Here is a 126,512-nt window from a genome sequence, read left to right on the forward strand (position 1 = left end):
ATTTCATTTACTCTTTCCATAAAAGCAGAAATCCTTTCATCTTCTTCCATTTTCAAATGTTCATACCTAACTCGGAAGCTTTCAAGTTTTGCAATTTTGACTGTTCAATATCCTTCATTCAGTGTTTCCAAATGATCCCAAATAGCTTAAGCAGTAGACCTATCTGATAATCCCATGATTTGTTGATCTGATAAAGTGCTCAAAAGTGTTTCTCTTGCTTTGCAATCATTCTCCTCATCTTTAGCTAAGGTAGTTGGAGTAGTCTGACTAGCTATAGCAGTAGTATAGCCATTCTTTGTAACTTCCCAGATGTCTTTACTAATGCAATTCAAATGTGTCTCCATTATAATCTTCCATATCCCATAGTTGGTTCCATTAAGTTTAGGGTTGTCCTTCTTGAAATAATTAGTAGTCATTGGATCTCCTCATGTTGTTAAACTTCTACAAAAAGAGGACTAAGCTCTGATACCAATTGTTAGGTCCCAAAGACAACTGAGAGGGGGGGGTGAATCAGTTGTCTAATAAATTCAAATGAAAAACCATTAAACCAACTTAATTCTTAATACTAGTAAACCAGTTAAGTATGTTGGTAGAGAGTGTTAATAGTAAATTGCTATACCGGTAAAGATTAATGCATGAAACACAAACATAAATTCATCCACAACACATAACACCAATATTTGTAAGTGGAAACCCTGTAAGGGGAAAAACCATGGTGGGAAACCTTACCCACAATCAGATGATACTACTGTAGATAGTAAGTATACATAAATGGGGTCTACACATGCAGAAAGGCCAACAGCCTAGAGCTCACTGCTCAATCACAAAATGGGAGTCACACTGACTACAATTGGATGGTTAAATCCAATAAAAATGTACTGCACAAAATAGCATCTTCATATGTTGGATTCAGTATCGATGTAATGCTGATATGCTTCTACAAAAATCTAGCTTCACCTTCAAATGATGTCTTCGTGTATACCTCTACTTAATCTCGCATATACCTTCTCTTAATTCTCTTTTTTTCGCATTCCACTTTTTATCTTACAAATAAGATCTTACATTTATACCATAACCTAAGACCAATTTTAGTAGGCCGGCTCTACAAGATATTACAATAAAAACATTTTTAAATAATATAATATCTGATGCAATAACAGATTAAACATGTCGGCTTAATGCATTTACAACAATAATAAATCATCTCCATAGCGTGCCATGCTGATCTGGAAAAGCTAAACCTGTCGATGTAACCCTAGGTAACCCTGGACCTATTTGTTGGTAAAAGCAAATATGTAAATATGAATATACCAATGATTAATTATTCAAATCAAAGTGTCCACATGATGTCTTCGACATTACCAAGTGTCTTCCATATCATTCCAAGTGTCGGTGATCATTATATCGTGCCAGTGAACATTATATCCCGTCGGTGAACATTATATCAGTAACTGTGCAATAGTTACTTGCTTGCCAGTGAATGTTGTTGGATCTCCAAAGTGCTAGTGTTTTAGTAGGTGTTGACATCAATGACAAAACCATACCAAAATACCAACATGCTTACCAGTGAACTTTTTTACCAGTAGTTGCTACATTAAGTGACTACCGATAACATACCTGACTTGTCTACTTGCACATTTCTTCTTGCATACCGGTTGACATCAATAATACATACTGGTCAAGACTCCTTACTTATCAGTTATCATTCCATACTAGTTGACATCAATGACAACATAATACCAACATATCATAACTATCCATCTTGCAACATAAATAGGTTAGATAACATGCATAATCATATCATCAAATTATAAATCATCATCCATCACATATAAATAAATATGTCCATGTACAGTCCATAATAAATACACATGCATCTCACTATCAAAATTGCATCCATCTCATATATAGCTCAAAAAATCAAATTTGTCTAATCATGGTACAATGGTACATCCTTGAAGGGTCAAAAATATGTTTCATATACATCAATGGGCACTAGCTTGTGCTCTCCCTATCTCCTCCACTTGCACTAGCGGGTCCACCTAGTGCTCGTGGCACCCTCATCCTCATGGAGGCACCTGACTGTTGACTCTATGTCCTATGGGATTGGGTACTCTCTATGTACAAGGATGCTCGCTAATCTCTATGCATGACCTAATGGTACACATCCCTACAATACTATATCTCCCTCCTCGCTCTTCTTGTTGCCTTGCTCTCTAGATCTTTGTCAAGAGGGATGTCAATCCGTTGGGGGTTGGTAACTGTTGAGCAATGTCTCTCTTAGTCCTGATCCTAGTAGCATCTACCTTTACTCTGGTCAGTCAAGAGAAGAGTTTATCCATCTCATCATCCATCAGTTGCAACTCATCTTATAGCTGCCTGATAGCCCCTCCACTCCTAGCCTCCTCTAGCATCTTCTCTACCTCATCCAACTGCACCTATAAGTTGTCCTCTCAGAGATTGCAGTCTATAGATCCTCTCTCAATGCATCACCCTCCCTCCTCCTACAAGTTGTTTTCTTGAGCTCTCTCCTACTCTACCCATTATTAATCATCTATGCTTTGTGCCCTCACCCTCTCTATGTCCCGCTTGGCAGTAACCCTGTCAAAATCTTCCTGGAGTACCTATCCAACCTGTCCCTCTTTGATCTCTTGTCCCTGTACCTTAGGAATGTCCATGGGCTCTACTACTCCATCCCCACTCTCATCTTATGTTGGCCCTACACCAATACGACATGCCATTACTTGTACCTATAAAGGCACCTCTACTTGAGTTACCTACTATCCCTATCTCCCTCTCCCCTCTATGATAATTGTCTCCACCCTTTGGCTCCTCCTACCTATCTCTATCCCTACCCTCTCCCTCCTCTAGCAACTGCCCTATCTCTGGGGCCATCCACGTTGCCTCCCACCACCTCATCTACAGATGGTCCAATATCATGTACCTCTAGAACCCTTAGAATACTTAGCCAAATGGGCCTGTGGGTCTCCCACTAGCATGTGTATGCACCTGTGTAGCCTAGATCCTCTCCGACCTGTAGACACTCTTCCCATGGAACCATCTTCACAACTATCTAGTTGAGCCTAACCTCTAGTGGCCCCACTGCCTATCCCAATGTGGTTATCTCCCGCGTGATGCATGGATGGGTGCGCTCATGTCCCACAATATCTTGTATATGGCCAAACTATCTCATCACTCGATGAAGTAGTTACTAATCAATAACATGGACATTGTACCCAAATAACCAACACTCAATCTAAACAAATGCTAATTGTTAATCCTCCCTCCATCTCTCGCTATCCAGGAAAGGTCACCATGTGAAGAACATGAGCTCGTAAAAAATCCTCCTCAAGAACCATTGTGCTCTGACCTGAATATGGTGTAGTAGGCTGTTGTAGTTATCTACATACATAAATCATCATCGACGATCCTAAACTCTAATGGGTTTTGTTACTGCAATGTTCTCTAAAGTCTACATGTGTAATAGGGTGACTCCTATATCTAGTTTCTTGTAACCACAATAGACACACATATGCATGTTATGATACAACTGGATGAGCATAGCAGCCCCCCATGAATACCCTATGTAGTCCTCTAGCATGTAGTATATACATTAGTCCCATTTGATCGAGGATTCATGGTCGCTCAGGTCAGGAATCATGCACCTACTAACCAGTCTGTAAATATACAAAACCAAGCATGGAATATCGAATCCGCATGGCCTCTCTCAACTACATCCTCATTCGGTCCATAGGTAGTTGGTCACACTCTCAAATGCACTATAGGTAGTATTCCCCATAGTCTATCTATTATTGTAGGATGAGCCTCTGATGCAGATAATCAAGATTCTCTAGACATCCAAAAGTGTAATACTCGCCTCTCCTGTAGGTAGGTGAAAGCTATAGGTCTCATTATCCCAGTGCTCCACCAACGTCATCATCATGGAAGTGTGTGTGTGGATCCACCACCATCTCCCCATGAATCCTAATCCTAATGCACTGATAATCTCTTAGTCATCTCTCCCCAACTGCCTGTGTAGCACCATTGTCAGTAGCCAGTGCTCCCAAGAGGTAATTGGCCCAAGGTCTGCCTACACCCAATAGAATCACCACATTAGCCTTTTATTCTAGCCTATTTCTACCTTATACCACCCTTAGGGAATCCATGTGATCCCTCAAACCCATTTCCTCCTCTCATCTACCTTCCTTTTTCCTTTTTCATCCTTCTCGGTGGAGATGACATTTCTCCTAAGCAAAGATGTCGAAACATGGTGGAGACATCACACCACAAGCACAGACGTTGGTCCATAGACTTTCCCCCTCTTGATCCCACTTTACCTGCAAAACATTGTCTGCACAGATGTTATTCATCTACATAGATGATGATCTCCCTCTTTTGCCCAGTTTAATGCCTGTGCAGGCATTGAATACCTATGCATGTGTCAATCCCCCATGCAGATGCCGATCTAGTGATTGACTTTTGTGCCCTGATCATTTTCCCCCCAATTTATTACCCTAATAAATTCCCTAACCTAGTAAATGACAAAGTGGGTTTGGGGTACATATTGGTGGGCCATACTCAACCGATCGCTGGAAGCATTTGACCCTCTCCACATGGTGCTTTTGATTTTGGATGCATACCATCTCTCTCCTAGTGCTCTGTTCTCTTCAAATCTCCAAGGTGTATGTGTGACAATGACCCCTCCTTGGGGCCCGTGTGGCTTATAAGGGCCCCCCTTTCACCTGGTTTTCTCCCCCTTTGCCATTTTTCTTCTTGTTTCTCTTCAAATGACTCTCTTCTTCTCCTATTTTCTTTTATCTCTTCATTCTAACAGCTATTTTCTTCTTTTTGAGAATTTTTACCAAAAATTTTAAAATTTTCCAATTAGATTCTCAAGAGGGCATATACTACCCACGTCTTCACACTGGGACATCTTTCTTCTATCTTTTACCCACCACCAATTTTGTCACTGCATAAAAGAGTAGCAAAATGTAGACATCTAAAATTAATTAAATATTTAATTAATTTATCTTTACTACAAAATTAATTAATTTAATTATGGCATTCCCTTTATTCTTCTCAGAATTAATTAAATTAAATTAATCTTGTCACTATAGGCCAAAATAATTAATTTATCAAATAAATTAATTATCCCCCATTCTTCTAAAGTCATCCAAATAATTAATTCCTCTAAAATCCCCTTTGGTTAATTAATTATAATTAACTAGATCATGCAATTCCTACAAATCACCTTCTTCTACTCCTCAATTAAACTAATTAATTCTTCTAGAAAACCCATTAGCATTATTCTCCAATTTGTAATTCCTCCACTCATTCTCTCTCCTCTTGTCAAATCCTCCCAACTTGTCCACTTGTCTTCTAACCCATCATTAACCTTCTTCATCCCTCTTTTGAATCACTTGCTCATTTCTAATCCCCATGATTAGGCACAAGTCAACTACTTACCATAAATGGCTTGTCTCCCTCTCAACTCCCAACCTTAAATGCACCAACTTTGGTCATTTCAAGGATTTCAAATTTTTTCACTTTCCTAGGCACTCTCATCTTCCCAAGGAATTTTTAATTCCTTTTCTCTCCACATTCTTCCATACACCTCATCATTTTGGGAATTTTTAATTCCCTTGTCCTCCCCCAAGGAATTTTTAATTCCTTTTTGTCTTACCAGTGTACTTGAGGGTATCTTCCCCATGCACATTATGGAGTGTGGAGACAAGAAATGCCTTTATGGAAAATCTCTTGGTCTCCACACCATGTCATCTCAATCCACTTCATCCATTTCTTTCAATCATGGCCTTCCATTTCAAATCAATCTTGACCGTCCATTATCCCTCTCTCAAATCTATAAATTGGGGTCTCCTCCCCTTCATTATCATCTCATCTTCTTGCAATCATATGTTGTCCATTTGTGCTTAGGATTATTCTCATAGAATCACCATTATAGGCAATTTTATCTTCAACACTTAGTCATCCATTTTCAATCATCCATAATCCCTCCACCTATCCATCATTGGTGTTGTGTGTGGAGATAAATCCACAACCATCTTGGAGCCAATCCAAACAAGTTGAAGAGGGGTGCATCTTCAACTTCATCCAAGGATCAATTTGAAGGAGAAGACAAGGGTTCAAGGTATAATGGTTATGCTTATTTAGTATTTTGAATGTTTTTTATAATTTATTTGACTAACCATTGCACTTTGAGTTTTGATCCTCTTCAAGGTGAACTATGATGAGAATAGGCATGGACTACTTTCCCCTAGATATTTTTATCTAGGTGATCCATGTTGGGAGGAGAGTAATCTTTAATAGTCTAGCTATTTTTATCTAGTTCCACTCATCCTCGTGCGTGTGTGCAAGTGATGTCTAGTTTCAAGTGTATAGCACCCCATTTAAGAGTTTTTTTTCTTTGGTTTCAAGTGTGCTTCAACTTAATTTAAGACATGTAATGTAAATGCAAAATGTAAAGGGGTGAATGTGTGTGAAAATGCCAAGGGGTGAATGATAGATACATGCCTGGTTTCAAGGACATCTCATGTAACAGCTTTGCTTTGGTTTTGGTGATGTGTAACCCTATCTAAGACATATATCAAATGTTGTGTCTAGTTTTGGGTGTGAAGCATCCTTCTCTAAGAGTTTGTTTACTCTGTTTCTGAGAATGAACACCCCATTTAAGACATGATAAAATGGTGTGCAAAAAGTATAGTACAATATGATACAAAGGGAGTGATATGGGTGCCCCCCCCTTAAGATGTCAACATAGTATTATGTTGATGTCTTAAGGAAGCTTAGAGACACAGATAGCATCTATCAACACCAAGGGGATATCCTTTAGGCAACAATGTCATAAATCCAAGGTAGGGAGGGAATACTCTTCAAGTAAGGGTAATATAGTTGAAAAAGAGATATCTTGCAACAAGTGTAAAGGAGATCCTTGGAGGAGAAGAGATATTTGCTCAATAGACATCTACCTCCAAGAGGAGCTATCTTGAAAAAACATAACATCTTGTACCTAAAGAAAGGAGATTCTTGATGAAGGATGACACACTTTTGACCCAATGTGAGAGGTAAGTTTATGATAGATGTACATCACCAAATGAAGAAGATGTTGTAGCCAAGGACTTACACCTCTTGTATAAGAGAGAATCCTTGAGCAACAACAGCTTCACACAAGGAATGACATCAAATCATGAACAAACACCACTCAACAAAGGAAAATTAGATCCTTAGAGACAAGAGGAGGAGAAATCATTGCCCCCCAAGTATAAGGACAATGAGAAGAATTACACAACTTCTAAAGAGAGATTACTCATAAAATATGTGTCATTTCAAACAAAGAATAGGTCCTAACAAGGGACACACATGTACTCACTTGAAGGATAATTCTATGCAAGAAAAGACATCACGTTATGGAAAATGCCACACAAAAGAGGAGATAATCTTCAAAGAGAATGAGTGAGAAGTAAAATGCCATCCTTCCCCCCCAAGCAAGAGGGCAAGGAGAAGAATTACTTGAATCTTATAAAGAGAGGTTATTCATAAGAGATGTGTCATTTCAAACAAGCCTAAATAGTTCCTAACCAAGGAACAATCATATGCTCGCATGAAGGATAATTCCATGCAAGAAAGGACATCAAATTATGAATAACGCAACATAAAATAAGAGATAATCTACAAAGAGAAAGAGCGAGATAAAAGAAGGATCATAAAACTTCTCTAAGGAGAGATCATTCATAAAATACATTGTTTCAAACAAGGAATAGGTCCTAACCAAGAAATGAATATGTGCTCATATGAAGGATAATTCCATGCAATAAAGGACATCAAATTATGAATAATGCAATCCATAAAGAAAATGGTGAAACTTTAGAAAGAGGAAAGATAATAGTCTTTCCCCTCAAGCATAGAGACAAGAATAAATGGATTTTTATGTTAGTCACTAAGTATGCTTGCACCTGAAATTGTACCACCATGAATGACAATGAGCCTCCAATTAAGTTAACTAGTTATGTCATAGGGTGAGGAGCAACATAATAGGAACTTCAATATTATTTGAAATGATCATGAGAAGTATTTTGCTCATTGTAAGATGTTATTTTTATGACACCTAAATTAATATAATGTATTTTTGTTTTCCAAGCTTGACACTCATTAGTAGAATGGCCATGAATTTGATGATACTTGAGAAAAGAAGAATTTTCAAGATGTTATCTACATTTCCTTCTTCTTTTAGGACAAAGAAGAGAGATTAAATTGGCATGGAGAAGATCGGACAAAACATTTTCTTGTGTTTAATACCATATTGGAATGAGAAGATGTGGATTCACTAGACAATAGAGGAGAAGATGTTGACAAAGTAAGAGGTTGGAAGCCTATCTTTTCATTAGAAAAATATGATTTCTCATGACTTTCATGACTTTGTTGCACACATCCTAAAACTTGTCAATTGTATTCATGTGTAGTATCAAGAGAGGGTTCACTCTTAGGTGGAATTGGATTGAAGTTTAAAGAGGCCCAATCAATTTCTAGACGTGAATTTGGATAATAATTTTGATTATCAAATTCAAACATCTTAGTGTTAGCCATATGATGGAATTGATTATGTGTTGCATTGATGTTTTGTCATTGATGTCAACACTAGCTATTACGATTGTTTACCGCCTTCCAGTAGAAGGATTGGATTGGGAAGATTATCAATTGATTGTCACCGGTATGATCTGAATGTTGGAATAAGTTTGTATGGATGGTTCATATGTTTTTGAAGTATGTTTCAGTCAGTTGGTATTGAATCGATGATCAGATGCTATCTCATATTCTAGTAATCATGCTTGGTAGGTCTGGTAAGGGTTTCATCGACAGAGCTTTATTGATGATCTTCGATGTGATGCATAAGTGGTGTTGGTGTAGCTTCTAGAAGGGATTCAAGATGTTGATGGTGATTGTGTTCGTGCCTCGACTGATTGGTGTCATTTCTTTGGTGTGTGTGGATCTAATTTAGGTCCGGTGCTATTTAGGTTATGGACTGATTTTCATGTAACGTGTTGGTGGATCCTTCAATGTGCTTTTGTGATATTTTATTGATTGGATGATGTTTGTTTGGTCTTAGGCCAACATGTGTTATAATTTTATTTTAGGATTATGTAATAGATCTATTGAATTATCATTTGGGTGGCCGACCTAATTGGTTAGGTGTCGGGTTGGTATAAATATATGTAAGATCTCATTGTAAATCATAAATATGGATGTATGTGTGGGAAATGAGCGAATAATATAATAATCATTTGTACAAAGGATTTGGTCGATCATAGGTGCTCAAGTTAAGTTTATGTAAGAGGTTTTAGACCCCCAGTATTGAGCTTAACCAAAACTGTAATATGGCATGTTTGATGCTATCACTTACAATTCTTCTCTTTGGATTGTTGTCCAAATATTTTTAGGTGGTTGACATCTCTGTAGTTAGTGGGACTCCATTGTGATGAGCAATGTGCTCTACGCAGTGTGCCTTCCTACATGTGCAGGCCCCTACTGTAATCATATACTTGTTGCAGAAGTATCATCTGACTATGGGTAGGGTTTTCCACGTACTAATTATGGTGTTATGTGTTATGGTTGTATGGTATTGATTCTCTGGTTTTCATTTTTGGTTTAATGCTTAATCAGTTACTCTGGCATAATGTTCTAAGTGCTTTAATTCACATAATATTTTAACAACTAATTCACCCCCCCCAGCTCTCAGTTGTTCACCGGTTATCCTAACAATTGGTATTAGAGTCTGGTCCTCTTTTTGTTGAAGCTTATTCGCTTGAGGAAGATCCTATGGCAACTAATAGTTCAGCTAATGTTTTTTGGAAGGATAGCCCTAGGCTTAATGGAACAAACTATGGAGTATGGAAGATTCAGATGGAGACCCATTTAAGATGCATTGGAAAGGAAATTTGGGAAATAACTCATAAAGGTTACACTCCTCATGATCTGGCATTTGGCAATCCTCCACCAGCAGACTTGGATAAGAACATTGAGAATGACTGTAGAGAGAAGCCCTTTTAAGCACCTTATCACATCAGCAAATCATGGGACTATCAGACAAATCATCGGCAAAAGCTATATGGGACAAGTTGGAGACTCTAAATGAAGGTGATCCTACTGTTAAAATTGCAAAAATTGAATGTTACTGGGAGGAGAAAAATGTAGACATCTAAAATTAATTAAATTAAATATTTAATTAAATTATCCTTACTACATAATTAATTAATTTAATTATGTTATTCCCTTTATTCTTCTCAAAATTAATTAAATTAAATTAATTGTGTCACCATAGCCTAAATAATTAATTTATCAAATAAATTAATTATCCCCCATTCTTCTAAAGTCATCCAGTTAATTAATTACTCTAAACTCCCCTTAGGTTAATTAATTAACTAAATCATGTGATTCCTACAAATCACCTTCTTCTAATCCTCAATTAAACTAATTAATTTTTCTAGAAGCTTGCTTAACATTATTCTCCATTTTTAATTCCTCCACTCATTCTCTCTCCTCTTCTCAAATCCTCCTAACTTTCCCACTTGTCTTCTAATTCATCATTAACCCACTTAATCTACTTTCTTAATCATTTGCATGATCCTAATCATCAAGATTAGATCAAAGTCAATCATTTTCCATAAATGGATTTCCCCTCTCACCTTCCAAACCTTAAATGCACCAACTTTGGTCATATCAAGGATTTCAAATTCTCTGACTTTCCTATGCACTCTCCTCTTCCCAAGGAATTTGTATTTCTTTTTTTCTCTCCATTCTTCTATGCACATCATTATTTGGAAATTTTTCATTCCCTTGTCCTCCCACAAAGAATTTTTAATTCCTTTTAATCTTCCCAATGTACTTGAGGATATCTTCCCCATGCACATTGAGGAGTGTGGAGACAAGAAATGTCTTTATGAAAAATATCTTGGTCTCCACACCATGTCCTCTCAATCCACTTCATCCATTTCTTTCAATCTTGGCCTTCCAATTCAAATCAATCTTGGCCATCCATTCTCCCCCTCTCAAATCTATAAATTGGGGTCTCCTCCCCTTCATTTTCATCTCATCCAAATGCAATTACATGCTACTAGAATTTTTCCTTAGAATCATCCCTTGTGCATCGTCACTATAGGCAATTTAGGCATCTGTAGTCACTTAGCTATCATCCACTATCAATTCTTCTATCCATCTACTATTGTGTTGTTGTGTGGAGTGCAATCCACAACCATCTTGGAGCCAATCCAAACAAGTTGAATAGGGGCACATCTTCAACTTCATCCAAGGCTCAATCCGAAGGAGAAGACAAGGGTTCAAGGTATGATGGTTAGGTTTATTTAGTGTTTTGAATGTTGTATACTTTATTTGACTAACCATTGCACTTAGAGTTTTTTATCCTCTTCAATAGTATATTATATAATATGTTAGAGTTATCTTGTATTAGCTAATAATTATTTATTTAATTATTAGTCTATTATACTATGCGCTTAAGCTAAACTTAGGCATTTAAAAATATTGTAGGTAATTATTAAATACTCTTTATCCCTTTAGGGTTTCTTTAGGGTTGCACATATTTAGGTTTTCATATTCTCCTTTCATAATGATTGTATTGTAGTTTTCTTATTGATTCCCTCTCTGAATGATAATCATTTTCTTCATAGCCTTTATTGTGTTTTTGTCTCCAATCTTCTCTTGTGACAAGTATTTTGCTTGCAGGTGCTCTTGGGATCTCAGAAGTTGTACTTTCTCAACTTCTTCATGGTATCAGAGCCTACATCTATTGTTTCTTGTTCTTGATTTCTTTTCAGAATATTTTCTCTGGAAGCAAGGGTTTCAGTTTTTTTCAGAGTTTTTTAGTTTGGATATGGGGTATCTTTGTTTTTGGGCTTTTTGAGCTCAAACAAACCACGCCATTGAGCTCAGAACACCCAAAAACCTCCATTTCCATATAAAATTTGTCCAATTTGGAAAACTTTGGCTCTGGAAAAAAAATTTCATTTTGACCGTTATAAGGCATGTTTTTTGAGAAAAAAAATTTTAAAAATCAAAAAAATCATTTGTTGGGCATTTTAACAACGTGCCCAGGCCACTTCCAATACCTATAGCTATTGGTGATTTATTAACCGTCGTGGCCATCTCTGCGGTCATTGGTTACCGCAGGCGGTTTCTTCAATCACCCCACCGCCCAAACTGCCCTGTCGCCTCTACCCGACAGCCACTCCGTCACCCGGCCTGCTTAGCGCTCTACCACCTGACCTCCACCACCACCCTGTAGCTCCATCACTACTCAGCCAAAGTGCCACCTTCACCAACTCTCCTCCTCTTGCTCCTTCCTACAAGCTTTTTGACAAGGGGGAGGTTTTTTTGCCATAACTTGCGCAAACGGAGTTAGATTTTCAAAAAGGAATAGGCATCAGAAAGCTCTTTTTGAGCTCTATTCAGCTGTGGAGGTGATTTTTTCTTATTTTTTCATATAGTACCTATTTATGCCATCCAAGTCAGGTCATTTTTCTGCACTCCGGGAGCCATAACTTGGACAACGGACTCTGTTTTTGGAAAATGAACATGCATCGGAAAGATCTTGGAGAGCCCTACTCAGATTTGGAGTTATTTTTTCCAAAAAAATCATCAGGTACACAAGATAGTGTCTGATGCATTTTTTTAGCTCGTCTTCTTTTATGGCTCTCGGATTGTACTGATTTTTTGTTTTACATATTGTGGGGGGTGTTATTTTTTAGTATTTTTTGTAATTTACTTTAGAAAATTAGAACACCTAAACTCAAAAAATTCAAAAAATCCCCTTTTGCATCTTCTGTGTAGTCTGAAAGATCACTTAATTAGAAAAATTAAGAGCAGGTCCAGGTTCAAGTACAGGTACACATGGTCGATTCTTTAGTTGAGCTTCTTACATCCCAGAACTATCACCTCTGGAAAGCTTGCATGACAAGGCTTCTCAGATCGAGAGGGTTGTGGTCCTATTTTGATGCGGATCGGCCATTGTTGCAACGTCCTTTTGAGATTCTTCAGCATTGGAATAAGATGGATGAGGTTATGGGTGTCATCTCCTTACATGTTTCAGGTAGCTTTCTTTTTCACCTTGATGGTTTTCTCACTCCTTGGGCTATGTGGTCCAAATTTGAAACTCTCTTTGGTACTATCAATGAGTTCCGAGCATTACAGATTGAGGCAGAGCTCTCTTCCTTGTTACCTGAGTCTTTTCCTTACATTGAGGACTTTCTGAACAACTTTAAAACCACTGGATCTATCCTACACAATTGTGGTATAAATACGATAGACACAGAGTGTATCTACTTGATTCTCTTTAAGCTTTGAGGTCCCTATTAGATATTTGCTTCCACATTTTATTCTACTATGGATGCATTCGGCACATGCTTCACCATGCCTACTTTTGATGTGTTATGTGATCACTTGACTCATGAGAAGGCTCACCTATCTTAGTTGGACACTCTCACTACATCAAAATCGAATGCAATGGTTGCTTAGACATCTAAAGAGAACAAGAAGCAGAAACTGAAGCCTAAGAAGGATTCAACTAGTAGTGAGCGTCCCTCCAAGCCACCACCTAAGTCTGATTAAAAACTAAAGTCCTATCCCAAACAGGAGCACTCTTCTAAGTCTGGTGAGTCTTTCTCCAAGACTAAGAAGAAATTAGATGAACTTTGCAGTTTCTGTGGCAAAGAAGGTCATGTAGTTTCTCATTGTTGAAAAAGATTAGAGGCTTTGGAGGAAGCCATGCAGCAGCATCATATTTCTACTCCTCAGCTTCCATCTTCCTTTTCTACTGGGAAAGGACATTCTCTTTTTGCATGAGCTATTCCTTCTATATCCACTTGGATTATTGATTATGGGGCTTCTCACCACATGACACACTCACCTCAGCTTGTTACCTCACTTGCTCATAGTAATACTTTACAGATTACAGTTGGTGACTCGGCACAACTTTTAGTTTTAGGTTCAGGTTTTGCTCCATTGACAGGTGGTTGTTTTCAGGATGTTCTTTTGGTTCCTGACATTTCGATGAACCTCCTCTCTGTTTATCAGATTTATCATTTTAGCTCTGGTAAAATAGTTGAGTTCTCACCACATGATGTGGCACTAATACATTTGGACTAGATTTCCGACTGAGGTTTCCGACAGAGAAGGTATATTGTGACCAAATTTGATTTTTTTTTTGAAAAAATGCCCGAATTCATCGTAATTTCGACGGCAATTTGCCATTTGGTTTCGACGAAGAAGGGCATTAGCAATGAAAATTTTCTTTTTTTCAAAAAAGTGCTCGAGTTCGTCGTAATTCCGACGACAACGGCCATTACTTTAAAAAAAAAAAGAGGGCAATTCATTTGTGCATTGAAATCTCGCGTAGGCGTCCATGGCGACTTCAACCCCCAACAACATCAAACCCATGTCGAAGGAATTTGTGCATTGCTTCCAATCCCATGCAGGAGGTAGATTCTTTGCCTTAATTTCATGTTGCAAAAAATATACCATTCAAGAGATTCTACAACTTTTTCTTGCTTTTATACATGCTAGCTATGCCTGCATTCTTGTGGGATATTTACCGATTGTGGAAGCAACTCTTGGAGTATGGGAGATTCCTTTTTTATGCAAAATATGTTAGGAAATGAGACGTGTGGTGGTTAATTGCCCTAGTTTTTAATGCAAATTGGTCAATCTCGTATTCATATTGATTATCCAATCTCAAGCCGGATAGCTCCTAGTCAAAGGTGTGTTTCCCTGAATGCATATTACCCTGTAGGAATCCACTCCTTGTAAAACCATAGAACTATGATTGAGGAGTGAGCGTTCAATTTTGTCACAGCAATCCCTTCCTCTCATATATGTGTTGATTGATCACTATTGTATGAGCTAATATATAGGGCGGTGTCTGCCTCTGGTTGCTGAATTGATGGAGATCAAACCAACGCACAAGAAAACAATGGGAATGAACATTATTCAAGTGATTTGCAACCTTCATTCAGTGTTGTTCGGGCAAGCCTTTCTTTCTCTTGCCAGCCACCCTAACAAACCTAACTTGGAAGCCCTAGGGACATACAATTGTGTTCGGTTCAGCACAATCCTAACCTAGAAGGGGTGGACTCAAAATCTCCAACCACACAACTTATCACTTTGTAATAACATACAGTATAAAGCTAGTCTATATCACCCCCGAACCATTTTCTTACTGTCTCGGGTTACCCTAGTTTAGGGTATTGGCATTTTTTACTAAATCTTCTCTATTTCAAGGTATTGGCAACTATCTCTCCTTTTGCATATAGTTTTAGGTGGCATACAAAGTCATTGCCTTCTTTGGCTTCCTTGTGGCCTCAACCTCAACGATCATCTTTTGTAAACTTACTTTCTTCAATACTCTCTTCTTTATCCTTTCAAAGTTGAATTGTAGCCACTCAGGAACATCTAGATTCTCATCAATTTGGATGGATGGGTTCATGGTAGTTACAACCTACTTTGGCCTTTGTTCTTCATCTTGTTGCTTGTGCACCTAAGTTTAAAATTTTGAAGTAGTCATCTTGAGAGTGGGGGCCTAGATAGATCCTCTTTTTCTTGTTCTCCATGCTTCTTTGACTCCATATTCTAAGTTCCTTCTGACTTATATTTCATTTTCATGAGTCAACTTATAGTTCTTAATTCAGTTATAGGCTAGTATCTTGTGTGTTGATTGTACCTTTTAGTTTGATAAGGTTTTGGGTGGAATTTAATCTCTAATTTTGAGAAAAAAGTTTCCCTATAAATGTAATTTCAAAATTTATTTTGAGGGTCTAATAATTGATTATTTAAGGTCCCAGTTTAGTAATACTCATTAGTGTGTTTTGTTTAAAAATACATTTAGCAATAGGCTGTAGATTGAATACTTGTGCTTCGCTAGTATGTTTTCAAGAATTAATGGAAATGAAGTTCATAGTTTGCAATGGTATTGGTAGTCTTTTTTGATTGCTTGGTATTCTTTTATTTCTTTCATTTTCCTTAGTCCTGAATTAATATTTACATTTATGAAACATCTTCTTTGTTCTAATCAATTTGTGCATCTTTTGTGGTGATTGAGGTTAATAACGAACATGTGAATGAAAAGTAGTAGTTGTTCTAGAGCTTTCCTTGGTCTCATTTTCATGTTAGAATTGGCAATTTTGGCATGATAAATTATTTACATACAAGGTTATTTCTAGATTTTGTTGATAATGTGGATTTAGGTAATACTGATGATTCATTTTCTCATAGCCTTGTTCTATCTTTTGCAATTTATTTTAACCTTTTAGCTTAGGCAAGTTGAGAAATCAACATTTCAACTTGATTAGTGACATTTTCCCCTTGACATTTTCCCCTTGAAAAACTTGATTAGGAAATGATAAATTCTAAAGGTAAGCTAACTTAACTCAAGGGACTTAAATGGTATCCTACCATGAAAGATGATATATCTAAGCAAACGACTACCTAGTGATATGAAAGTTGATGCAAGATAGTGAGGACAACAAGGAAATTTATTTTGAACTTTGACAAGATTGAATCTCTGGGTGGAAGTTTGAATGGATTGATAGCGAAAAGGCATGCTGATGTAGAGAATCCAATAAACTCAACCAACAAGGGAGATATTTCTCCCAACTCACCTATTCAATTAGGTGTTAACCCTTCACTTACTCACAAGACCCCTCACAAGGCCACAAGTTACTCAAAAGGATTCAATACCCCAAAACACACCCATACTCACCAACCCTCACCCAACCATTGAATCACACTCAAATAGGACAAATAAACATGTCTAAGTCACAATCCAACTCTCCAACATTCAATCACCACCAACACCCTCAACCCTTATTCACACAAATCCTCCTTCAACTAGGTCTTCTAATCCCCCCTTGTACTCAACTCACAAAATGTACTAGATATCCAAAAACCAATGTAGTTTCGGATACTCTTACAAGAACCACTCAACATATACCACCATGGGTCTTTACCCTCCCAACCACCCAAAGGTCAAAGGAAGATTCATCGCTGCAACACTTAGTTTTTGTGACAGTATCAAGCACTTAGGATAGTCACTCCTTTTATGACAGTATCAAGATCAGATCGATATTGGATTGGGTAATAACAGAACTGCCAACAATGTATTTCTCATCTCAAATAATAAAGAGAATATAGGGCTGCATCTATGAAGAAAAAAAATGTTGGAAAAGACTATTTCCACCTACTTGGCCACCAGAGTGGTTTTTGAGGTGTATTCAAAGCTTTTACTCCTTTTGTTGCATTTTCACTTGAAATATGGTTGAATTGGCTTTGTAAGCTACTAGATACTTGGTACATGTTCTAATCAAGTTAAAAGAGTCTCAAGACTACCCTATAGTCATGCTCTACCTTATCCAGCTACTCAATTAGCTTCCCAAACTTATAGGACATATGGTTTTATTCCTTACTTTGAGTTGAAATTTTCTTGGGTTAGATATAACTAAAATAAGCCATTCCTTCAACTACTTCAAAAATTGTCAAAAAACTTCATACTACTATCTACATGTGTTTCTATCCTTAAGAAGTCTAATTTATGCAAGTGAAAAAACACTTAAGAGGTCACAGCTACTCCTTTTGACTTGGTAATATTCATGGTTTTTCTTTGTCTATTTAACTTCATTCCTTGCATCTTACCCACTATCTTGTAGCATACTTTTTTTTCTTTTTTAGTGAATTGCATTTAGTGGACTGTTGTGCATCTTTAAAATCATTTGACAACTTCAGGAAATGGTTTTCCTTCTTTATTACTTGACTATATCATTTAATATGCATGGATGGTATTATCATTTAATTTTCAAGATGGACCTTATATGGATGGTCCTTGCACCTTTTCAAATTGAACTTTTGCATAAGTCCAAATTTGGAGAGGAAATTCCTACTATTTGTGAATCCACCATTCATCTTTCAAATTCTAGGTCCAATTTCCATGAATAAGGGTTCCCAAGACCCTATTCCTATAAAAATGAGCCATGAGGAACATCATGAATAAGGGAATGAACCAAATTTATGGAAACATTGTCAAATCTAAGTACAATTAGGCTTAAATAAGGCACAACCACTTAAATTGGGTCCAAACTTAGTGTGTATTTTTAAAGAGATACAACTTATGATACAATATTTAGCCCCCTCTTAGCAAGAGTATGAAATTATCCTCATTTACTCTTTGGAAAATATGGAGAAACCAAATATTCTTTCACCAAGATATTGAAGAGTCAAGATGTCTACAAGTTTGGAAAGGTGGTAGCTCCCAAGACTTATGATATTGTCAATCTACAATATTGAGATAAAAGGGAAGTACAAAGTGAGTAATATGAGTAACACTGGTAACACACATGGAGCATGCAAAACACAAAGTTATGACATTTGGAACTAGTAAGCTTCATATATTCTTACTAGGAACCATATCAAAAAGACAAGGCATAGATCTAGGACTAGTAAGATCCGTATATAGTTACTAGGATTCATGTTAGAGACACATAAAAGCATGATACCCAATTTAGTAAGATCCTCTAATACTTAGTCATAGATCGCATTCTAACAACAAATAGAGACCTAATTGTGAAAGTTTGAGGTCCATTGGGAAAAAAGTTGTCATATTGCGATGAACTTTTGCATTTTTTGTTGAAACTTCTTAAAAATATGGTTGGAAAGTTATTTTATGGTGGTTTTGTTGGTATTTTGGTATGGTTTTTTCATTGATGTCAACACCTACTAAACACTTATCAACTTTGGCACTTTGGAGAATCAGCAACATTCACCGGCAAGCAAGTGACTCATGCATAGTCACCGGTATCTAGTACACCGGCAAGATATAATGATCACTGGCACTTGGAATGATATGGAAAACTCTTGGTTATGTCGAAGACATCGTGTGGACACTTTGTCTTGGATTTTTGTTTATTGGTACATTAGCATTTGCATATTTATTGTTACTGGCAAATACGTCCAGGTTACACCGGCAGGTTTATCTTTTCCAGATCAGCATGGCACGCTATGGAGATGACTTATTATTCTTGTAAATGCATTAAGCTGACATATTGAATCGGTTATTGCATCGGGTATTAATTGATATGTAAATTAATTTTATTGTAATATCTTGTAGAGCTAACCTACTAAAATTGGTCTTAGGTTATGGTATAAATGTAAGATCTTATTTGTAAGATCAAATGTGGAATGCGAAAAAGGATTGTGTGAAGGTATATGCTAGAATAAGAAGAGCTATACACACAGGCATCATTTGAAGATTGAAGGAGGGTTTTTGAGAAGACAATCAGAACTACACCGGTACTGAATCTAGCATATGAAGATGCTATTTTGAGCAGTACATTCTTATTGGATTTAACCATCCAACTGTAGTCAGTGTGACTCCCATTTTGTGATTGAGCAGTGATCTCTAGGCGCTTGGCCTTTCTACATGTGCAGACCCCATTTGTATACACTTACTATCTACAGTAGTATCATCTAATTGTGCGTAAGGTTTCCCACTGTGGTTTTTCCCCTTACAGGGTTTCCACGTACAAATATTGGTGTTATGTGTTGTGGATGACTTTGTCTTTATGTTTCGTGCATTAATCTTTACCGGCATTGCAATTAACTATTAAAACTATCTACCGGCATATTGGACTGGTTTACTGGTATTAAGCATTAAGTTGGTTAAGTTGTTTTTGGTTTGAATTTATTTGACAACTGATTCACCCCCCCCCCCCTCTCAACTATCTCTGGGACCTAATAGGTTTGAGGTTGTAACACACTTGGATGGGAATAAATAGGCCTTTGGCATTCCATCCAATAGTTTTGCTTAATGAAATTGGGGTTTTATGTGCATTTTTTCATGCTATGTATCATATCATGCTTGATGATAGACCTTTTTTCTTGCTATGTATCATATCAAGGAAGAATTTGTTTGATGATAGAGAGAGGGGTGAGGGGATCCTATGCAACCTTTGGAAGGGTTTGTCGATAAAAACCAAATGAAATAGATTAAATTTCTATGACTGTCCTAAGGGTATTGATTGTCATAGTCATAGTTTTACTACTGATATTGTTTTTGTTCTGACAGAGTTGTGTTTGTAAACCCAAGTGTGGACATGTAATGGAGTCATGAGATGTCTTAAGACTACATCAATAATTAACAACAGCATAGTGTGTAGGCACCTAAAATATGACAGGACTACGTATTGGAAGGCGCATGTGATGATGCCATGAAAGGTCTGATATCCCTATGTATCGAACTGAGAAAACTAGTGAAAGACAAAAAAAAAATGCATTGATAAGGCAAAAGGTTGAATTACCTAATGTTTGTTGTTGAAGTGATGTGTGGGGACCCTACCAAGTCAAATACCTTGTTGTAGTTTCGAAGGGTGGAAAAAGAATAAGCATTTTATTCAATTATTACCAATATTGATGTGTGTGTTACAAAAAAAGTTCTAGAGGAAGGCTCTTTCTATTGTAATACCAAGTGAGTGTTCATGGACCTTCTGTAGGGTCCTCCTTGCCTAGAGTTAGGAGTTCGAAGCCTACATACATTAATTTGGCCTTGTGGCCATCAATGATTGCTCACCCAATAGGACAAGTCTTGAGACTGATAATTTTGGAAGTGTGGCATTGTTGAGAGCCAATACTTATGTGTGAACCCCGTCTTCACGTATTATGATTAATTGCTATGATACTTGACCCTATCCTCATGGTGTTGGCTCAATTCATATTAGTGTGTTTTGTTGAAGAAACATGATGTAAGAAGTTTGATGCAGAGGCAAGGGTAGAACTCAGTATTTCATATTAGGATAGAAACCACATTGATTAGGCAAGTCAGATAAGGTCTCTCCAATGTTTAGGATACTGAATTGACATTAGACACTCATGGATTACCCCAATTAGACATCAGTCAACTTAATATCTTATACAAGGATTGCATACCACAAAGCCATTAGATATGTTTTGAGATGAAAAAGAAGAGTTAAATGGTTTTGGTTCAATGATGATAATTTCTATTTTCAAGTAATTTAATTTGATATATTATACTGAAACGTGATTTCATAACTAACATTTCAACTTCTCTATAACTAGTTATATAGCCTGATTTTCTTGTTTGTGAAGAAATACCATGTCAGACAATATCAACGAACAACAAAATAAGGAGACAATTGCTAGATTGTCGTCTAACTTGAAAAGAAAAGGTGATAGAAAATGTTATTGTCTGTGCAAAATTTGTAAGGGGTTAAAGACTAGAAGACTTCTAATCAAAACATCGAAGAAACATTGTAGGTTGCATGGTCACATTAAAGGTGGACATGATTATCATTCATTGGTAAGTTTTTCATTATATCGTTTTAACAATTTATATACATAATAAATCACGTGATGATGAGATCATGATCATGGTTTATTTATGTTTATCAATTTTATATAGGTCAAGCACCTCGGAGCATATGGTATGGATCAACACAACCCGGAGAATATGGTTTTTGAAGTGGATGAACATGGAGGTGTGAATATCGAAGCTGAAGATAATGATCCCATGGAAGATAATGATCATGAGCCAGAAAACACAATTGAAGATGATGGTACAAATACATTGATCCATGACACATTTAGTACTTGCATGGCTGATCATGATGATGAAGATGACCTTGATGTTATTCATGATGTTCCTCTACATGAGAAGGCATCTGAGACCCTTTACGAAGGCTCACAGGCAACTCTTCTCTCCACTGTTGTTGTTGGTGAAATTGAAGGTTATGAATGGTTTATCCAACATAACAATTTCACGTATGTTAAGGTATGTCATATATGTCATAATAAACTGTGAATCATGTTATACCATTAATATTCTTTATATTAACAAATTATTTTTTTGTTGTAGATTGATAGATGATTTTTTGTTACCACCATCATATATTCTACCTCACTCATACCAAGAAATATATGTCGTTATTAAAGATATTAGAATGGAGTATCAAGAAATAGATGCTTGTCGCAATGATCATATTATATATCACAAGTTCCCTGAATGTCATATCAGTAGATATCAAACAGATCAAATAACAAAAAGGGTTCCTTGCAAGGTTCTTCACTATATTCCCATTATTCCACGTATGCAACGATTATTCAAGTGCACTAACTTGGCACAATTTATGGATTACCATGCACACAATAGAAGTCAAGATGACATTAATTGAATGCCTATGAATGGTTCAGCATTTATGGACATAGAGGAAAAGTGGCCACACTTTGAAGAAGAACCTCGTAATCTCAAGCTTTCATTGGCAGCAAACGATGTCAATCCATTTGGAGAGATGAGATCTATTTACTTAGTGTGGCCTATTTTTGTTATCAATAATAACATTCCTCCATGGATGTCAATAAAGAGGGAGCACATAATTTTGTCAATGATTGTTCTAGGTATTTTATCATTTAAATATAGTCATCTAAATTTAATTATAAATATTGCAGTAAAATGGTCATAATAATTATGTAATGTTTTTGTTCATTCGATTAGGTAAGTACCAAGTTAAAGATATGAATGTATATATCAAGCCTCTTATCGATGAGTTATTGGAGTTATGGAATGGTGTCACTATGTATGACTTCTCTAGACCAATAGGACAAAGACAATTTCAATTCCATGAAATGCTTCTATGGACAATACACGATGCCCCAAGGCTAACACATTTTTGTGGTATGTTATAGTGTTTAAGTTGTGCATGAACATTATAATTCAAAAAATTGTCATATTTAATCCAATTATACATTATCTTGTAGGTCTTCAAACAAAGGGAAAATTTGCATGTCCTGTTTGTGGTCCAAAGATGAAATCTCGTCATTCAAAAAGTTTAGGAAAGTAGGTGTTTGATGAGTATAGGCACTTTCTCCACAAAAATCATAAGTATCGAAATACTGAAAAACATCTTTTCAATGGGAAAGAATAGAATACATCAAAGCCACGAAGAATGACACCTCACCTGTGGAAGTTGGAATATAATAGAATTAATCATCAAGGTAATGACATTCCATCTATTGGTTTGTCATAAAACATCTTTTCTATTTTGTTTTGTTTACTGATGATGTGATTGATGATCATGAAGGTCATGAAGGCATAAATGACTACCTTCCTAAGGGACTAAAAAGTTATCCCCGACAATTTAATAGGTTGCCCTACTACGAGCAGTTACAAATTGTTCATTTGTTTGATAGTATGCATATTGGAAAGAATATAACAAAGGCAGTATGGAAAATATTGGATGGAAGGCATGACAAAGAAAAAATTGTCAAAATATGTCGTGACATTCAGGATTCCAATCATGCAATGATAAATGTCATTCAATCAAATAGCCATGGAGACCGGATTAATATAAGTGAGCTTCCTTGGTTATTAACGGACCAGCAAAGCAATGCTATAAAAGAATTCATATGAAAAATTTGATTTCCCACGGGATTTGCTACGAACATAAACAATCTCATATCAAAGAAAAGTGAATTTGGGTCAGGGATGAAAATGCATGATTGGCATACCTTCATTAAGGTAATTCATGTTCTTGTGTTTTTAGTATTTAAGTATTGCGCGTACGTGTACTTTTCATTGTATTATGTTACAAAAAAATGAAAAGATAATTTTATAATTGTTGTAGTACGTTCTACCTCTATCTCTCCCAGATGACTTTGACAATAATGTCAAGAAAGTTATATATGATCTTGGAAAATACACGAGGTAAGTAGTGATATTTTTTCAGTTCATTGTATAGATATTATATTTGCTATTTATTTTACTTGCTATGTAATATATCTTTTTGCGTCTTGAATATCTTGTAGGTGGTTGTCATGTAAAGAAATCCATAAAGATGATATAAAATATTGGAAGAGAAAAATTCCTCATTTAATGTGTGAAATGCAAAAGTGTCTATCTCCAGCTTTTTTCAATGCACAAGAACACTACCTCATACACCAAGTTGAGGAGATTGAATTGTGTGGACCTGTACACACTAGGTCAATGTGGATGGTTGAGAGGCACTTGAAATTTTTGAAGGCTTTGGTTCGACAAAGAACACATCCTGAGGGTTCTATGGTGGGGGATATATGGCATACCAGACTATGGTGTACATTTCTGAATATCTTCCTAAGTTTACAGCAAAGATCCACGTGGATCGCATTTGGGATCCCAACACCATTAACAAATTCGAAGGGGAGTACTTGATGGGGAAAGGTAGATTAAGGAAAGTGAGAGGTAATTATAAGATGTTATTGTAGTTAATTAATTCTCAATCTTCAAAATAAATCGATTGTAAGACGTCTATTTATTTTTTGTACAGCTGGTCGAGAGTGGGATGCACTACATTTATATATTGCAAATAATCTTTGATTGGATGACGGTATGGATTGAATGTTGTCAACATTATAGACGCACGTTAACATGGGAAGGTGTGGCTTCAATGGTTAAAGAAGCTCATCGTAATGGAGATTCCAATGTTACGCAAAGGGAAATTGATTTAGCATATGGTTTAAGAGATAAACAAGTACGTATAAATTTATTAATCACCCATATGTTTATCAACTCACAATGCAATAAATTTTACATGTTTGACATATCACAGGTCAAACACCACAACACTATGTTCTGCAATGGTCATAAATTTTGCATTCAAAAGTTGGATGGCACAAAGAAAACTTGTGATTCTGGCATCACTGCAGTCTTTGAGGTGACAAATATTTCATTGAGAAATGACATACATCCTCAACAATCTCAAAATCAATACTATGGCATTTTGGATGATATACTTGAGTGTGACTTTAATTCCTTCAAATTAGTTTTGCTCGTCGTCAAATGGTATAGGCTATGATTGAATAAAAATGATCCTGATAGAACTGTTATTGAACATGATAATGGTTTTATAATGCTAAATACAAGGTCGTTTGAACTAGTTGGGGATGAGCCCTATGTTCTTCCAAGCCAATGTGAGCAAGTATTTTACTCAGAAGTTCCACATAAACTGGGTTGGTCATTTGTTGTTAGACATGATCCAAGAGGAAGGCCGATAAAGTATAATGTGATGGAAGAAGAAGATACAAAAGAATAAGATACCGAAGAAGTAGAAGATGAAGTGGATGATGATCACGATCGACAGTTTCTCAATGATGATGATGATGAAGAAGAAGAAGAAGATGATGATGATGATGATGATGATGATGATGATGATGATGATGATGATGATGATGATGATGATGATGATGATGATGATGATGATGATGATGATGATGATGATGATGATGCTGGTGATGCTAGTGGTGCTGGTGCTGGTGTTGGTGCTGGTGCTGGTGATGGTGATGGTGGTGGTGATGGTGGTGATGGTGATGGTGATGGTGATGATGATGATGATGATGATGATGATGATGATGATGACGATGACCTTGATGTTCATGATGATGAAGAATGAAATGTATTAGGTATGCGATTAGTATGTTATCTATTTAATATTGAATTCTTGATAGAATTTTTTTTACATAATTAATTCATTATGTTTTGAATTCTAATGCCATTACATAATTAATTCATGATGCACCTTTTAATATGGAGATGGAGATAGGGAGAGTGACTATGTATGTGACATTTGTTAAACTATGTTTATTTATGGAAATTGGATTGTTTATTAGCTATGTGATGGATGTTGATTTAAAATACATATGTGATGGATCACATGTTTATGATGATGCATGTAACATTTTTTGAACTTTGTATTTATTTATAGAATGTGGATTGTTTATTACCTATGTGATGGATGGTGATTTATGATGCATATGTGATGCATTACATGTTTATGATGAAACATATGTGATGCTAATTGTGATGTTCAATTACATATATGATGACACATCATGTGATGCTTATGATGCTTATGATACGTATGTATTTATTGTTTATCAACTTACAAATGTAGTAATGCTTATGATGCTCAATTGATGGTGTTGATTTCAGGTATAGTCCCTCTGTGATGTTGTCACCCTTGGTGGGAACAGGTCATTGACTACAGACATCGTCAACCATTTAGTTGAGGATCCTGCATAGTCTACATATATTAAAGGTAAGGAATTAAAAAATTTACAATGATTTTGATGACAACATATTTTTATTATTTAATACTCTTTTTGTCTACAAAGTTCATGTTGTTCATGTTGTGTACTATGTAATTTTTAGCTAACATAAGATAATTGAATTACATTGTACAGGACCCTGAACCCCTTTGACGAGGATTCTGCACAGTCTCATGGATGGACAGGTATAACTAGTCAATACACCCTATAGAAACTGATGCTCTGCAAAATGGGCAATGTTATACTAAAAACTTGTGGTCGTATAACACACAAAAACAAAAGAAACAAAGACAAATGTTAGTGTTAATCAACCAAAAACTAGTCTAAGCAGGCATACCAAAAGAGACACTAAAAACATGATGAAATATTTAATTATGGAAACAAATACAACAAGGCATCTCCAAATGCCTTCTACCATGTTCTTATCTCCTTCTCCTTTGTTCCTCTCCTCCCCAAGTTCCAAATTAATGTAGCTCTCAGTAGATTTTTGCACTATGGATGCCTTATGGAGGTTCAAGATTGTAGATGATTATGAAAAGTATGCAAATGCAAGCTTAATAACCAAAGAAAGATGAGTTATCTAAATGCTATTTGTTAATTTTTACCAAAAGAGTGAATATGACTAGAATATGCTAAATGCTCTCTGAAATTCTCTATAACTTAGATGCATACAAGTTTTTAGGATCTGGATTATGAAGAAATGGGCTCTATTTAGAGGGAAAATGGAGTAATGGATGGTTGAGATTGAGTAATCTCAACAAGGGTCAGGATTGAATGATATTCAATCCATGTGAGGGCTTTCAAACCAATCCCAGGATGACAAGTGTCAATATGAGATAGGTTGAGAGGAGAGGGAAGAAGCATTAAATGCTTGACATGACCTGAGAGTTAACTTGGGAGTTAAGGTCAAGGTTGGGTTGAGTGAATAAATTTATTATTCAAAGAATAAAGCTTTTATCCAATGGATAAACTCTTGTGCAAAGGTTAAAGGGATAACCATGGTCAAAGCAATAAATGCTTGAGAAGACACATGAGTCACATGAGGGTTGAGTTAGGGGTTAACCATAAATGGTCATGTAAGAGCCAAAGTGGTTTGGAAGACTTTAGAGGTTAATTTGTTGAACACACAAAGCATTTAATGTATTTCAAAGACTTTGAAGTCTTTGAGAAGTGACTCCAAGTTGCTAAGGAATGTGACAATAATTAGGGGATGGATTAGGTTAATTAGGAAGGGTTTAGAAGAATCTAAAAGGGGGTTAGGATTGCAAGTGGGCTTGGTGGGTGAGGAAAAATAGGGTTTTAATTAAAATAAAATTAATTTATTTCAACTTGTGGTTGCAACTTGCATTTGTAGGATAATGCAAGTGGGGGGGGTGTGAATGATTTAAATAAATATTTAATTTAATTTATTTAAAAGAGGAAAGGGGGATTTTAAATTAAATAAATAAGATTTATTCATTTAATTGATTGTGAATTTAGTTTAATGAATTAATTAAAATAAATTGAATAATTTATTTAATTAATAGGAGAATGTTTTGAAGATGAATTCATTAAATATTAATTTAATTAACTGATGGCTAGTGGATTTTTAATCAAATAAATAGCAAATATTCATTTAATTAAAATGGACAGATGTATGTGACTACATTTTCCCCTCTTTGAGACTGTGCGGTTTATCGCATCATTTCAAAAAAATAAAAATAGATGTGAAGAAATATGCCCCATAAAATGTTAATTTAATGGGTGGTTGGTATGCCCCCTCGAGAGATGGGCCGAAAATTTTGAAAAATTGAGCGATCTCTCGAAAAAGAATGAAAATTGGCGGGGTGATAGAAGAGAAGATTTTAGAACTAATGGTGAAAGAATGGGAGAAAATGGAGTGAATATGAAGAAACAACAAGTCAACAAGTACCCTAAGGTCATGCAAGAGATACAGAGTAGATGTAGTGTGTGGATTGGATTGATGCTATACAATTGATCAAAATTGGTTAGACAATCTGATGCAATCAGTTTAATTGCCCTGGTCGAGTCAAAGCGTGGCAGTTGATGTCAGTTGGTCACTTGGACAGGATAAAGTCTGAGTAAGTGAATCAAAGTGACCTGATGTGACTTAGACAATTGATGTAATTCCCCGATGAAGTCAAGGTATATGAAGAAAAATACTCATTGAGACTTGGACAATTGATGTAATTGTCTGTTGGATTGTGTTTGATTGTTTGATAAATTGATAGTGCGTGTGTGTGTGATGGATGGTTGTGGTTAATCATAGTAACCCCGTTGAGACTATGTCATTATGATAAATGCATGATGTAGTCTAGGATTACCATGATCGATTACCTGTTGAGACCCGAAGAGACTTGATCAGAGTATCTGTTGATAGTCTAGGTGTGTGTGAGTCGATGTACCTGTGCAAACAGAGTAACGTGCTTGATAATACAGCATTGAGAATCCATTGCATGAGACTCAGCAACTGTATTTGATTAGCTATTAGGTGTGTACCTAAGTCAACAGGCAAAAGTTTTCTTCTCTAAGCCAACTTCCATAGGGTTTGCATGTTGTGATTGAAGTTATTATTCGTATTGCGTGTTTTCTGTGTTTTCATCCCTGGAACTGAAACTGGAATACCAAAAATGGAGAAAACAATACCAAATAATAGTCCTAATAGTCTGTCGTTTGAGCCTAGTTTATGTATTGCACGAGCCCTGATTGTTTGTCGTTCAGGTCTAAGAACTATTGTTTTATCCTGAATCCTATGTCATATGATAAAAAATTGCATTTATTAGTTTGTCTTTTCAGACATACCCATCTGTCGTACGATACTAGGCAGCAACTCGTACGAAAAAGTACTGTCATTTTCCTAAAGCTATTACAGTGTCATCCGGTCCTGGAAAACCTGTCGTACGAATCTTTGATTTTGTCAACCCAGAATAGTCAAACTTGCCTAAAACAATCTACAGCGAGCCTAAAATTGGTTATCATCCTCCTAAGCATAAACAACCTTGATAGTGTACCCCTGTCATTGCGTTGCACGATTTTGTCGATCATCTCTAAGCTAGTTCAAACAACATCTTATCAAACCTAAGTTAACTTAGATAATGTCTTACATAGGATAGATCATTCCTGAAACCAGACCAGATCTTATTTACTTCACTCAATCACTATTTTAAATGAACAACTAGCTATAATTTGATCTTGACTTCTGCAACACATCTAGCTCTCGATCCTATCAGTTGTAATGCCCATTCAAATCAGAAGTCCTCGCAGCAAAATAGACAAAGGAAAAGAAACACTCTTTTTATCAAATGACAATCCATTCTTTATAGAAAACCTCATCTCAAACAAACCATCATCATCACAAATACCATTTTACAATATACCAATCTTTGGTCAGCCCCTCCCACCATGTCTGGAGAAAGGCAGGAGAGACAAGCTGCTAAACACAAAAATTATGACGACATCAGTATCCATGATACCAACAGTGATTCCTCATCAAGTGAATTTGAAGCCTCTGAACCTCCAGAAAAAGATATTCATAAATGTCAAAAGGATAAATATTTCAAAAAAATGATGAAGGTTATCATGGCTAGAGAAAAAGAGGACTATTTCCTAGAGCTAGCAAAACAAGGCGCTAAGCTTCCTATTGGTTATGATGTGGAAACCCTTGTCACTCAAGAGGAAGAGACACCATTGGGAATGCTAAATAAAAATAGGTGTGAAGAAATATGCCCCATAAAATGTTAATTTAATGGATGGGTGGTATGCCCCCTCGAGAGATGGGCCGAAAATTTTGAAAAATCAGGCGATCTCTCGAAAAAGAATGAAAATTGGCAAGGTGATAGAAGAGAAGATTTTAGAACTAATGGTGAAAGAATACCCTGAGGTCATGCAAGAGATACAGAGCAGATGTAGTGTGTAGATTGGATTGATGCTATACAATTAATCAAAATTGGTTGGACAATCTAGTGCAATCGATTTAATTGCCCCGGTCGAGTCAAAGCATGGCAGTTGATGTCAGTTGGTCGCTTGGACAGGATAAAGTCTGAGTAAGTGAATCAAAGCGACCTGATGTGACTTAGACAATTGATGTAATTGCCCGATGAAGTCAAGGTATATGAAGAAAAATACTCATTGAGACTTGGACAATTGATGCAATTGTCTGTTGGATTGTGTTTGATTGTTTGATAAATTGATAGTGTATGTGTGTGTGTGTGATGGATGGTTGTGGTTAATCATAATAGCCCCGTTGAGACTAGGTCATTATGATAAATGAATGATGTAGTCTAGGATTACCATGATCAATTACCTATTGAGACCCAAAGAGACTTGACCAGATTATCTGTTGATAGTCTAGGTGTGTGTGAGTCGATGTACCTATGCAAACAGAGTAACGTGCTTGATTTAGAGGATGACTTAGGATAGGAAACACAACCCCTCCTAATAGAGATGGATGGTGAGGAACATGGCTTGATTGATTTGATGGGGCATGATGTAGGGTATGTGATGTTGATTATCAATATGGGGAGGGTGGGGGGGGAGGGTTCGATGTTAGATAGAAGAAATGGAGGACCTATGACTCATTCCTATGGAAGAAGAGGAAAATAGAGTATCACCCATTGTCATTACTATGTATAAATGATATGCAGCTATGTATGAATGTATGGATGGATAGAATGCAATGGAATGCAATATATACATATGAGGTGAAATGACGATCCATAGTGCTTTATTTTCATCATTGAGAATGATAATATCAAACTTGTATGAGGTAGTAGGAACCAAGGATGGAGCATCGTACCTACAAACAAACAACATAAAATAAAGAATAAAGAATATGGACCCTCGATAATGGTTCATGCTCATATGGTCGAGGTATATGTTGTAGTCAGCAAGCTATAGTGATGCATGACTATATTTTGCATAAGATCGCGTAGCTTAGTGAACTTCCCACATAGACACCATTAGTACATGTCTCAGAACATCATTGGAATAATTCGCAGAAGACATACAAACAATGCTTAGGAACCATCCCAGCCACTCTAATCACTTGTGGATATCCCAGAGTAGCATAGGAACCTGATATAAATGAATAAATAACCCACAAATCTAACCAAGTACTTGATAGCTCAAACAGAATTTTCTTGTCAAAGAAAATGTGATCTTGTCTTTGTTTTGGCAAGGAAGGATGTATCCTTGTTTAGACAGTTTGTGTGTTTGATGTTGATTGTTTGGTTGATTGGATAAGTGGTCATTGTTTGATTATTTCAGAATGTTTGTTTGGTATCTACTTTGAAAAATGTATGTACAAGGTGCTTTCCATGTTTTTGATGTTTTCTAATGTTTTTGGATTTTTGTGAGACAGTTTTCCAATGTTTTTGGTATTTTGATGATTGTTTTGAATGTTTTTGGAGTTTTTGTGAGACAATTTCCCGAATGTTTTGAATAAATAACTCAATGAATCATGAAATAATGTAGAATCCACTTCCATCAACTAGATTAAGGGCATTGTCCCTAATTTAGACATGACTATGAAAAAGCAGGATGCAAAACGCGTGGAGTACTATCCTTGATTGCAGATCAATAACAAGCCATGGTTTTGGACTGATGGATGAGTGAATGTAGTGAATGTGATCACAACAAGTCTGAAATACAATGGAGCCATAGCCATTACAAGTGGCACCTGTTTCCCAGGTTTTCACCATTGCACTTACCCAAGGTGCCACCGGAGTGGTTGTTCACCATTTGGATGCATGATTTTTCTTTACTATTTTGATGTTTTTGTATTTTCTTCAGGACATTCATCTGAATATTTTTGGTGTTTTTTTGGTATGTATGGGAGCCTGATTCTCTATGCAGCTTATGTATAAAACCTTTTGAGGTGCATGTTGTTGATTGAATCTGCTAGTGGTTCTCCTTCTGAAGTAGCCAACTGATATGCCCCGAACCCAAATACAATAGTGATAACATATGGACCCAGCCAGTTTGATTCGAACTTCCCCTGATGTTCTTGGTTTGGTTGGTTATGAGGATTCTCTCAAAGAACAAGATCACCTACCTTGAATGTGTGAGGTCTAACTCGATGATTATAGCTTCTGCTCATACGCTGTTGATAGACCTTGAGATGATTGTATGCAGCTTGTCATTTCTCATCAAGTAGCTCTGAGTCCTGAAGACGTGATACTCTGTAGGATTCATCATCTATAAGATTATGCAAGGAAACATGTAGTGATGGTATCTCAACCTCAATAGGTAAGATAGCTTTTGCACCATAGACTAGTGAGTAGGGAGTTGCGCCTATAGGGGTTCGAATGCTAGTTTGATACACCCACAGTGCTCGATTTAATTGAACGTGCCAATCATGACCAGAATCATTGACTATCTTCTTGAGGATTCTTAATATGTTCTTGTTTGATGCCTTGGCCTGACCAAAGCCTTGTGGGTAATAGGGAGTGGAAAAGTGGTGCTGGATATGAAACTTCTCATAGAGCTCACGAACATCCTAATTTTTGAAAGGAAGACCGTTATCTGTGATGATGGAAATGGGTACACCATATCGGCAGATGATGTAATTAAGGATGAATGAGTTGATATGCTTGCCGGTGACTTGGGTAAGTGGAATAGCTTTGATCCACTTTGTGAAGTATTCAGTGGCGGTAATAATGAACTTGTGGTCGTTGGATGAACATGGATGGATTTTACCCACAAGGCCAAGTCCCCATTGACAAAAGGGCCATGGTGTTGTGATTGGTTGCAATTCATGTGCTGGCGCATGTATCAGGTCTCCATGAACTTGGCATTTCTTGCATTTTCTAACAAAATAGTAGGAGTCTTTTTCCATGGATGGCCAATACTACCCAGTATGCATGAGTTTTTTGGCTAGTAAAGGACCACTTGCATGAGTTCCACAAATTCCTTCATGTACCTCTTCCAAGACCTTTGTTATCTCATCCTATTCCAGACATCGAAGGAGAGTACCATCAAGACTACATCGGTATAGGGTTTCAGCAATAATGGTATATCGAGTTGTTTGGCGAATGAAGGTTTTACGTTGGTTATTTGATTGGTTAGGAGGAAGTGTGTCATCACAAAGGTAGGTGTAGAACTCACCATACCATGGGGATTCAGAACCGATAAGGTGACATATCATCTCAGATTCGATGATATCATACGCGAGAATCCAAAGTTGTTTGACCAAGAACTCGCAGCGTGTTGAATTATGTGGAAGATCTAGGAGAGATACGATGGTAGCCATAGCGTCAGCAGCTCGAATCTTATCTCTGGGTATCTACTCAAAGGTGATAGTAGTGAAGGATGTTTTTAATTTGTCCACTATCTGTTTGTACGGCATGAGTTTGTCATCCTTTGTCTAATATTCCTCTGTTGCTTGTCAAATAACTAGTTGGGAGTCACAAATTATATGCACTGATCAAAGTAAAGATAATGATCTAGATAATGATCAAAGTAAAGATAATGATCTAGACCCCAAATCTGAAGAAAGAAACAGAGCTAAAGTAAGTGAATTGGATAACAAGAAGAATGTAAAGTGCACCCCTGATTTGCTAACCAAATTTTTTTTCACTTTTTCGTGATTTAGTTTTCAGACATTATAACAAACACTTGACATGTAAATTACTCAAATAGTATGCTCTGCAAAATTCTGCAGCCAACCCTTTTTTCCAAAATACAAACAACAAGAATTACATTAAATAGTTTGCTTGCAATTCAGATCACAGTGTTTTTGATTTGAAACAAGTTTATTGATGTTTGAGTTCTAATGATATTGCATGTACTGAATTCGAGATTGTAAACCCAAATATCATTCATAGATAAAAACTGTTAGGAAATATATTATTAGTGTGATTTTTTTTACAATGGTTATGAGTTGTTTTAAACAACTAACTAATTCTAGAGTCAAGTAAAACTACATGGAGAAATTTGTCAAACTTTCCTTCATTTAAACCAAGCAATAAACCTTTATGTATATGCATATGCATATGCATATGGATATGTATTTTGAAAAGTACTCCCTTAATTTAAAAATTATTAACAATCAAATGGTTGTACTTAAATAAGTTGAGCATAATTGGTGAGGGTGATGATATGTTTCTTGATTATACCATCCACAAAATGCTCAAAATTAAATGAAAATCTTTAATGTATACACAAAACTATATACATATGCAAGCGCACCATGGTTGAGATGGTCCAACTCCCTAGTCTCACTCTAGGACTAAGCTCATGCCATATCTAAATGAAAGACATCTCAAATACATCGTCGGTGGAAAGCTGTAAAATGTCATTTTCATACATAAGCAAGACATACACAATTGGGCACAATCACCAAGAGAATGGTAAAAAGTGTGTTTGAGATCATTGTCCTAATTGTGGTGTGGTCATGAAGAGATCATCATAAATTTGTCAACCTTTCCTTCATTTAAACCAACTAAACCTTTATGTATATGCATATGCATATGCATATACGTACTTGGTTTAAATGAAGGAAAGGTTGACAAATTTATGATGATCTCTTCGTGACCACACCACAATTAGGACAATGATCTCAAACACACTTTTTACCATTCTCTTGGTGATTGTGCCCAATTGTGTATATCTTGCTTATGTATAAAAATGGCATTTTGCAACTTTCCATCAATGATGTATTTGAGATGTCCTTCATTTAGATATGGCATGAGCTTAGTCCTAGAGTGAGACTAGGGAGTTGGACCATCTCAACTATGGTGCGCCTAATCATATTAGCTTGAAACCATGCGCCTCATATTAGCCTCAAACCTATGCCCCTTACTGGTAGGTGGTGGGGATAGAATATCATTCATTGTACATATCAATGATTGGATAATAATAATAATAAATTTGATAAAAATATTATCATCATCAGAATTATGATGAATACCAAGATTTCCACATCGGCAGACATATAGCATTCTCATCGGTGAAATGTTCTGGAGTCATCGCACTTCCGACTCAAACCACACAAACATCCGACGAGGATGTTGTACATGCAATGGCACTTCATAGTCGAATGGTCATCGATGCCTCTGAATGGACCGACGACACAAGCGTCAGACAAACAACATCACCATAGGTGCAAAGTTCCAAATTGTGGTCGGCTTTGCGATGAAATTTAATGAAGCATCCGACAGGGATGTTGCATGTCCGACGAATTTTTTGACCGGAAGAGCGATCATGCCCACCATCGGTAGAGTCCATGGGATTGTCGTATTTCAGATGGTCAGGGCATCATCAACAAATCTGATGATGAGTTTTTGATGGCTACTTTTATTGGCACTTTGATGAAAATTAGTTGCAATTCCGATAATCGGTCGTCGAAAATTAGCTCTAAATGTACTAGTGTGGTTATTAGAGAGCTCCGTGATCCTGATTTGGTTGTGGCTACTGGAAGTGTTGATCCTGATTCTCAGTTATATTGGTTTGATGGCTTTGAGAGTCTAGATGGTTCAGGTGTTTCTCTTGTAGCACATGCAGAATCAGTGAGCAGACTTTGGCATGAGTGTTTTGGCCATGTCAATTACAGATACTTACATCAGATGAGAACACAGGCACTTCTTATTGGTCTCCCTCAGATATCCTGTACTAATGGTTAATATCAAGGTTGTGCACTTGGAAAGCATCACCATGATCCTTTTCCTACAGGAAGAGCCACCCGTGCTAAGGCACCCTTGGATTTGATCCACAGTGATCTTATGTCATTTCCGACTCCATCTTTTTTAGGGTCCAAGTATGTGCTCACTTTCATTGATGACTTCTCCAGACGTACATGGGTGTACTTTCTTAAGTACAAGTCTGATGTCTTTGATTAATTTTGAGTCTATAAGACATTTGTAGAGAAGCAATCTGGTCTTTCTATAAAGAGGATACGCACAAATAATGGGAGAGAATATGTGAATCAGGCATTTACATATTTCTGCACAGTGCATGGTTTGTAGCATCGGTTATTAGTTATCAGTTCCTCACACTCCTCAACAGAATGGTGTTGCAGAGAGAAAGATCTTAACACTACAAGAGATGGCCAATTGTATGCTTCAGTCATCTTCTATGCAGCCTGCTTTTTGGGCTGAGGTAGTTAATTGTGCCTCTTATATTCAGAATTGGATGCCTCATAAGGCATTACACCAGTTGACACCTAAGGAGGCTTGGTCCCATGTCAAGCCTGATGTTTCTTCATTTTGAGTTTTTGGTAGTGAGGCTTGGGCATTTATTCCAGATGCTCAAAGGAAATCCATGGAGAGGAAGAGTTGACCACTCATTTTTGTTGGCTATTGTGAGGATGTTAAGATGTACAGGTTGTTTGATCCTGATTCCTGAGAGGTCCTGTTTAGGCGGGATGTCCAATTTGATGAGTGCCTTCCTCGGATGGATTCTCCATCACTAGGTTCTCCCTCACTTCCTCCTCCTCCCTCTTCATCTTTTGAGGATTCCTTCTTCTTTGGCGATGATGCGAATGATGGTCCACCATCCACACCACCTCCACCCGCCGCTCAGCCTTTGCCCAAGTGGGCTCAATTTACAGTTGATGATGTTGGTTCTATGGCAGATGATCCTTCTGACACTTGTCGTACTCATGCATAGACATCTAGTCCTAGTCTTCTGAGTCATGCCATTTTAGATGATCCTCATAAATTTTCAAAGGCGACAGGTCACCCAGAGTGGGATAGGGCCATGGATGAGGAGTATTATTTGATGAAGAATCATACTTGGGATCTTTGTACTCTTTTGCAAGGAAGAAAGTTAGTTCGGTGCACGTGCGTGTATCATACCAAGTATGTTGTAGATGGTTCTATTAATAAGTATAAGGCTCATCTTGTTGTGAAATGGTTTTCTCGGGTGGAGGGTATTCATTACTCCGAGACCTTTTCTCCTATCGCCAAGATGAATTATATTTGCTTCATACTTTCCCTGGCCGCTTCATGGGGATGGACAGTTTTTCAGATGGATGTGAAGAGTTCTTTCTTGCATGGAGACCTTCGTGAGGAGATCTATATGGAGCAGCCTCAGGGTTTTGTGCACGATTCCTCTTTGGTTTGCAAACTTTGACGTTCAATACATGGTCTCAAATAGGCTCCTCAGGCTTGGTATGAGAAGATGGACTCCTTCTTGCTCTCCATACTCTTTACACATTGTCATTCTAATCCCACAGTATATATTCAACATCAGGGGGATGATATAGTTATTCTTGTGCTCTATGTTGATGATCTTATCATTATCGGAAGCTCATCCTCTTTGATTCAGGATATTCAGAGAGCCTTGATGGAGCAGTTTGAGATGACATATCTTGGCCTTTTGTGCTATTTTTTGGGCCTACAAGTTATTTAGTCTTCCAATGGGATTTCCATACTTCAGAAGAAGTATGCTCTTGATATGCTTCACAAATTTGACATGCTTACTTGCAAGCATGCACCCACACCATTTCAGTCAAGTGTTGTTTTGTCTACCACTTGTTCTACACCTTTCATGGATTCTACCTTATATAGGTAGTTGGTTGGCAGTTTGTTGTACCTGACACATACGCGCCTGGATCTTTATTTTGGAGGTACATTTGGAGCACTGCATAGTTTGGCATTTACTATACTTCAGGATCCCCTCACATTGTTGGCTTCACTGACTTAGATTGGGTTGGTGATGCTCAAGATCAGAATTCTACTTCTAGCTTTGTCTTTTACCTTGGTTCTGGTCCTATCACATGGTCTTTCAAGAAGAAATCTGTTATTGCATTATCATCTACAAAGGCTGAGTACCGAGCAACAATGTTATCTAATCAGGAGGTTTTATGGCTTAGATAGTTGATGACTGAGTTTGGGTTCCCTCCTGATAGTCTCACTATTCTTTGGTGTGATAATTAGATTTCCATCCACCTTTCTTGCAACCCAGTGGAGCACCAGATGTTTAAACACATTGAGTTTCACATGCACTTCATCAGATAGTTGATTTAGGATGGCTTTCTCATCTTCGAGTACATTCCTACAAAGGAGCAGGTTGCTGACATCTTCACTAAACCTTTTGCATCTTTGCGCTATCTTCAATTACGCTCTATGCTTGGGGTGAAGGAAGTTGTCCTTGGGGGGTCTCATTGAGGCCTTCCTTCCTTCATGTTTTTTTTCCATGCTTTTTCCATCTCTTTTTGGAGTAGATTTTTTTCCCATGTGGTTTTCTCTATTTCTCCGTTTCATAGAGATTTGGTTGTGATTGGATACCTCATCAAGCCTTGTTGTCAGGACCCAAATTTTTGCCTTCTTCATGTAGTTGCATTTTGCTTTCCTGCATTTAGTTTTTTAGCTACTCCCTAAGTTCATCTTAAGGGGTGGTGTTAGAGTTATCATGTATTAGCTAATAATTATTTATTTAATTATTAGTCTATTATACTCTACACTTAAGCTAAACTTAGGCATTTAATAATATTGTAGGTATTTAATAATTATTCTAATTATTAAATACTCTTTATCCCTTTAGGGTTTATTTAGGGTTGCACATCGTTAGGGTTTCATATTCTCCTTTCATAGGGATTGTACTGTAATTTTCATATTGATTCCCTCTCTGAATGATAAACTTTTTATTCAGAGCCTTTATTGTGTTTATGTCTCCAATCTTGTCTTGTGATAGGTATTTTGCTTGTAGGTGCTCTTGGGATCTCAAAAGTTGTACTCTCTCAACTTCTTCATAATATATATTATATTTATTTGATATATAATATATAATATTTAATATTAATATATTATATATTATTTATTATTTATTATTTAATATATAATCTTTAATATAATATATTATATATTATTCATATATAATATATTATTCATATATAATAAATTATATTATATATATTATATGATATATTATATAATATATATTATATGATATATTATATAATATATTATATATTACATAATATATAATATAATATATATTTTATTAATATAATATTTCATTAATATCGGATATCCGATATTATCAAATATCTAATTTGCTTGGGCTTTTGTCATGGCTAGACATACTAACATCCAAGCCAAGCAAAAAGTCAACATGGATTTTTTGCGTTTTTGGGCGAGTGGAGAAGGCAATTTTTTTCATATCACCACTTTTTGGACTCATGATCCTGCACGTACCCACTTATTAATTTTCATCTTATACTTACATGCTTATCTTACATTTACATTTCATGTACTTTCACCTCTCGCCTTTCACTAAAACTTCTTTATTGATTGTAAAGGAAATATATAGATTTTAATATAAATATTCATCACAAGCCTAATTAGAGGTTTGTCTTATGAAATGTTATTGTTTGATATCTCACACGATATCAATTTTCTCAACCCTCCTCATTTCCAACACTTAGATAACTAAAACAAATTTATTGTATGGTAAAACAAATTTGTAGCTCATGCTTATTTTTTTATGAAATAAAAGCTCCTAATTACAAACATTTTCTATTATTTTATAAGTTTATAGGGAACATGTTTATAAAAAATGTAAATATATAAAAATCTAATATTTTAGTTGCTTAAGAAAATTGTTGCTCTTCATGGAAGGATCAAGGCATTTATACAATCAATGAAACATGACACATCTCAACGACTTTTAAGAATTAGATTAATTGAATAGTTAAAAACACAGTTTATTAAAAACAAAACATACAACGATCTTGGTCTTGGAAAAAAAAAATTAGTTTGAATGTTTAGCAAAATTGATATCGCTAGAATATCTAAAAAACACACTTTTGTTTTTAGTATATGGTAACACTTCTAGGTTGTTTGAATATGCAACGTGTGGTGAGTTTTGCCAAGGCATATGAATTGGTTGTTGAATTTTATCTCAAATTCACACACCTTTCCTATGATATTATATAACATTGAGAATTTGGTGTTTCTAAAGCATTTCAATGGTGATCAGAGTATTAGATTGAGTAGGGTAAATGAAGGGTTGGTATATTAGTGTTTCCACTACCATGGAACCTACACCAAGAAATAGTGATAATAATTTATTGTAAGCCATAATAAACATAAATCAATAGTTAAGATCCTCCTCATAACTCACTTAGGATTAGGATTAGTGTTAAGCTCAATGTCGGGGTTAATGGTGTAGTCACCTATTAGGAGGGACCTCAAAAAGGTCAATCTGGACCAGGTAGAAAGAGTAAACATAATGAAAACAAGAGGATGTGGTGGAGGCAATGCATAACTAAATGTATTAGCTCATGAAAATTGATTGTAGATAATAGGTAACATTTGAGTTATAAGGTTCGTCTCACTGGCTTGGTACATACATGCTCAATTACAGAATCGGTCAACTCCAGACCTCTAAATCTTAGGATATATCTTCTTGTGTAGGGGTAACAAGCGAGATCGGGTCACTGGGACCTAATCCCACTTTAGCCAACACATTGGGAACACGAAAGAGCATAAGGAGATAGATCACTTTGGCTACTTCTTGTGAGAAAGAGAGAGCCAAGGATTATCTGTTAGGGTTTCTATTCCTCTTGTTTTAAATGAAGGAAACATATGCACAATTGAATGTAATGATAAACTATGCTAGGAGATAAACAATGAAGTGTCCATAAACTGAAATTGCAAAAACTTGCAGATCTGAAATTGAGATACTAAAAGCAGAGGAGGAGGAGTTTGAATGTGTACCTAGTGTTGAAAAATAATTCAAATTGACCAGGACCAGGGTGCCACGCCCCTATCTTGTTTATGTAGACAGGAGGCTGTAACTGACAAACTGCAATTCTGAGATCCTGAGACTGTGTCCTGCCAAAAATCACTAAAAAATGGAGGGACCAGGGTGCTACAGCCCTATCCTGGGTAGGACCAGGTGCCACACCCCTTTCCCTAATATATTTGGGAAAATATGAGACTTTAGGACAATTCTGATCCGAAAAGCCTTCCAAGTACCTATTTCTGCACCTACAACTGAAAAAGAGAGGGTTTTGGTGGCTATATAGGTTTTTCCTTAGTCAAACCCATGTGTTGGTGATTTCCACCTCCACAAATAACCGATAATGTACTGAAAATGTGTGTGCTAGAACCTTGTGTGTATGCAAGATCCTATATGAAAAAAAAACTAGAGCTACCCTACGCTTTGGAGAGTAAATCCTAAATGTAAATGTAAATGTAAATGAATAAAATATGCTAAATGATCTAAAGCATGAATGTAAATGTGCAAACAAGTGTAAAGAAGCTTATACAAAGACATGAAAATAACATGAAATCATACCAATCCCAAGGGAGAGATATATGCCACTATATCTCCTATTACTCTTCAATGTCTTCAAGGCTCCTAATTGATGATGAATGTTTGATTAAATACCATTGAATGTTGTTGAAGACTCCACATAGGCTTCTTTTTCACTACATAGAAGGCTCCTTGTGCTCCAAAAACCTGCTCTTAGATTCTTAGAAAGATCCCTTCAAATGAAGAAAGAGAACTCTTATGTATGAAACCCTAGATCTTAATTTCGACAATTTCATTTTTAGGCCAACCTAGGATTTGAATTTCCCACCAAACTTTTGGGGTTAAGAATTATAATATCCTAGAATTATGTTCCCGAAATTTCAAGAAAAAAGTCGAGGACCATGTGCACTTTGCACATAGTCCGACCAACTTTTCACCAAATTTTCAAGGTCGTTAGATATGATGATATTAGAGTGAATCCCAAAGTTACAGTTGATTTTGAGGTGTTTTGATATGCGAAATCGAGCCTTAAAGGTCAAAATAGGACATAATTAGGGTTTATGATTAAATGATTTATCGGAGGAATAAAATAAAAAGGGGCACACTTAGGGTAAAGGGCCCAATTTTATGATATGGGAAGTGATGAAATAGGACTTTAGATTTAATTTAATTAATTAATTAAATGTTTAAAGGTAAATTATAATGCAATATGCAAAACACACTAAGGCGAGTGCTAAACCAAGTGGTAAATTGTACCACCCTAGCAAGGGTGTACAATTTATGACACTACATTTATCCCCCACTTTAGCAATCATATGTATAGGAGTTGAGAAAATACAACACCATAGGAGCCTGAAGATCTTCTGCAAGCCAAATAACCTGTTACAAGGAGAAGCAATGAAGCAAAATCTGAAGAACATACAAAACACAGAAAATATGCTCAAAAAGAGAGAGCTCAATATTCACAAAAATATGTAATGTGATTCTTACAGTGAAAAGAAAGAACTCAACCTTTAATAGGTCAAGAAACCCTAAAAAAGGGAAAACCTAGGTTTGCACATAATAATTAATTAAAACAATTAATTATATGCACCTAAAGTTAGCTTAAGTGTAAAAGAGATAAAGGGAACTTCAATAATTAAACAAATAATGTTTAATTAATCAAGTAAATACCCGAATACTCTAACACCCCCCCTTAAGCTAGACTTAGGGAGAAGCTAAAACCTAGAACAGCTACTGAAAGCAATAAAGATGGGTCACAGCAACAAGGCCTGATTAGGTACCCAAATACAATGAAATCTCTATGAACTGGAGAAATAGAGAAAACCAAGTGGGAACAAAACTCTACTCCAAAAAGAGATGGAAAAAATATCACTGAAGCATGAAGACCCTGCAAACTCTGTCGAAGAATAACTGTTGATCTGAAGAACATCCACTGAACTAGAACATGACCAGGTAGAGAAGACTGTAATCTGCATCAGTGCCCTCAAATGACACTACTTGAATCAGGAGGCAAACAAGGCAAAACAACTAAAATCAAAGATACAGATGGCATGAGAAACCAAAGCCTGAAGAGCTAATCAATCGAACCACGGAAGCATTAGAACCAATAGGATAAACCTCCCCATAATGCGGAAGTGGGAGAGGGACAGGAACATTGAAAAGGATAGCCAAAAACAATTGCATGACGAAGAACCAAGAACATCAAAGGTGCTGAGACACATCATCATGAGGTGAATGTCATGGAAGGAACACTCACTTGACAAAGGAAGATGGCAAACAACAGGCAAACATCAACCCCCTCATGGCACTTGATCAACAGTGCATGTACAACAAGACACAAGATATGCAAGATTCCAAGTAAACAATGCAGGATGGCACTTTATCTTAGTGTGTTTGCATAATTACAAGCTACAATGATAAGAAGACTGGAAATAGAAACGAGAATCAAAACAGAGACACCCTACTCAGAAAAGAGATCCCAGGACCTGAAACAACCACGATATCCACCAGAGTGCTGAAAAGCAAAAAATTGAATAAAATATGCATGGAGCAGAATCTGGAAATAAAACCCATTTTTCTGGAAAGGACACAGCACAAGCTTTCCAAAAATATAAAGTTTTTGAAAAATGGAGCTCGGATGCTCATTCTACGTCTCCCGGAGTGCAAAAAAGAGACCTCACTTTGATTGTAAAAAAACATAGTCAATCAAAAAAATTGAAAAAAAATACCAACATCGTGAGGTCGGCCTCGGAACCATCTTTCCTACGCCTATTCGTTCACCAAAATCCAACTCCGTATGCTCAAGATAGGGCCAAAAAACCAAACCCCCCCTTGAAAAAGCCAAAAAAGGGGGTCTGGCGGCCAATGGGTGGTCCAGTGGCCAGAGAGCGAAGCTCCAATGGCGCACCGGTGGCTGGGCAGCGGCCAGGTGGCTGGCCGGAAAACAAGCTAGGGAGCCGGAGCGGCGAGGAAGGGGCCGCAAGCGGCGGTAGAAGGCGGCTGGCGTAGGGAGTGGCGACGGCCGGTGGGGAGATGCGGCGGCCGGCGAGGCGATGCTGCCGGGAAGCGACGGCCAGGGACTGAGCGAAGCCGGAGGCTGCAGGGAGGCCGGCAGGTGGCCAGACCGGCGGGGGCCGGGGAGCTGGAGGCCAGTGCCGGGAAGAGGGAAGAAGACGTCGGAGAGAAGCAGGGCTACCGAAAACCAGACGGAGGGGCCGCAGGGACCGGACTGACAGGTTTGACAGGCCTGTCAGTCCGGTACCCTGCGGTACCCAAAAAACTTTTTCCCAAAAAAAAAAAAAATTCTTAAAAAGAAACAAAAACTTCTTTTTTTTTCGCCTTTTTTTGAAAGATTTCTTAAAAGAAAATTTTAGCCTACGTGCCGTAAAAAGGCAAAAAAAAAAAAATTTCTCGACCTACGTGCCAGGGTCGTACGACCTGGAATAGAGAAAAAAATTGCTCCCAGAGGCTCAGGAACCAAAATAGGTCGAATTTTATATGACCATAGGGGTTTTTAGGCCTTCTGAGCATGATGGTGAGGTCCGTTTAGGCCCAAAGTGCTCAAAAAAAAATCTCAAACCCTAGGTACATAAAAAATTCCTGAAACCCCAGATCTGCTTCCAAAGCAAAAATTCTCAAAACAAGAACAGGCAGCTGCAGATCTATGCTCTAATACCATATAGGAGTTGAGAAAATACAATACCACAGGAGCCTGAAGATCTTTTGTAAGCCGAATAACCTATTACAAGGAGAAGCAATGAAGCAAAATCTGAAGAACATACAAAACACAGAGAATATGCTCAAAAAGAGAGCTCAATATTCACAAAAATATGTAATGTGATTCTTACAATGAAAAGAAAGAACTCAACCTTTAATAGGTCAAGAAACCCTAAAAAAGGGAAAACCTAGGTTTACACATAATAATTAATTAAAACAATTAATTATATGCACCTAAAGTTAGCTTAAGTGTAAAAGAGATAAAGGGAACTTAAATAATTAAACAAATAATGTTTAATTAATCAAGTAAATACCCAAATACTCTAACAATATGACACTGTGTGCATATGCAAGTTAAAGTAAAGAAAAGTAAACATTCATGAAAAATGATATATCCATAAGTTGTCAGATGAAGCCCCCAGCGGTATCTGCAATACACAACTAGGAACCGCAACCTACAAAACTACATGTTAGATAAAATCACAAAATCACCTAAATGCTTACTAAGGAAGGTGATGAAAATTCTAGGGTAGCTATATGCCCCCCCTATTTTGGCTTGCTAATTTTAGTGAGTTGAAACAAAGTATCATGTTTACCACATCGAATTGTGAAAGAAGACTGATGACAAATGCTCACAAGAAGATTTGATACAAGATCAAACTAATGGATAATCATTTGGTAAGAAAGAGGACTAAACCTCCATTCCAACACAACAAAGAGTGTGAGGATTTGAGATCTCTCTAACACAAGATGAAAGATTTAAATGGAAATAAATGCAAGAGATATAATCCAAAAATGCAATTCCATAAAGGAAATTGGAAAAGAAAGGAGAATTGAAATAACATCAAAGAGAGATTATTTATAGCAACACTCTTCTAAAAAAAGGAAAGAGATCCTCATCAAGGATATGCAAATGCACAAAATAGAAGGGTTTATTATAAAAGATAATACTCAATGAAGAAAATAAATTGATGAATGATCAAAGACTTCGAACACCAAGGAGGAGGTCCCAATTAAGGATATGTACTTAAGATCCCCATTAGGGATGCTTGTTCCAATATGAGAGAAGGAATTCAAATATGAATACAACTCTACAATCAATAAAATCCTTATAGAAGACACTAATTCATAAAGGGGAAATTTTAATCTTAAGAAGGAAAGATGTTTGAAATCACTCTTGCCCCCACATATATAGGGAGAAGAAATGAGACAAAAATAGGCTATTATGTTGCTTCCAAAAGTATGATTGCACGTGAAATTGTACCATCATGAATGAAAATGAGCCCCTAGTAAGTAAGCTACCAATGTCACATAATGATGAGCAACATAATAGCCATTAATGTTATTTAAAGACATGATAGATTGAATGAGGTATTTGAATATGATATGTTAAATACTCTACTATAAGGGAGATTAAAAACATGTATAAGATGATGAATGTTAAAAGGTCTTTAGAAGGAGAGAAGTTTATAGGAGAAGAATAGGCCACTAAGTCATACTTCTCTCACACACAAGAAATCTTAGGAGAGGGACAAGCGTAATTCATTAGATCCTTATTCCTAGAAGAAAAGATTTTAGAATGAGTAGAAAATAAAGTCTCACAAGTGTAATTAGAAATCTCTTGAGGATATTCATAAAGAGATTTATTCATCACCAAGATTTCCTTATGATGGGGATGAGTGTTGAAAGAAGTAAAAGATGATTTAATTGAGGTGAGGTTATCATTGTAATACCCTAAAATGGGTCATCTAAACCATGGGCCCCTATTCTCGACAACATCACCAAGGTCCTAACCAAAGGCAATTGAATCAATCTTGAGCACATTAATTAATTCTTTAATCATCAACTATCACATGGCAAATCAATAACTCAATATTAATTAAATATTTATTTAATTATTTGATCATTCCAAGTAAATCAATTTTAAACAATTTTCTTATTTATTTTATTGAATATCCTAGCATATTTAATTAAATAAATCAATTTGCCATTAAATCATCAAAAAGAGGAATTAATTTGAAAAAAAGAATTAAAATTTGAGAAAAGAAATCAATTGGAGATAATCTTGAAAAACAAATTAAAAATTGATAAGTAATCTCCGAGAAAGCAATTAAAACAATTAAATATCAAAATTGAATGAAATAGAGAATAAATCAGTTTTTCCTAATTTTATCTTAATTTTAGTTTAATTTCCTTTTAAAATGAGAAAAGCATCCAATCACATCAATTCACCTGGATTGTGCTTCCTCTTGGAAAATCTTGACCGCTTATCATCATTTGATCTCAATCGTTGGTTTCTTTCTAAATTTTCTATAAATTTAGGCTCTCATCTCTCATTCAAGGATCCTAGAGAATATATTGTTATTATGTTGCTTTTGATCTAGGTTCATTGAGAATTTGCATTGAGATATTGCATATTAGTTATTTCATATTGCTTAAATCATTTAGCTTAAATATTCATATATTGCATAAATCATGTTAGATTAATCTTGCATATCTAGCTTAAATCTGGCATCCATTTAGCTCATATTCATGCTCATATAGATTTAAAAATCCTTCGTTTAGGTGTTGTCTAGTCACTAGATAGCTTAGCAATCTGAGAGCAATCTAAACTCGCATCTACTAGAAGGCAATGGGTCGCTTTGTAATGGTTTATTATTCATTGATTATTGATTTACTAACCATGCATCTAATGACTTAATTGAAGTGTTATGTATTCCAGATACAGATACAGGTCCACTTTTTCACACACATTTTTGGTGCCCACCATGGGGCACGAAATTCAATACTTCAGCCTCAAAATCATTTTTTTTTAAATTATCCTACAAGTTTCGTTCGTACAATCTCTATGAAATATTGTACAAGTGGTATTATTGTATCGTACAACATTCTATCGAAGCCTCTGTTTTATCATACGAACCAGTAAATGGACTCGTACGAAATTTTGTTCTGAGTATCTGGTTTTGCCTTTTGTCATTTCATGCTCAGTTCTAACTCATACGATAAAAGTCTTTTGTCATTTTATGCTATGAGAATTGTCGTACGATGTTGTATTTGTTGGGTTAAAACAAATTTCATTCTTCAGGTTTTCTGTCCAATTTTGATTACACTAATGCTAATCCTGAATTGTCTTCTGTCTGCCTGATATTTTCACAGCCTAACCAGTTTCTTGCAGAACGCTTGTCAAAGAATTTACCAATCAAACACACGCCTGTCAAAGAAAAAAAAAACATGACTACTGATGCGTTGTTTTTGCAGGTTGCCTAAAGAGAATCAACCAAACATTATGTATTCCTTAAAATTCATTTTTAGGCACCTAACTTGCTATCTAGTTAAAGAACAAATCTATATTTTGTGTTTTAAGAGAATTTTGAGAGGTAGGAGAGTATGCTCTTGTATGTATAGACAATCAAAAATCCCGACCCTTGAAGCATTTTCCTTAAGTTTGAAATTTCCATATCTTTAGTGGGTCTGCCCTCCCGGGGAGCTAATAAGTCTATAGCCATTACGGTCGGTGAGAGGGGAACAACCCAAGTGGGAACAGCTAGACGCCAAGTACTCCAACCCACTATACAACAAACGTGATTTGATGAAAATCATGTCAACGGTAGTGCTCGGTAATAGCTCTTCTATGTACCTTTGGGTATATTAAACCTTGGTTTTCAAGGCTGGGAGACCTCTTAATTGAGTTTATACCTCGACACACCGAACAGACCCCTTACTAGTTCCAATTCAAATTAGAAGCTACCTGGTTCACCTCCGAAAGGTTGATAATCTTTGTGCAAGAGAGATAGTAACTCTCCCAAGACACTTGTCATATCATGCCCCCATTAGCGTTTGGAGTTGGATAATACAGCATTGAGAATCCATTGCATGAGACTCAGCGGTCGTATTCTGATTAGCTATTAGGTGTGTACCTAAGTCAGCAAGCAAAGGTTTTCTTCTCTAAGCCAACTTCCATAGGGTTTGCATGTTGTGATTGAAGTTATTATTCGTATTACGTGTTTTCTGTGTTTTCATCCCTGGAACTGAAACTGGAATACCAAAAATGGAGAAAACAATACCAAATAACAGTCCTAATAGTCTATCGTTTGAGCCTAGTTTATGTATTGCACGAGCCCTGATTGTTTGTCGTTCAGGTCTGAGAACTTCTATTTTATCTTGAATCCTATGTCGTACGATAAAACACTACATTTATCAGTTTGTCATTTCAGACATACCCATCTGTCGTACGATAGTAGGCAACAACTTGTACGAAAAAGTACTGTCATTTTCCTAAAGCTATTACACTGTCGTCCGGTCCTGGAAAACCTGTCGTACGAATCTCTGATTTTGTCAACCCAGAATAGTCAAACATGCCTAAAATAGTGTACAGCGAGCCTAAAATTGGTTATCATCCTCCTAAGCATAAACAACCTTGACAGTGTACCCCTGTCATTGCGTTGCACGATTTTGTCGATCATCTCTAAGCTAGTTCAAACAACATCTTATCAAACCTAAGTTAACTTAGATAATGTCTTACATAGGATAGATCATTCCTGAAACCAGACCAGATCATATTTACTTCACTCAATCACTACGTTAAACGAACAACTAGCTACAATTTGATCTTGACTTCTGCAACACATCTAGCTCTCGGTCATGTCAGTTGTAATGCCCATTCAAATCAGAAGTTCTCGCAGCAAAATAGACAAAGGAAAAGAAGCACCCTTTTCATCAAATGACAATCCATTCTTTGTAGAAAACCTCATCTCAAACAAACCATCATCATCACAAATACCAGTTTACGATATACCAATCTTTGGTCAACCCCTCCCACCATGTCTGGAGAAAGGCAGGAGAGACAAGCTGCTAAACACAAAAATTATGATGACATCAGTATCCATGATACCAACAATGATTCCTCATCAAGTGAATCTGAAGCCTCTGAACCTCCAGAAAAAGATATTCATAAATGTCAAAAGGATAAAGATTTCCAAAAAATGATGAAGGTTATCATGGCTAGATAAAAAGAGGACTTTCCTAGAGCTAGCAAAACAAGGCACTAAGCTTCCTACTGGTTATGATGTGGAAACCCTCATCACTCAAGATGAAGAGACACCATTGGGAATGCTAAACAAATAATTACAAGCATTGCAAACTAAGATCACGAAACTGAAAAACAAAGACAAATCACCAAAACAATATTCTCTGGACACAATATGCCTATTCCCATTTCACAAAAACCTCCACATGCCTCCATTCCCCTCAAATGTAGAAATGCCTAAGTTTGACAAATATTATGGGAATATAGATCCTCAAGATCATATCAGAGAATTTTGTTCTTTATGTATGGATTTCATGCACGACCAAATGTATCTCATGTGCCTTTTCCCAAGAAGTTTAGGGGGACAAGCTATAGAATGGTTCTCAAGTCTACCTATGGGAATAAAAACTTTTGAAGAATTAATCCAACTATTCCTGTAAGATTCGTCATCCAGTTACTATGATAGAGCTTTGCAATACCAAACAAAAAATAGGAGAACCCTTCCTCACTTTTCTCCAACGATGGAGAAAGATGTTCTCTAGATATTCACGAACAATTCCAGATTTGGAGAAAATGGATATCTTTGTTAACAATTTAATCCCTGAATTGAAATACAATGTCCAGATGCAAGTACATCCTTCATTCAACAAAATGGTAGATAATGACCTCAGAATGGAAGATGTGCTTATAAAAAAGGGAGATATATCACTTTGGAAAGAAACATCGCAAGGTTCTAGCTCTAAAGAAAAGAACAAATACTGGAAGTACGGAAAAGATAACAACAGAAATGTTGTTAATGATGGAGTGGTAGACAATGTTAAGGTAAAAACAAAATCCACCATATTTAACTTGGCTAGTGGCACACAAGAACTCAAGGCAACTGAAACTGCAGCAGAATATACTCCGAAGAAAGAAAGAGAATGGTTTAAAGAGAAACCTTGGCTTTCAAAGCCTAAATGTGAGTATACTCCTCTAGATGAATCATATGAATCAACTTTTAAAACTTTATTGGCAAATGATCTGATAACATTGCCCGACAATTCTAAACCATATGATCCAGAAATTAAACCCAAATGGTGGAGAGAAAATGAATATTGTGACTACCATTGGAACAAGGGACATAACACAAACAACTGCATGAAACTCCGACATGAGATTCAAGATCTCATTGACAATGGCAAGATCGTTGTTGGAAATCACGTGACTAATGTTGATCATAAGGACTTTAAAGATCCCTTACCGACTTATGAACAAGGAGACTCCTCAAAATCCAAGGGAGGTGCTAGAGTCAATTATACCTACACTAACAACGACAACATGATCAACATGATTGAATCTTCCCAACCTGAATATTGCAGTGTGATCATAATCAAAGATAAACAAAATCAAGCACAAACTGCTAATGATGTGACCCGCGCTCAAAAGAAGGTTACTCTTCAAGGAGCTAGTTCCTCAACTTTCGATCAAACAACATCAAACCTACCAACTCCTCCAAATAGACAAAAAGATACAATCACGGCCGAATCAAAACAGTTGGCTTCATCATCCTCTCCTGGTTATAGTATTGTCAAATAATTGAAAATAACTAATGCTTAAATCTCCATTTTGGAACTACATAAGATCTCTTTTGCTCATAGAGAGATCTTGGACAAGGCTTTTCTCACCACTAGTGTCCCTAAACATTTAGACGTAGATTGGTTTCAATCTATGGTGTGTCACCTGACTTCACCTCATTACCTCACTTTCTCTGAAGAAGATGATAACTCGCTGAGTCACTTGCATAACCAGCCATTACACATCAAAGTTATGATCCATAAACACCGAGTTAAGCATGTTTTGATAGATGGAGGCACTAGGTTGAATATTTGTACTTACAATCTACTGACATAGCTGGGATTTTCTGAAAACGTTATTGATCCAACAAAGAAAATAACAATCAAATCTTATGATGAAGAAGAAAGAACCTCTAAAGGTCTGGTACTATTACCAATCGGGGTAGGACCTATAGAAAGAGATGTCATTTTTCAGGTCCTTAACCTTCCTCTTTCATACAAAATCTTACTGGGCAGGCCATGGATTCATGAAATGAAAGCAGTACCATCTACGTATCATCAGTGCTTGAAATTTCCTTATAATGGAGTTAAAGTCAGTATTCCTGTTGATACAAGCTATACCTGCAATGGATTAACACAGAGTGTTGATGCTTTTGTTCCTCGTAATAGAGCAGCCTCTACAGCTGAAAGTTAGAAATATTTGCTGAAAGATATAGAGAAGAAATTGAAAATCACAAACACCGGCATGAATGGCTACAAGATAGAGCATGTACTCTCACTAATGTCTCTTCCTCCATCACCAAGACAGTCAAGAAAACCATCAGAGGTTATGAAGCCAAAAATTTCAACTCCAAAAGTCATTTATGATGGTCTCTTTATACAGCCCCCTCTACTTCCCTTGTAGATGAAATAGAAGAGGATGTTGCTCTCAAATGGATTTTCAAAGAAGATAGTGCAAACAAAGAAATACTAGACTATGAGGTTTTCCCGACACAATATGGTCCAGGCTAAAAGATGCTTCAACGCATGGGATATTCAGGTACCAGTCCTCTAGGCAAGCATCAGGAAGGTATTGTTGAACCTATTCAGTTACAAACTAAGTCTGCAAATGATAAAGCTAGACTGGGATACAATCCAAGAAAGTCATCAAATCAGAAACATACTCCTCACTATCAACCTAAGTGGAGGAAAAAGGTACTACCTTCAACATCACAAGAAATTAATACTCAACAAACTCAGGAAGAGTGTGACGATGAACAAGAAGAATTGCCAACCCAGAGAGAGGAAGCAGATGGTAATCAAGTTTCGATCGTATCAACTATAACACTACAGGAAGTAGAAATCCTAGAGGATATAAGAGAAGAAGTATACAGAATCAGAGAATTGTTTGCACCACTGAACATTCTGGTCACATATACTGGCAGACAACAAGTATAGGATTTAGAAATAGATTCCAATGAGTATGAATGGGGTCCAGACCATCTTTCAGATACATCTACTACAAGAACCCCCGAAGAATCTAGTGATATCACAGATGATGCACAAGAGCTGATACGCTTAAAAATGGAAAAGGAAATAGAAGAAATCAGACTAAAAAGACAAGAAGACTATGAACAACAGTTGTAGGAAGAAAGGACACAAGAAATTTCTTCACCTACTAACTCTCCCTCTAATGAGATAGGACAAATCAGGTATGGAACTACAAAAGAAGAATTAGAAGCTACAGAAGCAGAACCAGTCATCAGTCCATAGGAAGCTGAATGGAACAAACGACGAGGATTAACAGAACCATCAAGGTTATGTCCACAAGTGTGTCAAATACAAGTGATCAATGAACCAAATCATGAAGGAACTTGCAGCATCAAAGATGTAGGTATTGATACTATATATACTTTTACTAAACCACTTGAAGATGAGTCAAAAACTTCATCTTATGACTCTAATAACTCAGACAGAAGCTCTATTTATAATAACAACTATTCAACAACACATTATGACCACTCTCGTGAATATTGAGATGTTAATTGCTGACCCTGTTACTGTCACACCATGGTATGTAGTCCAGTCTGAAGTAGGGGATGACACTAGGAGTAGGTCGGTTGGATTAGGTCCAATAAATACTAACATGAATTTTGATAATCGTGTTGTAACTCTTCTTGGTATTGAGACACCTACGCAAGGTAGTCTTCTAGAACTCGACTAGTCGGTCCGAAGTCATGATGATAGTACCGTGAACTCCCTTGAACCTGTTCAAACTTTATCTTTGATACATCCTAAACTAATTGACTGTACTCTTTATAACCAACCTTTGAATATACCCACCTTCGCCAATGACTACACACTATCCTGCTATCTTAATGTAGTGGAACCAATTAACTCTTCCACCAGTGAGCAAAGTGAGAAAATAACTGAAACAGACATCAAGTATCTTAGTCATAAAAATTTTTAAAAAAAGAAAAATAAGAGATCTAATGGCAAAAACCACATTGTGGCAGTGTCAAAATCAAAAATAGTAAAAATAGAGGACGTACCTAAGGGTGAAAACCTCTCTGAGGCACCTAAAGGTGAGGTACATAATATGTTGCCAAGTCACTTCCAAGAAAGGTCTTCAATATTGATTGAACCAACTCAACCAGTCAATATTGGAAGTCAAGAAACACCACATATTATTCATCTAGCTCAATCACTATCAGCAGAAGAGTTAAAATATTTTAGCAACCTCTTTTCAGAAAAGAAGATCAACTTTGCATGGACATACTCCAATATGCCAGGACTAGATCCTGATCTCATCATCCATCATCTCTCTATTACACCAGGAGTTAAACCAATCAAGCAAAAACTCTGTAAGATGCATCCTCATGTGGCACTGCTAGTCAAGGTTGAGCTAGAAAAATTGTTAAAAGATGGATTTATCAGAGCTATAGACTATGAAGAATATATCAAACATAGTACCTGTATCAAAGGTAGACAAAGCTATTAGAGTTTGCAGAGACTTTAGAGATCTCAACAAAGCATGTCCAAAAGACAATTTTCCATTGCCCGACATTGATATGATAGTAGATATGACTATTGGATATGAGATGTATTCATTAATTGATGGATTCTCTGGTTACAATCAGATCAAGATAGCTCTTGAGGATCAAGAAAAGATAGCCTCACATGTGCATGGGGCACCTTTTGCTGGAATGTTATGTCATTTGGACTAAATAATGTAGGAGCAACTTACCAAAGAGCAATAACCACCATCTTTCGCAATATGATGCATAAAAACATGGAAGATTATGTTGATGACACCCTATTAAAAACCATGAAGAGATCTACGCATATTCAAGAACTAGGTCTCATACTGGATAGAATGGAAAGATTCAAGCTCCGGTTAAATCCTAAAAAGTGTGCATTTGGAGTAACATCGGGAAAATTGTTTGGTTACATAATTGCAAAGAAAGGATTTGAGGTTGACCCTGAAAAGGTCCGAGCTATAATGGAAATGCCTTCACCCAAGAATATCAGTCAAATAAGAAGTTTGCAGGGTCGTCTTCAATCAATAAGGCATTTTATATCTCAGCTATCAAACAAATCTCAACCCTTCACAAAGGTATTAAGGAAAGGAGTTCAATACAACTGGGATAAAGATTGTGAACAACATCTAAAACAAATCAAAGATTATCTTTCTAATCCACCCATATTGATGCCACTGATTCAAGGTAAGCCATTGATTCTAAGCTACAGATACTTCATTGGGGGCACTTTTGGCACAACAAGATGAAAATAAAAAAGAGAGAACCATATATTATATCAGTAGAACATTGGTGTCTTATGAAATGAACTACACTATAATAGAAAAAGTACGCTTGGCGTTAGTCTTTGCATCATAGAAATTAAGATACTATATGTTAGCACACTCTATTAAGTTGGTAGCTAAGATTGATCCACTCAAATATCTTCTTAGCAAAGCAATGCTCATAGGAAGACTGGCTAAATGGATCATGGTTCTTACGGAATTTGATATTGAATATGTGGAACGTAAAGCCATCAAAGGACATGTTATTGCAGACCAACTTGTTGATGCTCCACTTGAAGACAATCAACCTCTGCATATAGAATTTCCGGATGAATCAATTATGCACCTTACTCAACAATCATGGAAGATGTTCTTTGATGGTTCTTTCACTCAACATGGTTTTGGTGTCGGAATACTTTTTATTACTCCTCAAAAATATTCAATTCTAAAAGATTACAAGATTCTCTTCTCTTGCACAAACAACATTACAGAATATGAAGCGTCGGTAAACGAGATCAAGTTGGCCATCGAGTGGAAGGTTGTTGAATTACACATATATGGATATTCTCAACTTATTATCAACCAATTCAATGATCTATATCAAACAAGAGATGAGAAACTGATTCCTTATAAGAGAATGGTGGATGATCTCAGGAAATACTTTATCTTTGTATCATTTCAGCAGATCCCCAAGTCAGCAAATAGAGCAGCGGATGCAACGGCCACCTTGGCGTCTATACCAAGGCTACAAGAATCCAATTTTCTCTTTGAATTCCTGATGGAAGAGTTACATTATCTCGCCTATGATTCTCCCAAGTCCCAGATGGTCTGTTCCATTATTGGACATGACTCATTTCGCTATAGCCACATTTATTCTTACCTACATGACCAAGTTGTCCCTACTAATCTCTCTTGAAATGAAAAAAGGAACCTAATTTGAAATGCGTCACAGCTTGTCATCATTTCTAATGACCTTTTTAGGCTAGGTTTAGATAGTACTTTTCTTAGGTGCCTAAAAACTGAGGAGTCTCAACGCGTATTATCTGAGGTTCATGAATGTGTTTGTGAATCCCATTCAAACGGTCTAACTTTAGCACGAAAACTACTAAGGGTTGGCTACTACTGGCCAGACATGGAGAAAGAAGCTATAAAATTTGCTAAAACCTGTGAAAAATGTCAGCTACATGGGAACCTTATGCACGCTCCAGCAAGGGATCTCATACCCTTTGTTACACACTGGCCCTTTCAACAGTGGGTGTTTGATCTAATTGGCCAAATATATCGTGCATCATCTAACTAACACAAGTTTATTATAATTTCCACTGAGTAATTTACTAAGTGGGTAGAAGCGGTTCCGCTCATCAAAGAAACCGGTAAACAAGTAGCTCTGTTCATCCTTAATTATATCATCTACAGGTATAGTATACCTTCATCCATTATAACTGACAATGGGGGATAGTTCAAGAATAAAGATCTAAATGAACTCTATGAAAAATTCAAAATAAAACAACACTGGTCATCTGTGTACTACCCTCAAGGTAATGGACAAGTTGAAGCATCTAACAAGATTCTGTTGACTATCTTACACAGAACAGTGAATAAATCTAGACAGGATTGGCATCTGTAGCTCAATCCTGCCCTATTCGGTGTGGAGCCTGATCAGTCTCCAAGTGGGAGATTGTTGAAATGTGGTGACTGATCAGCAAAGTATTTTTGATGAAAACCGACATTGTAAAAAAAACCCTAAAAAGGCCGACTTTGTTTTTGCCCTTAAAACGCATGTTATAAGCAGCTAAGATGCTTAAGGCATTGTAAGGTTGATGTACTATTTTTACTAGATAATAAGAAAGATTGGACGACTGTGTATGGTGGATGTAACCCATTCTGGGTGAACCACATTAAAATCTGTGTTATCTGTGTCCTGTTTTATTTCTTTATCTTTTGTATTTAAATCTGCATATAATTGTTAGTTCATATTTGCTTCGGATCTGCTTGAAACCCTAACATAATCACCACACATACCTCAATTCTGCTTATTTGAATGCTACAGGGAGGTTCCCATCATTTCTTTGTCTGTTTTGAGGCAATTTCTTTATCATGCAATCCAGGTCCCTACAAAATTTGTCCAAGGATATGAACAAAAAAGGGTCATTACGGACGAGATAATTAATATTGCACATGAAAAGTAAGGAACTCTAATCTGCGTGTTGTGGTTGTAAAACGCTCAGTGATGAAACTTAAGCATTTCAAATCCAGTGACTAGGTTTAGGTTGCATCTCATTTTGCATTTCATTCTGCATTTTGTGAACTTAGAGTAATTTCAGTATGGTAACAATGATCTCTTTATCTTCTGAATGAGAGTTTGAAGCTTCATCATTTCTTAGCTAAGTGGTCTCTTCTTCACCATTTCTCCGATTGAGTACTTGTGTATTGAGATGTTAGCTGCATACATAAGCATTTTATACAGATTCATACATTCATTTGCATTCATCTTATTGCATTGAAAAATGAAACAAATTTGCATTACTAGTTACTCATTCTCCTCATTACTCATTTTCATCCACTCTATTTGCATATGAAAAGAAACAAAAACAAACATCCATATTCATTTGCATTACATCCATACTGAAAAAGATATACATACATATAGAATAAAGCATATAGACAAGCATCTCATAAATTGATTGACACAACTACAATGAAGTCAAATCAAGATCTCATATATATATAATAATCAAGTCTTAGGGTACAAAATAATGTCAACTGACATGTACAAACTCTCATTGGAGCAAGAATAGTAAGGGATACAAAAAAATGGGGGTGTCTACAAAAAATGTCAAAGCTACACAAATAAAATCTAGCTCTCTGCCTCTCCCTCATCGTCGGGTGGTGGAGGAGGTGGAGCCAGCTGACCCGGATCTTGCCTAGGTGCCCGAGCTCCCTCCGATCAAGGCATATACTAAGAGTATGGTACAACCTGCTACGCTACTGGAACTGCTATGTTGTAAGCCGCAACATAATAGGTTGCCCGACTCATCTGATGAAGAGCCTCCTGCTACAGAGCGTCTCGCTCTGCCCTCATCATCGCGACCTGATGATCTCTCTCTGCTCTAAGATCTACTAGTTGTCGGTCTCGCTCCGCCAGCTATGTCTGTGCCACTGCCAGCTATGCCTGCAAACTCGCTAGGCATTCTCTCATCGACTGCGCTGCGTCGGCCCCCTAGTCCCTCGTAGGCTCTCCGCCTCAGGCTCTCCCCTGCTCCTCTCTCCTCTACCTGACCTATCTCGAAGCGAATCTCTCCTCCTCTCCTCCACCCTCCGGCACCCTCACTTCACTCAACCTCACTCCAACTATCCCTAGGGATCTACCCTCTCCTCTTTGATGCCTACCACCAGCTGGTACCCTGTTGTTGCTAGCACTAGGATCACCACCTGCCCACCTCAGAGCCTCGACTCTCTGTCCCTGCCTTTGTCCATGTCCCTGTTCATGCAGGGGCATCATCCTCTACCTCCTCTATGTGAGGTGCCTTCTCAGTCGGATTCATGAATCTCAGGAATGGATGCTACTGAAACCAATCCCTATACTGGGGCAATACCCCCACATCTACAATATCATCCAGGTAATCCCATCTCAACCGTTGTAGCCCAAGCAACTCCTACATGCTCAAGGCGTATGATAGCCTAGGACCCCATCGATCCCTGCCTCTCCTCATTGGCATAACATGTGTATGCAATAAACTCCTGTGAGATCCCTTGAGGTCTACCATACTGCCTCATCATTCAAGTAACAATAAACTGCTCAACCACTGTCTGTGATCTGCCTATGAGAGGTCGTGTCATGAAGAGGTCTCCACGAATAGCTCTCCAATCATCCCAAGGCTCCAAACCCCTGTAAGGTCTCCATGTGACAGCTATCAGATCGTCCAACTACCATCTCCAATAATCAATCTTACCCGGATGGGGCTGCATCACATATCCAACATATCTATAAACAATGGGTTGTTGTGGATCTCTGGCCTCATCAACAATTGGCCTACATACTGGGAGATGCTCCTAGGCCCATACCTGCAAAATCAAAACTCCGCCAGCCATGTTGTTCCCCTCCCAGTAGACGATCTCATGCATCTCACGATACATGTGTCCCAGTATACATGAACCCCATCCTAACCTCTGGGGGTTCTCCACAAGTCTCTCTAACATCCTACACCATCCACATAAAAACCTCTGTTGTCCCCGATCTAGCATAAGAAAAAAGCCGATGAAACCTGCCAAGATGCAAGCCAGTGGAAAGTCCTCACTATATCTAGTCATCATGTCATCCCAATTGATAGACTGTGTCAGAATGTCTGCATCATGAAATACCTACCTCAGGGCTAGAAGGCCAGGACGTTATGTTGAATCATAATCTACCTTATCCCCAGCAAAAGGGATATGGACAATCATGTATACATCCTCAGGAGTGATGTTCATCTCCCCAACTGGCAAATGAAATGTATTATGCTCTTAATGAAACCTCTCCACTAATGTAGTGAGCATACCATGATTCACACAGATATCAAGCAACCTGAGAAGATGAGTCAATCTGCACGCATCAATATGTGCCCATTCTATATCAAATAATTGCCGAACTAATGCCATCGTAGGTGGATATATACATCTGAATAATACATGGGGCAATCGAACCTGCAAAAATCAAACAAAAGATCATCAAGAAAGATTCCAAAGTAATCAATAACGGAAGCAAAGCATCATGCAAATCCAACTATATCAACCGCAAAATCAAATTTTCAAGTTTACACCTTCAAAATTGCTCACTGTTTTCCAAACGACAAAACATCATAGAGGCGGCAACAAGTGGCCTAATACGACAAAACAGGGTAATACGACACAGGACTAGCTCTTAAACGAAAAAATGGGCTCTTTTGAATGTTGTCGTACGACAAAAGTGTAGGTCTCATACGACAAAACTAGTAGACTTAAACGACAAAACAAAATTGATCAGTTTGTCGTACGATACAGGATCCTGTCTAGCACAACAAAACGAAAACGACCGATGTTTACATGCCAAAAAATGAAAAATTCAACAAAAAAATTCAATTTTGAAATGAATAACAGGTGTAAGATAGATCACTTACCGTTGGCTCATAGTTTCAAGGTCGATTATGTCATCTCTGGCGCTCGAATTGATGCACATGAGTGGAAACCACCATTTTTCTTCACTGAAGGCTTTTCGAATTTTCAAACTTGGAGGGTTAAAATGAATTGAAAATGATACTTTAACCCCATATATAGTCAAAACCCTAATTTTTCAACTTGCTCTGATGGACACTGTACCCTTGGCTAATTTGCCCGTCCTAATTCCATTTTCGGGATCGAAGTCAAAATTCGAGATTATTCTGCTAGTCAATTTCATAAATTTAGACCACTTAGCGCTTTTCATCAAATCTCATTCTTTCTTCAATTTGCTCTCAATTTCTCATGAATCAACGTTGAACCTCAATTTATTCTACAAATCAACTTTGCACTCAATTTCTCTCTTAATTTTCAATTATTCCTCTCAATCATTTGTGCTTAAATAACTTATAATCGCTCAACAATTGCTTAAAATCATTGTGAATCCCTCGCTATCTTTCGATTTCGCTCTCGAGGGGGCATACTCATGACCTCAAAGTTGAGAATTTCTTTCAAAAACCTTCGTTGCAAGTCGAGCAGCTAATCTTTATCGAACATCAAACAAGACCTCATCACTAGGGGTATCTCAAATTCATCACTTCATATCAAGTTGAGATTTCTCGATCATTTGAATCAAATCAATCTCTAGGGGCATATCAGTTTCATCGCTTCATATCAAGTTGATATTGTCTTCATTTGAATCAATCTCTTAATGTTAATCAGTTTCATCGCTTTTCATCAAAGTTGATTATTCGTTTAAAACTCAATCAAGGGTTTAAAGAGTATCTTTGATCACACGCTCAATCTAAGCAAGTGTTCAGTTTCATCGCATCGAATCAAGCTGGATAGTTTATCTTCACTCATCGTATCTTGATCAATCAAGTTCAAGATCGGTTTTCTCTTCGCTCACTGTGTCTAGTTCAATCAAGTTCTAGATCAGTAAGATCCGCTTCTTGATCAATCAAGTTCAAGTTTGGTATCTTTTCTCTTCATCGGTCCTAGTTCAATCAAGTTAGGGAATGGTTTCACTTTAATCAACTGTGTTCAGTTTCATCGCTTCAAAACAAGTTGAATACCTCACTCTTCATCTAGTTCGTGATCAATCAAGTTCAGAACTGGTATCTCCTAGACATCAAATTTTCTTTGAACCAACACCTTGCTCGCACATTAATTCAAAGAGGGGCAAATGTAATACCCTAAACTTGGTCATCTAAACCATGGGCCCCTAATCTCGATAATATCACCAAGGTCCTAACCAAAGGCAATTAAATCAATCTTGAGCACATTAATTAATTCTTTAATCATCAAATGTCACATGGCAAATCAATAACTCAATATTAATTAAATATTTATTTAATTAATTGATCATTCCAAGTAAATTATTTTTAAACAGTTATCCTATTCATTTTATTGAATATCCTAGCATATTTAATTAAATAAATCAATTTGCCATTAAATCATCAAAAAGAGAAATTAATTTGAAAAAAAAGAATTAAAAATTGAGAAAAGAAATTAATTGGAGATAATCTTGAAAAACAAATTAAAAATTGATAAATAATCTCCGATAAAGCAATTAAAACAATTAAATATTAAAATTGAATGAAATAGAGAATAAATTAGTTTTTGCTGATTTTATCTTAATTTTAGTTCAATTTCCTTTAAAACTGAGAAAAGCATCCAATCACATCAATTCACCTAGATTGTGTTTCCTCTTGGAAAATCTTGACTGCTCATCATCATTTGATCTCAGCCGTTGGTTTCTTTCTGAATTTTTTATAAATTCAAGCTCTCATCTCTCATTCAAGGATCCTGGAGAATATATTGTTATTATGTTGTTTTTGCTCTAGGTTCATTGAGAATTTGCATTGAGATATTGCATATTAGTTATTTCATATTGCTTAAATCATTTAGCATAAATATTCATATATTGCTTAAATCATGTTAGATTAATCTTGCATATCTAGCTTAAATCTTGCATCCATTTAGCTCGTATTCATGCTCATATAGATTTAAAAATCCTTCATTTAGGTGTTGTCTAGTCACTGGATAGCTTAGCAATCTAAGAGCAATCTAAACTCGCATCTACTAGAAGGCAATGGGTCGCTTTGTAATGGTTTATTATTCATTGATTATTGATTTACTAACCATGCATCTAATGACTTAATTGAAGTGTTGTGTCTTCCAGATACAGATACAGGTCCACTTTTTCACACACACAATCATCACTATTAAATATAGCATTCACACTGAGAGATGGTCTTTTAGATGCTTTGGTGGGCTTAAAAGGATTATATCCAAGTCCAAATGAAGCTTCATGTGTGTTATGTTCTAAAGGAAATTTAATTGCTTGTTCATTTGCGCCACAACTATTGCCATCATAGCCACTCTTAGCTAAAATGTGAAAACCAGGACCATAAAGGGATGCCAAATCAGAAAGAGATGGTTGTGCCTCATAGGTCTTAGTGATACATGAATTAGAGGAAGGATTTGAAGAATCATTTGAATTAGAGGCAGCCACAAAGTAGTGACTTAATTGTTCAGACAAAGTAGGTTGCTCTTTAGGTTCCTCAGATTTCTCCTTCTCGGTCTTAGATCCTTTCCAAGATACTCTATTTTCTCCTACAAAAGTAGGGTTAAAGTCTAGAGATCCTCAATCATCATCAGAGAGAACTCCTTCGAGAGAAAATATATCCTTGGGAGGAGATTCTGATTGGGTAGAAGAATCAGGAGTACTAGAAGGAACAAGATCATCAAAAGAAATAGATGTATTTGAAGAAGTAGAAGGATTAGGAGAAGAATGGGAAGTAGTTGATAAAGAAGATCTAGATTTTAATGGTTCTTGAAGATTGGTATCACCTAATAAGGTGTATGTCTTATTGTTATAAATGAATTTGACTTGCCTATGCAAGATTGAGGGGACAGATTGCATGCTATGAATCCAAGGTCTCTCTAATAGAAGGTTATATGTCATATTACTAGGCATAACATGAATAGGTGTAGATACAGTAATAAGACCCACCTTAACGGGCAAGGTTATAACACCCAAAGCCTGTTTAGCAATATTATCAAAGCCTCGAATAGAAATAGAAGCAGGTTCGATGAGAGAACGATCCACATTAATCTTATCCAATAAGTCCACACCACAAACATTAAGGCCAGACCCATTGTCCACAAGGGTTCGTCTTATAGCACTATCGTTGATAATAACCACAATCATAAGAGGATCGTATTAATGTTGAATTTCACGAGAAGGTAACTCATCTTGTGTGAATACAATTTGAGCTTTGGGTTTGTTTGTAGGATCAATCAAAGAAGCCATGTTATTAGATGTCACTGCAAGTGGGACATCTAAATTTTTTAAAGCATCTTGTAACATCCCATGATAAGCAGGTGAAGTTTGAACCAAATCCCAAATAGAAATCTTGGCAGGAGTATCTTTAAGTTGTTCAATGAGATCATACTCCTTACTAAGAGTTTGTGATATATGAGGTTCTTGTGGAAGAGTAGTTTGTGAAGGAGGAAGCGAAGTTGGGATAACCGAAGGAGGATTAGGTTGCCTATTGTTTCTTGTGTTGTAGGTATGAGCAACCGTATGATAACTCTCTCCAGTAATTTTCTTAGTATACTCATAAGGGCTCTTAGTAGGATAACCTCCTTGCACAGTAATAACAGGTTTCTTAGGAGTGCAAAAATAATCATTAACATAACCACCTTGAACCACTAAGATAGGCTTACGTTGAGAACTTTGAGAAGGACAAGCACCTTAAACTGTGAAGAGGGGTTTATTAGGTGTTTCATTCAGATGTATCAGATTGATTGAAGATGGTTTAGGAATATAAAAAGGTATCCTTATGAATTTAGAAGAAGAATGAACAAGATTGTTGGAAAAATTGTTGATAGTCTCTTCTTGCACTAAAATGTTATCATGGATAAGATCAATTTTAGGAGGTAGACTAGAAGTAGGAGTTGATGTTTTAGAAGGAAGAGTATTAGTAGGAAAGGTCATATCATCCTCTAACATCAAAGGATCTACATGGGGAATACACTCTCTAGGAGAAGGATCAACATTACTCTCTAAAGTTTCACCTTTGAGAGGGAGATCTTTGAAAGAGATGTTGACAATTTATTCTTGAACTAAGGTATCCTTATGAGTAGAACCAAGTTGAGGAGAGGGAGATGCTTTATTTTTTGAGGGAGAATGATTGAGATTCATGGAAGGTGAGATCCTATCAAGGGATTCATTAACCACAATTTCATCCCCTTTGGCTAGGGTTCTCTCATGGGGTAGAGAATAATCAACACCTTCTTCTAATGGTTCATCCCAAATAGTAAGGCCATTGAGAAAAGTATTATAAATATCTTGCACAAAGATGTCCTTATTTTTATTGCCAATTTTGAGAGAAGGGATAACATTGTTTATTAATTCTTCCTCCTTAGGAAGGATAGCATCACTACATATGTTTAAACCATCCTCTTGCCTCAAAATATGTTCAATATGATCTTTAGGGGAGAGACAATTAAGAAAATTGATTATGATTTCATCTTCTTTCTCTAAGGCATCTTTAGGGGTAAGACAAAATTTAAGAGAAGGGCAAGCATTTCTCATTAATGCATCATCTTTAGTGGCAATTTTGTTGAAGTCAAAAGAGGAAATGCCATCACTAGGAAAAGTAGGGACAATACCATCTTCTTGCACAAAATGATCCTCATGAGGGGAGTATTCTTTAGGAGGGAGATGAACATCTTTCTCCAAAGATTCATGCTTAGGAAGGAGATCTTTGAAAGAAGTGCCCATAACCTCTTGTTGCACTAACATGCCCCCATTGGTAAGACCAAATTTAGGAGAAGATAAGTCAATGTCCACCAATACCTTTTCACTTAGAGAAGCATCTATCATCCTCTTTCTCTAAGATGGCTAGATGGGAAGGGCACATTTTAGGAGAATTGTCAAGATCACTCTTCAAATCTTCATCCTTAGAGCATGGGAAGTTTTTAAAAGGATTGGTAACAACTCTTTTAGGCACTAAAATGATGTCATTGATTGCAAGAGGTTTTTTAAGAGATGGAAAAATTGAAACAAGGGAAGCTAACCCATTATCACATTTATGAAATGAATGCATCATGACAACAACTTTCCTCTTTCAAATGATAACATATGCAAAATAGAAGGAAATGTTCAATTTTAACCAATGAAAGCACTCTAAATGTTGATTTAGAAAATGAAATCTATGAGTGAAATGTGTTCCTAAATCAGATCTAAAATTAATGATCCAAATTAAGCTATTGACAAGTTCAATTTTGAATTGAAAAATTAGGCTTTTAACAAAATTTACCTCTAATTTTTTTGAAATTTGCAAGGAATTGAACTTGTAAATGTAAATTTGAATTTGAAATAGAAAAAAAACACTCAAATCTGAGAACATAAATCAAAATTAAAGAAGATTGGATTCACATCAGGTTCACCAAAAAATGTAGGGGGGGGTAAGCGAGACCGAGTGACTAGGACCTAATCCCACTTTAGCCAACACATTGGGAATACAAAAGAGCCTAGGGAGATATCTCACTTTGGCTACTTTTTGTTAGAAAGAGAGAGCCAAGTATTATCTCTTAGGGTTTCTATTCTTCTTGTTGTAAATGAAGGAAATATATGCACAATTGAATGTAATGATGAACTATGCTAAGAGATAAACAATGAAGTGTACATAAACTGAAATTGCAGAAACTTGCACATATGAAACTAAGATACTGAAAGCAGAGAAGGAGGACAAATTTGAATGTGTACCTGGTGTTGAAAAATGAGTCAAACTGACCAGGGCCAAGGTGCCACGCCCATGTCCTGTTTCTGCAGACAGGATGTTGTAACTGACAGGCTGCAATTCTGAGATCTTGAGACCATGTCCTACCAAAAATCACTAAAAAATGGAGGGACCGAGATGCCACACCCTTGTCCCTAATAGATTTGGGCAAATCTGAGACTTCATGATAGTTCGGATGCCTTCTGTTGATCTGGGAAGCCTTTCGAGTACTTGTTTCTACACCTGCAACTAAAAAGAGAGGGTTTGGGTGGCTATATAGGGTTTTGCCTCAGTCAAACCCCTATATTGGGGATTTCCACCTCCACAAATAATCGATAATGTATTAAAAATGTGTGTGCTAGAACCTTGTGTGTATGCAAGATCCTAAATGAAAAAGAAACTAGAGCTACCCTATGCTTTGGAGAGTAAACCCTAAATGTAAATGTAAATGACGATGCTCCAAATCAAATGTGCTAAATGATCTAAAGAATGAATGTAAAAGTGCAAATAAGTGTAAAGAAGCTCATACAAAGACATGAAATCATACCAATCCCAAGGGAGAGATATTTGCCACTAGATCTCCTATTACTCTTCAATGTCTTCAAGGCTCCTAATTGATGATGAATGCTTGATGAAAAGTTGTTGAATGTTGTTGAAGACTCCACATAGGCTTCTCTTTCACTACATAGAAGGCTCCTTGTGCTCCAAAAACTTGCTCTTAGATTCTTAGAAAGATCCCTTCAAATGAAGAAAGAGAACTCTTATGTATGAAACCCTAGATCTTAATTTTGACTTTAGGCCGACCTATGATTTGAATTTCCCACCAATATTTTGATTTGAATTTCCCACCAATATTTTGGGGTTAAACATTATAATATCATAGAATTATGCTCCCAAAATTTTAAGAAAAAACTCGAGGACCATGTGCACTTCAAATTGTTCTTACCAACTTTTCACCAAATTTTTAGGGTCGTTAGATATGATGATATTAGAGCGAATCCCAAAGTTACAGCTGATTTTGAGGTGTTTTGATATGCAAAATCGATCCTTAAAAGTCGAAATAAGACATAATTAGGGTTTATGATTAAATGATTTATTGGAGGAATAAAATAAAAAGGGGCACACTTACGGTAAAGGGCCCAATTTTATGATGTGGGGAGTAATGAAATAGGACTTTAGAATTAATTTAATTAATTAATTAAATGTTTAAAGGGAAATTACAATGCAAGATGCAAAACACACTAAGGCGGGTGCTAAACCAAGTGTGAAATTGTACCATCCTAGCAAGGGTGTACAATTTATGACACTACACTTCTATGTTCTATCTTATTGAATTATGATACTTAATTAAATTGATTTATATGGTCAAGAAGAATCTGGTCGACCCAAGAGGGATCAAATGCTGAAGAACAAGATCAAATGTGTAAAACACCAGCTCAGCCTCTGCCAAAGAGATTCCTCCAAAAAATCCAAAGGATGAAGTGCGGATCAAAGGGAAGGTCAGCCACATGCCAAGGAACATCGGAATCAATGAACTAGAGTTCCGCAAGCTACGAAAAGGATCCACAAGATTCACCAGCAGCAAATAGGTCTAAGCAGTTTTGGTGCCAAAAAACTGTCTCGAAATCCAGAAGTGATAACTTGTTGGAAAATGATCGAAATATTTTGCGGTTTAGGAATAAGGAAGATGATCATGTCCTCATGTAAAATCCATCTCCGCAAGAACTAGTGAGAAAATGAAAGAAAAATTTGAAAGAAATGTTGAAATTGCAAAAAAGAAAAACAAAAAAGAAATGTTTTTGGTTGATGCAAAATTGCCAAGAACCAGGGATGCTCCTACATCAAACATCCAAGGTTGTTGAAAAAGTGAGTCCCTCACTTTACTGGGTCAGAGGAAAACTAAGGCAATCCATCTCTGCCTAAGAGATCCAAGATGAATCTTCAACTGGTCTGTCCTTCCACTTCACAAGATACTCCTTATATTGACTACTCCGGGTGTTGCGCCCAATCCTACTATCCAAAATGTCTTCAATCTGGTCTGGTTCCTTCTGGGCAACTGTTTCTCTAATTCTACAATATTGTCTTCACTGAATTCTGATTCATGATACTAATGTAGATCTGCAATGTCGAATACAGGTGAAATACACAAACTATCTGGTAGCTCCACTTCATATGCATTTCCGGAACTGAACTTCCTAAAGATCTTGCAAGGTCTGAACTTCCTCATCTATAACTTGTTATAGGTTCCAACTAGAAATCTTCCTTTTCTCGGATATACCATTACTTCATCGCCAACTTCAAATTCCTTATGTCTCCTCTTCTCATCTGCTTTCTCCTTATACTTGTAGTTCATATCCTCCAAATGTTGCTTAACTGAATATGTAAGGCCTTCATGTGATCTGCAAACTCTTCTACTTTTGCACTCCTCTTGTCTTCATTACTGATATCTCTCAATTCTGATATACCTCTAGAGTGCTTCGGTAACAATCTCAAAAGGTGGTCCTCTTGTACTCTTGTTTACTGAATTATTGTAGGCAAACTCTGATTGTGCAAGAATCAAATCCCAACTTCCAATCTCCTCTCCAACTAAGCATCTCATCAAATTTCTCAAACTCTGGTTTACTACCTTTGTCTATTCATCAATCTGTGGGTGAAAAGTAGAACTGAATTTCAAAATTGTCTTCATCTTCTTCCAACTTGTGTTCTCCAAAAATAACCAACAAACTTAGTGTCTCTGTCTGAAACTATGCTCTTAGGTAATCCATGTAATCTCACTACCTCCTTGAAAATTAAGTCAACTACATGCATTGCATTTGATGTCTTCTTACAAAGTATGAAATGAGCCATCTTCGAGAATTTATCCACCACTACAAATATAGAATCATTCCTTCTATGTGTCTAAGATAATCCAAGTATGAAGCCCATGCTTATGTCTTCCCAGAGTCTCTCCAGTACTGCCAAAGGCTTATACAATCCCACATTTTGACTACTACATTTTGCAATCTGGCAAACTCTACAGCTCTGCACAAATTTCCTAACATCCTTATGAATCTGAGGCCAAAAGTAATGTTCACTCACCAATGCTATCGTTTTATCACCACCAAAGTGTCTGGCTAATCCTCCACTATGATTTTCATTTATCAGATTCTCCCTCATAGAACTCTTAGGTATACACAGCTGAACTCCTCTGAATAACATCTCATTCTGAATGAAATAATCCAACCACTGACTTCTATCCATCATAACCGGTTTTCTACATGCTCTCCAAGGTTCTGCAAAATCCGGGTCATCATCATACAAGGTCTTCAACTCTTCAAATCCTAATATTGTCACTCTCATCTCTTTCAGCAAATTCTTCCTTCTACTTAATGCACCAACAACTTTGTTTGACTTTCCACTTCTATGCTTCAACACAAAGGTGTAACTCTGCAAGAACTCTACCCATCTCATATGTCTTTGATTCAACTCACTCTGACTGTTCAAATACGGCAAGGCTTGATGGTCAATATACAACACAAATTCCTTAAGCAACAGGTAATGTCTGCATTTCTTCAAGGCTTGAACTATGGCATAAAATTTCGGATCATACACTGAATATCTTCTCCTGACATCATTCAACTTTTCACGAAATAAGCTACTGCTCTCCCTTCCTAACTTGATACTGCTCCAATTGTGTCTCCACTTGCATCACAGTCCACTTGAAATACTTTGTTGAAATCTGGTAAAGCTAACATAGGTTGCTCAGTGACCACCTGCTTTAGCAATTCAAAACTTTAATTTGCTTTGGTTGTCCACTTGAATTCTTTCCTATCTCCTCTCATTGTCTCAGTCATAGGACTACAAACTGAACTGAATTCCCTGATAAACTTTCGGTAGAAACTAGCCAATCCATGAAATGATCTTACTTCTCCAATGTTTTTCGATGTAGGTCATTCAACAATTGTTCTTATCTTCTCAAGGTCCATCTTCAATCCATCCGCAGATATCACAAATCCCAAATAGACTGACTCTTCTTTCAAGAAACTACACTTCTTAATATTTATCAGCAACTTCTCTTCCCTCAACTTCTGCAAAACTTGTCTTAAATGCAACAAGTGCTCTTCTTTTGTCTTACTGAAAATGAAAATGTCATCCAAATATACAATAACAAACTTACCAAGAATTTCTTCAATATCTCATTCATCAACCTCATGAAAGTACTCAGTACATTAGTCAACCCAAAAGGCATCACCAACCATTCATACAATCCCTCATTTGTCTTGAATGATGTCTTCCATTCATCTTCTTCTCTAATTATGATATGATAATATCCACTCTTCAAGTCTATCTTTGTGTAGTATTTCGCTCCACTCAAACAATCCATTATGGCATCCATCCTAGGTAAAGGAAACTGGTACTTCACTATGATCTTGTTTATTTCTCTGGAATCGGTACACATCCTCCATTATCCATTCTTCTTAGGTGCTAACATTGCTAGTGTTGCCCAAGGACTCAAACTTTCTCTGATCAAACCTTTCTTCAACAGCTCCTGCACTTGTCTATTCAACTCCTCATTCTCTGTCGGTGTCATTTGGTGTGCAGCTTTGTTAGGCAAACTAGCTCTGGGAATCAGATTCATGCAATGGCTGATACTCCTCGGGTGGTAATCCATCAGGCACATTATCTGAAATGATGTCTTCATACTCTATCAGCAACTCTTGTATCCCTCTGGTTATTCTTCTTCATGCTCCAGGTTCTCATTCTTCTTAGGAACTAATGCAAAATGCACATTTTCATGTCTCATTCCATCCAAGAATTTCCTTCCATCCACCAAACAGATTCTAGCATTTGTACAAGCTTCACTCTTCAGGGGTTCCTCCAAGGGTAACAAGGTTTTTTTCATCCCATTTTCCACAATAGTGTATATGTTCTTTCTCCCATCATGTATTGTCTGTCTATCAAACTACCAGGGTCTACCCAACAACAGGTGACAAATGTCCATAGGCATAATATCACACAAAACTTCATCACGATAATTCTCAATTTTCAATTTCACCAAGCATTGCTCTCTTACTAACAACTTATGATCATCCTGAATCCATGCTATCTAATAAGGCTTAGGATGTTTCAATCTTTCCAACTTCAATTTATTCAACATTTCTTCTGAAACAAAATTATTTGAACTACCACTATCAATAACTACTTTACAACACTTACTGAATACCTTACATTTGGTCTTGAACAAATTTCGTCTCTGCAAGGGCTCTTCATTCTCTCCAATATGACACAAAGCTTTCCTCATCATCAACAATTCTCCATCTTTCGGTTTGTTAGCTGATCCGGTGGGGCTTTCTTCTACCAATGTTGTTCTTCTAGTGTTCTATGTCTTCTTACATTCGAAAGCACAATGACCTCCTCCTCCACACTTATAGCAAGTACCTCTAAACACTCTCTTATCTTGTCTTCTGTCATCTTTTCCAAAATTTTCATTCTGGTAACTATCAAGTTCTTGCCTCCAGTAGAAATTTTTGTAATCCTTATGGTATGAACCACCTTCTTTGCTTACTTCCTTGTCTTTGTTTTAATCTATGAAGGTTCCTCTTCCTCCATAATATCCTCTGCCTCCTTGAAATCTTCCTCCGCAAAACCTTCCACCTCTCCCTCTTTGTCTCTGCTCATGTCTTTTGTTCAACTTCTCTTCCGCTTTTAGGGCATATTGATAAGCTTCTTCAACACTCTGCAACTTGATCAAACTGAGTTCATCTTGTATAGACATCCGCAATCCATTCAAATATCTTGCAACTTGTTCAACCTCATCATCGACATGTCTAGATCTAATATTCAACTTGTAGAATGCTTCGATATACTCCTTACACTAGATTCCTTCTGCTTCAAGTTCTACAACTTCCGGAACAGATTTACTTGATAATCAGCTGGCATAAACTTCGATTTTAACTTGGCAACCATCCGCTTCCATGATTTGATCTTTTATTTGCCTCTTCTCTGTCTATCAGCCTGCAAATGCTCCCACCAAAGAGATGCATAACCTTTCAATCGGGTACAGGCATATTTCACTTTTCTTTCCTCTACGGAGTTCTCAAAATCAAAATACTTCGCCGATATCCAATCCATCAATTCATCAGAATCCAACTTACCATCATACTTTGGTGAGGTAAAATGTGGTTTAGTATTTGCCCTATTCAAAACTCTCAAGAACCTCTCTTCTTCTGGATCGATCGTCAGTGGATTTGCTACTTGCTCTGTCGGTGCTTCTTCTTCATCATCTTTGCTCATGTCTTCAATAAGTCGGCCTCTTCTCTGGGCTATCTCAACAACTTCCAACCGAGATACAATTCCTCTCAACATTTCCATCACAGCAGGGTCTGCATTCCCACATGCTCCACCATTCCTATTTCCTCTTTGCGCCATCTTCGCGCCAGTCCTCTGTAGCTGCAGGTCAGATCCACAATTTGCCACCCCACAACAAAATTTTCAAGACAACTCAATCTCCAAAACGAAATCTCACTCTAATACCACTTGGTGCAGTCACCGGTTAGGAGGGGCCTCAAAGAGATCAATCTGGACTAGGTAGCAAGAGTAAACACAACGAAAACAAGAGGATATGATGGAGGCAATGCAAAACTGGATGAATTAAATCATGGAAACTAATTATAGATAACCGGTAACATCCAAGTTATAAGATTCGGCTCACTAGCCTGGTACATACATACTCAATTATAGAATCGGTCAACTCCGAACCTCTAAATCTTAGGATATATATTCTATGTTCTATCTTATTGAATTACGATGTTTAATTACCTTGATTTATATGGTCAAGAGGGATCCGATTGGCCGAAGAGGGATCAAATGCCGAAGAACAAGATCAAACGTGTAAAACACCAGGTCAGCCTCCACCAAAGAGATTCCTCCGGAAAATCCAAAGGATGAAGTGCGGATCAAAGGGAAGGTCGGCCACATGCCAAGGAACATCGAAATCAACAAACTGGGGTTCCGCAAGCTAGGGAAAGGATCCGCAAGATTCACCAACAGCAAATAGGTCCAAGCGGTTCTGGTGCCAAAAAACTGTCTCAAAATCAAGAAGCAATAACTTGTCGGAAAATGATCCAAATCCATCTCCACAAAAATCGGTGAGAAAATACAAGAAAATGCAAAAAGAAAAGCTAAAATAAAATAAATAAATAAATAAATGTTTTGAGTTGATGCAAAATTGCTAAGAACTCGGTATGCTCCCACATCAGTTAAGGTTAGGATTAAGGTTAAAATTATAATTAGAGTTAGAGCTGAGGTTATGGTTAGAAATTAAATGAGGGTTAGCATTAGCTTTAAGATTAGAAATATTTAAAAAATAAAGATTTTACATAATTATTAAAATTAAAATATATTAATAACCTAAATCAAATCAATCTTTTAAGGTTAAAAATTTCTTTAAATGTCCCAAAACAATTTTGCAAGAGAAATTTATGAGTAATAGCTATTGATGTTCATTTAATCAAGTGTAAGTAGATTTCATTGAACTCTTGATTGTGTTCTCGAGACAAAGCAATTCCATTTTCTTTCATTTCTACGGTGAGAAAAAAGAATTAAATTCAATGTTCCAAATAGCTTTTGAAATAAAAGCGAAATTTGATATTGATAACTTAATCAAGTGTAGGTAGATTCCATTAATTACTTGATTGTGTTCTCAACACAAAGCAACTCCATTTTCATTTACAGGCTGAAAATCATCCATAAAAATTCTTTTTTAAAGTGAAAAAAAGCATTAAACTCAATGTTTTGAATGGCTTCACATTTCCTAGCCTTCGTTCAATGATATAGTTGTCAAGACATCAGGATACCTTATATTGAAGCATCGGTCTACAATGATTTCACATGGCCTTTAAGAGTTGAGTTAGGAGATACAATAGCTGATGATTGGTACGAATATTTTGGGGTTTTTTTCTCAACACATTTCAAAAGACTCGATGATTGATAATCTGTATGCATTAAGAAAGGAAAACATCCCTAAAAAGCTAAAGCAATTGACTGCATGGAGTGAGAAATCCATTACAGCATCTTAGACAATCTAATCCAATTTTACGACAAGCTCTTACTTGATGCCAGATTTGGCGCTGCACCAATTGTGCAACATTGAATTGAAATTCATATATTTTCGTTTGGATCAATTCTAGCTTGGGTTGTGATTATATTTTCTTGGCCTTCCATCGATTTTCTCGCGAGAATGTTGCAGACCTGGAACACCACTGCGGCATCTGTGTATGAAATCTATAGTGCCATAGATGTCACATTCCCTATAAAACTGACAAAAGAAGTACATGTCTTGGTAGCTGATGAAGTTTGCAATGGTATAAATAAAAGTTATTTTATTTGTTTTTGAATTTAAAGAAAATATATTATATAAATAAGTATAATTTTTTATATTTTTTAACAAAAATAAGGTCATGACACAAATTCATGATAAACAAAAGGTTAAAAAATGTAAGAACCTAATATAGAAGGAGATGATATTAATTGTTGAAAGAGCAGAGTAAAACTGGAGGAATACAGATACAAAATAGAAAGAAAGTATCAGTGCAGGTCAAAATTATTATGAAAACGGTCAGCCTCTAATCAAACTACAATTTTCCAAAATATGGTATAGTTTGGTTAAAAAAACAACTAAATTGTTTAACAATTAATTAACATTGTTAAAAAAAAACATAATCAATTAGACAAAATCATTTAAGAATCCTTTTTTATTTTTTCTACAATTAACAAACTGGAAATTGTTTTTACAAGGCCGTTTCCAAAGAATCTATTCATCACAAAAGCACTTAACTCAATGTTTGGAGATCGAAGCATATTAAGCTTATTCATTAGAAACAAAATTACTAAAATATTTAAATGTGCTAAAAGTACACCAAATTCATTTGATCATATGATTTTTCAAATGACAGAGGGTCACAACTCAAATATGCCAATCTTTGACGCTTCTTAACATCAGACCAGCCTGAGTTCTCCCTTCAAAATCCATGCAAAACTTGTTGTAAGGGGTTTTGGGTTCCCTCAAAACCTGCTTGATCCTCAATCAAAAACATCAAACCAGCCTAGGTTCTACCCACAAAAAATAGAAGGGTGAAAGATCATTAAAATGTTTGCAAGATGAATATTTTTCACATGCACTGAATAATGCCATTTGAAATCATGCACAAGAGTGCTCCATTACTTTAGAGTGACCAAACAATAGCCCAATACTGAAAGCAGCTTTTATTAATCAGAAGGTCCAAAGGGTAAACGATGACTTCCCTACATTTGTGTATTTGGAACTTGGTTTTACAACAAAGACAGATGACTGGCTTGGCTTTTCCATCTTGCTACAATTTCTCTGCCCTGTCATCATTCCAAATCAAACATTTTTTTGTTTACTTGTGCTAAAAGAATAAATAAAACTAAAATTCATAACATGTCTCCAGCAAATTTAATAGCATTCTATATGAAAGAGCAATTAATGCTACTTTTCAAAGTGGACACTCAATGTCATATGAATGGATTAATCTGCTATAATATAATCACTCAAAATGTGCATCGTCAAGAATTAATAATAGACATAATCAGGAAAATCTCCTCTGCGCAGGCCCAGAAGGGCATTCAGGCTGTTAAAAATTTTGTAATTATGCAATCTTTTTTTGAATATCAAATTTTTGGCCTTGCCGTTTGCTGATCAAAAAAAAGAATTAATTGCATTGGATATAAAGAGACGCAGAAAGCAGATGTCTTATAGCATGATTTGCATTGATTTTTATATGTTCATTCTTCATACTCAATTTGTAAATATTATTCTTAACAGTTAATCCAATGGATTAACAAAGGATTTAGTTTTATAAGTTTAAGCAGTTTTGCTTTTCTAGTTTTTTTTGGCAATTGAACTGTTCTTCACTGCCCCATAAAAATGTAAATTTTCATTTCTTCATACTGTTCTGCTTTTCCTATTTTCCTCCTGACATGACACTGGTGTTAAAGAACCAGGCAGGAAGGAAAGAAGCACAATTGCACTCCATCGTAGAGCAACAAAAGATAAGAGAGGAACATCAGGGTTTTCCAAGGGAGGCATTTGAAAATCTTTGGTACAGGAGGGAGGCGTTTGAAAATCTTTGGTACAGAAGAGGAATCCAATTGATGCTGAATTGAGGGAGGAGAGTGTAGAGACAATTTCATTTCTGCTTAAAGGTGTTTGTGTTCTCTGCCCTACCCAAATGCTCAGCATCTAAACACAACTCTCTAGAATTTGCAAATGCCATTTTTCATCAAACTATCACACCAAGATGAAACTGCACCACTATATTTGTAAAAACATCTGAAAATATATTCAATCAGACAGTCAAGCAAACATCTGCGCCCAGCAAACAACAATCACATCCGGCAGTTCACAAGCAGGGTATATCATTCTCTAAAAGTGTATACATATCCGTGAAAAATGAGAGTACAGAGATTAACTAAAATCAAAGGCATCTGAAGCAGCTGCACAAGCATTTGCAGGATAAAACGGAAGAGAAAAGGGGTAAAGGTTTCCAATATTAAATATATCTGCTGCTTCACTAGCCTTTTCTATTTATTTTTTAAACTGCTGCACTTAACGAACAATAAATTGGTATTTTATTATCCTAACTTGCTTTTAAACATATGATTAAAGCAAGGAGAATCAAAGAAATAATTCTTTTATAGAAGAGTTGTGGGATATTCAAAATTAAAAAAGCAGTCTATTGTGACAATGGTCAGTGAGACCTTGAATTAGAAAAGGTAAATGGATAGAATGGTGGAAGAACGTTGAAAATACTCTGTTTTAACAACTTGTGATGTAATATCTGAGATGGTGTAATGTCCCCACTTTGAAATATGGTTTAAAAATAAATAATAATAAAATAATTAAAATCCAAAGGAACAAAAATAAAGATTAAATTAAAATATAAAATAATATAATTAAATATGATAAAAATTTGAATAAGTTAATTAATGGTCAAAAGGCATGAAATGATGAGTTGTGACTCCCCCAAATATGAGGTATAAAAGGGAAGAACTCATTTGAAGGGGGGATAATTTGGGGATCAGAAATGCAGATCTGATTTAAATAGTGCAGATCTTATTGCAAAAGATTGTGTCCCTTTAAAAGAGCAGAATAATGAAGAATTGCACTCTTTCAAAGGGTGTATCTCTTGCCAAAGGACACACATGATAAAGAGGTGTGACCTCTCCCTCACATTGAGGGATATAAAGGAATGGAATCAGTTGGACAGAGAATAAAACTGCAATAAAACCTTAAGGAAGAAGAACATCGAAGAAAGCAGATTGAACTCACAGCAAGGAACTCTCTGTCATATCCATGTTTAAGACATTAAAACATTCTGGTACGTGATCCTGTGAACCATAATTCTACAGCATTCTTTGCATGTTAATGTCTGATAACAGTCCACTGTTGTGTACAAATACACAGCATATTTTAGAGTCATTTATGGTTATATATTCTGTAAAGAGTGATGAAATATGATGCTTTGCATATATCTATATATTCTGGTTTGTTTATTATCAGACATGGTAGAAGAAGAATGATTGTAATAGGGGGAATGGTGTTAAGGGTCACCTCTAAGCACGCTACCTAAACGAGGCCAAAGGGGGGCAATGGTGCTCTGCCTTTGGGCTTAGAAGGGTTAGACTTAGAAAACCCTATTGAAGCAATCTCCATCCTTCGTATGACGATGATGATTCATATTAGTAGGAGAAGGTGACTCAATTGAGGGAGAATGGTGTTAAGAGCACCCTACCAAGTATGACTTGATTGAGGAAGAACGGTGATTAGGACACCCTATCAAGTATGGTAAAGGGAGAACAGTTGTTGACAACACTCTATTGAGTCATCCCTCGTAACTCACTTGTTTGGGATACTTCTACTTATGATCCATGTTTCTTTACATTTATATTTATCTAGCTTTCCTTTACCTTATTAATCATAGTTAGCTCTCTTTGATTTATGAATCATAGTTAGTCTTCTTGTTTTAAATAGTTAGCCTTCCTTCATTTTATCATGATCATTTCATTCTTTACTTAGTATGTTTGCAATTAATCACTTATAAGTTATAATTGGTAGACTATTTCCTAACTTGTTGCAGGGTTTTACTCTTAAAGAGTTAAAGGTACCCCTCATAACCCTCCTTTAATAAATAAAAATTATAATCTAGGGTAATCTAGGGTAATGTTGGTGTCTGTTTTATCATCTACCAAACATTAGAATAGGATACCCGAAGGTATTCTATCCTCTCCTGAAAAATCACTACTGATTCCAAGGTCTATATGTGCGAACAAGCGACTTTAGTGGAATAGCTTCTTGGGTAGCGTATGCTGAAATTTCAAGGGGGACTTACATTTGACAAGTATCTTGAACTGCTGGACTTAGATGGATTTAGCAATTTTAGGCTCTTCCTTTTTTTGGGAATTTTCTGGGATTTAGACTTTCAAAATAAAGGGAAAAAGAGATAGGGTTTAGGAAGGCTAATCTAATCCTACGAACTCTGGAGACGGTATCAACTAGGTGCTCTTGAGAAACCAAACCTTGCTTCGCCACACTAGGGACAACTACACAAGGCCGGTGCAATCTTCAATGGGTTGTGCTTATGATCAAGATGTTGGGATGCACAGGGGATGGGCTCAGACTAACTTTGCACGGTAGAATGGAAATCATCCATTTACCAAAAGTATGAGCGGAGATACACCATCAATTGATACTTATCAAATCCTTCATTCAAATTAACAACAATGAAAGAAAATCTAGATTAATTTTAACTAAGTGTTGAGGCAATTGAAACCATCCAAATCATTCAAATAATAGAGATTACAAAGTAGCGCACATGCAATATATTATCTGGAAATGACCTTAAGCAACAATACATCAAAAACCTCACACCCTCCAAATGAGAGTAGGTAGCCTTATATAGTTTTCAAGAATAAATGAACGACCGAGATCAAACAGTGATCAAGGGCCCAAATTGAAAGCTATAAACCCTAATTAGGGTTTCCCAAAACTAACTACCCTCGACCAATTACATTTGGGACACTTGTCCTTCTTGCTAAAAATGAACCATCAATGAAAATAGAAGGTTGTTGCATTGTGAAGTGTGCCCTTTTAGAAGCTTCTGGATAAGTCAGGTTCATCGAATCTGGACATGCTAACTTGGAGCGATCTGATTGGTTGGAAGATGACGAGGCGTCACCTCAACATGTTGAATGTCTTCCTTGAATTTTCCAATTTGTGTCAAGAAATTGTCTGAGTATGGAAATTTGATTCCTTCTTGTCACCATTTGATTCTGCTTGGGAGCTTGTATTTTTCAATTCCTTCTGAAGATGAAATCCTTCAAGAAGTTGGAAGTTTATTTAACTTTTCCATATTTTCACCAAGTCTGAGAACTTTTCTTTCTTGATGCCTTGAGATTCTTTCAAGTGCCTCGAATTTTTTCAAGTGCCTCGAATTTGGAGAAGAAATCTCTTCGCGAAGTATTTCTCATACTTAGCCAAATTTTGTCCCTCTCTATGCTCAGACGAACCTTGCTCGTGGTCCCGTTTTCAATTCTAAAATTGGCTCGAAACTCCATTTGTGTTTTCTGTGATGATCTTGCCTTCAGTTGCCAATTTATGTTGCGTGGGAGGAGGGTTAAAAAGCTCTAGGTAACCCCTTGCAAATATGAAATGATGGGATCAAGCTGTTCAGGCTTTCGCTGTGATCATGTCCTTCTCGATACCCTGACATGCCTTCAACATTTCCCATACTTAGCCAAATTTTGGCTATCTATCTTCACGCCCGGATGAACCTTGCCTATGAACTCCAACTGCGATCTCTATGATGATCCTGCTTCTATTTCCTCTTGCGACCTGTAAAACCAAAGGAAAATAAGTTAGAAATCTATCTTAGATTAAAGAAAATCGAGGCTGCGAACAGCTAAGTGTTTGGAAAATTTCACTTCATTTTCATACTTAGCCATAAAAACTGAAATTTCATCCTCAAAACCCTTCAGTCTTCAAGGGTGGTTGTGATCGTAAATCAACACCAAGTGTTATAACTCCGAAAATTTCTTATACTTAGCCAAAAAAAAATGATTTTCATTCTCTAGAAATTCGAATAAGTTTACTAAAAATCATTTCTTAAACTCTGAAAAATACTTAGAAAATTCATAAATCTGTGTCATGAATTCCATTTCACCTTCGAATGGATGGAAGTAAGGCTGGAATTTTATCAAGAACACTCAGGAAATTCAAGAACGATTCAATAACTCTTCCTTATGCTGGTTGTCTTTCTCAAAAAAAATCTATGAAACTTTTGTCAAAAAAGTTTATCCAACCTCCGACACTATTCAAAACTTTCTCCAGATGATCTTCAAACCGAAAATACTTTACTAAGCTCTCGTTAGTAACTCGAACTTCTTGGTGTAGAAATGAAGTTTACAACTAAGTATTTGTAAATAAAGTTAAATCCTCAATCAGAAACCCTTAAAATCTTCCAACTCATGTTTCCAATTTTAACTTCATTCTTTAGGAATGTGTTGTCATGTTTCCAAATTCGAAGAAAATATATTCCAAAAATTTCCAATTTGGCTATAAGTTCAAAATATTTATTAATCTTCCAATATTCTCCTTTTGAAAACTTTCTATTTTGGATTTAAGTTCAAAATCTTTAAGGATTTTCATGACATCATTTTGTATTTTCGTTGATTCTGTTTGACTTTTATGTGTAGGCAGACTTTTGGAGGCTTACCTTCATCTTCCTCAAACTTGGGCGGACTTTCCTTACCTCTCCAATGTTGATATTAATTAGGGAAGGGTGGATTCATATTGCCTTGGGCAACATTGGAATCCGCCCAAAAAGGGGCTGGCCCTCTTCCCTCCAACGTGGCCCTATCCCCCACGCTACATCAAATAAACACTCAGCGTGCTATCCAATAGGGCCGACCCTATTAACAAGGTAGTTTAAAAAAAAAAGGAAATAATTAAAAGTTTAATTATTGGAAAAGCCGACCTAGTTAAGGAGTTCGCTCCATATAAATAAAAGATCAAGATTCATTTGTTATTCACTCAAGCAAAAAATACAAGCTCTCCCATCTGATGCAAAATTCATATATAGTGCGAAATTCACCTTAGGGTATTTGGCAACATTCAAGGGTATGTACAGCAAGCTGATTGGAGGTTGCACAGCAAACTAATTGGAGGTCTACCAGCCATCAATATCCAGCAAAGCACTAATTGAAGGACTGTCAATTCAAGGGTCATACACAACATAATTCTTAGAAGCCTACAATCTGAAGAAGGGAGCAGCAGTATCTATTCTACATATGACAGCAAGTGAATGTTGCAGGCACCTTCTGGACAGCAACATCTAAATCTGCAAATACCAGAGATAAGTGTTGTATTGATTACATAACTATAATCCATAATCAGATCTAAGGATCTTTTCTGGCTGGGTTTTTCCTCCTAGGAGGTTTTCCCAGGGTAATTGGGTCTTGCTCTCAACTTGTTCATTTCTATATTGCCATTTTCTTTCAGTTAAACTAACTAATTAGAAACTAAGTTATAAATTCTAAGTTATATCAATCTGAAAGTGTTAAAATTAACATGGTATCAGAGCTATAGGCTAGATCAACTTTCAGATTTCAAAATTCAATGCTCCTTTATTTCCAGATTGGTGTCTCATTTCAGGTTAGGTCAATGGGGCTGAGAGTTGAAGATAGGGTTGATGGGAATCTAAACTTTACTGCCTCGAAAGTTTGAATCAAGTTGGCTCTAGAGGAAGAAGATCTTCTCCAATTCATAGAAGCAAAAGAGCTAACTGAACCTACGGATGCAGCCGAGCTAAAACAATTCAAAAGGGATGCTATCAAGGCCAAGAAGATTCTCATTGATTCAGTCAAAGACCACCTAGTCACCTCTATTGCCTCATTTACCATTGCAAGGGAAATGTCCAGCCATTTACAAGGTACATATGAAATTAACAATCTCAGTAGGGCAATTACTTTAAGACAACAACTACTTAATATCAAAATGGCAAAAGAAGATTCTGTTATTTCCTACTTTATGAGAATTTCAGAACTAAAGAATCAGCTAGGTTTAATTGGCCATAACATGGAAGATAAAGACCTTGTCATGATTGCCCTAAATGGTCTACCTCACTCATGGGAGTCATTTATCCAAACCATAAGTGGTAGGACTGAGTTACCCACCCTTGATCGCCTTAAAAATGATTATATCCAAGAAGAGTCTCGCCTCATCACAAGAGGGCAAACCCAAAAGTTCCCATATAGATGATCATCACATGCTTGCAGCTCAATGCAAGAAAGGGGGAAATTGGAAGAAACCTTATCCAAAAAGAAATAGGAAATTCAGACCATTTAGTTCCCAACACCCTTGGAAGAAACCAAGAGATACCTCGCGTGTCCGTTGCTTTAGATGTGACAAATTTGGTCACTATGCTAAAGAATGTCAGTATAACCCTAACCAAAGTGAAGCCAACCTAAATGAAGTATCAGAACAAAATGATTTTTTATTCATCTCCGCTCTGTCTAGCAGTGTTCCTTCAGATAGCAATACTTGGTTGATTGACAGTGGTGCCTCCAGACACATCACAGGCTACTGTGATCACCTTTCAAACGTAGTAGAGAAGGATACCAGCCTTCATGTAGTAATTGGTGATGACGCTCGTTATTCGGTAAGAGGTTCTGGCTCTACTTCTCTAAATTTAGTTTCTGGTATTTCCTTGCACCTCAGTGATATCTTGTTTGTTCCTGGAATTAAAAGAAACCTAATTTCCATTTTTGCTCTAGAAGATAAAGGTTATCAAATTGCATTTTCTGATGGAAAAATTCTTGCATGGCCTAAGAAATTTAGTTTTAAATCTGGTCGTATAATTGGTCATAGATATGATAGTCTTTATAAGCTCTCTACTAACCCTATCCAAGCACTCATTAATGAGGTTCCTGAATCCTGTGAGTTATGGCATAGAAGGCTTGCACACTTGCATTATCAAGCTCTTCCATCCCTTGAAAAGTTAGTCAAAGGTATTCCTAAACTCAGTCAAATCCATGATAACACTTGTAAAGGTTGTGCTATAGGTAAAAATGTTAAAAGTCCATTTCATAAAAGTGAAAATAGAGCTAAAGACAAACTAGAACTTGTTCACTCAGATTTATGTGGTCCTATGTCTATAGCATCTCCTAGTGGATTTTTTTATTACGTAATCTTCATAGATGATTTCTCTAGGAAAACTTGGATCTACTTCTTGAAATCTAAAGAATCCGATGAAGTCCTAAGTAAACTCAAAGAGTTCAAAACATTAACCTAAAACTCCTCTGGTAAAAGAATTAAATGTTTAAGATCTGACAATGGAGGTGAGTACACCTCCGGTAGCTTTTATGATTTTTGTGTTGAGTCAGGAATTAAGAGGGATTTTTGTGTTCCATACAATCCTCAACAAAATGGTGTTGCCGAAAAAAAGAATAGGACTATTGTGGAGGCTGCAAAGGCAATGATTCACGATCAAGACTTGCAGACCTCCCTATGGGCAGAGGCCTCCAGAACAGCAGTATATATCCAGAATAGATGTCCTCACCATGTTCTAAAGAACATGACCCCTGAAGAAGGCTTCACAGGATCCAAACCAGACATCAGTCACCTCAGAATCTTTGGAAGTCCTATTTATGTTCATGTGCCCAAAGAAAAGCGAACCAAGCTAGAACCCTCCGGAAAGAAAGGCATTCTAGTCGGTTATAGTGAATCCTCCAAGGCATCCAGAATATACATCCCAGGTCAAAGGTATGTTGAGGTAAGTAGGGATGTTACATTTGAAGAAGATATTACTTTTAAGAAATCGAAAGGTTCTTGTGTTATTGATGAAGCAAATGACAATCAAGATATAAATGTTGATTCTAACCTTGAGATTCAGAGGGAGCAAGTGGAACCTCCACCTCAAGATGATCATGATTATCCACCAGAGCCCATGAATCCCATTGTTATTCCTAGTGACATTGTCATTACCAAAAAGAGGCCTCTTTGGGTAAGGAACACCATTCAAGAAGCTGAAAGATTTGCTTGCTATGGATGAAGAATATCAGTCAATCATCAAGAATGATGTGTGGGACATTGTGCCCAGACCCAAAGGTAAATCTGTTGTTTCCTCTAAATGGTTATTTAAAATTAAACATAATGTTGATGGTAGTATTGAAAAATATAAGGCTAGATTTGTAGCTCGTGGTTTTTCTCAAAAGGAAGGCATAGACTATGAAGAAACATTTGCTCCTATTGCTAGATATACTTCTATTAGAACTATAATAGCCATTGTTGCTGCTAGGGGTTGGAAACTACATCAGATGGATGTTAAGACTGCCTTTCTCAATGGTGTCATTGAGGAAGAAGTCTATATTGAGCAACCTGAGGGTTATGAGATTCAGGATAGAGTAACCCATGTGTGCAGGTTAAAGAAAGCTCTGTATGGCCTTAAAAAAGCTCCTCGTGCTTGGTATGAAAGAATTGATAAATACTTGCTAAGTCTAGGCTTTTGTAAAAATGATGCTGACTCTAACATATACTTTAAGGTAGCCAATGATGAAATGCTAATTCTAGTTCTTTATGTGGATGACTTATTCCTTACTGGTAAAGATGAACTTATTATTAGATGCAAGAAAGAACTAGCTTCAGAATTTGAAATGAAAGACTTAGATCTAATGCATTATTTTCTAGATCTAGAAGTATGGCAAAGATCTAACGAAATTTTTCTAAGTCAAGGAAAGTATACTATTGACATTTTGAAAAGATTTAGAATGATGGATTGTAAACCCATGTCTACTCCTATGGAATCTAACTTAAAGAAGTTAAGTGTTTCTGCAGCTAACTCTGAATTTGCAGATCCATCCGAGTACCGGCAATTGATTGGATCACTGATGTATCTAGTTAACACTAGACCAGACATATGTTTTGCTGTGAATGCTCTCAGCCAGTTCATGAGCATGCCCAAACTTGTTCATCTTGTTGCAGCCAAGCATATCCTAAGATACTTGCGAGGCACAGTTGGTTTTGGGCTGAAGTATCCACTTAACACTCCAATAACCTTGGAAGGTTATTCAGATGCAAACTGGGCTGGAAGCGTCAAAGACAGGAAAAGCACCTCCGGTATTTGTTTTAGCTTGGGATCCGCAGTAATCTCTTGGGCTTGCAGGAAACAATCCTCAGTGGCATTGAGTACTGCTGAAGCTGAGTATTAGCAAGTGTAGCTTCTAGAGAAGCAGTGTGGCTTCGCAAGCTTCTTGCAGGGCTGTTTGGTGAGGCTTGGGATCCTACAGTTATTCACTGTGATAACCAGAGTTGTATTAAGATGTCCATCAACCCAGTGTTTCATGACAGGTCAAAACATGTGGAAACTCACTATCATTTCATTCGGGACATGGTGCAAAGAGGTGCTATTCAGCTGAAGTATGTCAGCACTGATGAGCAGGTTGCAGATATTCTTACCAAGCCTCTATCCAAAGTAAAGTTTGTGTACTTCAGGGACAGACTTGGTATTATGGAAAATGAAACCCTAATCGAAAGGGAGTCTCAATCTCAGTGATACGTTGTGTTGTATCAAACCACCCTCTGCGGGCAATGTAAGGTGGTATTGTAAAACTTCTCAGGGAGAAGTATAATTATTAACCATCCTCTGCGGGCAATGTAAGATGGTATTGTAAATGTTAAACCACCCTCTGCGAGCAATGTAAGGTGGTATTGTAAACTTCTCAGGCAGAAGTGTAATTAGTAACCATCCTCTGCGGGTAATGTAAGATGGTATTGTAAAATGTTAAACCATCCTCTGCAGGCAATGTAAGATGGTATTGTAAAAACTTCTCAGGGAGAAGTGTAATTGTTAAACCATCCTCTGCGAGCAATGTAAGATGGTATTAGTGTAATTGATTGACCATCCTCTGCGGGCAATGTAAGATGGTCGAAAAGATTCTCTCCACCCTTTGTGGGCAATGTAAGGTGGATCCAGTCTATGCTTGTGTGCAAGCTGGAAGATTGTATTATGTAATTCCATTCCTTGCTTGTGTATGCAAGATGGAAGATTATAGTTATGTTCTCCTCCCTAATTAAGAGGGAGTGTTAATATTAATTAGGGAAGGGCGGATTCATATTGCCTTGGGCAACATTGGAATCTGCCCAAAAAGGGGCTGGCCCCTCTTCCCTCCAACGTGGCCCTATCCCCCACGCTACATCAAATAAACACTCAGCGTGCTATCCAATAGGGCCGACCCTATTAACAAGGCAGTTAAAAAAAAAGGAAATAATTAAAAGTTTAATTATTGGAAAAGCCGACCTAGTTAAGGAGTTCGCTCCATATAAATAAAAGATCAAGATTCATTTGTTATTCACTCAAGCAAAAAATACAAGCTCTCCCATCTGATGCGAAATTCATATATAGTGCGAACTTCAGTCTACTTCAAGCAGCAACCTCATTCACCATTTGAAGATGCGAAATTCACCTTAGGGTATTTGGCAACATTCAAGGGTATGTACAGCAAGCTAATTGGAGGTTGCACAGCAAACTAATTGGAGGTCTACCAGCCATCAATATCCAGCAAAGCACTAATTGAAGGACTGTCAATTCAAGGGTCATACACAGCATAATTCTTGGAAGCCTACAATCTGAAGAAGGGAGCAGCAGTATCTATTCTGCATATGCCAGCAAGTGAATGTTACAGGCACCTTCTGGACAGCAACATCTGAATCTGCAAATACCAGAGATAAGTGTTGTATTGATTACATAACTATAATCCATAATCAGATCTAAGGATCTTTTCTGGCTGGGTTTTTCCTCCTAGGAGGTTTTCCCAGGGTAATTGTGTCTTGCTCTCAACTTGTTCATTTCTATATTGCCATTTTCTTTCAGTTAAACTAACTAATTAGAAACTAAGTTATAAATTCTAAGTTATATCAATCTGAAAGTGTTAAAATTAACATCCAAGGCATGGCGGAGTTTGAGAAGGCTCTTCAACATCATACTTAGCATCTACTTCCTTGGGCGGAGTTTTGAAGGGTCCCTTCAACATGGAAGGCGGACTTTGAGCAAAGCTCAATCAAGGTGAATTTTTGGCTAAGGCATAGGGCGGACTTTGGAAGTCTCTCCTCATGGCTCTCCATCAAGGCAAAATTTTGGCTAAGGCATGGGGTGGACTTTGAAGGTCCCTCCTCATGGCTCTCTTTACCCTTGGCGGACTTTAGACTTGGCACCTCCTACCTTGCTCTCTTACTTTGGCGGACTTGGTAGAGGGCTCCTACATGACCTCCATCTTGGGCGGACTTTGGTGGCGGCTCCCACCTTGGGCAGACTTCCATCACATCTCCAACATGGGCGGACTTCTAGACCTTTGCATCATTTTGCTAGGGTAGGGCGGAGTTTTGATGGGTCTCCAACATAGGGCGGACTTTGGACTTCACCCGTTGGGCACCCCACACACATGGCGGACTTTAGAGTGTTGGCCATCATGGCCTCTTCCAAAACATGGCGGACTTAGGCTAGGCTCCCACCACTTCTCTAGCCTTGGCGGACTTTAGACAAGGCTCCTTCATGACCTCTCTAGCCTTGGCGGACTTTGGTGGCTTCTCCACATGCTTGGGCGGACTTTGAAGAGTGCTCCCACCTTGGGCGGACTTTGAGGCGCTCTCCACATGCTTGGGCGGACTTTGAAGAGTGCTCCCACATGCTTGGGCGGACTTTGAGGCACTCTCCACCTTGGGCGGACTTTGAGGCGCTCTCCACATGCTTGGGCGGACTTTGAGGAGTGCTCCCACATGACCTCCCAACCCATGGCGGACTTTGAAGGTCTCTCAAGAGGGCGGATTATATATGAAATATAACATTTAAGTATCTTTCTTATACTTTAAGTTATATTTCATATATATTGTCAGGATGTTTGAGAGTAATTTCGGGCCTCTAGGACTAATAATGCAAAATCTAGTTTTTGGAGGATTCTCCAATTTTCCAGACTTAGTCAAATTTCAGGATCAGGATGACATTCCAGACTTAGCCAAATTTCAGGACATTTGAGGATCAAGATGATTTTTCGAGCTGATTATCCTTTGAAGGTGCCATGACCCCCTAAAATATAGGAACTTAGCTTTTTGGGTCAAAACTTGAAAATTTTGGATCGCGGTCGAAGCAGGTCAGTGGTACAAGTGTAAACCCTAGGTTTGCATCCTGAAAAAGCAAAAAGCCTAAAATCTAGGGATTTAGCTTTTTCAAGTCAAAACTTGGAATTTTCGAATTCCGGTCAAAGTTGGTCAGTGGTGCAAGTGTAAACCCTAGGTTTGCATTCCGAAAAAGCAAAAAACCTAAAATCTAGGGATTTAGCTTTTTTAGATCAAAACTTGGAATTTTCGAGTTCCGGTCGAAGCAAGTCAGTGGTGCAAGTGTAAACCCTAGGTCTGCATCCCGAAAAAGCAAAAAAGCCTAAAATCTAGGGATTTAGCTTTTTAGATCAAAACTTGGAATTTTTGAGTTCCAATTGAAGTTGGCCAGTGGTATCAGTGCAAACCCTAGGTTCCCATTCCGAAAAAGCAAAAAAGCAGACATCCCTAAAAAATAGGGAAAACTTTCTAAAAATAGCCATATCGGGGATCGGGCTAAAAATGCCAAAAATGAAACTTCCTAAAAAATAGGAAAAAGCAAAAAAAGCAAACTTTCTAAAGATAGAAAGTTGTCCAAATTCGTCCAAATCAATTGCGATCTTCGTCATTTGGCCTCTCTAAGCACTCTGGTGGTGTTCGCATTTCAGAATCACATAACTTGCAAAAACTAACATTCAATCGTCACGGCCTGAAATGCTCTGAACTGGACAAGACTTGGTAAAACTGCAGCAAAAGGTCATAGGACACTAACAAAACCCTAGAAAGCAGGAAAAGAGAGGGTCCCCATTTGCAATGGGGCGATGTGTGAAAAAGGTCACAACAGGTAATTTATAAAAAGGGACATTACAGATGGAGACAGTCAACCTATAGAACTAACAATGACTAAAGAAAAGATGAAAGTATAAGAATTCTAAAGTCTTAGGCTTTGACAAGAGCTTTAGAAAATGAAGATGTGTTTTGACACATACAAGGATATAATTTAGCTTGGGAGGCACTTCAAAAGTTGGGAGATCTGTATGGTTCACATTCAGAATTGAAATTCATTCAATTGCAATTGAAGTTTTTCCAACCTTGAATTGTAAAATGGTAATATCATAAATCAGCTTTCTATGATTCAAGCCATAAAACAAGATGTTGATGATTCTAGTGGACGAGTTGATATATATATATTGTTGCCTTCATAAAGGCACTCCTTGCAACTCATGCAACCTATTTGGAGTCTCTAAAAGCATGTTAGCAATTGAAGAGAATAACTTTTGATCAATCGGTTGATATGTTTGCTACACAAGAAAAAGCCTTTGAGAGGAAGTTTAATGGCACTGGTGAAATTATGTGTTTGCTTAACTAAAAGGCAAGCCTTCTAAGAAGATTTTTTCTTCTAGAGGTGATCAAAATGATTAAGGAAGAGGTAGAGGTCAATGGAGTAATAATAAAAGCGGATGTACAATTGGAAGAGGCTAATTTCAATATGACAACCAAAATGATATGTAATGTCTCCAATTTTAAGTAACAATTAATTAAATTGATTTTTATTAAGTTGTAAAAAATAAATCAAATATTTAAATGACAACTTAATATTAATTCATTTAATAACAATAAAATAATAAAATATTATTGTTACTTTATTAAATATATTTCTCCAAGTTGGCCTAATCTTCTAGATGTTCCCTGGAGGGCTTTATAAGGAGGTACTAGGGTTGTGGCAAGGGCATACTTGGATTTTGATAAAAGTGTGTAATCTCTGAAGATGAAAAACTAGAACCAGACAAAAATCTGGTTCTTCCAAGAGGTGGATTTGCAGTGGAGTTCACAGCTGGACAAATTTGTGAAATCTCCTTTGGAGACAAATGTGCAGATAAGTTCAATTTTCAGAGATTTATTCTGGTGTCTGCTTTATATTTTGAGTTTAGAACAAAAGAATACCCTATTCTGCTGTATTCAATATTGGAGCTTATTGTGGAAACGGGCTTGATAAATGTTTGCCATGGACCATTTACGGGTGGAATAAAGGAGTTTGTTAATATTATAAGCCATGTGTCCACAGCTATAATAAAAGTTTAGGAAAATAATAATAAGCAGTGAAACAATCATTAGGAAGATATCGGGATGGAGCAAAAATATTAATATTTCTGAAGCTTGTTTAAGAAGCCAATTTCATAGTGCAAAGACTCAACATTGGGCGAGGAATTAAGAGGGAAACGATTATATTTTTATAATTGCTAAGCATATTGAGGTCAGGTGATATATCTTTGAAGATAAGGAGCAAATACAATTTTGAAGGATTATAATATATGCAGCAAGTATTTACATTTTTTGAGGTGGCTCTTAATAACTTCGTGAGAAGCCATTTCCAAGGTCGTGGGCTCTGTTTATTGCTTCATGACCGAAGACAACTCCTGCTTGTTTGTCTTGGGGTGGTTTCTAATACCGAAAGGAGAGCTGCGTCCATTGTCTGTAACTAATGCTTGTGCCTGGGAACGCAAACCAATCTGGAAACAACGTTTCCTACCAGTGCCGACTGCAAATCTTCATTTCCAGAAAATCCGTATGTTGCTAATGTTTAATTTCTGAGTTACAAACTGTAAGGAGGAATTATTGACTTCCAGGGTTATGATATTGTTTGATCATGGTTCTACTTGCTGTATAAACTGAAGATTTAGATATATGATCTGAAAATTCAATGGACATGATTGCTTACTGCTCATTGTGAATGATTTCTATGACAAGTCTTCTTGTTGTATAAGTGGAAATCTTTCATGATAGACAACACTTGTATTGCAAACTGTGTTGTCAAAAAGGTAATCATGAAGTCCATGAAGGCAGAATATCATAGGATAAGATAGAAAATTCTTTCACACAAAAAGATAAAACCAATGATGATGATAAAGCATCAGAAGAAGCCCTATTTGCATGTGGTAATTGTTGGTGTAAATAATTATTCATCATGGATATTATTACACTATACTTAAGTTTACTTAGGAAATGCATTTCATAGTAGTTTGGGTATGAGACACTTGGGTGTTTGTGCCACATTGGGATAGTGTGTGTAAGAGAATTTCCACCTTTTATGGTGTTGATCTTATCTTGTTGTTACAATCCACCTCATGTGAAATATTATATTGTTTCTCCTACCTACCCACACCTATTTCCTACCTACCCTTGTTTCTTATTGAGCCACATGTCATGTTTGTGTGCTCACATATCCATATTGCCTTGCCTATATATGCAGGCTCATATTCATTGTATGTAACGATTGATGATCCAGTTGATCACATTTTTCATCTTGATAGAATACAGTTTATTCCTATCATCTATTTTGATCGCTCTTATTTGTGCTTTCCATTGCCTCTAAATCTTGGCAAAATCTCACAGTAATGATCATGATGAATTTGTGCTTTCATGTCAGATTTTGATTACCATACATGAATCATGTCATGCCTCATAATACTTGGGTATTAGATACTAAAGCAGCACAACATATGATATTTGAACATGCCTATTTTGAAAAGTCTCGTAAAGATGTTGTGGTCCTCTCTATTTAGAAAATAAAACAAATCCCAACCTTTTGTCAAAGGAACCATTCGTCTCAAGTTGCAGGACTTCCAGATTTTGCATTTCACAATATACCAGATGTAACTCAACTCTGACATAAATTCTTGTCATTAGAGCTGATTTGGCAACAAGGCCATTCCATTTTATTGGAAGATGGATAAATGGTATTACAAGGAAGTTTGATAATCAAGTTGTATTTTCTGGTTGAGAAGATGGTAAGTTATTAAAACCCAAATAAGGTAGAGCTATTTCAAAAAATTATTACCTTAGTGAAGAGGCAAATGTTTTTTAGTCTTTTATGACATAGAAGATTTGGGCATGTTAATTATGATAGCATCAAATAATGCAAAAGAATGATACTGTAGGGTTGACCACTTTGCCTGACACAATTGAGAAATGTGAATCTTGCATTCTAGCAAAACGATATAGAGATCCTTTCCCTGGTTCAATTCAGCAAGCTCAAAGAAAGTTACAACCAGACCGTTACCAACAGCTTTTGCTAGACGATGTCTATTTCATGTTTTTCATTGACAATCGTAGTAGAATGACTTTGATTCATTTCTTGCAGAAGTTTGAAGCCTTCCAAAATTTTAAAAAGTTCAACACTATAATTGAAAATGAAGCCCAAAGTCCAATCGCCACCCTTCAAACAGACAATGGTGGGGAGTTTACATTAAAAAAACTTAGAATTATCTTAGCCAAAAATGGATTAAGCATAATCTCACTATCAGAGATTCAGATATATTCATAGAGCAAACCAGATGTTGATGATAGAATAACCATGGTCAGAATCTATTAGGACCAACAGAGACAACGTAATTGTCTAATTGGCCTATCGGCCTTACATAATAACGTATACCGGCTATTAATGAAAACTGATATTAAATGCCTAATATATTAAACAATATTAAAATCAATATCAGTTAATGTCTATATGTATAATCAATATGAAAAACATGAAATCTATATTACATTATCAATCTTTATTATCACCGTATTGTCTAATTATCGGTGATGTGTGTTATTGCACATAACTGATTATGTTTAAATTGGTTTAGTTATAAATACCGATTACATTAACATGTCGGTTTGCCTCCAAAGGTATCATGTCCCTACATGTAGAGTCACGACCTCAGGTATCCTATATCATACAATGCAACTCCTTTGGGAGGAATATATATAGGATACGATAAGGCGGAGATATAATAAGCAGACAGCAATACATACATGATACGATAAGGCGGAGATATAATCAGCAGCTAGTAATAAATACACTGTGTATGGGCGGCCTATTTGGGATATTAATGTAACTTGTAATATGATTTGGGTCAGGCCCTACTTGTGTGACTTGGGTTATTTACAAATGTAACGTGTTATAAGGGCCAACCCAAATGTGTCTTGCATATAGGGCATGACCTATATTAATGTATAATGTGTGGACCTAATTCAATTTGGTGTCACCTCTAATACATTTGATTGTAATTTAATATATAGCCGACTTGAAGAATTAAAGGTTAAGTCGCCTATAAGTACGAAGTACTTATCATTGTTCAAATTATCCTTTTTCAGTGAACTATCTCTGCAATACAATAGCGAATAACTCTGATACATCAGCGAATATATTTGAAGGTTTGCGATATCAGTCTGAGCCCTAGCGAATCTCTTCTTAGCTGGGCGAACTTCATTACCAGCTGAGCAAACATCACCCTAGGCTGTTCTGAGGCTGAGCAAACATCACCCTAGGCTGTTCTGAGGCTGCCAAACTTGCTACTGACAGTAGTACCTGCATGTTGAAGACTTCTTCAAGTCGGATCTCAAGTCCCAGGATCAGATAAGTTGTGTCACTTATGTTTGTGCCCTAGCTGGGCAAAGTTGTAACCTATTTCTGTGATGAATCTAAGGCAGATCTGAGACATTAGTTGCTAGGTTTTTCAAGAGCATCTATAAAAGGGGTCACTCCTTGGTTGAAGCAAATTTGTTGTCTTCTTGATGAATTCCCTTCTTCTTTTGTGACTTTTGCTGTCACCAATGATTGGAGATGCTGCTTGTGGATCAGATTTGATGTTGATATTGATTGAACTCACTGTGAATGTAATCAAATTCACTGATGATACGTTTCCAGAATCAGATTTGTTGTTGATATTGATTGGACTCCTAGTTCTTTAGATTTGAATTTCACTTAGAGGTTGATTGATCTTTTAAGTACTATTTGGAATTTGCTCACCCATCTTGATCTATGAAGTTCGTTCATCTAGCCCTACTCTTGAAGTTTGCTCATGTGTATCAAATCTTGAAGTTCGCTGATGTCTCTCGTTTCATGAAGTTCGTCCATCCTTTTTAGATCATGAAGTTCGCTAATGTAGGTCAAGCTACGAAGTCCATTCATAACATTCAATCTTAGGTGCTTGAAATCGTTAATATACCCCAATTCTTGAAGTTTGCTGATGTGTGTTCAAATATGAAATTCGCTCATAGGGCTCAATCTTTGAAGTTCGTTCATCGTCCTTTGCAAGGACAAGACCTATAATTGAGGTTTGTTCTTTGTCTTTGGCAGGGACAGGACCTATAATAGCAGTTCGCTCTTTGTCCTTGGCAGGGACAGGACCTATGATGCAGTTTTCGCTTTAAGACCTCCCTGAGGACAAGCTTCAAAAGATGAATTCGCTCTATGACCAAGACTCAATACATAATTCGCTCTATGTCCCTTGGAAGGACAGGACCTATATGACAAGACTTGGCAGTTCACCGTAGGATTTTTACAAGGACATGACTCAACTCTTTTACCTCATCAATTTGAAAGCATCATCATTTCGGCCCTTGAGAACATCTATAGAGGAAATTCGCTTTGTGACCTTCGGAAGGACGGGACCTGAAACAAAATTTCGCTCTAAGACCTGAGCAAGGACAAGAGCGAACTGCTATAGAGGTTTTGCTCTAGGACCTCTGGAAGGACATGAAACAAGTTCGCTCTAGGACCTAAGTAAAAATTTTCGATCTATATCCTCTCCAAGGACAACTCAAAAACAAAATTCACTCTGGGACCTTGATGAGGTACATCACCTTAGTCAAAATTTTGCCATTGTAACCTTGGCAAGGTACACTCGTGATGAAAATTTTTGCTCCTGTTCCTTAGGGAGGTACATGACCTTGGTGAAATTTTCACCCTAAGACCTTAGAGAGGTACATGACCTCAAACAATCTTAAACTCAATCCTTCACTCAACTACATCATATCCCCAAATCTTCACGAAACATGTTACCTTTTACCCTTCAAGAACGCTCAAGGAAGGAATTCACTCTAATCTTGAGGCAAAGGACGGGTCTAAGGCAAGTTTGCTCCAGCAAGGGGCATGACCCTATGTAGACACTTCGTTCAATCTCTTCCCTTGCCTATACTTTATTCATCAAAACTTCCAATTCTTAAGTCACTTCAACTATCCCTTCAATGCAAAGATTAATAGCAAAGACTCTAAGACAACCTAGGACTGAGCAAAAAGGACTAATCCTAGAAAGCGAAAAGTGGGGTCCCCATTTACAATGGGGCGATGTGTGAATACCTCACAACAATTAGGACCTTAGCTGTCGGGTGCGAAGGTGTCCCACCTGTCACCCCTAGCAAATCATACAATGATGGTGGGACTGCAGATTTGTAATGTCCCCTTTTAGGCTTAGGCCTGTTTTAACCATAATTAATCTATTTCTATACATTTTGACTTAAAACTAACTTGAGCAGAAGCCAAATCTATCTTAACATGAATCAAATTGGTGTTATCATTATCTTCTTTCTGATATTGAATTGATAATTCAATCTGATTTCTAGTCACAGAGTTATTTGTTCATTCAAATTACTATTTCTATATATATATATATATTTAGATATTTATATATTTATATATATGTTTATTTATTTTTAGATAGTATTATACTATATGTTTTACTGCAGAATAGTTTTTATAAAATATTATAGTAGTTATAATCATAATATTATTTTCAATAGTTATATTATTATTAAGTTCTTAATGAGGAAGAAAGACAATTGAGATGATGGTTTATTTGTAGATTTAATGCTCAATGGCCTCAAATAGAAGATTTACATGCACAGAAGATAAAAAATGTTTAAAAAAGGTTGAAAAGGAACAATAGAAATTTACCCCAAGTGCCCAAGGTCTTTCTGTGTTACTATGCCAATTTGTGGAAGATAGACAAAATATATTAGTAAAAGGGCCCTAGTTCTAGGAAAAGTATGTGCTTTTAATTACACTGTGATTCCCAGAGTTCAACCCTATGACTGAAACGTTCTCAGTAATACAGTATAGATTTAGTTGCAATATTTGCAGCTTTATTTTGGGTGGATGAGTGTATACAAGGCTTACGGAATGATTTCTTTGGCAGATTTTTTGTTCATAGACCAAAAACAGATGGACTATTCCACTCTACATCAACGAGGATTCAAGTTGAGATTGATATTTCAAAAGGATTGTCAGAGGAAATATGGTTGAAACTGGGGGATATTTATGGAAACGGGTATTGAACCATAAAAATATTCCAATTTGATATAGAAGGTGCCTCCAAGTTGGGAATATAGCAGCAAGTTGTACAAAAGTGAAACCTAAAAATGTTAGCCAAGCAAAATGGTGTCAATGGGTTAGGTTTTCTTCTTTGTCAGTTAAAAAGGCTATCCCTAAATCAACTTTCTCTTATGCACTCAACCAACCTTATTCATAAACATGCAAACATTTGTGGCAGGTTCACCTCAACTTACTTTACGCGAACCTGCCTGTTGTGATGTTTTCACACATTGCCCCATTGCAAATGGGGGGCTGTTGATGTGTTTTTTGTACACGACCAAACACAGAATAAAATACCTAAAAGGTACCTTATCCTCTCTTGAGCAAAGTTCCTGACTGCTGAAGATCTCGCTGAAGGATCAGTCAAAGTAACTCCAAGGTTCTGTTATGTAGGATCTCTACGTGTGGATAAGCTCTTTGTGGTATGATGTGATTTTGCTGGAATCACAAGGGGACTTACACTTGATGACCTAAACATCTGATTTGCTGGAATCACAAGATTTTACTGGCTTAGATTTGAAAAAAAAGGAAAAAAGGACGAGGTCGAGGAAAGGATCTAATTCTGACACTAAGAATGTAGGAGCAATGAATGATCTTTGATGAAATTCTAACTAATTCTTGTTTTGACATCCCAGGACCATCTCCACAAGGTTAGTGCGATCTTCATAGGAAAGCTTTATGATGTTCAGATCATCACTACAAGCATAGACACCATCAGGCTAATGCATATCAATGAAGAAGCGACAATTGAAGTTAAGCTTAAGCTGAATGATTCCAGTTGACTACACAAGGCAAGTCTGCAATCAACAAACTGCTAGTAGTATGGATATACGAATTTCACCATCAATCAAACATATTTCTTCCACTCATCTAATAACATGAAATCAAATAGGAGAAGTATAGAGACCATGGGAATTGTTGAATCGACCCATAAATTTCACCATTTCTTCAATGAAGTTTTACAAGTCTTTTACAACAACATCTTGGCAACAATCTTTGCCTTCTCTCTCTCTTCTACTCTAATTGCTATACTATTAACTGACTTATTCACTATTCTAACTATTCACCTTCTAACTCCTGACTAACTATTCTCTGACTATTAACTAACTATTTTCTATATTTTTCCACTATTCACTAACTACTTTCTATTAGCATTTACAAATGAAGAGTCAGGGCTTATATAGTGCCCTTAATACAATTCAATGGCTAAGATCAATTTGAGATCAATGGCCAAGATTCTACAATGAAAACCCTAATTAGGGTTTGTTACAACAAACTCAATTCTGACCGATGAAATAATTGTATTAATTGGACACATGTCTTCTCTGGAATATTCGACCAATGGATAGCTGGGGTAGGTACATCGAAGCTTGTGCCACCTTTAATGAGTCAGGTACATTGAATCTAGACATGCTGAAGTGGACCAACCCGACTGGAGGAGCGATGACTAGGATGCCACCTTGTCTAACACTTGGTTGATTCTCAATTTGGTGATGCTTTCCTTCAAATGTTGGACTGGAAGATAGATGGAGAAGGTCGTCCTTAATGATGCTGGACCGGAGGAGATCGTCCTTGTCCTAACTTGATCTTCTTTGATGAGGGTCCGCCAAGCAGTTGATCTTTCGACTCCGGGGTCGCCATTTGATGCCTACACAAAAGATTAAAGTTAGTCTTTGAGCATCAAACCTTAAAGCATAGAATTTAGGACCTTCCAAGAGAATGATTTAAGATATTAATTTGGAAATGACATGATAAATCCAGAATTCTAATTTTTCAAATTAATGGCAATGAAATCAAAATAAATCTTGAATAAGAACTTCAAAATGATTCTTCATACCTTCTCCTTTGAAAGCCTAACTATAAAACCTTGGAAAATGATGAAAGAAGACCGGATTTTGTTGGACAAGGGTTGAATTGTGGTCTTCCTTTGAATGAATTATGCCTCCATTAGCCTCCAAAAGGCCTCACCTTCCACTAGCTTCTCCAAAATCTGGAAATTTGCATTGAAATACCTTCCAAAATCTGGAAATTATCCTCCAACTTGCTCAATTTTGCACCTCCAAATATGCTCTTCAAGTTCGCATAAGAAGGAATGAATGAATGATTTGAATTTTGAAACAATACTCCTTCCTTATATAGGGCGCTCACCCTAATTCTTGTTGAGGCCCACTTGACAAAAAGGAAATAAAATGAAATAAAACCCCCCTTTTGAAGGATGGCCGACTTGGCAAATAAAGGCAAATAACAAATATTGAGCGCTCAACTTAATTTTTTCATTTTTAAAATTAATTTCAAAGCTTTAAGGGTGGATTTTTACATTTATTTTAAGGCTTAAAAATTAATTTATTAAATTAAAAATGCCTTTAATTAATGCGAATTTAATTTAATCCTCCCAAATGTTTCGAATTTAGCAAATTTGGTGACTTGGGGAATATCAAGGTTGGATTGAGGCCTAGGGAAGCTTGCTAATGATTTCACCCTGGACCCTCTAGAAGGGTCAGGAGCGATTTTTCAATTTAAGACTTGAACACCTCATTCCCTTCACTCCAAAATCTCCTGGAAGGCAAGCTTATGTTTGTTTTGGCCTAATCAAGGTATTGCATTTCAATTTTTAATCATTTCTCATGAGTAATTAGGTGAAAATGTAAATTTCGCCCTGGACCCTCTGGAAGGGTCAGGAGCGATTTTCTCATTCTAGGCCAGAATTCACCTTAGCTTAATCATTAAACTCATCCAAGGCAATCTCCAGGGTCCATTTCCTTCCATCACTGGGTTAGCTCATCAAAACTTGAAGGAAAAAATTGCATTTTAGGGAATTTCGCTCTGGACCCTTTGGAAGGGTCAGGAGCGAGATTCTCTCCTGAGCTCAAAATTCTCATTATTATACGTCCAAAACCTCACCAAGGCATTCCAAATGGCATCTTTCACTGAGGTCCAGGCTTAGTCTCATTCAAAACTTGGAGAAAAGAGTGGATTTAGGGTTTTTCGCCCTGGACCCTCTGGAAGGGTCAGGAGCGATTTTCCCTCCTTAGGCCTACTCCTTTATCAACTTTTGTTGAATCTTTCACTCTTAGCTAGGCAATGTTCTTCCTTATTCACTCCACCCAAGTTTGGCTTGCCTCTGCAAGGTAAAATAGGAGTTTTTCAAATTTTCGCCCTGGACCCTCTGGAAGGGTCAGGAGCGATTTTTCTTCCTTGGCCTAGAATCATCATTTTTTGAAACAAGCATCTACTCACAAGTGGTCTCAAAGGCCTTTTCAACCTTGGTCTATCCTTGCCTTAACAAAAACTTAGAAGGAATATGTTGATTTTATGATTTTCGCCCTAGGCCCTCTAGGAGGGCCAGGAGCGAATTTTGAGTTTTAGGCATATTCCTTCATTCCTTTAGCTTCAAGTCACTTCTAAGGCATAAAACATCATGTCCTTCTCCCACCTAAGTCATGAATAGCAAGATTTTGTCTTGAATTTGCAAGAAAAGGGGAGGACTTGGAAATTTCACTCTGGAACCTCTAGAAGGGTCAGGAGCGAATTTCCCTCTTGGCATCAAAACTTTCACTTTCAACAATCTCTCTTCGCTTCAAGGCAATCCAAACATTGTTTTAAACTCATGCCTAGGCTTAGCTTTGCTCAAACTTTGGAGGAAAAGATAGGTTTTAGAATTTTCGCCCTGGACCCTCTGGAAGGGTCAGGAGCGATTTTTCTTGTCTAGGCTTACTCCTTTATCATTTTAACTCCAATCCACCTCACAAGGTTAGGCAATGATCCTCTTCATTGACATCATGCATGCTTGGTTTGTTGTTGCAAGGCAAAATAGGTGTTTGAAGGATTTTTGCCCTGGACCCTCTAGAAGGGTCAGGAGCAATTTTTAGGTTTTAGGGCAATTCCTTCACTTTTTCAACTTCAAATCATTTCCAAGGCATAGAACAACTTGCCTCACTCCCATGTCTAAGCTTGGTTTAGCTCAAAATTCGGAAGAAAGGATGTCTTTGAGGATTTTCGCTCTGGACCCTCTGGAAGGGTCAGGAGCGAAAATCTCTTCTAGGCTCAATTGCTTCATCTTTGACATCTCAATTATCTTCCAGGGGCAATCCCTTCTATTTTTCACCTTATCCCATACTTGCCTTAGCAAAAACTTGATAGCAAAGAGTGATTTTGAGAAAATTCACTCTGGACCCTTTGGAAGGGTCAGGAGCGAATTTCATGATATGGGCTTGATTCTTCCTTTTTCTAACTCAAAATCACCTCAAGAGGCAACTAAACATCATCTTTCACCCAAGGGATAAGGTCTCAAGCCAAAACAAGGTCAAAAGAATAGGCTTGCAAGGAATTTCGCTCTGGACCCTCTGGAAGGGTCAGGAGCAAAATTCACCTTCTTGGCTAAAATCCTTCATTTTCATCACTTCTAAACATGCCCAAGGGTTACAATATGCTCCTTCTTCCTTTCATCATGTCTTAAACACCTCAATTTGACCAAACAAGGCAAGAAATGACTCCAATAGAGATTTTCGCCCTGGACCCTCTGGAAGGGTTAGGAGCGAATTTCTCAATTCATGTTTGTTCCATCATCATTTCAAGTTGATTTCACCTCTCCAAGGAAGAAAACACTATTCTTCTCTCATCCAAACCCAAGCTTGACTTGATTTTGCAAGGAAAACAGGTGATTGAAGAAATTTCGCCCTGGACCCTCTGGAAGGGTCAGGAGCGAAAATTTGGTTTTAGGCAAAATCCTTCATTTTTCCAAGTCAAAACAACCTCAATAGGCAAAAGCAAGTTATTCTTGTTTCATTCATGCCACAGACTTGACCTTCTTCACTGCAAAATAGGAGCATTTGGGAATTTCGCCCTGGACCCTTTGGAAGGGTCAGGAGCGAAATTACCCTTCTTGGCCAAAATTCCTCATTTACTCATGCTTTCAAATCTTCAAATGTATCAAATGACGTCCAATATTTCCTCCAAGATGCCCTGCACATCACAATTTAGCCCAAGTCAGTGAAAAATAAGCTCAAATAAAATTTTTACCCTGGACCCTCTGGAAGGGTTAGGAGCGATTTTTTCATTCCAGGCTAAACTGCTCAATTTTTAGTTTCAAACCATTTCACAGGGCAAGGTTAGATCATTTTCAAGACCAGGAACCAGTTTGTAAGCCCACTCAAAACAAGAAATTGCTCTTAGAATGAAATTCGCTCTAGACCCTTTGGGAGGGTCAGGAGCGAAATTCCTCCTTTAGGCATCATCTGGCTCTCCAAAATCAGTCAAATTCATCCTCAAGCAAGAACACATAAATCCATCCTCAAATATGCCAAAACTCAGCCAAAACTGTGAAGGAAATCCAGTCCACTAAAGATTTTCGCTCTAGGCCTCCTGGAAGGGTCAGGAGCGAAATTTAGGTTTTTAGGCCCTTAATCCATCTCATTCTCTATTTAACTTGGCCGACTGGACTCCCTTTCTTCACTGACCATGCTTAGCTGACTCAAACTCAGAAACAAACAGGACCTTACCCAGAAAAACCCTCCTTCAATCTAGACCTGACCTGAGACCTGTCCTATCCCTAACCTAACCAATTTGACTCTCCTGAAAGGTATACTTCATTCCGACAATCTTGAATCTTCAGGTAGACTATTAACAATTCCAAAACTTGGTTAGACTTAACTTGAATGAAACCCTAAAAACGAGCTTCCAAGGTTTAGCCCTAATCCAGCTAGCTCAGACAAACCACTCACTCACTCAAAACCCTAAAAGCAGAGAGAAAAACAAGCAAAGAGAAAGCAAAACCAAAAACAAAAGAGGGGGTCCCCATTCCAATGGGGCGATGTGTGAAATGGTCACAACAAGGGCCCCGCTTTTTCGCTTTCTAGCATTGTGTTTTTGCTTAGTTTTGTTTTAGCTTGGCAACAGTTTTAGTCTTTGCCTTTTTGAGAGGGTTTTGTCTTGTCAGTTCAGGTGAGTGTTGGGTAATCCTTGAAATGGGTTAAGAGTCAGGTGGGTGTGATCAGGTCAGGATTCAAGTTTCAAGTCCATAATTTATGAATAGGTGTCAAGATTGACGATAGAGGGTGGAAATGTGCAACATGTCAAACTTGTCAAAATTGCTGAAAATAGCTGAAGTCTTAAAAAGTTGCAAAATGTTGTCAATATTGTCAAAAAGTTGTCAAAAATGCAAAAGTGCAAGAAAAGTTGTCAAGTGCAACAATAAAGTTGTCCAAATGCAAAACGTTGTCAAGGAGCAACAAAAGATGCAAAGGGTGTGAAGTTGATGTGAAGGCTTAAGTGAGGAGGTATGGTTGTTATTCGTGACTAGGTTGAATCTCCACTTTGCATTGGACATTTTATGCATGCACTATGAAAATTTTCGCCTTGCGTGTCTTGGTTTATGAATTGTAGCAGAGCAAGGTGAATTGGATCAGACATCTTAGCGAACTTGGAGGACATTTTACCAAATCTTGAAGCAGAGATTGGTGCGAAATTAACCAGCAGACCTAGTGCAAGTTGTTGCTGGCCTAATTCAAATTTTTGGAGCCAACCTGCAGCATCATACGTTCAATGCGATTTGAACCTGATTTTGAAGTGAACCTTATCAGGCTTTGGAGTGAAATTGTGAAGCGGGCCTAGGGGAGCAATTTTCTAACACTAGGTGGTGCATTTCCAGAGGTTCTAAGGGTTATTTCCAGACTAAGAGGGTCTTAAGAATGCTTGCTCAGTGAGATAGCAATGTAATTTCATTTGTTCCATGGTATTTAATGTAAATTTGTTTGTTTTTTTCAGTTTTTGTGCAAGGAAGTGCTTGAAGCATGGAATGAGGACTCAACCATATGGAGGAGTCGAGGTGTTCAAGTTCAAGAAAGTGGATGCAAAGAGTTTCAAAAAGTGAAGAGGGGGACTAGCTCAAACATGAAGAAGACGTCACATGAATTCCAAAGGATGAGATACCTTTCAAGACAACATCAAGATCTACACTTCATCAAGACTACAAAGAACTCAAGACATAAAGAGAAATGAAGATAACCAATGCAAAACAACAATGCAAGGGAGAGGTGAATTTCCCTTTTGCATTACATGAACACATGATATCTCCACCACAAGTTCCAAGATTTCCTTGTGTTCCTGCCTTTGAATGCACGCATATAGGTGCAAATCTCGCCATGTAATACACAACCACCTCATATTTCCACCATGTATTACATAAATAAGTTAGATATCCACCAAGCCATACATGGGCTGGGTGAAATCCCGCCTAGGAAGAGTTTGAGCAAAGGATTGCTCTATGAGGATGAAATACATTACAATATGAAGGGCTCTACAACTATAACAAGAAGATCAAACACATTAAGAATTGACATCATGAAGATGGCGAAAAAAGATATAGATCAACAATTCAAAGGAAGGAACTCGACATTAAGGAAATTTAAGGATCCAGAATGTCCAAGGAAGAAAATTTCAAGATTCCCAAATGTCAAGATGAAAAGTGAAACATGATCAAGGAGGAAAGATAGTTTCAGAAGAGTTAAGAAAAGTTAGAAAGCTTGATCACCAAGATGATGAAATTTGGGAATACGAAAAATCACAATCAATCAAGAGCTTGGAAACGTTGAGTATCAAGAGATATGCACATTGAAGTAGCACCTATTCATCATCAACCAATTGAGTTATGCTATGTCAACACATCCAAGTTCAATGTACTTGGTTATCAACAACTACACATGTGGAGGGTACTAAATTCAATGTACCTAACGTCATTTTTCATTGGTCCAAATTCGAGGGACATGTGTCCAAAATGTTGTAATTTTTTCATTGGTCGAGGAGTTAGTTGTAACTAACCCTAATTAGGGTTTTGTTGTCTAAATCTTGGCCATTGATTTAGAATCAATCCTAAGGTTTTGCCTTTTCATTTGTAAAAGAAAAACAATTAGAAATTAGGAGGTAGAAGATTCAAGTTAAAGTAGAAGAGGAGGAAAGAAGAAATTGTTGACAAGACTACGTTGAAATTAATACATAAGTTTCATTGAAGATATGGTGGATCTTCGTGTCTTGTTTCTACATTTTGCATGGTTTCTTTCTACTTCTCCAATTTAGTTTAACTTTATTGATCTTGATGGAGAAATGCGATAATATGTGATGAATTCTTTGGTTCATACTATTTGTAATTTGCTGATTGTAAGCTAGAGTATAAAGTTAGTTTGAACCTAATTATTGTTGCTAAGATCAATTGTGGATACTTTTTCAAGTTGCACCAGCATTGAGTATTTAAATGAATGGTTCGCAGTATGAAAATCTTGTCATTTCCTTGGGAGATTGCAACAGTTTTGTGTAGATGTTATCATGGCAAGGCAAAACTTGGTTCGAAGGAATTTGTCTATCTTAGCATAATCCATTATTATCATTGTCCTTAGGATTAGCATAGATTCTCTAAACCCTTTCCCTTTTAATCTTTGTTTAAGTCTAGGAGGAAGTTCTAGTTGTGATTCATAAACATAAGTCCCTTTGTGATACTAGCAATATCACATCATTTCAACTGAGTCTATCTATTTGCATTGTCAAAACCTGACTATAGAAACCTTGGGGTAACCTTATTTGATCACATTACTTAGCACATAAGGTTTCCTTGCTCAAGAAAGGATAGAATACTTGGTATTATATTTAGTGTTCGAAGTGCATAAAAAACACATCAACACTACCTATGCATGAAATGACATTGATTGGAATCTATGGCTAGTAGGCATTCAAACATACGCATATCATTTGCTTAGTCTAGGAGGCATAAGCAGAAAAACAAAACACATTCATGAATTCAAACCAAAGGGTACTCTTGTGATGTCCCCATCCAAATGATAAGTCTATAGCACAGAACAACTAAAATAAGCTCCTTGTATTATCTTTAAAGATAACTTACAATTCATTAAGCAGAAATGAATAATTGTAGACATGAAGATATCTACCGATATAAAGACCATTCAACATATAGTGGCATTCCTTAATTATATAACAATCGTATCGATTATATACAAAGGCAGAACATATATATTATTATCGACATTAAAGAATGACGACTTTAACAGAACGAATGTGAAGGACACCTAAAAGTGGGTGGTGTATTGATAGGAGTTAATTATGTAGTGCGAAGTTTAGAGGAAATCTGTATTATCAAAGAGACCCAGTTTGATATTCTATAAGATATGAATATTTAGCAAGTTGATCGGCTATAGGTGAAAGCCATATTTTCGAAGACAAGTATGTTCCGTTACAGATTCTAGTGAGCCTATAGTATTATTTGATGCAAATATAAGTATTGGGAATAGACATTGAGGAATCAATATTAAGTAATTGAGGAGCCGAACATATTGAGTGTTTGATATAATTATTCGGATGATGAGATAAATGTGTCACTTTGGCAAGACCGATACACATAGTAAGAATGGGAAATACGATTTCTTCATGCCACCATGAATATTAGAATTAATTCCGCTAATGAACAACCCCTTCAAGAAAGATGTATGTGGCGGCAATGCCAGAATAGCGGATATTGCAACTATTAATACATTCACCTTAATATCAATGATTACTTTAAATATCTTAATGATAAACAACGATTAGAGACTTAGGCAACGGATATGAAAAGGAGACTAATCGGCACCTTTGGAATAATAAATCAATTGGTATGAAATGACACGTTGGGAAGGAAACGTGTCTTATCGACATGAAAGGATGTAACTTCTCCCTCTTGAAAGATATATTAGGGGGATATATAGAGGAATATGGAGGGGAGTCGGATAAAGGTAAATCTTCAGAAAAAGGGCAGCATTAATCATCTTCAATTATCGATCATGGAGGGGGATTAGTAGTCCGCAGACATCCAGATCAGATCAGACTGTTATTAAGTTCCAGACAGTAATATCCTGGGACTTGGTGGTATGTATGGGAATATGCTTAATATATATAGCCTGATAATATTTGTTATGCAGGATTTAATAGTAATATTTAAAAGTAATACTAATATAGATTATATCTCATACTTAACTTCACATACAGGGAGAGACCAGATCTGACGCATGTCAGATCTGTCTACCACTACAGGTACTTGGTAGAATAATGATTAGTGTTTTAGTAAATAGCAGTGCTAGTATTTTATATGTGTTAGGAAATATAATTTGATATATATATATATATATATATATATATATATACATGCAAAGGTTGATCAGTCAAATGATATTTTATAAATAATTACTCTGCAGCAAAACATATAGTGTGATATTATCTGTATATATATAGTGAATGAACAAAATATATAAAAGATTATGTTATCACTGATTTGATTCATGTTAAGAATAATTTGACTCTGACTCGAGTTAGTTTTAAAGTCAAAATATATAGAAATAGATAAATCATGGTAAAAATAGGCGTAAACCTAGTAGGGGACATTACAACTCTCCAAGATGAGTGATGAGAAACAAATGTCAAATGAGGGACTTCTATCAATCAAAAGCTAAAAAATCCATGATCAATCAGCTATTCGTTACAAGAGATAATGGATAACAAAAGATAGTCAAAAGATATGTACATTAGAGTTGTGTCCACATTAATACAACAATGAGTATCCTTATGCAATTGCAACCAAAGGAACCTAGGAGAATTTACAAACAATAAAGAATGAGATTGAGAGATGAGATGGACATCAAAAAATGCATAAACATCTGCCAAATGATCTTCAATTGACACCAAATCAACAGCATAGAGGAGGCAGGTGCAAGGAACTTGGAACTCGACTACAACCATTTAGAGCCATGATGACCTTTGTAAGGTGCATATGTCATCCATTGCATTTTGGTGCAAAGCACCCATGGAATCCATCAGATATGAAATCTAAAGCTTAGTCATCCACAAAAAATATTTGATGATGGCTACAACCAATGGCCATTAGAGCAGGAGGCACATGTTGAACATAACATGGAAAGAGCCATATTGGACAAATACTGCCAGAAGGGTCAAGTACAATTGGTGGGAGAAGAGCTATGATGACATCATCGAGAGGGGACATAGCCCACATGATGATCCTGTAAAAGAGGTCCAGATTCATTGTTTCAAAGGGAAGCCCAAGAAGCTTTGGATCATCAAATTGACTCTATCATCAGCAATTGATGCTATAGAAGGAGCGTCGCTATGGCAATAACTCAAAAAGTTCTTGAGAAGAATACAATGCAAAAAAGAGTGAGGCACATCGTGAAATTGGGTCTAGCATCACACAAAAGGGCAATACAAAGGAAGTCGCATTATGAAATGCCACTTTTCAACAATTGGTGCATCCCAACAAATGCCAACATGGTAGTGTTGTGATCATTTCACACATTGCCCCATCAAGATGGGGACCCCCTTTTTTTTCAGGTCCTAGCCTCTTAGTCTAGTCTCTCCCTCTCGCAAGTGAAATGAGTAAGTTCATAAGGTCTAGATTTCATGTGAATCAATCATGAGTTTAATTGAGGAGTGTGAAAGATTGTTAGTACTCGAGGTTAAAGGCAAAAGCTTCAAGTGCTTCTCATGAGGAGCGAAATTCACTTCGAATGCCCTTGACTGAGAGCGAAGTTGTTCCATGAGCCTTATCTTGCAAGTTTAAATAGAGAGAGTGAAACAAGGTGAGTGAGCAAACACTTAGTATTCAATTTCAAATCACTTCACCTCCAAGCCCCCAGGAGCGAACTTCATGTTCAAGCCTAGGGGAGCGAACTTCATGTTTGAGCAGAGGGGAGCGAACTTCATGTACAAAGGTAGTAGAGTGAACTTCACCTTCAAGTCTATAAGAGCGAACTTCATGTTTGAGCATAGGGGAGCAAACTTCATGTTTGAGCATAGGGGAGCGAACTTCATGTTTGAGCATAGAGGAGCGAACTTCATGATTGGAAGTAGGAGAGCGAACTTCATGTTTGGAAGTAGAAGAGCGAAATTCATGTACAAAGATAGTAGAGTGGATTTTACTTCACGAATTCCCAAGTGAGAGCAAATTTCTTTCATATACCCGAGGGAAGATGTGAGAGCATTTACCTTGAGCTGATTCGATTTGGAGTTGAAAGAAAACTTCATGTTCAAGCACCCAAGAGCGAACTTCACAAATTGAAGGAGAGGAGCGAACTACATAAATTGAAGGAAGGGAGCGGACTTCATAAGTTGAAGGATAGGAACAAACTTCACAAATTGAGAGAGGGGAGCAAATTTCCTTAATATTCTAATGCACTTTAAAGACTAATCAAACATTACTTTGGTGCCCCTAAGCAAAATTCAAATTTAAATAAAAAGAGGTAAGATGGCCAGCATGAAAAGGTAATTTGTTATTTTAAGTTTATCAAAACAAGTCGGCCCTCATAGGAAAAGACATAACCCTTCACCTTCATCACATATAAGAGGGAGTTTGAATGATTCATTTCAAATCATCAAATCAAACAAGTTTCTCTCTCTCTTGAGCGCATTTCATCAGCAAGCAGCGAACTTCATTAAGATCAACGAATTTTAGCATTAAAATTGAAGATTGAAGGGCGAACTTCATTATTAAACAACAGATTTCATCAACAAGAAGCGAATTTCATCTGGAAGAAGGAATATCACCAGCACATTTGTCCCAAGGAACTGCGAATTCATCTCTACAAGGGCAAATTTATTCATTCACTCTCAGCAACAGCAGGTTCTCCAATTGCATCAATTGATCACTAGCACTCATATCAGGTTAAATCATCAAAAATCAGGGGTAAGTGCATCATTTTGACTGATAAAAGATCAGGTATAGGTCTGATTAGGGTCAGAAATTGATTTTGTTTAGTAAATTAGACCTCCTTGTTTTATTGAGAAAGTGCAGATAGGTCTTGAAATCAGTCTTATCTAGCATTCAAACTTCATATTCATTTAGATGTAAGAGTGATTTAGAGCAATATCATAGGTTGCCTACTAAGTGAATAGGCTTCATTGTATCAATTTCACATACCTTTCACCATCTCCCTAACTCACATATCTCTTATAGGTGAAAGATGGCAGCTCCTAAACCGAATAAAACCATGACCCGTCATGTACTCATCAAGGAAGACTCGAGGAGCAGTGCATTAGAAACCAGGATCACGTCTCATTGGAGCAAATTAGGAGACACCAATCTCGGGAAATTCGACACCAAGAAGTTCAGACACCCGTCGTACACAAGTGAACCTACTGCTACAGCAAAAAAGATGATTGATAGTGGGATCATAAATGCAGCTGGCTTCCCTCCTGCGGTGCAATGCTACAAGTTAATTGTGGAGTGTGCCCAACATTATAACTCTCCCTCAAGAAGAATGGTGGTGAAGGATGGAACAGTACTGGCATATCTCTCGGAAAAAGCAATTAGTGAAGCATTTCATCTATCTGAGCCTAAGGGCATGGTCTACATAAGCATGGAAGGAGCTAAGTCCGCCTATGATGATGACCCAGATGCTTGTTCAAAGATCATCGACAAGTTCTGGTTAAAGAAGAGTAGAGGTGGTAGGAGCAAATGGCCCGACAGATTACATAGGGTGGACTTCAAAGATGAATTCAAAGACTTCATCACTCTACTTCATCGAGTGGTTGGTGCACCCGAGGCTTCTTATTTCGAACACTAGATGTTCCTACTTCATAGAGACTGTCACTCATGGCAAGGATACAATTAATTGGGCGAGGCTCATCAGCAACAGTATTGATCTACAGTTAAGAAGGTTGATGCGCACTAGAACATTCTATATGAGCTCCTACATCATATACTCTCTTGCAAGAAATTACGAGTATCCAAGACTTATGTATATGGGTATAGTCGAAAGAAGACCCGGAGAGATAAAGGTGCATGAGTGTTATACATAGCTTCATCATCCACCTAAATAGCACTATAGGAGAGTGAATGATGCATTCACTATGCACATCATGAGGATGCTTCAAGGTGGATTGCAGCAGAGACTGTCTCCAAAAGCACAAGCATTGGTTCAACAACATGGTGCATGGTTCATTCAATTCCCGAAGTTCACTTACATCAAAGTTCAAGGATGTCCTTCTCCTCCATACATGTTGCCACACTACCCAACAAACAGAGTGTGGAACCAATGTTTCTTTTCCTATTACACTTGGAGACTCTATTGAAGTGTGTCCTTCCTTTCAAGTAGCTGAGGATGCCGAGAAAGAGTTAGCACTCTATTCACTCAAGCCATTCACTCCCAGAGATTGCTTTGATCCATATGATAATGTAAAAGAAATTTTGGGAAAGAAGTATGGACACCAGTGGCAATTAGAGGACTATTGGATGAACATTCAAGATGATGTGGAAGTGAAGAAGATATATTCCAGGCTACCTCTCGATTTCATCAAGAAATGTAAGTTGTTTCATGTTGCTGATCAAGTTCAGGATAGCGGCAAATATCTTCAATCGGCCTACGCCAAAGAAAACAAGGAGATCAACATCAAGTGGGTTGACATGGAAGTTGTGGATTTGAATGAGTTGATGAAACAAGTCTTGGAATACACTCACATATGGATAGACGTATAGCACCAAAAATTGAAAGAGCAGAACGTAACAATGACATTCCTCTCAAAAGAAAGAGCAAATGGTGAAGATGAAGCAAGCGCAAGTGGGAGTACTCCTCAACCATCTCACTTAAGAGGTTCGAAGAGAAAGGATGATCATGGAGAAAAGGAGCCCTCGAGGAAAAAACATAAATCAAGTTCCAGTCGTCCTTCCTCTAGGCATGAAGAAGAGAGTTGAATCGGGATGAGAGACACGAAGAACCAAGGGTAGAAAAAGAATTGAGTCAAAGAGCAAATGAATCAATGGAATCCATAGTTCACAATGATAAAGGCAAAGAGAAATCATTGCAAGGGCAAGAAGATCTCACCCATCACATTCAAGGGATCGAAGGAGATGAAGAAGAAGAAAATGATGAGACTACTTCACCACCTAGAGATGAGCAAGTGCGTGAAGAAACACAGATTCAAGAAGGGAGATCCTCTATTCCTTAATGGCTTAAGGAAAGACTAGCCCAAGAAGTAATAGTAGTGGATGAAGAACCAATATACGACATAGCGAGCCTTCTAGACCAGACTCGAGAAGTCACCGAGAAAAGGAAAGCTACAAAGATGTCCAAGGTGATTATAGATGATTCCGGATCAAGGAAGTTGCAAATAGCTACTCCAAGGGTTGATAAATATGAAGGTGAGATCACAGCAGATGAGTATGATATGGAGACTATTGATTTGGGTCCACTCACCTCCGAGCAAGCCATAGGCAAGGCAAATGATTCATTGAAGGCAGTTAATGATATGCTAAGAACTGAAGTAGAAAAGAATAAAAGGTTAGAGAAAGAGGTAAGTGTGTGGAGGAACTACTTCCAACAATTCCAGGAACCATTGAGACATCAGAGTCCACCAACGATGCCACCACGCTTGCTTCCTGCTAAATTAGTTGATCATATGGAGAAGATTCATGGACACATGGGTAGAAGATTCATATACCAAAGTTAGCAAGTTCATGAAGGGCATAACGAAGACACTCGACACAGTCATAAAAGTTTTGGAAGAACTAATGTCCTCATAGAAGCCTTTGAAGCATTTGCTCATGCTAGAGATGTCATCATTCCAGTATTGCAAGTAATAAGGAAAACACCCAGGGAAGTTTTATCAAGGGAGAAAATAAGAAGAGAAGGATCTGTGCCCAGTTTTCTACAATGGAGTAGTCTACTTCACACGAAGATCATTTTTGAAGAAATTGGAAACAGATGCAGTCAAGTTGAAGATGATATGCATCGTATTCATGATAAGATAGAAGTAGCACAAATTGTTTTGGGGGGGAAAATTGATCCTGGGATGATTATAGAAGCCAAAGAATTGAAAGATAAGAGTTATCTTTCATGGGACTGATGGAATGATCACCAAAGGACAGTTGGATGATATGCTTGAACTCGTGGTATTAGCCAACAAAACTCAAGAGCTCGAACCTGAAAGGGAGAATGCCATGGTCAAGGCTTTCGATGAAGTCATGCACATGGAGGAACAATTGAAGTCTCTACCTCAAGTCCCAATGATTGAGATAGAGGGCATAATGATCAGATTCATTGAATATGCCAGAAGGGAAGGAGAGAAAGGAAACAAGATTCTAGAAGATAGTTTGTTATGATCCTACTTGGCAATTCATTTTCTCATTGGAGGATGCTTCCTCGATTTTTATGCCAGCACATGTTATTTTCTCATTGGTTGATTCCATGATAATGTTTATCTAGATAGGGTTTCATTTGTATCAAGCCCCTAATTAGGGTTTATGTGGCAAAATCTTGGCCCTTGATCTTCATTTGATCTCGGCCCTTCTTTGTATTTGGGAGTACTATATAAACTCCACTCATTTCATTTGTAAAGAGTTAATGAGTTTGAAAGTTGGATATCAGCTAGAGCGATTAGATGTTAGAGATAGAATTCAAGAGTTATAAGAGAAGGACTTCAAGAATTGTTGTTGTTTGGCTTTGGATTAATAAAACATTGAAGTCATGATGTTTTTATTCAATCTTTGAAGCTTGTTACATGTTTTTTCATCCTCTCAAGTCAATCTTTGATATTAGTTCAACTATCTAGATTGAATGATGGAATTTTGTACTGGATTTATTGTGAAACTCGCAATCCATACCACTAGCCTCTTACTGATTGTAAGTGCGCCTTGTGTGGTCAACTGGAATCATTGAAAGTGCTTAAGTTCAATTGTTGTATGCATTCAAGTGATGGTGTCTATGCTTAGTAACGATTTGAAAATCTCTAAATGTCCTTAGAAGATTGCACTAATTTTGGTGAAGTTGTTCTTGTATGGCGATGCTAAGACTAGTAGAGTTTCACTTATGTTATCCTTCATCCATTTATTCTTAGGATAGCTTAGAACTTCTTAACCCTTATCTTTTGCCCTTTTTTGATAAACATCTCATAGTAGTAGGAAAGAACTTGACCGCATACCATCCGCAAAGTGCTTCATAAGTCTCTTCATGCAAAAAGGCCCCTTGATGAAACAGCAATCACAACGACCACTCGTGCTTATCCACACATCAAGCCTGGCATTTACGAACCTTAGAGTTGTCTCAAGTGATCTTTAAGCCAATCTTCACCATTTGAGAAGCCTTTTTCAAGTAGAGGATTAGAAAACCTCCAAGAAGCAAGATAAGAGGAGCGGGGCTTGCTATAATCATGATGCTTCAAATTAAATTCATGCACATTGTTGAATTGACAATGGACAACCCATGGAAACATTTTGTTGCTAAGTTGTCAAAAGGACACGAAAGGTTGTAAGATCAATCAAATGAGAAAGGTGGGACCTATGCAAGTAAGAAGCTCACAAGGAAAACAACTTTCAGACTTGTTGAATGCATCACCGAAAGCTTTCCAAAGAGGGGGCTAAGGACTTGGTCAAAATTCACAAATGTGGTTGTGAGTTGCACCAAAGTATTGGAAGCTGATACAAAGGCTCCACAAACAACATGACACCCACAATTCAAATACCAAATCGCATAGATCTCTAGAATGTTATGAGACTTGAAAAAGGGATCTCCATGGATCACATGGAGGATCTAGGGCTGAAAAAATGCATCAATTGAATGGGCCAAACGAATTCATCTGTTGTTGCATGGATTTCCAAAATCTTTCAAAGGGAGGGCTGAGGACGAAGTCAAAATCACAAATTGTGCTAAGTGACACTAAGGTATTGGAAGCTGGAGGAAAGCCTACACAAACACCATGACACTTGTAGCTCACATACTGAATCATGTGGATCTCTAGAATTACCCAAAACTTGAAAAAGGGAACTCCACAAATCACATGGAGGATTTAGGGCTCAAAGAATGCATCAATTGAAGGGGACCAAAGGAATCCACTACAATAGGATGGATTCTTCAAAGGGAGTGTCTTTGAAAAACACACTACAATATTTTTATCAGCCAAAAAATATATATTGGAGAGATTCTGAGCAGATTTAGAATGCTGGATTGCAAACAACTCAGTACATGTTCAGAGCATATTTTGAAACTGTAATCAGATAATAATGCAGAGTTTGTTGATGCAACTACCTACAAATAGCTTGTTGGAAGTCTAAATTATGCAACAAGAAGAAAACCAAACATTTATTTTGTTGTTGGAGTTCTATCTAGATTCATGCAACAGCCTACAGAAAACCATTGGATAGCAGCAAAGATAGTTCTTCAGTGTCTAAAAGGAACTCAAACTTATGGGCTTAATTATTCTAAGGCAGCGAATTTCACATTAATCAAACAGTCACATTCCAACTCTGCAAGTGACTTTGAGTATGTGAATTCTACTTCAAAGTTTCCCAATGCATCTAGGGTCAAAAGTCATCTCTTGCAAATCTATAAGGCAGTCAGTATTAACTCTTTCCTCAACAGATGCAGCAGAGCAACGTAATAATATTATAGCTCAAAAGGATTAAAGGTTTGCAGGAACAAATATAATCAACAGCTCCTCCAGTCTACAATACATTACAATCAAATTGGCAAGAACCTAGTCTTTCACACAAAGTTGCATGGACACGGATACGGATACAAATACAGATACGGTATCCGATATGGATATGGCCTTTTTTTAAGACCCCCAATATGGATATGCTTGGATATGACATTCATAAAAATCACATATACATATATTTAACACAATTTTCTAAGTTATTAGAGGAGATTTTCATTACTGGACACATAATTACTACATAATAATTGTAAGCTGATTTAACAATTTACAATATGCAAAAATAGTAGAGTTGCACTGGAATATAACCCCAAAAAATGGGTTGCTGAAATAGAAAAACATTTCATTTGTTTTTCTCATTTGGTGTAGGTTTTGTTTATACCAATTTTTTTTTTTTAAATTGCATGAATGAGGTATTTTTAATATAAAATTATAAATTTTAGAAGATTTACATCAAATTCTGAAAAAAATCAAATCACATAGTATTTGGCGGAAATCAAGGTTTTTTGGACATGCATTGGTAAGTATCCGACATGTATCCGGTCTGTATTGAATACGTATCCGTCTTGGATACGGGGATATGTGTGCCCAAGGAGGGACATAGGAGTTTCCGGCTACTCTGTTTTCACAATTAAACCAGACATATAAACACAAAGTTTTATTTGATTCAACATCATGTAAAAGATGGAAACGTACAACTCAAGTATTGTCTGACTGCAAACCAGCCAACAGATATTCTCACCAAAGTGCTTGGACTCTTATAAAATTTAGGGGAATGCTTGGTTTAACTGTAGAACCTTCAAATTAAAGAGAGAAATGTAAATATTAATCTTAAGGGTTAATCCTATAAGTTACAGTAGCATTCAGTTTGCAATTTTTGATTGTTACATTTTTTTCTTTGGGCCTTTTTGGGGGAGAGCGGATGGACAGCTAACTATTTTTATTTCTCTATTCTGTTCTACTTTTCCAGTTTTCATCCTGGCATGAGAGAAAATTGAAGCCAAAAGTTTAAATTGGCATATATACCAAGATTCCACTGAAAACTAATTTGCTTGATAATATCATCCTCTAAAAAAGATAAATCACCTTAATTTTCAAGGAAGCTAAGTGAACATATATTTTTAAATAAGAATATCAAGTTTGAGTATATATACTGGATATCTCCATGGATGAAGCTTTGCATGCATGTATCCTGGAATCAATTTCCTTCAAAATGTGAAGAGAATATAGTTCCTTGGATGTTACTATTTAAAACACATAGCAAGACAATTCTATGCAGCCATGTTTATCATGTCACATTAATCCATAATAAGGAAAACAGTAACGGGTTTGAATACTGCCAAGAAGAATGATTATCTTTGATTTTTTCTCTTAATTGAATGAAGTATATCTTCCATTCTGGCACACACACAAATAAAAGTAATATCAACCAATACCAACTCAAGCATTCTGGACAACAAATCCTTTTATCAATTCCTAAACCTAAAACTGACAAACAAAACTTTATGCAACAAAGATTAGTAAATTGTTAATCCATATGCATAATTTGGCAAGGTGTTTATCCTGTTCATACTTGCAGCACTTTTATGTTAGTTTTCAACATGTTATATTGTTGCCAAAAATTACTTGGGAAAATATCTACGTAGGACCTAATTCATGAGTAACCTTTATGCCCATAAATAGTCTAAAATACATAAGCATATACCTTGCGTCTTTCAATGGCCATTTCATTGTTTTCAATTGAGGTTGCCTTGAAACCAAATGGATGTAAAACCTTTTCATACCTTGAAAAACAAACAAATACAGGTTAATAGATCCTCAATGCAAGGTTTGATACAAAAATCCGTATATAAGGCCATCAAAAGTATATATATTTTATTAACATTTTGCCAATTAATAAAGAGAGCTTACTGGAGAAGAGAAACTGCATAAGGTGGGCCTCCCTCATGATTGCTTACCTGCATATTAACCAGCAACTTCTGTTATCATCAGATTTTGCAAAGATGTTCGTTAGCATCAAATTACCTCTACATCTGCAACTGCCTGGAGTAGGAGTAAGAATTTTCAAGGGTGCAAAATCAATATCTACTTTTTTATTCCCAGAAACCAAGTTATAGGGTCAATATCTGGGCAGTGACGAGCATTACAGGGAATATTACTGTCAAAAGCTCTCCATCAGGTTTTAATAGCTCTGCTACACGCTTTGCCCAGGCAGGTCTCATCTGAGGCTCAAAAGCACAGAAAAACCTTCCAGTAGAAAAGAAAAGAGAAGAGTTAGACAATAACTAAAACAATATTTTAGAGCTAGAGAACAAACTCGGGAGTACTGAAGGAGTGGAAACTTACGTGTAATCAAAGATAAAATCAAACTGCTCTGTTGGAGCCCATGTGAAAAAATCTTCCTTCAGAAACTCTAAGTACTCAACATTTGGAGCACATGCAGCCAGCTTTTACGAAAAAAGAACATCAATTAGTAATGTTTCTTTAAAGGACCTCCCAATCAATGCAAAAATTCTAGATAATAAATTTCTTTTAAAAAAGAGATTCAGCAACCAGGAAGAAGACCATAACATTTAAATAATGAAAGGTTTTGATTTCAACTGATTCCAGTTTAAATGAATTTGTTAAGCCACTCTGTTAAGAATAAAGTCTGCTGGAATCTTATAAATTTCAAGATAATCTATTCTCATATCAAAGTATTGCATGATACACTTAATTGATCAATATCAATCCTGTGGACAGAAAACTGCATTGCTGTAGTTTTTTCAAACCCTTTTGCCTCTGCAGAGAAACCCTATGGCAACGAAGCTTTGAAAAAGTATGTAAATTGAAATCAACGTTCAAAATACAATATAAGAATCCATTTAGTAAATTTGTTGTGCTTGTAATTACAGTGAAACTTCCTTATTACTTATGCAGCATATACAATCCACAAAATGACATTTATTTTAAATCATGGCAAATGTCTAGCTACTACGTTTCAAGATTTACCTCTTGTGCTCGTTTAATTGCAGTTTCAGAGATGTCAACACCTACCACATAACGATTGTGGTTAGCAAGAGCCACAACATCATACCCCTGGACCCATAGGCCAAGAAGTGTGTTAATATCATGTGAATTTGTGTCTCATATCATGAACATATGCCTGTAATTCTATGCCAAAAGCATTGAATCAAACCTACTTCATCCAATCCAATCGATTCGTATTTAATCAAATCTACAAAATTGAAAGCGATTCTCATTGAGCTAATTCTTTCACAAAACTTCTGACTTCTGCGCCCTGAATGGCTGAAATAGTGGATTGAACTGGTAATGTAAATAAAAAATTAGAGGAAATCAATTTTTTTTAAGCTTTGCTCAATGTGAGTTTAATGTAGCCAAATAAATAAATGTTTTCGAAATTGATGAAGAATATGTACCGCACCACATCCAGGAACCAAAGCCCTGCCATATGGGAGAAGACCTTTTTCTATCAGGTGTGAAAGAATTGGAGTAACATGTCCGATATCCCAGGGGATCGCTCCTTCCACCCAGCATTTGTCCCATGCATCTATACAGAGATCAAATTTGAGTCATAAGAGCCAATCAAAGCCCTCTAAGATTGTCATAAGTGCAAATTTAAAGTACATTGCTACAAAAATCAAGATATAAAGATACTTGTTAATCCGAAAAGTTATGTAAATTTTATTAATTTGCACAGGGAGTGAGTTATGAACTTTCCATTCAAATACTTGCCTGGAAGGGGTCTATAAAATTGTACAGCCATGTAACTTAGATACACCAATGAGTCAACGACTCAACAGAAATGATAGTCATGTAAGAACATTATTCATTTCAGTAATTATTTGCTAACTATTAAATATAACATATCTGATCCTTTCATAACTTGTGTGTTAAGATTGATCTTTCCAAAATACACACTTATCATGACTTTATGACAGATTTCTGTATGTTGACCAAATTGCTTATACCTGTGACCAATCTTTTGAGTTAACCGTGGCTCAACTAGGGCTCGAACCTAGAGGCTAGGACTTCCCAGGTGCGGTTCAATATCTCTAACACTGAGCATGAGTTTGCTCGGAGTGTCTATTGCGAGACCATATTCCAGACAATTGAATCCTATCCAAGTTAACCATAATATATATATATATGTGTGGTGGTTTCGCTGTATACTTTTTCTCGCTAGTACACCCATGGACCTTTTAAAGCTAATCTTTCATATTTTTTTAAACACAAACACAATACAATTGTTAGTGGATTGTTGTGTGCAATGATGGTACCCTCTGTCTTGTGACAAAAATAACTCCCAATCTTTTTGACAAACTTAAATTTTATTTTCAGAAAAGGTGATGCCCACACCCCAATTGATCAGCAATTAGCCTTATTCATCATCCGGATGCACCAGTTATGCTAGATAATCAAGGAGCGTTTAATGGAGCCTGTCAATGCAGGATGGCTAAAATCGGTCAGTTCCTTGCAACTGGCAGGGTAGGTAAAGATGAAAACAACAAACACAAAAGTTTTCAAAATTCTACCTGAGTGGTTACAAAGAGGTGAAGACCTTGAACACTTTCAATCACACACATAATTCATACGAAGTTTTACTGATTGAAGATAGCTGAGAGGAAGTCTGTTCCATAACTCATCAAGAGCGTGGAAGAGCAATTAGATGGGAAGAAGATTACGGAGATACAAGACATACCCATCGGCTGATTATTGACTAGTTGTCGCATCTTCCTTTGCCTCTCCAAATTTGCGGCACTCATTGTCGGTTGATTAATTGATTGGGATGACAAATTCCTAAATACTGTCAGAAGTTTTACTTCGCTACCGAGAACGGTTCTATGCCTCACCTGGCCATTGCCAACCAGAGAAAGCAATTGGGAAGAACGTCCGAAATTGATAAAAAAACGCGTGGTGTGCATTGCGTGTACACAGAAGTTTTGCTTCCCGTCCTCATTGCTTTCAAGAGTTCTAGTTTATTCCACATTTCTTGCGGATTTTCTTCCCTCTTTATTTTCGATGGATCTGTTTGCTCTTTAAATCACATCTAATTCTATCATTTTCTTTGTTAATGTTGGCCGTAACCGTTGACTGCTTAACCCAACCTTTCCCGTTCACGTGTCTTTTTATGTTACGGTTTGCCGTTTTGACCGTTTCAAAGATTCCGTTTTCATTTTTGCCGTTACCGCAGAAGTTCCTTCCTTCCCCATTGCCCCACCGTTTCCCCGGAACGCAGAGCTGCTGTGTGATGATATGGATCCCCTGTTGAGCGCTGTTCATGAGCTTCTGAGCATCCCGAAGAAATGGAGAAGCTCCTCAATAACCACACGCGCACTAATATTTTGTACACCAAGTATAAAGAGACCAGAGCGTGCCACTAAATTATGGCGTAGGGTTTGACTGTAGTGCAGAGTGATGAAAACCCTAGGCGGATATTATCCATCTGTTTATGGAGGAACTTGTGAGCTGATAAATTCTGTGAATATGCTTGAGTGCTTAAATTTGAAGATTGTAATTTATTCATGTTTCAAATTTAACTTCGACAAGTTTTTTGAATCATTTGACATTTTTTCCTTTGTTTCTCTTGCATCTACAGATTAAACTTTAAAAAAACTGGAATGAGTTTTCTTTTTGAGTTATTGCTAATTAGAGGTCGACTCCCAAATGTGAGCGATGTTGTTCTTTCATTGGCAATGAGTGTCCTGATAAATGAGGATATTTTCAAGCAAATGCAATTGGCAGGTGTAAAACCAAATTCCACAACCTTTGCCAGCATCCTCCCTGTGCCAAAATGGGAGCTTTGGAAAAGGGCAAGGACATCCAGCAAAGCTTAAAGGATTTAGAAATTTTGTGAGATGTTGTATTTGCAACTGCCTCGGTAGACATGAATGCAAAATGTGGAAGAATAGACAATGCACTTGGACTGTTTGAAAACATACCTTCAAGAAATGCGATCTCGTGGACTGCAATGATTGCAGGATATTCACAAAAAGGATTTGCTGAAATGACTTATTATAATTTCAAGAAAATGCAGTTGTGTCTGTAAAGCCAAATTCTACAACCTTTGCAGGATCCTCCCTGCCAATGCAAAATGGGATTTGGAACAGGGCATGGACATCCATCAAAGCATATAGCTTATTATAGCTGGAAATATTCTGGTATACAAAATATGGAAGAATTGTAAATGTCCCAAAATGTACCATTTTGGGATGTACCTGATTTTGCCTAAAAACAACAATTCTAACAAATCTAATTTATTTACAAATTAAATTACATAATTGTAATCTCAATTTTGAGAAAAACCTAATTTAAGTCTTATAAACAATATTAATTAATAACATCAAAGTATTAATATCATTACTCCGTGATAGTATATAAATAATCTTTACAAAAATCAAAGTATCCTAAAACCATTCATATCTATTTTATAGTTTATTCTATAATCAACCATATTAGGCATCGATGGAAAATCTTATGAGAGACTATCTTCCTAATAGAAAATAGGTAAATAATTACTTATCTTATATTTCTTGATGGATTGACAATTTAATCATATAAGTAAGACTCAAAAGCTTCATGTTTATGTTGAGATGGATATAATAATACCTGGCTATCAATTGTTTCTCTTAATATTATAGAGTCTTTTTCTTAATTTCTAACTTGGGTTCATTTTGAAATTCTTTTTTAGTTTTCCAACAGTTTGCTCTCTCATTTATATCTTTCAATTAGAGGAAGTTACGCCCCTTCATTAACATTGATTTGCAAGTCACACTTTCAAATCCCACAAAGGGGTAAGATAGTTTAACTCTTTTAATATGGGTTGGTTGTCCTTATTAAATCTAATTACCTAATTTTATTTATTTATAAAGGTTGTGATTTGTATTAATTAAGGGTTGCTAACCCTAGTTTTAAAGTGGAGTCATGACAATCTACCCTTCTCAAGATTGCTTGTCCTCGAGCAATATTAGTTTTTATCTTGTCAACTAGATTCTTTGCCAATGTGATGATCCCTACACAATATCATGGGTATCTCGTTGAGTCAAAAGCACCTGATCTTTCCACATATTATGATGAGGATTTGAAGCATGACTCACATTGATGACCTTAATGGTGAAGTTATCTATTAATGTTGGTCTTCCTTCCTATTCATCCAATATGCAAAACATAGGAACATTATAATGATGTACTATAGATGATACTATGGGTTTATGCCCAAAGATGGTGGTCAAAAAAGTGGACACCACCCAAAAAAAACTTGGAAAAACACGCAGCACGTACGCGGTTTTAAAATTTCAAATTCCCACGTACGCGCTTAGGTTTGTTCTTCCTGAGCCTAAAAAAGATAGCGCATACGCGCTGCCTTTTAGGAAAATGAGTGTGTACACACTACTCCTAGGAAAATGAGCACGTATGTGTTGCTTATTGGAAAATGAGCGCGTATGCGCTAATAATCCAAATAAAACCGTGTACGTAGTGCCTAGTAAAAAAAAATTTAAAAAAAACTGGGTCTCATTTACCCGTAAATCGCATTTTTAATTTCGTTTTTTCCTATTTTCTCACCTAAACCGCGAACGAGGTGCTAGATTTGTCCTCTGGGCTATGGATCAAGGTTAGTTTTTGTTTATTTTTGTCTTTCTTTCCAGTTTATGCAATTTGTTTTACATTTTGAATTTAATTTCATTAATTTTGATTAGGTTTTTTCATTTTTTGTTTCAAAAACCAGATTCTTCTAATCCAGAACAAGAACAACCAAATGCACCTCCTGAAAACCCACAAGAACAACCAAATGCACCTCCTGAAAACACACAAGAACAACCCCCAATTCCTCCTTTTGACCGCACAGTCGAAACATGGGAAGAATTAATTAATTAGTTAGGACAAAATACGTCTAAAATCAATAGACTGAGTGTAAAATTGAAAACTTCTGAACTTGACCATCATCAATCCCTCGCCACTAGCCTAGAAACATTAGTTAGTGGTGCCATAACTGTTTCCAAGAAATTACCAAATGGGGAAGCTTTAGGGATAGGTGTCGTCAATTCTATGCCAATGGGCTATCATACGATGGAGTAAAAAACAAAAATATTTCTAAACAACAAATATATGCCCTTTTTGTTGATCCCAAAACTGGTCAATCATTACCTCTTAATGCAAAGAGGTTTCCCATACATTGGTGTACCAATGCGTAGATGAAGAATCTTTTTTGGCAGAGGTGGTGGATGGTCTTTGATGATCCACCTTGTAATAATTATGAGGTGCCATTATATTTTTTGAGAAAAATATATTGTGAGTTTGTGCTCAATGTGCGGCCAAACTATTTTGACATGAGAGAGTTTCATGGTAGAGGTGGTGGCTCTAGCCAAGATAGACTTGGAGCCCGTAGGCGATTAGCTATGGAGAGTCGCCGCCCCCTAGCACCCAAACCTAAGGTGCATCAGGGTGTCCCATTAGAGCTGAAAGAGTCGATGGAGTTACAAACTCTTCAAGTGGCCACAACATTGACTAATGTCATCATCCAGCATGGGACGTCATTAGCACACCCCATTGTATTGGATGATGAGCCATTAGAGGGCGACAAAGAACCCATCAAGCATATGTGTGTCAGTTGCTCGAGGATATGTTCGGGGATAGATGATGCAGCCGGTGCAGATGGATACTCATATCATATGTGCACGATTTGTTGTTGTAGATGTCAGGCTCACACAGTTGAGGATGTCGTGCTGACAGATGAGTTGATGGACATGGTGTTTGCCCATGAGCCACAGACACAGGTGTGTTGATTTGAATTCATAACATTTTATTTATCAGTCACTTTAAATTTGTAATTACATAAATGAATTTTCATTTATACATTGATTTAAATTGAGATAAATAATATGCATTTCAGGATGCAGCAATGGTATCCCATACACCTCCCTCAATTACCATAGCTACAACTTCGATGCCTGAGGTATAAATTTTGTAACATGTTAAAATAGAATAGTACACTTTGAATTCAAAAAAATACAAGATATACTAACTATTTTTAATGCTTGGTCCAATTTCTAGTTCGTAGGTGTTGACAGGGGACGAAATGTCCCAGATTGATGACATCACGCTCTCAGCGATCGATTTTGGCCCACAAGGCTATACGGTATCATATTTTGTACAGCTCTTTTTATGTATTGTTTTGATGGAATATGCAAGTCATTTCATTTTAGATTTTTAAAATTATGTTTAATTTATTATCTGTACTAATATCTCATGTTAATTTTGTGTTTTTAGGGTACCCCCTCCACGTCTAGGGCTCATCCTAAGAAAAGGAATTCCTCAAAGACGCCAAAACGTGTGAAGAAGGTAATTGAACACATTTTTAGTTGTACAATTGTTTGAAAATGTTGAAATCAAGTATTAGTTGGGGTTTGTAGATTGATTAGTGTTTTTTGTCTATTTTACATGTACAACAGCCATTGAGCTTTGTGGATATGTTGAATGCACCTGATTCACCCGCGGATCAAGAGAGGGTGGAGGTATGTATCTCTACTTTATTTTCTTGATTTCATGATTATATGCACATGTACATGTGAACTTGTGATATATTATAATCTTATAATTTTTTCATACAGGAAATATCCATACCTATTTTGTCAATGGCAAACCCTCCTCCTTGCACTGGAGAAGCATCTCAGGATCCGGTACACTTTTGTTTGATATGTAAAATTAATTGTTTTCAACCTTCAATACTTATCATTATATTAATTGTATTTAATCTTTGTACATTTTTTGTATAGGTAATAGCAACAGTTTCTACATCGATGGTGAGCCATCCTCAGCCCATTGGAGAAGCATCTCAAACACAGGTACATCATTGTTCTCTATATTATAGCTTTTAAGTGTTTTTGATATATTTATGTTAGTACATTGTATTAATTGTACATTTAATCTACAATAGACTCCTTCGTGGTACGGCCATAACGTGGATCCATTTAAGTATGTCTTCAAGAAAACTCCTAAGAGTGACAAGGAGAGGAGAGCAAAGACATTAGCTCCTGGATCAGCCGATGAGGTAATCTACATTTCAATTTCAAAGGAATTAAAGTTAAATGCATAGTTATGTTGTTAATTGTGAACTATTTTCTACAAAAGAATTCTAACTTGGCTTTTGAATTGTGGTTTTGCAGCCATCTACAGAGTCGCGTACTGCGTCGAAGAGGTTTGATTTTGATGATCCACCACAAGTTTAGGATCATATAGTGTTAGTTTTGGTCATAGAATGACCAATACATGTAGATATATTCTACATTTTTATTGTATATCGATTTGGACATGGCATATGCCATATTTTTGTAATACTTGTATTGACTTGGTAGACATGCCTTTTTTTTATATATAAATATCGATATTTGATCCAATAAATGTGTAATGAGTTCATTATTTTGTATTCATTGTATTTTGTGGTTGTCCTTTTATAAATTTAAATGAATATTTGCATATGTAATCAACAATATGAATATAAAAAACAAAAATATATGATATAAAACATTGCAATCGTGGAATATGATTTGATAAAATTTCTAAAATGTTGAATTAACCCTACAAAACTCCTTGTATTCAGTTCATTATTGTGTAGTCGTTGTATTTGGTGGCTGCCCTTTTATAAATTTAAATGAATATTTGCATATGTAATTAACAATATGAATATAAACAACAAAAATCGACAATATGAATATAAACAACAATGTGTTTGGTGCGAGAGCACCCTCACGCTCGCAATGGTCAAATTTCGTTCGTCGTGTGCACAAACCAACGTCACGAGCGCGTCTGGGTGGGCAGTTTTACGCTAGGCATGCCCCTGTCGTGCATCCCAAAGCACCAAAGTGTCGAGAGTTATACCCTACCGGTCCGATCTCTCAAGTGCCCTGAGTCCAAAAAATTGTCAAAATTTGACGGACTGTTTCTTCCAATCCACGACACATACGATTGATCTATTTGATCCCGTGGGGTCGCGTGAGGCTCCTCTACAATGGTCTATCTCAGTTTTCGACGACTCAGAGCCATTTTCAATTAGTAGCATTTTTTCGCCTGCTCCAAAAACCGTCAGTTGCTTGCAAGGAAAAGTTACAAGATTGGCTAGAATTGATTTTGTTCATCATGTGCACAAACCGACGTCGCGAGTGCGTCCGGGTGGGCAGTTTTACGCTAGGCATGCCCTTGTCGTGCATCCCAAAGCACCAGAACGTCGAGAGTCATACCCTACTGGTGCGATCTCTTAAGTGCCCTGAGTCCAAAAAATTGTCAAAATTTGACGAATTGTTTCTTCCAATCCACGACACATATGGTCAATCTGTTTGATCTCGTGGGGTCGCGTGAGGCTCCTCTACAATGGCCTATCTCGGTTTTCGACGACTCAGAGCCATTTTCAATTAGTAGCATTTTTTCGCCTACTCCAAAAACCGTTAGTTGCTTGCAAGGAAAAGTTGCAAGATTGACTAGAATTGATTTTGTTCATCGTCTGCACAAACCGACATCGCGAGCGCCTTCGGGTGGGAAGGTTTACGCTAGGCATGCCCTTGTTATGCATCCCAAAGCACCAGAACATCGAGAGTCATACCCTACCAGTGCGATCTCTCAAGTGCCATGAGTCCAAAAAAATGTCAAAATTTGATGGACTGTTTCTTCCAATCCACTACACATACAGTCAATCTGTTTGATCCCATGGGGTCGCATGAGGCTCCTCTACAATCGCCTATCTCAGTTTTCGACGACTCAGACCCATTTTTAATTAGTAGCATTTTTTTGCCTACTCCAAAAACCATTAGTTGCTTGCAAGGAAAAGTTGCAAGATTGGCTAGAATTGATTTTGTTCGTCGTATGCAC

General features: G+C 36.9%; 1 protein-coding gene across 6 annotated transcripts; it reads right to left on the bottom strand.

Moving 5' to 3' along the window:
* Window positions 1-75,129: 75,129 nt before the first annotated feature.
* Window positions 75,130-120,850, bottom strand: LOC131070127 (probable thiol methyltransferase 2). 6 transcript variants are annotated; one of them, XM_058005657.2, is made up of 9 exons: window positions 119,189-119,345; window positions 119,013-119,092; window positions 118,078-118,203; window positions 117,645-117,731; window positions 117,000-117,100; window positions 116,801-116,900; window positions 116,565-116,611; window positions 116,359-116,437; window positions 97,219-97,830 (listed from the first exon to the last, which is right to left on the bottom strand). In XM_058005657.2, the coding sequence occupies exons 3-9, from the start codon at window positions 118,102-118,104 to the stop codon at window positions 97,630-97,632; spliced, it is 642 nt and encodes a 213-aa protein (XP_057861640.2). In that variant the 5' UTR covers window positions 118,105-118,203; window positions 119,013-119,092; window positions 119,189-119,345; the 3' UTR covers window positions 97,219-97,629. The 6 variants fall into 6 exon arrangements, with proteins under 6 accessions (XP_057861635.1, XP_057861636.1, XP_057861640.2 ...); XM_058005652.1 differs by lacking the exons at window positions 97,219-97,830; window positions 119,013-119,092; window positions 119,189-119,345 and adding exons at window positions 75,130-75,267; window positions 119,356-119,932 and having other exon boundaries at window positions 118,073-118,203; XM_058005653.2 differs by lacking the exons at window positions 97,219-97,830; window positions 119,013-119,092; window positions 119,189-119,345 and adding exons at window positions 75,762-76,153; window positions 119,356-120,248 and having other exon boundaries at window positions 118,073-118,203.
* Between the last annotated feature and the right edge of the window lie 5,662 nt (window positions 120,851-126,512).

Source organism: Cryptomeria japonica, chromosome 1, assembly GCF_030272615.1.
Source record: "Cryptomeria japonica chromosome 1, Sugi_1.0, whole genome shotgun sequence".
In the NCBI taxonomy this organism is placed as follows: Eukaryota; Viridiplantae; Streptophyta; class Pinopsida; order Cupressales; family Cupressaceae; genus Cryptomeria; species Cryptomeria japonica.

Excerpts from the sequence above, each read along its gene's own strand:
- LOC131070127 (XM_058005651.2), bottom strand. The coding sequence starts at position 119,578 with ATGCACACCACGCGTTTTTTTATCAATTTCGGACGTTCTTCCCAATTG. Across the intron at positions 118,204-119,355 it reads AGTCAATAATCAGCCGATGG|ATGCATGGGACAAATGCTGG; the intron begins GTATGTCTTGTA and ends ATCTCTGTATAG. Across the intron at positions 116,612-116,800 it reads TTTTGACAGTAATATTCCCT|GTAAGCAATCATGAGGGAGG; the intron begins GTAATGCTCGTC and ends GTTAATATGCAG.